This window comes from Eurytemora carolleeae, unplaced genomic scaffold (assembly GCF_000591075.1).
Source record: "Eurytemora carolleeae unplaced genomic scaffold, Eaff_2.0 scaffold199, whole genome shotgun sequence".
In the NCBI taxonomy this organism is placed as follows: Eukaryota; Metazoa; Arthropoda; class Copepoda; order Calanoida; family Temoridae; genus Eurytemora; species Eurytemora carolleeae.
In genome coordinates this window covers 136,844-253,876 of record NW_019396149.1, presented here as the reverse complement: position 1 = coordinate 253,876, position 117,033 = coordinate 136,844, and the positions used below count along the sequence as shown (strand labels likewise).

The window sequence follows — 117,033 nt, the reverse complement described above, 5'->3', positions numbered from 1 at the left end:
AAGTTCTATCTGTAAAAAACCATGTAAACAGAAATAACATATGTCTATTTTATGGTTTCCAGTAACAGTTTTTTAGTAATAATGTTTCCGGCAATTATATCTGCAGCTAGAAACTCGATGTGGGACATTCGTGTAGACACAAAATGATAATCAAGGCATTTGTTTAAATTCTAAATATTGTTTCAGTGATACAATACAATATATTTACTACGCTTAAAGGAATTGAGTCTTTGCCACAAACTCTGCTTTTGTAAACCCTATATCTTTGGATTGCAATGTCGTAGACCTTAGATATATTTAAAACTATGAATTCTGTTAGATCAAATAATATAAGTTTGAAATATCAAAGATTTACGACATTGGGTTCTAAAGATATAGGGATTATAAATTCAGAGTTTGTGGCAAAGACTTAATTCCTTTATAATTCTTTATTGTTAAAAATGTTGAAAATCTAAAAAGTATTAAATTCTGATAGTTTCTTTCTTTATTTCTGCTGAGCAAGTCCGCAAGTCACTTTCAAAGAAAATCGATGACTGAAAATCAATTTTCTGGTAGTTTTTTGTACGATTTTTGCTCAGAAAAATGGGAAGAATCGGATACCCGCTAAAAATGTATGTCTACATACAGTCACTTTAATAATTTCTGTACATCAATTAATTATTTAAACAATAAATTGATTCATTGAATATTGAATATTATTGAATATTCAAATTTTTTTTAGTTTTTAACAGTTTTACTTCTGGTTTTTGGACTAGGAGTCTGCATACACACATCAATGGACAGTAAGTAATAGGAAAAATGTCAGAAACCCGTAAAAGTAAAAGTTTGTTAGCATCTTACGTGACAAAAAACATTTGGAAATGACAAACAAATTTGTTGGTCTTATAAACAGAAAATTAGAAATATCTCACATATTGCTACATCCTTCGAAGTTCCGAACAGCATAATACTTGAACAAAATGTTCGTTTGAACAAAATGTTCGTATTTAAGAAAAAAGTGTTCGGATATTTTAACAAAATGTTCGGATTTTTAAACAAAATGTTCTTATTTTGAATTAAATGTTCGTATTTTGAACAAAATATTCGGAATTTCTAACAAAATGTTCGAAATTTAAAACAAAATTTTCCTAGTTTGAACAAAATGTCCGGAATTTTAAAATGCTTTTAATAAGTTTTATTTTATTAACCAAATTTTAGAGGGTTTTTTTTCATTGCAGTGTGTGTAGGTTTATCAATTTTTTGTAAAAAGTTATAAAAATAGCGATCGCCAGCTTTTATGTAAAAATTGAGTTTAGGCAATTTGTTGTGTAAAAAACCCCAACTATTTCATTGAATGTTTGTTGAATAAGCTATTTTTTAGGGTTGATACTTGTAAATTCTCAAGCCTGGAATACTATTGGTAAAAGAGCTACAGCAAATGAGATCAAAGGAATTGGAATTATTTTTTTTAAATTCAAAACTTGTTTTTTTTTAAATATGAATATATCATTTTTATTTTAAAAAACCTAAACCGATTGGGAAATTTTGAACTAACATAGATGGGAGGAGGGGGGGGGGGGAGACCCTGACCACATTTTAAAAAAAAGTTAGATCGTTAACTTTAATGATTAGCTTAGAGTAATAAGGAGTTTATGAAAAAATAAAAAAATTTGTTGAAAAAAATGTTTCAATTTTTTTTTGACAAATATCAATTAAAATATTGATAATTTTAAAAATTGGTAAGTTTTTATCTGTAGCTCAAGAATTAAAACAAGTATTCACTACTTTATCTTTTTTATCTTAAACCAACCGTTTGACCATCCTCTAGCCTGCCGTATGCATAATTATTCAAGATATGGAGAAGAAAATTTTGTACATTTTAGATAAAAATTTCATTTGTACATTTTATAGATAAAATTTTCATTTGTATACATTTTACATAAAATTTTCATTTGTACATTTTATAAATAAAAACTTTCATTTGTACATTATATAGATAAAAATTTCATTTGTACATTTTATAGATAAAAATTTCATTTGTACATTTTATAGATAAAAATTTCATTTGTACATTGTAGAAATAAAATTTCATTTGTACATTTTAGATAAATATTTCATTTGTACATTTTATAGATAAAAATTTCATTTGTACATTATATAGATAAAAATTTCATTTGTGCATTATATAGATAAAAATATCATTTAAGTACATTAAAGAGAAAAAAATTCCATTTGTACATTTTATTGATAAAAATTCCATTTGTACATTTTAGATAAAAATTTCATTTGTACATTATATAGATAAAAATTTCATTTGTACATTATGTAGGTAAAAATTCCATTTGTACATTATAGAGAAAAAAATTTCAATACCAAATGTAGGAGAAGATTTGCCTAAAGTGAAACCATTTGCATGCGTGAGGTAAGAACAAATCAAGTTATTTATCCTTAATTTACAATTAAAAGGAATGTTGACCGGATCTTAGGTAAACCTCCGTTTAAAGAGTTTTATTCTCGATTGATACATGAATGTAATGCAAGGAAAGTTAATTGCAGTTGCGTATACTCTGCGTACATATTGAAACCAGTTCTCTCTGGGCGGAATTTGCAAACAAGAATAGATGCCTCAGTGTTCGTTTAGTATCCGAGGAGGTTAAAAGCATTGAATTTTGATAAGTTTGATAATTCACATAACAGTTTCCTGTGACCAGAATATTTCATTGATTATTAATGTGAAAGATGGATCCCATGTCAGGCTTCGACATCCGTCTTGTGTTTACATTACCGCTCAGTGACAGTACACTGCAGTACAAAAGATGCGTACACCTCTGAAATAACTTTCCCTGCATTACATCCTTGGATTGATAACAGTCCCTTCTTTGAGTAAAATATATAGATATTAGTGTTTCTATCTTGAAGGGAATGCAGTTTGCGTAATTTCAAGCACCTTCAAGGCAAAGCAATGCCCGATTTACAACGGTACCCTTGAAACCTTGATTTGATAAATAATGTAAAGATACCATCGTTTTACTGACTCTAAAAGTGTATTATTCGGATAATTTTCTCCATTACTTCTCAAAATCAATATAACGCGGATATTACTTTCGCAAAGAAGCCACATATATAATATCTAATTCATTCTTGACCATACGAAGCTTTAAAAGGGACTATAATGGAAAAATGAAAGGGGGTATAGGCTGAAACCTAAACATTTTTTGACTTGATCGTGACCCATTAAAGTTCTATCTGTAGTTTCTGTCTCGAGAAGGTATCGTACGTTGTAAATCGGGCATTGCCATCTTAGAAAATAGGATAACTTGAAATTATGCTTACAGTCCTTTTAAATAAGTTTGTTTATTCGTTTAGTTCCTTTTCTCTGTTCCAAAAGCAAGCTTTTCTTTCGAGAAACTTTATGAACTTTCAGAGAGATACACAAGGATATCTCAATTTTTCCGAAGAAGAAGGTTTAAAGGGCACTGTTGTGAATCGGGAATACGATCAGCCTTATTCGATTCACGGCAGTACCTTCTTAATATCAATCGAAGAAAAGATAGTAGTGTTGTCGTATCGCAGCAAGATTCTCAATAATGAACAGATAGACAACGGGATAACCCTCAAATCAAAAACCGATAATGAAGAGAAACTCTTTATTTTCTAAAAAAAATGATATAGATAATAACATATAAATTATTACAATGAATTTTTTTTATAATGGAAAGATTCTTCTGATCTAATAAGAGATCTGGAGGGTTAAATCGTCGGACAGTCCTATAAGACGTTTTTTGTTTAAACTTCTGAAAAGAATGACAATTAATTATTAACGAAAGTCACTAATTCTTTATATGAAAATATTTTTTGTTTAACTTTTGAAATGGATTTACAATAAACAAGAGTGTTTAGACTCCGTTCCCGGAGAACAAAGAAAAGGGGGCTAAAATTATTTGGTTTGGTGTCTCCGAAAGGGGATTTTAAGTTAAAGACGACATTACACGGAGGTCTTATAGTTAATGGTTGACAAGTAGAGATATCTTAGTTTATATACTATTTCTTAACCATTTATCTGGTTTTGGTAATAAAACATTCAATTGAGAAAAAGAATACTCTGAATTAGGAAGACGACTTTTAGAATACAGTTATGACTTCAAAAAGTGCAATGAATAAGAGACACGGCGCTTGCGCACTGGTGCAGTTTAAACAGAACCCATTTCAATTAAAAGAGATTTAATAAGTTACTAATAAAACAGCTTGATTTGTCATAAATATACTTAAATATCACTTTAATGTCGTCTTCTGATTCTCACTGTTGTTGATCACTTATACTCATTTAAACTTTATTTTAGAAATGGTCGATATTCAGTTCGTAGACTTGAATTCATCATGTGTATTAAAAATTTAAATGTGGACAAGGTAAATACAGGGGAAGAAAGTTCCAAACCGTGATTTGGCCCAGACCTGACACTCAGTGTCAAGTTTTGAACATGAGCATGGATTGGAACTTTTGTCCCCTGAAATACAGAAATAATTTTAAAACAATTCAATATTAATAAAACTAATAACACTTTTTTTAGTACATATCGAAGAAGATTTTTGACGAAGGTGAGTTAAAAAATTAAAAAATCCTAAATTCAAGAATTTAAAATTTTAATGATATTTCCTTCATAAGAGATATTTCCTGCACAAACTTATTTATTTTAAATTTAAATGATATTTCGTTCATAAGAGATATTTCCTGCACAAACTTATTTATTTTGCTTTGTCGAATCATTCACTTTATGTCAAGAGTTTAAAAATTCAAATCGTCATGTTTACATGTTTCTCTATTTAAAGGGACTGTAAGCGTAATTTCAAATGATCCTCCATGCAAAGATGTCTAATTTATACTTGATCAGAAACATCTCTAAGGTGTCTATAAGTAGATTGACAAATTCTGTAACTATCAATCTAAAAACTGAATAAGGTTCCTGGGAGAGATCTGATGTTGAGTTAATACTTAAACTGCTCAGCTTGTATCCTCAAGCCACACTATTAGGTAGAAATAATTAATGCAATTAATTCGGACAGTTTAAAACAATTTTAGATGTCCAAAGGCGCTATAAAATGCAACTTTTTTATGACCAATTTTATCTTTACTGTTTTTTTCAACTTTAATCTTCCCCAATTTCTACATCTTTGCAACCTGGTGGCGTATTTTACTATATGATCCAGCAGAATTCATAGTTTGGAAAAACAACATCAGGTTGCAAAAATACAAGGATTAGAATATAAAGCGTTGTGGCAAGAGTTCAAATCCTTTTCACCTTTTTGGGGGATTTCCAAAATTTTCGTTAAGTTAGGTCCCATAAAACAGAAATACAATTCTTTTATTTAGAGATTTAATTTTTAGATATTGGATCTAATATTGGCTCCTTTAGTCTTGCTGCAGCCGCTGCTAATTACAAGTAATATTTTAAAATTTTATTTATGGAAAAAATCGCACACAATCATAAATTGATAATATTTGGTATACAATTGGTTTGTAATTTATTAAATTTTTTTTCTCTAAAAAATACCGAAATCAAGCATTGAATTCTACCTTATGTAGATCTACGGATACCCTGCACATGGATGACTTATATTTTGATCCTCGAATTTAAAAGTGTCCACATTGGATATCGAGATCAAGGGTTCAAGACTAAGAATACTTTACAAAAAGTTTCAACTTCTGGTCAATTTCTTGTGTTTGACATGTAAAGATATTTAATAAAAAAAAATAATATTATTTCATATTATTTTGTCTAGAGTTGTTGCAGTTGATCCTTTTCCTATAAATCTTGGCTTCCAAAGGAGTGAAAACGAAATAAATGATAAACTCAAAGGGACTGTTTTAGTTCTAGCTAACCATCCCCCCATTTTAAGTGGGACATGTCCGATTCACAACAATAATCTTGAAACCTTATTTTGTTTGATAATGCACGTGCAGATTTAATAGTTCTGTCAATATTCCAGAATTCGATCACAATTTGACCCATTAAACATCTTTTTTTAGCCTTTTTTAAATACTTTTTTTGTCGGCACAAGCATTTTGAATGAAATAGTATTGATAAAACAAATCCGTAAGTTAAAAGATTATTGAATTATAGACCGAAACACACTTGATTTCAAATAGAAGAAACCGCCCTCTCTGGTTAGTGTCCGGGGTGAATGTGGAACCTTGTTATTCTTGTTTGGGAATTATAGATTTTGCCCTTAGGGTCACAGGCCTGCTGCTCAATGAAAAATGGTTAGGGTGTAAGGGAGGATTTTTTAAACGTTCAAAAAGTATGTCCATAATAATTTATATACTATTAAAATGCATTATAATTACTCCCGTATTTACTATTTCAATCTATGTGTTGGCAAAAATAGGAAAGTTTAGTTTATTTTCTTTTGGTGCTAATAAATAAATTAAAGGTCCACTATGCATTCTGTTGAAGTCAAAGCTGAGCCCCTTCAAAGGCAGAAATATGTAACAATTGATTAATGACACAAGTCATTAGCGTAAATCGACATGAGAGCTAGCCAAAAATACAAGTCACCACTGCTTATTAACAGTCGCCTGGACTATTACATCTCGCTAGTAGTCGATACAGTATGTAGAGTTATTTCTGATATTATTGATTAAATGATTTCCCTAAATTATTCTTATTTTCTAAAAAAAATATTTTATTTTCTCCTGGCATAGATTGAGTTCTGTATTACAGGGATCACAGGATAAATTAAGGTTCATTGCAAACAGTGTTAGGTAAACCAGTAAAAAATATATTTTAATTTTTCAAATTTGACTTATTATTAAAGGGACAATCAATGTAATTTCATGTTGCCCATCCATTTAAAAAGCCCGATTCACAACGGTACAATTTAAAACAATATCTGATCAATAATGTGGAAGATATTGTCGGTTTTCTAGCTTGAGAAGTGTTAACCTCTAACGAGTTCCTTCACATTATTTGACAATGATCAGTGTCGAAGAGAAAACTTGGATATCTAATTCATACATCTTGATCAGACAAATCTGATTTTTGTATCATTGTGAATCAGGCATGACACTCTGTAAATAGAGGGTAACCTTCAATTACGTCTACAGTCCCTTTAATATGATGCGTAATTTCAAGTAACCCCTCAAGCACAGATGGCGATGGTACCCTTAAAAACTTTTTCTAATCAAAAATTTGGAAGATATTGTCGTTTTTCTAGATTTGAAAGTGATACATCTATAAGTTCTATAGATGTTCCTGCAGTAGAAATGCGTATTGTGCAAATCACTTTTGTAGAAAATCCACAATTTAAGATAATCAAGTTTTAAAAAAAAAAAAAAATATCTAATACTTGATTTAATGATTTAGGCATTGTCGTCTTTGCATGAAGGGTCACTTAAAGTATTACAACTTCATGGGAATGTCAGTAATTGGTAATTTAGAATAAAAATCTTTTGTTTTATTAAGTGATGATAGGTGCACAATGTACCCCTGGAACCGGATGCCAGATAATGAAGGTAATATTTTTAAGGGACTGTAAAGAAAAAATTAAAGGAGGTATAGGTCTCGAGAAATTGACAGAGACATGGGACCAGTATATTGCACTGCCATTGGTGGGAGTTCTGGTCACATGATACAGTTACACACATAGTAATTATACTATCAATTATATATATTAAAATAATAATAGGAGCAAACCTAAGTTTCCAGATTTGTTGCGTATTTGCTGAATATGGTCTATTCAAACCTAATATTTTTATACAAAATTGTATATATATATATTTTTTCGTATAAATTTCACACAGTTTTATATCGATTTCTCGAGACATGGAACATCAGATAGAACTCTTATGGATCTCTTTCAACTCCTAAAATGCTAAGGCTTCAGCCAATACCCCCTTTAATTTATCCTTTAAAGTCCATTTAAACTATTTTTACGCGCTAACTTTTGAATTGTTAAAAATAGTTTGAAGTTGTTACAAATTCAATTTACAGGAACAGGGAACACCTATAAAACGTTTCCTTACTGAATGTTTCTTTACTGAACGTTTCCACACAACGTTTCCTGTTAAAAGACATTTCCTGCCATAAACGGTTTTTGCTATATATCGTTTTAAAAGAAAACAAAATGCTTTGTATAGGAAACGTTTTGTGAGGAAAAATTCAGTAAGGAAACGTTCTGTTATGAAACGTTCTGTAAGGAAACGTTCTACAAGGAAACGTGCTGTAACAAAAGTTTCTGTAAGAAACATTTTGAAAGTGCTTGTAAATATCGCATCAAATTTTAGTTTTCTAGTCCTTATATTTTTGCACCCTGATGTCGCGGACCTTTTATATTGCAAACTAATTGAATAGAGGCAAATTTTGACATTTTCGAGGTTGAAAATATTCAGAAGTTAGTGTTTGTGGCATGTATTCAGTTTGTTTATTTCAAGTGTTTACACTTTTATCCATTTGTTTGAAATAGAAATATTCAAATATCTGCAAAACATTTATAGTGGCTCAAAAAATATGAGCTTTTTTAATTCTTTAACAGATTTTTTTAGGTGCCATTTCTTTTATAAATGAAGTAGAAGCCGCATCAGTACCGGTAGGATATTTTAGAACAATTTTTTTATTTAACGAAACAATGTTAGAATTGCGTCATTATATTTGAATTGGTTGGACAGCTAAACCAATATGGCAAAATAGCGCCAAATTGTTTCATGGCAACTTGTATACCCCCAGGTCACAGGAAGGGTTTTTGGACGCTCAAAATTGAAAAGTTTAGCTTGGAATAAAATCTTGACTTTTACTAATTTTAAAATCCCTCAATTTAAACTGAAAAATTCCGCAAAAATGGTTGTTTACTGTATTACGATAAAGATAAAGAGAATTTGTAAAAAAAAAAAGGTTTAAATTCTCACTAATTAAGCTTCGTCATATATATTTTATCTGTCTGTTTTTATCTATAAACGGCCCAAAGCTGCAAAACCGATTGGGCCCAAATATTTTATGCCAACTTTGAATCTAAAATTTGACTGCCTGCCCGTGGCACCCCGAATACATGAGTTATGCTCTTGCAGTATTTTAATTCAGGGTTCGCTCAACTCTACTTTATATGTCCATGACCAGGGTTTGATAACAAATGTTCTAAAAAGACGTTCTTGATGAGGTTATGTTTTTTAGTCTAATGAGGTTGGAGATAAAGTAGAATCAGTTTTGTTACAAGATTTACTGGATGCTATTTACACAGAAACTGTTATTATCAAAATAGATGTGGAGGGACATGAATGTAAGGTATAAAGGTTTCCAGAGACAGTATGTAGAGTTATTTCTGATATTATTGATTAAATGATTTCCCTAAATTATTCTTATTTTCTAAAAAAAATGATATAGATAATAACATATAAATTATTACAATGAATTTTTTTTATAATGGAAAGATTACTATCTTACCTTTCCACCCCCTTTATTCCTCTTTTCCTATTGTTCAATCCCCCTCTACCCTCTCACTCCCCCCTTCCCTTCACCCCTCTGTCTTTTGTGTGAATTTAAAGTAAACACACACATCACCCCATATCTCACACAATGAATGGTCACACGTAATGAACTCACTCGGTTTGGAGAAATTAACTTGGATAAATCAAAATTAAAAGTTCAAAGAAAGTTTTTCCCGGAAATAGAAGCGAAATAGAAAAGTTTGAAGATTTCTTGCAAAGGACCATAGGTTGTGCCGCAAACTAAAATTTGTTATCCCTATATCTTTGCAACCTTGTGCAAACCTTTGATATTTCAACTATTCGATTTAGCAGAATTCACAGTTTAAAATATTAAAGGTCTACGACATCGGGTTGAAAAGATAAAGGAATAAACTCAATTTTTTTAACCTGACGGATTAAATTCAAATTCTGTGACACATGTTTTTATATTCATTTTCAAGGGGTTTTCGAAAATGCTACTGTTAGATGTGTATAGTTTTTAAACAACAAAAACAATAAACTAACTCAAACCTGCCTTTCCTCCGGTGTCATGCATGGAGCGGACTCTTGCATGGGGCGGACTCCCCATAAGATTTTATCCATTTCAACACAATGTTAGACATAAGAAGCAATGTTATGACATTTTCTGTTATATATTAATGTATTTTCATTTGAAAAACACATTTAAAATTATCTATGTCTCGAGTAAATATTAATTCTTTGATGATTTGAAAGGAAGACGACATTTAAGCACTAAATGCGTATTTAAGTTTTAACCATTTCAACACAATGTTAGACACAAAAAGCAATGTTCTGACATTTTCCGATATCTATTAATGTACTTTGTTTTGAAAAACACATTAAAATAATCTATGTCTCGAGTAAATATTAATTTTTTAATGATTTGAAAGGAAGACGACATTTACAAACTAAATGCGTATTCAATATAAGTCAACTAATGATTTTTAAGTTTTTAGCATTTCTTGTTATGTCTAACATTGTGTTGAAATAGCTAAAACTTTAGGGGTCGAGTCTGCCCTATGAAAAAGTCCACTCCATACAGGACACCGGCAAAAAATGAAGTTAAGGTCCCTATAACCAGCTAATTATACACAGTGATATCTTAAATCTATTCGAATAAGTCTATGACTATAATGACAAATCGACTTTTCATAAATATAAACTTTATTCAAGAAATATTGAGATCTTTTTAAAACCGGTAGAAATAACGAAATTAATAAGCCATGAGGGGTAGGATGACAGACACAAACTTATTCACCTGTGTAATACACGTAAACGTTCAGTTTCTTTTCAATTGCCAGTGAAAACTACTAGACATAGTATATACATATAATATAATATAATATATACATAGATATACATAAATATAGAATATATATGTGTGTAAACTGAGCTGCCAGAGCGCTTCGCGCGCGTCTTCGATTTAAATTTCAATTGTGGCTCTTTTTTCATTTCTTCAAAGTTCACAAACCCACATAGCAGTTTTATTAATAGAATCAATTAAGAGGTTTAAAGTGACTGCAGACATAATTTAAATTCTGATTCACAACAATACCCTTAAAAGCTTTGTCTGATCAAGTATTGCATTCAATATCCTTGTTTCCCATTTTGCAAACTTATTATTTTCATTAGTGGTTTCTCCACAAAATTACGCATGTATTCAATTTAAGTATAATAATTTTATCGTATAAATGACGCCATAGATAGAAGTAAGATTAGTAGCGATCAAAAGCGCTTATTTTTCGCCGGACGCCTATACCCCCTTTCATTTTTCGCATTTACTCCCTTTAATTTTGACGTTCTGAGGTTTAAACTTCATGTTTGGCCGTAGATATTGGCTTTTATCCCCTTGTATGATAAAGCACTTTGTTTAATTAGCTGATTTTTTAATTGGAACCATGGTACCCCTGGGGGGACATCTAGACTTTAAAATTATGCCGGGTACTCCAGCTAGCTCTAGTATAACAAAAAATTAAGTTCTATATTTTCAGATCTAGCTGTTCAAAAATGGGATCCCATCTTATTTGCAGAAGATTAGAAGAAAGAAACGTTTCAAAGGTGGAAAGTGTACTTTTTGTTTGATTTTTTTTTGTTTCCCGGACTTATGAGTCTGCAGATATATTTGCTGGAAACATGATGAATAGAAAAGACTGTGGCTAGAAACTTTAATACAAGAAAGTGCACTAAAACATGTAAATGTATATTAGTGAGAAAAAAGTATTTAATTCTCAAAAACGTTTTCTATTTCATTTTGATTTATGTTAACTGCTTTATATTTTCAATTAAAGGATTTGAGTTTTTGCAACAAACTCTGATTTTCTAATTTCAATATCTTTGCAACCCAATGTCGCAGATCTTTAATATTTTAATCTATGAACGCTATTTGGTCAAATAATGTAAGTTTGAAATATCAAAGGTTTACATCATAAGGTTGCCAAGATATAGGTTTTACAAAAACTGAATTTGTGGCAAAGACTCAATTCCTTAGTTTTTTGTTTAACGGACTGTTGACTTATTTGGGTATATTTTATGGTAAACTAAATACCTTATTTGCTATTCATTGGTATTATTCTTAGTTTTCAAAGATATCTGTAGCTGGAGAAAAGTCCAATTTAATGGTTCAGAATTACGGAACGAGGAAGGGAAGGCAACCTTCTTTCACAGCTTCCGAACCTCATTTTACCTATTTGTGGCAGTGCGCGCTCCATAGGGCTTCCGAACCTGTCCCAAACTGTCTTCCGGGAATAATCTTGGCCGTTTATAATCGTCAATTTCTACTTAAAACAGGACTTATTCGTTTATTTAAGCACGCTAGTCCAAAATTGTTGTTAAAAAGTAAGACTAATACCAGTGAATAGCTAATAGGGTATTTAGCTTACCCTTAAAACAGCGGAATAAGTGAACTGTCCCTTTAATAATTTTGTTTCAGGCCCTACTTCCCTTTCTGCAAACCAAAATTAAGGAAATTAAAGTGATAAATTTAAACATTATTGAATTAAAAATGTTACCTGACAATTAAAGCTTTTTTTAAAACCACGATTTTTATTATAACTCAAAACAATTGTTTCCTTTGCAATATGATTTAAGAATATGGAAAACTTTACGATTTTTACATTTAGACAGCTTGCAGGAGTAAAATGTTTTTATTTAATATTTATTTTCTGATTAACATACATATAAATTTTAATTCAATTGTTAATTTGTCAGAGTAAATATGTTCCGTATATTCTGATGGAATGGAATGGAATATCAGAAAACTGGTATAATCATTGTCCAGATATAACTCCATTACTTCAGGTATAGTTATATCAGAGAAAGAGTCCTNCGAAAGATTTCTTTAAAGCCCCCCCCTGAACAGTCTCCTGTATACAAAGCCTTACGGTGGAGATTGAGGATCGCGCTTGCCGCAAAACACATTTGGGTGGCGGTGATTATTCGATGAGGAGTTTTGGTCACCCCCCTTCGTTTAGTAAGGCTCTTCGCTTTCCTCTGACTTCTTGGTACCTAGATCCTTAATGTATTTGTTTCCTTTCGGAAATACAGAAATGAAAAGACTGCTATGATATATGCTTTGGAATCAGAGATAACCCTGAACTTCACGGATCATAAATTAAATACAAAGAAATTGTATTATCATGTTACCTTTATCATCTTTAATCGACCAATTTCAGTAATCTAATCTTAAATAAAATGGGGAAATATATAATAATCAATTAAAAAGTACCCTTGCATGAGCACACAAAACACAGCAAATTTATGAGATTCATAAATTGTCTATAGTGATTCCTAGCGGTGTGTTTTCTAACTAAGTTGCTTGAGAGCACCGGTCAGCTGTTTTCGTGAATTTTCATGTATTTCGCGCATTTCAAACTTCTCTGAAATAATGTAGAAAGTGCAACCAAAAGCTATACTTATCTAATATGAGTTTAAAACTAAATTCATTTAACTCTAATGCATTAGATTTTGAGCCAGCTTATTTTAAAGTGCATAAACCTTTAAGGTTCTAACTTTTGATTTATTTTTAAGAAGAAATATTCATCACAGCTTTTTTAAATGAAAACAGACATCATCGTTTTTATTTTGTGTAAGTATATTTTGGAGCAAATGTTGATGAAGAACGATGATTTATCCAAAAAGATCAAAACTAATGATAATCGAAATTTGGCATGAAGTGTTCAAAACTTATGTCCTGACATATATGTATGTATGTATATATACTTATTTGTCAGCTAAAGCTGGCCAAACGGCTGGACCGTATGGACTGACATTTTTTTAGGGAACCCTTGAGTACGGGGTTACATCGGCTAAGAATCGATTTTTTTCTTCAAAATTCAAAATTTTTATTGATTTTTTTATTTATAAATCATGTATTCAGTCCTTTTTTCTTTCAAAATTCAATTTTTTCAAATGTTTCTAAAATTCCACGGGGAACCTGGCACCAGCTGGTAAATTCCACGGGGAACCGGGCACCAGCTAGTAAATTCCACGGGGAACGCCGGGCACCAGCTGGTATATTACGTCTTTAATAAATTAAAAATAATATATTTCAGGAATTTCATGACTCTAAATACTACCCTGCAGATTTTAACACCATGAGGGAAATTTCGTAAGTTTTATTGTAGGAAATTTTATTAAAAATGAATGATGTATAGACACAATCATTAGAATAAACGTCAATCTCAGATAATTGAATATCAGCTCCTTTTTGACAGAAAGCTTCTTTTACGGCTGCTACAATAAAAAATAATCAACTTTCATTAACTTTTTATGTCAGGTACTCCCATATCAGTGTCAAAAGTCGTCATCGGTTTTAAAAAAAGATTGCCAAGAAATTTGACTTCTTTAATATCATACGGGTTTATTCTAATTTACCACAAAGAAATATTTTAGTTTTAAAAATGTTTAGGATTTATTGCCACTAAGTCCGACTTTTTAACCCGTTTATATTTGCAACCCGATGTTGCAGACCTTTTGATTTCTATGAAAGCAAATAGTCTAATTTTGAAATATGAAAGGTTTACACCACCAGGTTACGATAACAGAGTTTGAGTTTGTGCCGGCAGTTCTTTAGTTTTGTTTCTTTTGTTTTAAAATATAAATTTCTTTATTTTAGAATTAAAAATGAGAGTTCCTGGTTAAATGTTTTATGGATACACAGAGATGCAAAACTGCAAACTTCACTAAATTCAGAAGATTAGTGAACAGACGACATCAGATAGAACTTATAGAAACTTATATAGAAAGGACTTACTATAACTAGTTAGGAACCCAGCTTTACCTGGACACTAACATTTCTCTAATAAGGCAACCCGATTGATTTGGAAATATTAAAGAAAAGAATATTCAAGCTACATGGGCTCCTGAGAATTATGATCATAAAAATGACAGGCATCCAAACAGAGATTACTACTTTTTATATCAATATAGAAGTAGTAATCTCTGTTAAATCTGTTTTATGTCCGATCATAACCCCTAGAACTATTTGCCTCAACTTTTAATTGGGAATACCGTTGGAACTTCAAACATCTTCTCAACTTTGATTGAAAATTCTAAGTTACCATACAAAGCTTGGTTCCCAAACTAAAGTAATAATTTACAGGTTGATCAAGTTCAAATAAATAAGTTCTGTGATTTTAAGTTTGGTTTGTACAACATTTAGTATAAATTCAATTTCAAATATTTTTTTAAAAATGCTCTACAGTCATGTTGTTAAATCTATATCTAGTTTAATTTACTAAAATGAAATAACAAAAAAAACTTAAAGGGACTGTAAGCTTATTTTTAAGTGACCCTCCATCTGTACCCTTATTAATAATTTGGAATATCTTTGCATCAATTGGATTTACGCTTACAATCCCTTTAAGATATAATTATATCAAATCATTTTTTACAATTCTTCTGAAATCTAACAAAAAAAACAATTTTTTTTTTCGAAGTCTGGTTTGATTGAGATATTGTTTAAATTTAATTTAATGAAAACCTCATTATTATAGACTTAGTATTTTTATCATTTCAGACTTAAAATGGGTCTAAATCAGCCTTACAAAAAATTTGAAAAGGTTTTTTGCTTTTTATATTAATAAATCATTGGTTTTCTAAATTTCCTTTTAATTTTTTCATTTCTAGAAGTCAATAACTTCATTTTACTGTCACTGGATCCAGATCCAACTAACAACTGTTTCCAGGGGCGTACTCAGGAATTTGTGCCGAGGATTGAAGGCTTAATTTTTTGGTCACACTCATTGTGGAATTAAGTGGACCAAAAAAAACCTGATATCCATATAAGAACTGAGTTCTTGCACCAAACTTTGATCTTCACCTTTACTTTTTCAAACTATGAATTCTGTATGATAAAATAGTCTAAATTTGAAATATCAAAGCTTTACACCCTCAGGATGTAAAGATATCGGGATTTGAATACAGATCCAGTAGTACGCCTCTTACAATATTATCAAGTTTTAGAAAATTTTCAAGTGTTTATAAACCCTAAATAAATACGTAAATCAGTTCTCCTTTGATAATTTTTTTGTTAGTGTAACATATTTTCAATATAAACAATAAACAAATAATAACTTTAAATCAACTTGACATAATAATTTTTCAATTTCAGTTAACAGTTGTCTTACTTTTGATTTTTGGTTTTGGAGTTTGTCTTCATACATCAATGAAAAGTAAGTAAAAAAATACTCTAAAATAAGAAGAATTAAATGTACTATTTTCAATACTTTTATTTTTTTGTTGAAAACAAAAAAAAATTTAAAATGATTATGTAATCGTTAATGACCCTTTAAAGTGTGTTAATAAGTTTTAAAAAATTATCTAAAATTTCGATCAAATTCTATCTTCAACTTGGTATAACTAACAATTTGGTAACCAACAATTTAGTAATACACAATTTAGTAAACAATTATTTGGGGTGTAGTAAGGAATTTTTCCAGGGGGGGGACTTACAGTTTTATCTTTCCAGGGGGGGGGGGGGGCTCTGGCTCAGCTGTTGTTGGGACCTAAAACCCCCTGGGAACCCACAAATTTCACTGGTCTTTGTTTATATCTATCCATGTTAATCTTTAAATACGTACATTTAACTTATACTACGCTGTAAACATGTGTGGAGATAGCTAAACTACGTTATATCTATCCTTGCTAATCTTATAATATATACATTAAGCTTAAACTATTCTGTATATATGTAATAGACATAAAACTTGTAATTACGTCGATTCATGTTAACTTGTAACATAAGATATCTCAAATAAATTAGTTGATCTATAGAGACTCTGCTTTGATTTGTTGAGAGTAATTTTGTTTTAGTTGAAACATAAGAGTTCAGTGCCCATTAGTTTGGCATCGATAGATTACTAGCTTGTGTCTGTACTGATAGATTACTAGCTTGTGTCTGTATTGATAGATTACTAGCTTGTGTCTGTATTGATAGATTACTAGCTTGTGTCTGTATTGATAGATTACTAGCTTGTGTCTGTATTGATAGATTACTAGCTTGTGTCTGTATTGATAGATTACTAGCTTGTGTCTGTATTGACATTCAGGGCCAGTATTATTTATGACAATAATCAGATAATCAAAACATATTAAAATAAAAAAATTTAATTTTAGGATTAATAGTTTTGGATTCATTTTCAAGAGATGCAGTAAATGAGATTAAAGGAATTGGCATTGTTTGATTTCTTTTTTATCAGAAATAGCATAGAATAGAATAGAATAGAATAGAATAGAATAGAATAGAATAGAATATAATAGAATAGAATAGAATAGAATAGAATAGAATAGAATAGAATAGAATAGAATAGAATAGAATAGAATAGAATAGAATAGAATAGAATAGAATAGAATAGCAAAAAAATAGAATAAAAAGAAAAATGAAAAAAGTTAAGTTCTATAAATTGAGGTAATGAACAAAAAGAATACAATTCCCAAAATGGAATGGAATATGGAATATTAAAGTAAATTTTTACCATAATCTGAATATTTAAAACGATCCAAATAATTGTTATTTCTATCGGATGTTTCTGTAACAAACAATACCAAATCTAGATGAAGATCTGCCTCAAGTTAAACCATTTGCATGTGTTCGGTAACAATTTTTCCAAAGAATTGAGTTTTTGCCAAGGAACCAAAATTTTGTTTTCCCTAAATCTGCTTTTATAAAACAAACTGCAGATGCTAATCGATCCAACAGAATTCATAGTTTGAAATATCAAAAAATTCGGTTGCAAAGATTAGAGATTAAAAAATCCGAATTTGTGGCAAAAAACTTAGATCCTTTAAACAAACTGTAGAAACTGATTATTTTGATCTCTAAAATTTACATTTTTATATTCAAATATATATATATATATATATTTATCATTTTATATCAACAAATTGAGATTGATTTAGTTTGAATTAAATATAATGATAAACATTTTGCAAGTAAATTTATTTTCAAAAAGTATTCATATAATTTACTTTTCAAAATAAAAGCTTATAATTTTCTAAATTTATAAACCATCCTTTATTTTAGAAATGGAAGATACTCCCTTCTAAACATTGAATTCATAATGTGCATTAAAGATTTAAAAGTTGATAAGGTAAACATTTTTATTATTAAATAAAAAAAATTTAATTTTGATAAAAAAGAAATTTCTAAAATTTTCATTTTTAGTTTATCTCCAAGAAGATTTTCGATGAAGGTTTGTAAATTCTAAATAGTAATATTTTAATATTTCATCACATACAGGGTGTCTCACAAAACAGGACAGTTTGTAAATAGTTTTTGATGTCGTATTCCATACACTATATAAGTTATTATTAAAGGCTTTTTGCAGTGTATTTCGTTTAGAAAATCTTTTGCTCAAATATATTTTACTTTGAAAAGAATTTTACTATAAAATGACTCCTATAAAATATTCCTATTTTTGTCTTTGGTATTCTAACAACTTAACAATATATGGAAGAAGGCATTCTGAACTATAATTTACCAACTGTCATGTTCCGTACGGGACACCATGTAGTTGCTGGCAAAGTAATTAACTCTATCCCGGTTGGGCTATTTTTTTTTTTGAGTAGGATCGAGGTTGTTTAAAAGAATTATGTTCATCTGTTTTAAAAAATATACATAATTGTTGACTTTAAAAGTTAATATGATAAAATAAAAAGAGATCTAAATGGATATTTCTAACATTTATTCAATAAAAAACGAAAGTTTTGAAATAGTTTCCCAAGTGACGTTAAAATTGGTTGGTTTAGAAATTAACAAAAGGAATAAATGACGACTATTTGGGGGGACTTCATGGGAGTGATGTAGAGCTTCATGTTGGTGGAGCAGATCAACAGGTACATCGCGCTGAGTATCTGCGTCATCATCATAAAGGAGTCATGGGGGTGATGTAGAGCTTCATGTTGGTGGAGCAGATCAACAGGTACGTTGCGCTGAGTATCTGCGTCATCATCATAAAGGAGTCATGGGGGTGATGTAGAGCTTCATGTTGGTGGAGCAGATCAACAGGAACTGGCAAGAGAGGATTGATAACACCTGGCTTATCCAACCTAGTAGGCAGAGATCGCGGTTTTATCATGATGCGATTGAGCGATTATGTTGTCTCTGGATTACATGATAAACTGGGAACCCTTCGGATAGCACGACTGCTGCTAGCTGAGTATCTGCGCCATCATCATAAAGGAGTCAGGGTTGAGACAGAGTTGTGAATGTCTTGAGTGTTTATAGCCGACTGAATACCGGGAGCTGGGATGAACGGGGATTTGACATGTGTGGTGTGCTTGCTTCATTGCGGAAATGGATCCTGTGTACACACACATCTAGAGAATTAACGTCGGCATTTGAGTCGGTACAATCGTCTTCCTTATATTTCGAATTTGTTTTAACAATAATATCCTTTTATTTTAAATATAGAATTACAACTATAAAGCATCTCTTACCCCCTCTAAGTACTCTAAGTGAGGTGCTGATATGAGCCAGCATATTCAATTCAATATTCAATATTCATAATTAAGAAACTTGTTGTGTTGTTAATTTTGTGTATTTTTTGCTACAAAATACATTCAATTCAATTTATGAAATTGAACAATTAAACCAGAGGAAAATATTTCAGCTGAAGTTTTCCTGATCCAAAAATTGGGATATTTTGAAAAAATCCTTTCCAGAATTTTACTATTATTATAGGATCTTGGGAGAAATCCGAAGTTGAACTGGTTCTTAGACTTCCTAGCTATTATCCTCAAGCCACTCTATTGGGTAAAGTAATTAACTAGTTCTTAGACTTCTTAGCTATTATCCTCAAGCTATTATATTGGGTGAAGTAATTAACTAGTTCGTAATCTTCTTAGCGATTATCCAAAAGCACAAAAAAACATTAGTAGATGAATGTTTATAATTGTTGGGTATTGTCCTACATATTGTCCTACATATTGTCCTACATATTTTCCTACATATTTTCCTACATATTGTCCTACATATTGTCCAACATATTGTCCTACATATTGTCCTACAAATTGTCCAACATATTGTCCACCATATTGTTCCACATAGTGTCCGACATATTGTCCTACATATTGTCCTACATATTTTCCTACATATTGTCTTACATATTGTCCGACATATTATCCTTCATATTGTTCTACATATTGTCATACATATTGTCCTACATATTGTCCTACATATTTTCCTACAAATTTTCATACATATTGTCCTACATATTGTCCTACATATTGTCCTACATATTGTCCTACAAATTTTCCTACATATTGTCCTACATATTGTCCTACATATTGTCCGACATATTGTCCTACATATTGTCCTACATATTGTCCCACATATTGTCCTACATATTTTCCTACAAATTTTCCTACATATTGTCCAACATATTGTCCTACATATTATCCTACATATTGTCCTACATATTATCCTACATATTGTCCCACATATTGTCCTACATATTGTCCAACATATGGTCCTACATATTGTCCTACATATTGTCCAACATACTGTCCTACATATTGTCCTACATATTGTCCTACATATTGTCCTAAATATTGTCCTACATATTGTCCTACATATTGTCCTACATATTGTCATACATATTGTCCTACATATTGTCCTACATATTGTCCTACATATTGTCCAACATATTGTCCTACATATTGTCCTAAATATTGTCCAACATATTGTCCAACATATTGTCCTACATATTGTCCTACATATTATTCTACATATTGTCCTACATATTGTCCTACATATTGTCCTACTTATTGAAAATATGATGTCGTTCATTCCCATTAGGAAATGTATACAGGGTGACTCACAAAGTATGAAACTTCTCAGACAACTCTACGAAATTTATGTTTGTTCAGATATAGGATCTAATATTGGTTCCTTCGGTCTTGCGGCAGCTACTGCTAATTACAAGTAATATAAATATTTAAATTATGGATTAAATATTGCAACTTTAGGCCCCCTACTAAACTCAGATATAGCCGTAGCCCTAAAATTAAAGGGACTGTAAGCGTAATTTTAAGTGAACCTTCATTCAAAGATAACAATACCCGGTAAAAGATAAGATCGTTTTTCTGACGCGAAAATTGTCTGACTCCATTGTTTCTTGTAAGCAAGAAATACGCCAGTAACTTTTGCAGAGAACCCGCAAATGAAAATAAAAAATTTAAATAAACAAAATATGCAAATATATCAAATTCAGGCTTGATCAGTTATACATCGGCCGTTGCCGTCTTTGCAAGGATCGAGGTTCATTTGAAATTACGCTTACAGTCCTTTTGATTGTAAATCATGTAAAGTTTAAACTTGTTACTATGGATTCTGTATTTGGAATGAATAGTTTACATTTAAAGAATACTTTCATATGTGGAGTAGAAATTGTAGGGTTTGAAGGTATTAATGTGATAATTATGAGGCTCAGAGGTCATTTAATAGCGGCTCATCACAATCAAACACCCCTACCTCATCAGTTATTTTTCCATATATTTACAATCAATTTATTTCAATGACAATTATCTTCAATATTCTAGAGTTGTGTCTGTTGACCCCTCAACCTTAAATCTTGGATATCAAAGGAAAAATACAAATTTAGCTAATTTTAGACTAAAGTAGATACGTATCCATCTTTCAAGCATGGACAGTGCCCTTGGAGGAAAGAACAGAATTAGAAATAATCAACTTAATCTTTCTTATCTTTATAATAAAACAAGACATTATATATGTTCCCTCTTTTCGGCCAAACGGGTGGACCGAATGAGCTGACACACATGGGATTTAGTTAATTTCTAGACATTGTAATATTATTCCCAGGAAATCAATATCTCTCGGATCCAATTTTATATTATTATAAAGATTTATTCACACACAAAGATATAAATACATATATAAATGGTGTAGTTTAAATTTGTTTAAATAAATTTTTGAAAATACAGGTTTCCAAAGGAAAAGAGCAAAATATGCAAAATTATGCACAAATAGACAACATTGATCATTAATGATACATCACTCATTATATAACATATTTATCATTTCAGTTATTACGTAATCATCGAATCATTCAACATATAAATTATTCATTCTTGTAAAACCGGAACTTTCCATGCAAGTTCCAATAGGACATCAAAATATTTCATTTGTTTCTTAACTAACATTTTACTAAGATCCGAAGGATTTACAGAACAATCATTTGCAATAAAAAAATAAATTTCTGCCAAGAACTGTGATGAGGTCATTTTTACATAAATTAGAAAGAAATCTAATGCAAAGCTTAGAACTTGCTTCAATAGTCTCATAGAAAAACACACATCTACACACATCTGCTAGGTAACATAGTTTTTACATGTAAACATTGTGAAATACTTTAATCAAGTACGTATGCGTATCTCTAGGTACATTAAAAAGAATTCTAATGACAGTGTTCCATGCTGTATACAATTTTGAAACACATTGGGAACTCAAGTCCCAAATACTAGATCCATAAAAACTAGAACAATAAATATTATACAGTTTCAAAATAACATCAGGACTGTTAAAATAAAATTCTTGGTTAAGGGAATGAATTTTTGAAATGAAAATAGCTCGTTTTTTATTGCAATCTATGGTCATTGAATTATCACTTTGCAGAACATTTCCTAAATGTTTTAAGCATAGAGAATAGAATATATATTAGAGGGGAATTTAAACAATCTCTCGGTACGAATTTTTTCAGTCCCTTTCAGCCTGAAAGGGAGTTCAAAGTGTACAAATCATGTAAATGTTCACAAATTAAATGCAGTAGAGTACATTAATACAGTATGTTCCCTATAACTATCCATTTCAATTTCGAATTTTTTAAAGCTGTTAAATAAACTTAAGAGTTTTATGAGTTCAACTGTATAAAATGGATTAAAAATATTAAGTTTATGACCATCCTCAATTTTGGTGTAAAAAAAGTTGGACTATATGTTGATATCTTGAATATTTCTAAAATATTGGGTTTCCCTCTTTGATTACCTGCAGGCTACAATTATAAGAATATGCTTTTAATCAAAAATTCATTCAATAAAATTGGGGTTATTTCATTATAATTAATCCATTCTTTAGAAAAAATAAGGCATTTAGTTTTACATTTTTCGATTCGAATATTTGTACTTAATTTCAGTTTAGTAGCTTTGGCAGATGCCCATATAGACACCCTGGATTTGGCATCCAATCGTTGAACAGCGTAATATCTTGATAACTTTGTCAATGTAAATACAGAATAGCACAGGGGAAGAAATTGCTCCTTGTCTGACTCCATTTTGTACATTGAAGGTATTTGAGAACGCATTACCCCATCTAACATTACTTTTTTGATTTGAGTAAATGAACATTAAACACCTTAATGCTAGAGGTGAAACACCTCTCTCCAATAACTCTGAGAAGAGCACATCCCATGACACAAGATCAAATGCCTTACTCAGATCCATTGCAGAAACATAAACTGCTCTACCAGCTCTGTTGTAATAATCCACTACAGAGTTGTTCCCCAGCTGCACATTGTAGTACTGGCTAGCTTCTGAAAACCAAACTGAAGTTCATCTGTGGTCAGCTTATCAGTCTATAATTCATACCAACCGGTCAAACCATTTTAGAATCAAGCTGGCAATGGCAATTGCCCTGTAATTGTCACTGATAGCAATGACATCTAAGCTGTATAGAAAGCAATGTCATCTAACTTATATACAAATGAATTTTTAATATGGTGTCTTTATCATTTAACAATTAAATAAATTAAGAAATTTAATAACAAATGAACTTATGAAATATAAAATTATTCCCCAAAATGTCCAAAATGCAAAAATTTGGGCCTGATCGGTTCAGCCGTTTTGACGTTTATTGGATACAAACAAACAGACAAACAGACAAACACCAAGACAAGCCAAAGGAATTGAGTTTTTGCCACAACCTCAAATTTTCTAATTTCTATATCTCTGCAACCAGTGGGTGTAAACCTTTGATATTTCAAACTTAGATTATTTGACCTAACAGAATTAATAGTTTGAAATATCTAAGGTCTACGACATTGGGTTGCCAAGATATAGGGACAAGAAAATTTGAGTTTGTGGCAAAAACTCAGTTCCTTTATATATAGATATGGAGTTTGAAACTAAATATGTTCTAAAAGTCACTGTGCAGATTTGCCAATTGAGACGTATCAGTTATTCGCTCAATCAAGAGTAAATAATTTAAACTTCTTTATGTAAAATTGCCATCCCTAAATTGACAAGATAAAAATAATACTTACTTAGATTTAAACTTTTTTTTGAGACTTATTTATTGTATTTTCATTTTTGGATAGATTAAGTTCAGAATTACAGGGTACTCAAGAAAACATTAGGTTTATTGCAAACAGTGTCAGGTAAACTGCTTAAAGAGAATTTGACACTTCTTTCATGAGGTAGCATGTTAAATTGACAGCGGTACCTCTAAAAGCTTTGTCTGATCAAATATTAAAAATGAGGAGGTTCTCGAATTGAAATAAAAAAAAGAAAATTCCATAGATAAAGATAGATTGCGCACAAGACAACATTTGTCATCTTAAAAGATATAAATGTACAGAGATGTATTAAAGATATTCCTATTATATAGATTAACTAGGTCGGTTGTGAACATTGGCTGTTCTTATGTCATTGAGTACTTGTGGTGTACATGAGTTCTGTGAAAAGAAATTTAAGTTAGTTTAGTCCTTCTCATGTCCTTCTTCAATTCTCGTCAATATGATATATTGCTCAGTGAAATAATTTGATATTCTCAAATTAAAATTCACTCCTGAGTGGTTTAATAATTATGAAATCCATTAAAACACCAAACCACCCCGCTTATCATGGAAGTACACTTTGACCCCTAGAAGTATGAGTTCGCGGACTGTGCAATTCTTGGTGATTTTGCGTACATAAGCTATGTTTATTTATTTATCTATGGAAAGTTCTGAGAATTAAAAACACTTCTTCACCTAGAAATTACTGATCACATTTTTGATCAGATAAAGGTTTTAAAGGTACCGTTGTGAATCGGACCATGTGTGCACTCGAGATTACATGATTTCATTTATTTTTATTATTTTAGTGATGAGAAATGTTCCATGTACGCTTGGAACTGGAAACCTGATAATGAGGGTGAATACAGTTTTTACTTTATTTTTTACCCCAAAAATACTGAATCTTTCAACAGTAAAGTTTAGAGGGGGGGGATCAAATTAGATTTCACAGAATATAGTGATAAAAAGATTGCAAATAAACTGCATAAGTAAAATAAATTTTGACAAAAATGGCATTTATACAATTACTTAAATCATAGGTAGATGTTAGTTTTTTTTGTTAATTTGTCAATTTTTCTTGTAGGTGCTATGATATTTATCACTGAAGAACGTGCCAAGACAGTATCAGTAAGATTGTTTCTTCTTATTTTTTGTAATTTTTTAATACATACATTAACGATGAAGATGGGCACGTTCAATTTCTTTTATTTCGTTCATTCATTGTTTATGAAAGACACATTTCGGTCGTTTTCAATCTATTTCGTTCGTTTTCTTACTGAACAATCGTTTAGTAAAATTTCTTTCGTTCTTAAAATGTTGTTCGTTCAAAAAACGATGTCCATCTTTAACTAACGATATTTGTCGACTTTATTTTCGGTGACTTTACATCTAAAACCTTTTTATCTTCTGTGATTTCTCTGTAGAAGTGCTTGCGTGGATTTATAGAGAGACAAAGCAAATGAATTTGACAGAATTGAATTTTTCTGAAATGGACTGTAAGCGTAATTTCAAGTGACCATCCATGTTAAGAAGACAATGCCTGATTTTCAGCTGTACCCTTGAAACCTTTATCTGATCAATAATGTGCAGGGGAGGATATGGTCGTTTGTCAGGATTTGAAAGTGTTTATTTCTTATAATTATTATATATATTTTCTTGGAGTAGAAATGCTCAAGTCACTTTTGTACAGAAACAACAATTGAAAATAAACAGTTTTCAAAATTATAAAATTGATATCTAATTCATACTTGATCAGTCAAAGTTTACAAGGGTACCGTTGTATAGATCGGTGATTGCCATCTTTGCATGGAGTGTCATTTAAAATTACGCTTCCAATACCAATAAAAAAAATTAAGCTTCCTTATTGTTACTCGATCAGATTAAGGTTCAGAATGTAATTGTGAATAAACACGGGAATGGAGAGACGCCTTGAATATCATCTTTGATTTCCGATAATTAATAAATAAATCACATAATTAATAATTAATAAATGACATAAAATTCATCAAAAAAAGATTGAACGTCTAAATAGCTTTCAATAGTTTAGAATGTCTTCTTTCATAATTTGTTAAAATTTTTGAAACCAAAGACAATAATAAAAATATTATATAGGAGTCATAATATCGTAAAATTGATTTCAAATTAAAATATATTAAAGCAAAAGATTTGTTTAACAAAATAAACTGCAAAAAGCCTTTAATATCTAATACCATGCTTCGTGGGACACCCTGTATTAAACATTCGAACAGTTTTGTTGATTTTAAATAAACTGGAATCTGGACAAAGAAATGGAGTCTTTAGCTAGCTTAAATGAATTTTTATCACATTTTTAGAAATTTTTTAATATTTATTCCAATTTTTATAAAATGTCTTTGAAATAATGTTTGATTTCTCAGGCTGGCGAGCTAGGAGATAAAGTAAGATCAGTTCTGTTACAAGATCTACTGGATTCTGTTCAGACAGAAACTGTAATTATCAAAATAGACATTGAAGGGTTCGAGTGTAAGGTACATTTATGAAAAAATAGGACCCAAATTTTAGATTTTAAATTTTAAAAAATCGAAATTTTCTTAACCCTGGAGTTTTTTTTGTTAAATTATAAATATCTTAAATCAAATAACATTCAAATTTCAGGTCCTGCTACCATACCTTGAGAACAAAACTAAGGAATTCATAATTATAATTTTTTATCTAAACATAAATATTCAGAATTATAATAAATATCTGTTAAATTATACCTAAACATAAATATTCAGATTTATAATAAATAATCGGTCTCTCTACATGATGAGAAACGCTAAAAACGTTCTCTCTCTCTCAGGTTTAAAATCTTTATACTATGCTCTTTTTCACCCTCACCTACTTTATTGTCTTCCTGTCTATAGTTGTACTAGTAGCAAGAATCTTAACTTGATCCGTACTAAACAAAAGCAAGCTGTGAGAATTATCTGCAATGCTAAATATAACGCCCATACTCAACCATTGTTCTTTAAGCTGAATATTCTGCCCCTTGATGATCTAATTTTACAGCAAAATATGATTTTTATGTTTTCTTATGATAGAAATATCTTACCTAATTCCTTCCAGGATTATTTTTTACAAAACTCTGAACGAGGGTTGAATCCAGGACTTAGAAATGCTAATGATTATTTTGTACCCGGAGTCAGATCTGAATTTCTTAGAAGATTCCCCTTTGTATCTGTTCCTTCCGCATGGAATAATTTTCCTGTTGAAATTAAGCAGTCCNGTAGTGTGTAGTGTGTAGTGTGTAGTGTGTAGTGTGTAGTGTGTAGTGTGTAGTGTGTAGTGTGTAGTGTGTAGTGTGTAGTGTGTAGTGTGTAGTGTGTAGTGTGTAGGTGTGTAGAGAGGATCCCAACTCCAAAATCAGTTCTAGGCAATGAAAATAATGCAAAAAAGTCATTCCCCCTTCCGGCTTCCCTCTCAATGACATATACTAGACTCCCCACAAAGGATGCAACTTCAGAGACGATCGTACGGAATTTGATTAGTCCGTTTTCTTGCATTCAGGGTTCCTTCCAGGCAAAAGCTGGAATAATTTTGTGCTTAATCAATTATTAAATCTTTAAAATACTCAATTATATGCAAAATCCAAAAATCAAGCTTAAAATAATCATATATTCTTTGCTGTCAAATCCCAGACACTGTCAAATCCTGAATTCCAAACATTGTCGAATACAAAACATTGTCAAATACAGAAACACTGTCAAATCCAAAACATCGTTAAATCTCAACCAAAAATTTCAAATCCAAATCCCATGAAACTATTGAAAAAGAAGAAGGTTTTTTTGTATATTACTTTTAAGCATTGAACATTAGCCCACTATTCATTATGATTAAAAAAGATTTCCAATTAAAATCTGAAGTCTCATTATCTTTACAAAATCGTTAAAAAAACATTTAGAGAGATTTTAGGTACTTTCCCTAGTGCAATTTCCCAAAGTGGCAACTTTCCAAGTCTGTTCTAGTCACAGCGCTCGACCCCCCCCCCCCCCCCCCCCCCCCCCCCCTCCCCCATTGTAGTCCTAACCTAACGTTTGGGGAGTTTCAGCTTAAGAAATTGCACATTTGGGAAGTTGCCCTTGGGAAAATGACTTTTGGAAAATACCAAACACCATTTGAGACTATTTTCATGACAGTGATCCAAATTATACCTTCTATATGTCATATTTAAAACTATTTTGTGAAAAATGATTGATATTGAAATTACGAATTGTAAGGATAAATATGTTCCCTATATTCTAATGGAGTGGATTTTGATCTCCCTTAATTGGTTTAAAGCTTGTCCTGACATTCAACCTTTGATTCAGGTAATTCTTAGAGGGACAATTATTATATTTTTTTATTATTTGTAATTATAATTATTATTTTATAATTATTATAGTTACATTATAGTTACCTGATTAATAATGTGGAGATATCGAATTGTCTTTCTAGCTTGAAAACTGTTAAATTATGACAATTTCCTAGAAGTCTTAAGAGCAGAAATGCTTGTTACATTATAGAGAACCCGCAATTGAAAATAATAAGTAGAAGATAATTGATTTCTCCAGGGGGGGTTCTGTTGAGAATCTGACGTGCCACTCTATAAATGAAGAAATAAATATTTTCATTTAATTTTTTGCATTTTAATTTTTAATTTGCTTTAATTAAAACTGATAAGGGAAAAAGCTGTAGTTTTTAAAAATTATCAACATTTTAGACTAAAATAAACAATTTAGACAAAACTACACATTTTAGACTAAAATAAACATTTTAGACTAAAATAAACACTTTAGACTTTAATAAACATATTAGGCTAAAATAAACATTTATACTAAAATAAACATTTTAAACTAAAATAAACATTTTAGACTAAAATAAACATTTAATACTAAAATAAACATTTTAGACTAATAAACATTCTAGCCTAAAATAAACATTTTAGACTAAAATAAACATTTTAGACTAAAATAAACATTTTAGACTAAAATAAACATTTAAGACTAAAATAAACATTTTATACTAAAATAAACATTTTATACTAAAATAAACATTCTAGCCTAAAATAAACATTTTAGACTAAAATAAACATTTTAGACTAAAATAAACATTTTAGACTAAAATAACATTTTATACTAAAATAAACATTTTAGAATAAAATAAACATTTTAGACTAAAATAACCATTTTATACTAAAATAAACATTTTAGACTAAAATAAACATTTTAGACTTAAATAAACATTCTAAACTAAAATAAACATTTTAGACTAAAATAAACATTTTAGACTAAAATAAACATTTTAGACTTAAATACACATTCTAGCCTAAAATAAACATTTTAGACTAATAAACATTTTAGATTAAAATAAACATTTTAGACTAAAATTAACATTTCAGACTAAAAAAGACAAAAAAATCAAATCACGTAAAAATTTTCTTTGATAATGTTAATGTGCAGTGGCAGGAAATTATATCAGAACAATGAAGACGACTTTTTTATTAAAGTTTTGATCGTTAACAACCTTTATTTGTATGACAATTTTACAAGGAGTCAAACAGAAGCTTTTTTATTTGACAGCTTCTCTTGACTTCTAAGTTCTTGTGTCCACTATCCATGCTGTTTAACAATTGGATATAAATAAAAATTTTAATCGAAAGTCGTCTTCAAAGTAGTGATATTATCGCCTACCACTGTATTATAGCAGAATTTTGATAATACTTGTTTAAATAAAAACTCTTACAAAGTTATATTTTTTGTTTCAAGGGAAACACTTCAAAGTAAAAGTTTATCATTGTAATTAAATTTGAAAAAAGATTGGAAACATTTTTAAATTTAAAAATCTAATCTTGATTTTATTTTATTTATTGTAATCTAAATCCTTGATTTTGAAATCTTTTACAGGAATTTGTGAATTCTGGATACTATCCTGCTGATTTGAATACCATGGATGAACTTTTGTAAGTTAAAAAATTACATCAACCCCTGCCCCCCCCCCCCCTAATACCAAAGAAGGGAAAAGTAGTTAAACAGTGATAACCAGAAAACTCTGGAAAAGTAAGCCAAGTTTAAGAATCATGCGCTATAAACTTTAAAAAGTCCAATGAGCATATGAGACACGGCAATAATTTAGTTCAAACAGACCCAATACACTAAATCAATGAAATTATAAGTGTCTAGTAATACTATTTACAATATCAAATACACTAATGTATTGCTTTAATGTGGTCCTCTCATTCCACTGTTTTCTGGTTATTACTGTATACATAAGAACAATTTGTTCCATGGAGCAGAAAAACAAATTTGTCCAATAATTTGTGCATTTGATGTTGTACAAAGGAAAAAGTTTTACCAGTGGCAGATCTTTTAAAATCATTTCCCCGGTCCCCAGTGGGGGGGGGGGGGGGGGGTAATTTTTAATCTATACACCCCAGAGCCCAAAACTTAAGACAGGGTATCATTGTGAAAACCAGTTTTGAAACCCGGGTTTCACGAATGGGGTAAGGCAGTTTTGTGAATATCAATATTTCTGTTTTGAAATATTATTTTATTTAGTTTATTCATATTCTCGATGTTTTCGAATCTCTTAAATAAAATTCTACACAAATATTAAGACCCCAAAAAAGGAAACTCGGGAGTTTCGTTCAACGATACTCTTTTAAATTTCGGGCTCTGGGGTCTTACTGTACAAATTGAAAAAATGTTATTTTTATATTCAGCGTTGAAGATGAAAGAGAATGGACGAATGTTTTGTGGATTCACGCAAAGGAACAAATTAGATTTCCTCATTTACAATCACAAAAATAATAGAAATAATAATAATACAAAAATTAAGAAATACTTATTTCTTTGCCACCACGCCGAATTCCAACAAACTTAAAGACCAACAATTGTATTATTCGGAAAAAGATGTAAAAATTTTATTATCTGGAAAAAGATGTAAATATGTATTATCTGGAAAAAGATATAAAAATGTATTATTGTACTATCTGGCTTGAAAAAGTTATAAACTTTGTATTTTCTGGAAAAATATGAAATGTATGCTATCTTCAAAAAGATATAAAGTTTTATTATTGTATTATCAGAAAAAAGTTTTAAAAATTATATTACTTGGAGAAAATATAAATTTTTTCTATCTGGAAAAAGATATAAAAATTGTATTATCTGAAAAAGATAAAAACATTGTGCTTTCTGAAAAAGATATAAAATTTGTTAATTAAATTTTTTTTTGTATTGGAATTATCAGAAGTAAACACTTTACAAACCTTGAAAAACGACAATATCTTCCACATTTTGATCAGATTAAGGTACCGTTTTAGATCAGACATTATACCCTCTTTGCTTAAAGATTTAATTGAAAATTCGCTTACAATCTCTTTAACTACCCATTCTTATCCTGTATGTGCTGTTAATATGTGCATTTAAATCCCAGGGTGGTTGTTGAGTGGTCACATCGATCACAATTATTACTTATTTTTAGTGCTCACTTCTAATATGATCGACTAGTCTAGGCCTAGGGTTTTTATATTAATCTTTACTTCGATCACAGGGCCGGATATCCCAACTTGTTTACACCCTTATCGGCCATCATGATGAACGATCTGATCAAGATTCTTCAACTGTTAAGTTACTTGTTTAGAATATTCACATTAATAACAAGGATAAAATAATTCCTAGTGCCGATCTTTGAGTGGGATGAAAGGGAGATAAAGGATGAATGAGATATCCTTTTTTGTAAAGGTTAATATGGATTTTTGTCCGTTATGGTTTCTTTCATTAGATTTTTGGCAGTTAATCCAAAATAATCACATACATATATATATATATTAATCTTCGATGTGTACTTTAAACTTTGTATAATTACTTCTAATTCGGTCTGAACATGGTTCTTTAGATCACTTGATTGTGTAGCAACATGTTCACACTTAAACATGGGTATTACTATTCTGTTATTAATGCAACATATCATACTATTGTAGTACTTTATACTTATGAGCTCTTCTTGGTAAATTTAATGTAAAACTAGCTGTATATAGAACTGTGCTATAAATATTCAACGGTTCCCGAATTTTTTCTCAGATCATGAATTTTAAAATCTTCCGATCGAGGTGCAACAAACCCACATTCACAACAAGGATAACAACTTTTTTTCCTTCTACAGTCATAAACAGAAACTCTGTAATAGGAAGATGATTTTAAGACTCAAGTTATGACTTGAAATAGTCCAATTGAACTTGCACAGTTCACTTAATTAGTGATTTAAATAAGTGTGTAGTAATACTTTTTGTTTTGTAAAAACCTAAAAAACATAAGTATTGCTATAAAGTCGTCTTCATATTTCACAGTTTTCTGGGAATCATCAGATGTTCTTTATGCATGTTAATTGCAATGCGCAGTTCAAGAATCAAAGTTACAATGATACAAAATAAATGGAATGAAACATATAAATAATAGAAAAACGTTATTTAACAAAAAAATCTGAGAAATATCGGATTGTATCCTACAGATAAGAAACGAAACGTTAAAATTGTATTCGAAAAATTCACTGGTCCTTGAAAACCTATTTAAAATCTGTCTGTTAATAAAACAGTAAAAGTTATCAATGAAAATAAATAAATATTTTTTCTGAATTTAATAATTGACAGACTCCGGGAGTGCAACGTGTCGCCCCCCCCCCTGAGATTTTGAAGAAAATAATATTCCCAATTGGCTACTATCTTTTTCTTAATTATACTATATTATACAATTTAAACATTTTTGTGATTCACGCACATTTTCTAGTATCAGTCACAGTTTTAAAATATTGCTTTTCAATGTTACAAATTCCCTCGATTTCCCCTCTTTTTCTACAACATTAACTGCGCATAGGTAGGGATGGATCGTTTCCACATTTTTGAAAAACGATAGAAAAAACTAAACGATCATTTTTCTAAACGGTTGTTTAAAAATTATCTTTTTTTAAAAACCGCCGTTTTCAAAAAACAATTGTTTTTCGTTAAAAAAAAAAAAAGTTTTTGTTCAAAAAAAATTATTTTGAAAACAACCCGTCTTTAACGGCTGTTAATGACAAACCTTCGTTAACAGCCTTTTAAAAAGAGAAAATTTATGTTTTGGTTGGAAAATCTGAAAATCTGAGGTTAGAAAACGGCGACGAACCCTTCGTTTGTCAAAAATGATTTTTTGAAAGTTCATAAACCATTGGTTTGTTTTAAAAACGCTATTTTTTTTAAAAAACACGACGATCGTTTTTTAGAAAAAATATAAAACGAAACGAAAAACGATCGTTTTTGAAAACGATTAACAACCCTACCGGCACAGTGCATAGATCATCAAAAACCTAACTTTTAATTTTTAGAATAAATCCATCATTTTTGCTTAGACAAAAGTTGTGTCGGGCACCGTTGTGAATCGAACTAGATACTCGACAAAACAAATGACTACTTGCAAAAAACGTGTAAAGTCCCATTATTAAACAAACAACACATGTCTGATTAATTCAAGTCATTATAATTGATTAATAAATATAATTAAAAAACTACTTTTATTTTAGTTTGAATTGTTAACAAGCTTTTTAAAAATTACAAATTTACAAGTAAATAAAGAGAGGTTTTTCTAGGCGACAGCTTCAATTTGTTTCTATGTGTTCTTTGTATCCATTGTTAACTAAAACTTTAAATCGGAAGTAGTCTTCATTATATTGATAAATCGCCGTATTAAAACAAATTATTTAAACATTGCCATATTTCCCCGGCAAAATGATACCAATGTTGGAAATAAAAATTAAAAAATTTTTTTTCAGAAGATATCAGGTTTTCTTACAATAATCATAAAGACTCGTGGATAGAAAAGGTTTTATTTTAAGCCTTGTGTACTGTGTGTGTGAAACATCAACAAAAACTTTTTCGCATTTTTAATCAAAATTTTTTAATATACTTATTCAAGAAACATGGAAATATTAATAAATTTCAAACTGAAATTAAACCCTTACCTTAAAAATCTTTTAAAGATTTTTTCGAATAAAAAAAAATTGGAAAATTTAAACTTAAATTAAAAGTTCTTGAAAACCTGTAAAAAACCGAAATTTACTCATCATGTTCTTTTAGTTGTTTTTAAAAATCTAAAATATTCATTATTTTAGTCCATTTACTTTGGAAAAAAGGTAATAAGTAAATATTTGTTTCTATACTTTTTCGGGCATATTTTACGTAATCTATAATTTGTATTCAATAGAGAAATTATTGGTTGAACAAAACATAACTTATTTATTTATTTCTAGAAAATCAAGCTTTAAACTAACTAAATAAATGACCTAACATTCAAATATGACAATATACGCCGGCGAGCGACATAAATTAAAATATAGAACAAGAAGTATATTTTGATAGAAGTTAGAACTTTTGTGTTGTACATCTAAGGATCAAGCATTGAACTCCATCTGTTGCTGATTAATTTAACCCTGTTCGATATTCCGTAGGGAGCTGGAATCTTGTCAACCCTCTTCTCAGTATGAACGAAGCGTGGATGGATGAAAGTGCTGCCAGATTACAACCCCTGGTAGATCAATATAAGCCCATACAACACCAAACTTTCGCAATAGAAAAATTACGAGATTTGATTGTAACAACCCGATCATGTCCTGGGGACAAAAAAATCTCTTTTTTGATATTCCGTAATGATCATACCCGGCATGCACTGCTTAGAAATAGGATCTATTTAATTTTATGCGAATCCAGGACATGAAATTTCTTAACGATTAACTGTTGTTTAATAAAAAAGAAGAATTTTCTATTTAATTTTTTTTTTCTAAAACTAGATGAACTATTCAGAAATCGAGACATTTTTAATAATCTACCTTTACAGTTACAATATTTAATAGGGTTTAGAGAGCAAAACGTTTTTATACTGTTTTTGGTTGATATTTTGCTCCCCTAGGTACGGATTCGCATATTTTTTTCAGTTCCAGTCCCAGTAAGCCTAAATGTTGCGGATTCAACGTATCCGTATCATAAGCACTGCCTGCAAAGAAACTTTAGTCGAGGGAAAAAGCATTGATCCTCAATTTTAAAAGTGACCACGTTGTATATCGCGATTAAACGTGATCAAGACTAACACAAAAGTTCCGATATCAAATCAGACTAGGACGGATATTGAAGTCAGTTAAAAAGCAGAAATATCACAAATCTATTTGATAAAGTATGGAAAAAGGCACTTTTCGCTTGATCTCTTTAGGACCAGCTTAAAAAAGGTTAATTCTTACAAAAATAAATCTGAGGTTTTCTTTAAAATTTATGATCCAAACATCACTATCAAGACTTTGGGTAGATAAGCTCTCGATGTTTGCATTTCTTGTGTAGCTTTAGATCATTGGCTGTTGTTGAAGAATGTCCACATCGATCACAAGGATACCTCAATTTAATATGTTTGATTTCAATGTGTCTTCTTACACTCCATGGCGAGGTCGTGGTGAATTCACATTGACCACAGGGATATCTCACTCCGGCATGTTTTATCTGATTGTGCTTCTTTAGATTATTCAATGTTGTTGCCGCGAATTCACAATTACTACATGGATATCTTATTCCTTCGTGTTTGCTCTGAATATGCCGTTTTAAAGTTCTCACTGTGGTTGCTGAGTATTCACATTTAGAACATGAAAAACAAGCTCCTTCATGTTTAAGTTTTTTCGGTGGATTCTGTTGGTGAAGTGGAAAATGCGGAAAATCCTCTGCAAAAGTAATCTCTTGATCTAAAAATGACATACCATCAAAAGTTTTGTCAAGAAATTAATGAGATAGCAATGATTGTTTTTATAAATTGGTGATTTTCAATTGTGGTTTCTTGTGCATTTCCATTGCGGGAAAACGACGATATATCTTACGAATTGATCAAATTAAGAATTTTAAGGGTATCGTTGTAAACCGGGCATAGCCTTCTTTAAATTGAGGGTGGCTTGAAAATATCCATGTCCCTTTAGTGATAACAAATTAAAAGTATAAAAAAGATTTTTTTAAATGAGATAAATTTGTGCTTCAACGTTCCCTTGACCATGAATTTCAAGAATGAGCTTTCACCTTTAATCTCCAAGAGTTCAACCTTTAATTCTCCTTCCTGTACATAAACTAGAGATTGTTCTTCTACAGCTGATTCTGGACAGATTTCTTCCTTTATGCACCCTTCCTCTTTTATTTTTATATCGCTAGCATTCTCACCCATTTTCTCTGAAAGTATGATTTGAACATTGAAATGATTCTTTAGTAACATCTTAGGTACTATGTAGTTCCCTAAATAATGATAATGATATAAGCTACAATAATTACAAAAAAAGGAGTCCGTCCTAGTATACGATCCAAAAATCGTATACTAGGAAATTACCAATTAAAACTTCAAATTCAATGATGTGAAAAATATTTCAAATTGTACATAAAAATAGTTCAAATGAATAAAAGAATCGAATCCTTGAAAAATTACCAATCAACTTTATTAATATAAATGATGAAAACTTTGAGAACTATTCCCAGGCAACGCAATGTTTACATGAACATCGATCATATGTGTTTACAACTGAACTACGGCACGGGTTGAATGAAGTGTAAATTAGATATCAGGTGTGCGAGGTGGGGAAAGATTTTCTTCATGTTTACCTATTTTAGCCCAAAAATGATAAAAAAAACATTTGGAACTGTATTACTGCAGATTAGATCCGATTCATCTAAATCTACAAAATTGATCCCCCCATTACTCATATAAATAAACGCAGCGTTTAGTAAAATCAGCTGTTATAAACTTGAAGAAAATCTTTCCCTTCCTCGCACGTCTGATGTTTTCCCTTCAACCCCAAACTACCTGTCTACTACAAAAAGACGACTTGGAAGACGACATTTCAATAGTTCAGAAAAAGTTATTCTAATCAATTGTATTGTACAGGCAAGGGTGTCCAATAAACATGAAAAATGAGAGACGACTTAAATATTGTCCTTGATTTTTGATATCTTTTTTAATGACAAAAAAAGATTGAAAGTCTATTGAGCTCTCCAAAATGTGGTGGTCCATGTATCTTTAAAATTGACCGATCATTTTAAACATTTAATAGTTGTTGATTTTTAATAAAATGGAATCTAGACAAATTTTCTAATATCTCCGTCAACTTTGAAGGTGTAATAATGACACATTTGGAAAATCCCGAGACAAGCAATTTTCGGTGTTAAGTGTTATATAATACAAAATTTATAGTATCTTCAAAATAATCTCGAATGCCGCGCATGGAACAAAGACGATTTAAAAGTCGTTTTTTTCATTATTGTTTATTATTTTAATTAAAGTCATAACTCGAGTCTAACAGTCGTCTTAAAGAAAATAGACTTTTCAATACAACATTGTTTATGTATCACTAACAACCATCTTATCATGTTGAGATTTTTAAAACATTTTTAAATTGAGACCAAATGTGTCATCTTTGCATGGAGGATCACTTGATATTGAGCCTACAGTCCCTTTGATATTACTGCATTACATAAAGTTGTAATCTCTGTTTTTCTGTTTGTATGTCCGATCATTACTCATGAACCCCTAGACCGATTTGCCTCAAATTTTGATTTTGGAACTCGGGAGAACCACGGAAATGTTCTTGCTTTTGTTTTTGATTTTAAATTGAGTGGGCCCACCTATACAGAGAAAAATAGTTGAAATCTTAATTTACGACCAAGAGCGGGTAAACGGCGGGAGTAACTATGAGTACCCTGGGCAACGCAGGGTTCTCAATTTAGTTTTATTATATAACTATGCACTAAACTACTAATATTCTATTATATTTTTATTTTGTGATGTATCTTTAAAAAGCCTTCCTATTTTTAGGTCAGAATTAAATATTTTGTCGAAATTCATCAATTTTTAGATGAAAGGTCAAAAGGGCATTTGCATCACGTGAATTTAGTTCTACATTTATTTTTAGCTACACCGATAGCTACAGAGCTGAAAACTTTAGAATGGTGGATATCGAGATTAATGCGTGATCCTCTCTTTTTCATAATATTAAGACTAACCTAATCTTGTTCTTGTATCCTGAAAAGTGTGCCAAATTCAACCAATCAGAGTCGCGTAAATGAAGCCGATAAATTTGAAATTTTGCGAATTGCGCGCCATTTAAGATTATATACAGAAGTGCCAACTCTCTAATTAAAAAAAAACGGTTTTTGATTTTTCTAGCTACTATATCCAAGAAAGAACGGGTTATGAAGAAAATGAAAAGTGTGTCCATTGAATACTCAGATTAAGTAATCGGGATTAAGGATATCTCATTCTAAAGTTTTCAGCTCAGATTCAATTCTCAGGTTTGAAGCCCATTTTTAAAAATCTTTTTTACACATATAACAAATTAACACAGCTTGACTATCTATTTAATCTAAACGTTATGGCTTTTTTGCTCAAAAACCTATTTTTAAAATATTTAATCACAGAAAACATTAAATCACAGTTTAAAGTTTAAACTAAAACTATACAAAAGGAAAGGGAATGCAATTTTATTAATTTCCTCTACAATCTCCTTAATATGGATTGCATCAGATAAAAAACAAAACAATTCTTACAAATTCAAAATCGGAAATTCAAAAACAGTTCCAAAATCAAAATTCAGATTTAGCGAACTGTCCTTCTTCTAATTTCCAACATTTTCCCACAAAACATGACAGTTGGTAAATACACTATATTATAGTTATTAAAGGCTTTATGCAGTTTTTTTCATTCAGAAAATCTTTTTCTCAAATATATTTTACTATAAAATATAATATTCTTATATTTGTCTTTGGTATTATAACAACTTAACAAGTTATGGAAACATTAATTACCAACTGTCTTGTTCCGTACGGGACACCCTGTAGTTGGTTGTTATTATTTATCAGGACGCAAATTACTAAGGGTGGCAATATAATCTGTATAATCTGGCATTTTTATTATATTTATATCTAAATAATTGTTTTAAAATCGGAATTGGAAGGAGTAAAGAAGGGTTTATTTTTATACTTGTATATATATCATCACATTGTGTACGTTCACGGTTTAAATGTGTTCCAACATGATATTATGCTCTGCAAAATGTTTTCTTCGGATGAAAGAATGAGCCAATGAAAAAAATATCTTCCCAAAAGTAAAGGTGTGAATTGTGTGTGAAGGTGTTAAAAAGCCAAACTGCACATTAAGAATCTTCATTATAAAGACGACTTATGATAATTTTAACAAAAAGACGACCATTAGAATCTTCTTTTACAAATAAAGATTATTTATCAAATTCATTTACTTAAATTTCCCCTTAATATATCTACGAGTTGTAAAGTTTGTTTGTATGCTTGATATCTTTATCGATATGTAATTTTAGTCTTTTTAATGGTGATAAAGGGACTTTTTCGAATTTAAGTTCTTCTTTCTCTTCTGTTACTTCTTTCTCTTCTGTTTCTTCTTTTTCTCCTATTTCTTCTTTTTCTTCTGTTTCTTCATTTTCTTCTGTTTTTTCTTTTTCTTCTTTTTCTCCAGTTTCTTCTGTTTCTTCTTTTTCTTCTGTATTTTCTTTTTCTTCTTGTTCCTTATCTTCAAGATAATTCCAAACATTATCTTTCATGAACACTATTTCAAAGTAAGCATAATAACCACCTATTAAGAAAAAAGCGGTAATAATTATGATAAAAATGCATCATTTACAAGATAAATTTGAACTTATAGAAGTTAAACCCCAGAGGGATTCATTGATAATAGAAACGAATTTTTGCCACAAACTCATATTTTTTAATCACTATAACCTTTGATATTTTAAACATAGACTATTTGATCAACAAAATCCATAGATTGAAATATCAAAGGTCCAAGACATTGTGCTGCAAAGATATAGGAATTAGAGAATTTAAGTTTGTGTCAAAAAACTTTCTCTCTAAGGCTTCTTTTGTAAAGATCTGGTTTCAGCGTGAAACTGCATAAATAAGTTTACAGATTCTAGCTGGATTTTTTAAAATAAAAAAAATCTTATTATATTTAATGTAAAAAATGAGGCCACTAAGTTGGAAAATATAGAATGAAACTTTAGAGACGACTTTACATATTTTACTCAGTCTTAATTTTTAACACTACATGGGTTGTTTCTTCAACTTTAATCTTAGTTATAAATCTTATAAATATAAAATATATATTTTAGATTGATGCAAGTTTAGAAGTTATAGCTCGCCATAGAAAGATAACCAGAAAACTCTGGAAAAGTACAACGACTCTTAAAATCAAGCTTAATAGTTAAATGACGACGAAACACATCAATTGTGCAGTGTAAAAAGACCCATTCCACAAAATAAGTGATTTTATAAGTGTCTGTTGAAACCATTTGCTTTGTAACACCATCAAATACACTTCAGTATTGCTATAATGTCGTCTTTCTATTCCATTGTTATCTGGTTATCACTGTAAAAAATCTCATACCCTGTATTATGTTAGTATATTTGATAGAATCTAATTGTAAAGCTTGTTTTTTTGTAGTTAATTTAAAGCAATTACCTACTGATTTACCTACAGTCATATTGGGCTCAAAAGATATAATTCTATAAATTTAAAATATGATTTTTGTTTTTCTGAATGATAATGAAATATTTAGCCAAAAATCAGATATTCAGTAAAATATGTAATTGTGGGTGAGGGGGGGGGCTGTGTTTTAATCAGGCGTTTTAAAAAAAGAATGTTTTATGTTAAAAAAAAGTATTATTTGATAAAAAATCAATAGTTTTCCTGAATTTGAGTTTATACAAGTCTTTTAAGATCTGCAGTAACCATTTAAACCTAAACAATTGGAATTATTAAAACCAAATTAAGTTAAAAAATTTATCTTAGATCATAAGATGGTTTAGTTTGTTTAAAAGGGAGAGATGGGATGGGCAGACATTGTTATGGTTGACGCGATCGGAAAGTGTAGTATTGTAGAGAAAACTTTAGGATTATATTTTACTGTGTACAATTTTTAAAAAAGAGCGTAAAGTTGTTATAAGGTAGTATTCCACCTGTTGTTTCAGTCAGCAGAAGAAATTTTTTTTGCAATTCTTAGATAAATAAAACGGTGTTATGAAGCCCTTTAAGATGGAATTCCATTCCTAATTGATCAACATTCTTCAAAACTCCACTCTGCAATCAAGAGGAAATTATTTATTAAACAATCAAAAACTTGAATACCAACGCAAGTGCATTTTCACGTGCACATGTTCAAGAAATCATTTTAATTTCGCGAAAATTACGTTTAATAAAAAACTTCAATTTCCCGTAAATTTGACCCAATTTTGCGTAAATTAAACTATTTAAAGCTTAATTTTGCATAATTACACAAAGATACACGTTATTTGAGATATTTCAATTTCCTGTAACTTTAGATTATATATGGGATTAGATGGGAAGTCAGAGGTGATAAAAATATGGAGGGTTAAATAATTAGGTAATATATTGAAATACGGGTTTTTGGAACTAAAAATTACGTATTTTAAGTAAAAAAATTGTATTTCAAAAGTAAAATCGTCAAAAATAACATATAATTTGAAAAATATTAATTTTAAAACAGAAGTAACTGATAAATGTCAAAACGGTTGAACCGATTGGGCCCAAATTTTGTGTGGGACCTCACATAACTCAAGGGAAGGTTAATGTACCGTCAAAACTAGAGAACTAAATCCTGGAAAATAGTTTTTGACTTTTTTTAAATGCACCACTTCTAAAAGAAAACTCCGCCAAAATTAGAAAGTTATTTAAAATGGCCGACTTTCAGAGCAACAGTTAAAAGCAAAAATTATTTACTGGGAAAGCGGCGCAAGTTTAATTCCTCCAAATTTTAGTTCAAACGCACAAAAAAGTTTAATTAGAAAAATAAGGAATTTCCGTCTTTAAGGATCAGACAAAAGGGCATCCTTGTGCATATACATGCCTCTCTAAAATAAAGAGTCACTTGAAACTACTCTACAGTACAGTCCCTTTTATGATTAATGTCAATTTAATTGACTCAATGAAAACTTATCAATTAATAATTTACAATTTTCTAGGATAAATCAGCCAGAGTGAAAGGAGGTATAGATTAAAAAAAAATTTCCCAGCTATGGCAGTTAGTATTAAAGCCCTGTTTTAGGCCTAAAGGGAGGGCTTTGGGTATGTAAGAAAAGTCAGAAAATTTCAACAGCCTCAGACCAATACTTTTTGAGTTATGTAAAAAAAACTACAGGGGGGGGTCAAATTGACCCCCCCCAGCGGGAATAGGGTTAAAAATAACTTTAGATCGCTAAATTGTTTCTGTTAAAGTAAACTTCTATATTTTTTGTAATTATAAGGCTAAAGTATAAATGTTAATCAAGGAAACTATCTAAAGTAATACACACAGTGCATATCTATCCAAAATAATACACACAGTGCTATCTATCACGCTTAATTTGTATCATAAAGCCAAATATGAATATTTAATTTCTGATAAAAAAGTTGATTAATTTTTTAGTATATTTTATTGAAGATTAAAAAGATAAAAGTGAAGTACGTGTAAATATGTTAAAATTATAAATTCAACATTATCGACCCAACGGCGGGATGTTACGTAAATTAACCATCCCTTGGGGAACAAATATGTAAAAAAACATTTTCATCTCATAAGATGATACTTGGTATGTAAAATTCCTTTAATTCTAATAAAGTATTAAATAACAACAAATTCTTATATTTATTATTTGCTTTAATTCAGTATCTACTTTCAGAAAAAAACAATTATCAATTATTTACTGAAGTTATAGTTTATTTTTAGAAAAACAAAACATTTTGATTTCGTTTTTTTTAAAAAGGAGTACCTTAAAAAATGTTGACAACGATTTAAATTTTTCACTCTTAATAATGATTGAAGATTTTCTTATAACACCCCTTTCAAGTTTTAACTAATAAAAATTAAGTTTTTTAAAGCCATTAAAAATTCGGCCGTATTCCCAATTGTGAATAGAAGAAAGACATTTTTGGACAACACAATTGTAATAATATTTGTGTTTATCGAAAAAATCAACTTATTAACTTAAAAAAACAGTTTAAACTGATTTAATTACCTCAAGCCACTGAATGCAAACAAATCAGAAAAACTTTATATTTTTCTTGGATGACAAAAAGAATAAAAAAAGAACTAATCACTCGTATCAATTCTTTGCAACCTTGTGCATTATTTTATATTTTATTAAAGGTCTATTATGTCCATTAAATATTAGAATAAAAGACAAATTATGGTTTGAGGCGAGAAATCAATTATTTCTTATTTTTTTTAGTATAACTTATTTTGACGTATTTTGAAAATGAATGTTTTTTTCTGATTCCTGGGGCAAGGAATTCAATTCTTCTCCTTCTATATCAACCTGATTATAATGATTATATCATATAACTATACCTTCAGGTAATCAATTGTTGAATTTTCATGTTTGTTAAAACGAATATGGTTTTCTATAAAAATTCAAACTTTTGTTTCGTTCAGAAAAAAAAATTAAAATGTTTAGAAATAGACTATTTTTTAAAGTTTGAAATATATTACCTAGAGTGTCGAGTGCTCCAGCTTTGCTGGAACCCATTCCCTTCTTAAACCAAGAAATACCTTTCCCTCTGAAAAAAACCAGCAGATTAAAAAAAAATATTTTTTTTATGAACGCTTTCGTCTAATAACATTTGGTCTAGTAAGATTTGGTCTAAGTAACATTTGGTCTAAGTAGCATTTGGTCTAAGTAACATTTAGTATAAGTAACATTTGGTCTAAGTAACATTTGGTATAAGTAACATTTGGTCTAAGTAACATTTTGTCTAAGTAACTTTGGTCTAAGTAACATTTGGTCTAAGTAACATTGGTCTAAGTAACTTTTAGTAAGTAAATTGGTCTAAAACTACAGAATTGGTTTAAGTAACTTTAATAAAGGAGTAAGTAACATTGCCTAAATAAGATGGTTCCGTGAAGTTATAGTGCGTCTACAGAAAGATGTAACAATCTTTTGTAGAATGTGAACCTAGTCCCATAAAAAATGGTTGTCAAAAGTACTTAATCACTCCCATATTCATTCATACGCTATCTATGGTAAACATCAGCAACAACAAAGAATCAGGTAAATTTTTTTATTAACTACCTATGAAAAACTAAAAAACATTTTATTCATTTATTTTGTTCATAGATTTGAATAATTGTTTACATAATTTTTATTTGTCAGCTCTCTGCAGCTCATGGGCAATCTGTTGTAGATATTCAAGATTAGGCAGAGTGTTGAATTGTTCCACAATTAGCTTTACTCGCTGTCTGCTAGACGCCGACCTCTCCTTCCTTCCAGAATTACTGGTCAGATCTTGTCCCACAGAATTCGATAGTAAAATTTTGCGTGACTCTTCTGACTTCTGTTTTTGAAATAACTCACACACTTTCCAGGTGTTGGGATTGCTCCCAACCAAGATGTTCCATGTGCGATTAAAACTCTCAACACTGTTTGTGGTTGAAACTCCACCACTAAGGATAGAGTCATACTGATTCCAAGATTCAATGCTGTATAATGGTTGGCGTCTTGTACCTTTTCCAGATCCAGCTCTTGTCTTTCACGGGTTTTCTCCTTTTTACTTACTAAAAGTTACGTAGACCAAAGAACTAGACGAAAATGAACTAAACAAAAGTGAACATAGACGAAAGTGTACTAGACGAAATGTTACTGAGCCCGCGCATCAAGCTCTCTCTCTGTCTTGTAATTCAACGCGGCAAGCGCGTACCTCCTCCTCAGGGTTATTGGGCACAAAAAACCCTGAATCTTGAAAAGACGACATCTAGTGTTCAAATTTAATGTTAATTTTGTTACATAAATTCTTTACCATTGATATAACCATTAACACAACAATTTTTCTTCACTTTTTATTTTTCTAAAAAAAAATGCTTTTTATATCTTTTTTTTATGTAATACCTGTTTGGAGATGTATTAATCGTGTGGTCATAAGCATAGATTTTACAGTTCATAGTATCCATAATATCCTAAATATGTATAGTAACCATAATATCCTAAATATATTATATCCATAATATCCTAAATATATTGTATCCATAATATCCTAAATATGTATAGTATCCATAACCTCCTAAATATATTGTATCCATAATATCCTAAATATATAAAGTATCCATAATATCCTAAATATGTATAGTATCCATAACCTCCTAAATATATTGTATCCATAATATCCTAAATATATATTGTATCCATAATATCCTAAATATACTGTATCCATAATATCCTAAATATATTATATCCATAATATCCTAAATATATTGAATCCATAATATCCTAAATACATAGTATCCATAATATCCTAAAATATATTGTATCCATAATATCCTATATATAGATAGTATCCATTATATCCTAAATATATTGTATCCATTATCAAAAGTGTTGATACGTTACTCTGTCATTAGAGGCTCAGCATGAGACCAGTGTAATGTTCCTTTGTCACTTGTAAATTTACAACTTAAACTTATGCAAATCGTTACAAAGAATTAAAAAAAAATATATTATTTTAAATGTTCTTACTTCAAAGCTCCATTCGTTATTGATTCCAAAAGAGTAAATAATACAGGTTTCAGCCGTTCTACATCAAACAATTCAATTTGAATAATATGATTTGATTGATTTGATTGATTTGATTGATTTGATTGATTTTAATGATCTAATTGATCCAATTGATCTAATTTATTTGATTAATTTATTGACTCGATTGATTTGATTGATTTGATTGAATTGATATATTTGATTGATTTGATTAGTTTGATTGATCTAATTGATCTAATAGATTTAATTCATTTGATTGATTTGATCGTTTTGGTTGATTTGATTTTTTGATTTATTTGATTGTTCTTATTGATTTGATTGATCTTATTGATTTGATTGATTTGATTGATTTGATTGATCTAATTGATCTAATTGATCTAATTGATCTAATTGATTCCATTGATTTGATTGTTTTGATTGAATTGATTTATTTGATTGATTCATTGACTTCATTGATTTGATTGTTTTGATTAAATTGATTTCTTTGATTGTTTTGGTTGATTTGATTTATTTGGTTGATCTTATCGATCTGATTGGTCTTATTGATCTTATTGATTTGATTGATCTAATTGATTTGATTTATTTAATTGATTTTATTGATCGATTGAATTTCCTGATTTTATCCATACAGACAAATTTATCTCCGTCTAAAGCTTGCAAACTATTGATAGAGAGTAGAGGGTCATTTTTCAATCAATTAATCAACTGTTTATGTATTATTTACATATTTTACTTATTTACAATTCTTTACTAGAAAGTTTAATAAGTTAAAGTATTTTGAAATAAAGTACTCTCTAAACATTTTAAAAATCACCCCTGTTATCTTTTGTTTGAAATAAAAAATAACAATTTCAAAATTTTATAAAGAAATCATAATTAAAATTATAATTTTTAGATCTTCTACTTTCCTGCCGATCCAAACTCCTCCAATTCGTTTCATTGATCTGAAAGAAACATTTTAAGATACAGAAAAAAATATGATTCAGGCCTTTTGGAAAATCCTTACTTCCATTTTGTGACTAAATACTCCCCTCAAACCTTTGATATCTCAATTCTGGAACATTTGATTTCGGAATATCTGGGATATCAAAAAAATGTTAAATTAATCTTTAGATAAAGATATTATAAGCAAGCATTAATCTTTCTAACCACAATATAATTGAATTCAAGCTCCTCTGGGAGAATTTGAAATATCCATGGTGTCACAGAAAAATTAGAAAGTTAGAGTATGTCGGAAGTAATTAGTTATTTATAATGGTTGAGATAGCTACAACAAATACAAGAAAAAACGATTGGAAGTGTGTTTCATTAAATAATTACAATCAGGATTAAATTTTTGATGTTCTTTTAATTATCTATAAACACACAGCTCAGAATATTTTGTCAACTTAATGATAGAAAAAGGGATTTTTTAATAATTGAAAAGAAAAACCTGATCAAATCAGTCATATTTTAATGTTTAATGAGATGAATAATTACCTGCATACTCCCTGGATTGGTTTAGCTACTATTTCATAGAACAAGGGAAGACAAGAGGCCTCTGAACAAATTTTGTAACATTTAAAATGATAATTTGTTTGACAGCGTTATCCTGAGACCGTGAATTAGAAAATCTGTAAAATTAAACACATGTCTAAGTTACATTCCGACTTCACGGTGGATTAATCCAGTAGAGTCGGTCAAATAGGGCCTAGGATTAGGCTGGGTACTGTAAAAAGTCTGAACGCGCCATGGGAGTTGTCATGGTTAGCCCTCTGATGGGACTATGTCAAGAAAATTTACCCCTGTCGTCTGTTAGTCTTGTTAGGGCGACTTACTGTACAGAATATGGTCATAGGATCAGGTCAGTACACGCTGTTATCTGGCAGGCTGGCACAAACTGGGTAGGTCCTGTTCAAATTCAAATTTACTACGCCTCAGAGTGACTTATTTTAAGACTAATTTTCCACAGAGTTGAGTTTATTTATCCTGAGAGCTGAACACTTTAGAATGAGATATCCTTAATCCCGATCGATTAATCAATCTGGAGATTAATAACGAGAGAAGAACAAGCATTATTTAATCTGGAGATTAAGAAAAAAAGTGGATTAAGCATTAATCCCGATATCCACCATTCTAAAGTTCCCAGCTCTGTTAATTATTGTATTTGGCTAATTTTCATGGTTGGAATTGGCAGATTTGAGAAATCATATTAGAATAAGACTCAACATTGATACTAATTCTCCACTGATACTAACCAAAGTCAGTTATGAATTTTTAATCTTAAGCCAAGCCTAAGAGCTGTCAGCAGTCGATCACGATACACAAGCTGTCATCAGCTGATTTAAGTTGGGTCTATATATCAGATAAAGCCTTAAACCTGGGTCTAAATGTAATAAAAATCGAGTAACACAATATTCTGTAAATCTGAACAATGTTGTATATTATTAACCATCGACGTTTGTAAACCTCTATGTAAAACCCATTATTCATTTGTTCTGCACTTCAAATGGATACGTAGCATGATTAGCTTAATCATTTTATATATGTAATGACGTACATCTTAATTACGACTTTTATAACTATGCTGTAAATATGTAACATAATTGTATTAATCATGTGATATATATAGATAACGACGTAGGAATTGTAATTATGTCTATTAACTTTAACTTGTGACATATAAACCTCAAATACAGTAGTTGATATTGAGACTCCGCCTTGATTACTGCAAAGACTAATCATGTCCTTGTTCAAATCAAATGAGTTGAAGATTGTGTCCAAGTTGAGGCATTGATAGTTTACAAGATTGTGTCCTAGTTGAGACATTGATAGTTAACAAGATCGTGTCCTAGATGACACATTGATAGTTTACAAGATTGTATTCTAGTTGAGACATTGATATTTCAAGATCGTGTTCTAGTTGAGACATTTATAGCTCAAGATTGTTTCCTGGTTGACATTGATAGTTTAAGAGATTGTGTCCTAGTTGAGACATTGATAGTTTACAAGATTGTGTCCTATAAGTTGAAAGATTGATAGTTTACAAGATTGTGTCCTAGTTGAAAGATTAATAGTTTACAAGATTGTGTCCTAGTTGATGCATTGATAGCTAAAGATTGTGTTCTAGTAGATACATTGATAGTTTACAAGATTGTGTCGATCCTAGTTAATGCATTGATAGCTAAAGATCGTGTTCTAGTTGAGACATTGATACAAGATTGGGTCCGGGTTTTGACATTGATAGCTAAGTGAAACTGAATTGAACCTGGATAGATACGGGTTCAAGGGCAGTTTATGGAGTAGGGTATTTACTAGGGAATTATGACTCGAGCGGAAGCTTTTAAATCGCTGGCTGATGCAAAAGAATTTAATAATTCATTATTTTTTTTTTACAATCAAACACTGGGTTAACCACAAGAATTTAGACTTTATAGTGACCATCTAGAACAATTGTGACGATTGGATATTTATGAATTGATCATAATCTAATAAATAAGACTGCTTAATCATGTAATATAGATAACAACGTAGGAATTGGAATTACGTCTTTTAACTTTAACTTGTAAGCTATTCGGTATTATTTTACGTAATTTCTACAACGTAATTTTGCAAAATTTTGTTATAACAATGCGTAATTAGCGAAACTTTGATTTCGCAAAATTACGGCTAATTTTGCATGATTTCCACAAAAGTGATTTTGTGAAATTATGCAAATTGGCATATAAAACTGTAAACATTTATTATACGAAAAGTAAAATATTTAGAGAAACCAAATTGAATTGAATTTCATTTCATCTTTTATAATCTTTGATACCTTTTTTTGTAGTTCAAATTAAATCTAGAAAATTTGTATCATTTATATAAATCTTAAATTTTTTCAAAAAAAGGTATTGTTTAAATCAAAGATTACAACAAAACAAACCAAGTTTACTCCAGAAATATTTCTCCAAATATCATCCTTTCTGCGTAAGAAATGTTTAAAGTTTTAATATAAATCTTATAAACCACTTTATGCGTCCATATATGTTTCTAATCATGACAATCACAATCAATAAATAACTCTAAAATTCTTATGCTACTATGTCAAAAAAAAGCTAAAATTTTTCGTCACAAATGATAAACAAAGATTTTAAAAAAGCTGTGCTGTATGGTGGAGGGCGGAGGCTTGTTTCCTGCATAGCGGAGGCACGGTCTGGATAGCGGAGGCTTGGTTTACATAGTGGAGGCTCGGTCTGCATAGCAACTCTGGGAGGCTCGTGTCTGCATAGCGGAGGCTCATGGCGTTTGACGGTTTTCCCAACTTCGTGTTGGAAGTAGAAAGCCTATTCCAACCTTCCGATCAGCATACTTTAAATGATTTAGTTCGTCACTAAAGCTTCATCCTTTGTGGGTAACCCTATACTAAAGATGTAAATAAAAGTTTTACCCTGATATTTTTCTATTGGTAGATTTTCCACAAAATCGACAGAAAGTATATCTGAAAAAAGGAATCTAATATAATTTCTTTATTGACAGATATAAATAATCTTACCTTTTGCTCTAAGTTTAGCCATGATATCTTCTGTATTCTGAAGGTCGTCTTCATCACAGGGCGGAGATATTTCCGTTGCAGGTTCATCAGAGTCAGGTTGAAGATATCTAAGCAAATCGAAGTATTAAAGTAGTTAAATATAAAAGTATCAAGATATAAAGTACCAAATCAAAGTATAAAAGAATACAAGTATCAAAGTATCTAAATATCAAAGTATTAGAATATTAAAGTATTAGAATATTAAAGTATCAAAGTATCAAAGTATCAAAGTATCAAAATATTAAAGTATCAAAGTATCAAAATATGAAAGTATCAAAGTATCAAAGTATCATTGTATCAAATTATCTTAAATTATTGAGGTATTCAAAGTATCAAATTATCAAAGTTTCAAAGTATCAAAGTATCAAAGTATCAAAATATTAAAGTATCTAAAATATTGAATTATCAAAGTATTGAAGTATCAAATTATCTTAAATTATCAAAGGATCAAAGTATCAAAGTGTCAAAGTATCAAAGTATCAAATGTTTAAGTATCAAAGTAACAAAATATCAAAATATCAAAGTGTCAAAGTATCAAAGTATCAAGGAGTTTATGTTTAAGTTTCAAAGTATATAACAGTATCAAAGTATCAAAGTATCAAAGTAAAAAAGTTTAGAAAAAACAAAAGTATCAAGGTATTAAGAATCAAAGTAGCAAAGTATTAAAGTATTAAAGTATCAAAGTATCAAAGTATCAAAGTATTAAAGTATTAAAGTATTAAAGTATCAAAGTATCAAAGTATTAAAGTATTAAAGTATTAAAGTATTAAAGTATCAAAGTGTCAAAGTATCAAAGTATCAAAGTATCAATGGGTCAAAGTATCAAACATGAAAGTATCAAATTATCAAAGTATCAATGTATCAAGTATCAAATTACAGTTAAACCCTAAATGAGCCATACATCGGAAGAATTTATCAAATGTCATCTTGACAATTTTTCAATGGGTTTAATACTGTTTTACGTAAATCTCAGTATTTGCGAAAATAGATAAATAGCCATAAATATGCGGAAACAGTTTTAAAGAGCTCCATATAATCAATTAATTAAAAAACTAAATATCTGCGCAACATTCCATTATCAAAAAGTGAAGAATACAACATTTGGTGATTCTATTGATGTATGGCTTATTTAGGGTTTAACTGTATCAACGTATCAAAGAATCAATATATCAAAGTATTGAAAATATCAAAGTACCTCAATCTGGAAAGTATCTCCCGATCAAAGTATTCTATATCCTGGGTTCTAATTATAACTACGATACAGGACATCCCCACCATTGTTAAAACAGCTAAATCGTAAAAATACAATTAAAATTAAAAAATAGTTTCCTGTTTTGATTAATAAAGAGTCAATATTTGCTCATTAAGCCTAAATTTACTAATTTACTTTTGTAACGTTGAGTGGGAAAATATAGAATATAAAAATATTTTCGTTCCAGTTCGTTCTGTAGATTTGAAGAGGCAGAATTTTGTAATTTTTAATTGTCAACAATGTAAATTACAGTGAGTTAACCGTAATTTCAATCGATCTTTCATTTAAAGTGGGTTGTTATTTTCAATCGTTTTCAAAAAAGATCGTTTAGTTTTCGGAAAAAAATGATCCTTTTTAAATACGATCCACTCGTTTTGAGCTTTTAGAAAACGAATAACGATTATTTTTGGAAACGATCGTTTTTTGCTTTGTTTTTCAATCGTTTTCAAAAACGATCGTTAAGTTTTCGAAAAAAACGATCCTTTTTAAATATGATCCACTCGTTTTGAACTTTTAGAAAACGATCGTTTTTATAAAAACGCCCTTGGAGGTTAGTATATCCACGCACAAGGCGTTGGAAACAATAAAGATAAAACACTATATGTCCTATTTTCAAGATTTAGGGGTTTTTCGTTCATAATAACCCTGAGACAGAAGCCAAAAGGAGTTAGAACAGGCTCTGCTTCTGCCTCATGGTTATTGTGAACGAAAAACCCCTAAATCTTCAAAGTACGGGTGTCCTATCTGTATTGTTATAAATCTATGTGTATAATTATTTATAGATATTTAATACGAGGTCAAATTTTTAAGCAACATTGGTTTGATTAATTATTAATAATAATACCTGCTGTGTACAGTCTTCTTTGGATAATCATTTTCCATCTTAATTATATTTTTATATGTTTAAGGCGTCATTATATGGTGGTAAAAACATTGATTTATGTGCTATTTTTCCAGTTTATTGACGTCAGACCCAGAACGGTCAAAAGAGAGAAAAAGTGAGTTGCGGAACAAAGACAAAGAAGTAAGTCGCATGGAATAATTCCTGTATGCCGAGTCCATTATGATCCAATCATGCAGGGTTCAGTCATGTGTTTGTTGTCTATTCTAAACCAATAGAAATAGTATGGCGGTAACATCTATCTTTCTATCTTTCTCATTATCCAATTAGAGTTATGGATCTTTCAATCTATAGTGATAAATAACTATCACAACTTCTTAAAGATAAAACTACAATTTTTTTTCTGAAATTGAGATTTTCAGGTCGAGTAATGAATCCGTTTGTGTTGAAAAGATTGTAAAAACATCTTTAATTAAACACAAAGAAATGGGATTTCTAATTTTTTTCGGATCAATTTTGACCAATTTTGATTTTATTACAGCAGTTTTATGAAATTACTTCTACATTTTTTTGAGGATTTATTCTTAATTCTGATATTCATGTTCCCACGTCGAGTTTAATTTTATTGAAAGGACTGTAGGGACACAACATCTAATTTTTAAATATCTAATGTTAATTGAAAGGACTGCAGGGACACAACATCTAATTCTTAAATATCTAATTTTTATTGAAAGGAATGCAGGGACACAACATCTAATTTTTAAATATCTAATGTTAATTGAAAGGACTGTAGGGACACAACATCTAATTTTCAAATATCAAATGTTAATTGAAAGGACTGTAAGGACACAACATCTAATTTTTAAATATCTAATGTTAATTAAAAAGGACTGTAGGGACACAACATCTAATTTTTAAATATCTAATGTTAATTAAAAGGACTGAAGGGACACAACATCTAATTTTTAAATATCTAATTTCATCCAGATTTTGAAACCTAAAATTTAAAATTTATAGAAAATTTGCGAGTTCTTCTCTGTAGTGCACAAAAAAATAACTGGGTATTGCCAATATATTTGCATTAAAATAAAAGTGAAATATCTTTTAAATTCGGTATTAACTTTAAATTAACAAAGAATTCAATTTCCCTTTTTCAGTCTCTAAGTTTATCTTCAGTGTCAACTCATTGATTTTTGCTGAGACAATTAAAAGTATTTTTTTCTAGTTTAGAATATCTGCAAGACGAATTTCAACAAACATAAGGATTATATTCAAAGGCCAAAAGAAAACATGGATCATTTGTGTTTTAGTAAAAGTCTTTATTTTAATTTCATATAATAGATATAAAGCACTAGGCTTTTAGGGCGCTTCGCGCCCATCTTCTATTTCAATTGTGAATATGTTCTCTTTGTATACATTGTAAAACAAAAACAAACAGTAAATTTCGTTGATTTTATATAAAAAATTTCGTAGATTTTTAAAATTTTCAAAAATCTTGTTTCAGGCAATTTTTTTTTAAATTTTATCATCCGTAAACCTTTCCTGGGGTCACGCGAGTTTCCACAAAAAAAATTGGGCCCGATTAGTTCGGTCGTTTTACTTTTATTAAATACAAACTGACAGACAGACAAGCAAAGAATATTATACAGTGAAACCCTTAATAACGAATACATCGGAAGAATTTATCAAATGTCGTCTTGACAATTTTTCAATGGGTTTTATACTGTTTTACGTACATCTCAGTATTTGCGAAAATAAATAAATAGCCATGAATATGGGGAAATAGTTTTAAAGAGTTCCATGTAATCATTTAATTAAACAAATGGTTTTACTGTAGAAGTTTTAATTGAGCATTTAATCATTCATACTTCGATAGTATTTAAACTTTAAAGAATAAAGTGATCTTCGTATGGTTTTGTACAGGTACAGACAGCTTAATACGGGGGGGGGGTGCAAAGGGAAACTTCCCCATGGAAATTGTTGAGTTACGTCTCCTCCCCGGAAAATTGGGGGACGTCCCCCCAAACATTGAAAATGCCAAAAAATTTCTGTTATTCTTTGAAGAATCATAAAAAACGGTTGACAAATAAATCCTGAAAATTATTTTGAAAATCTTCAATTTCTGAACTGTCTTGTTTCATGGGACAACTTTTACTTAATCTTTTATAAAGGTTAAGGTATAAAGTTTCTCTTCATAATAATTTGATAATTTTGATATTACTGATTGAACGGATTTCTATATTTTATGTATTTACTGCTCCTACACCTTAATGAAACTAAACTATCATTTGAAATATGATCCTGGTACCGATATACAGCTGATCCTGATACCCCCTTCTCATCATCCTTCTCTTCTCCTTCCCTTCTTTCATTCTTCCTTTCTCCTCATCCTTCCCTTCGCCTCATCCTTCCTTTCTCTTCATCCTTCTTTTCTCCTGAAACCCAATTCTCCTCATCCTTCTCTTCTCCTCATCCCTCCTTTCTCTTTATCCTTCTTTTCTCCTGAAACCCCCTTCTCATCATTATCTCTTAACCTTCTCTTCTCCTCTTCCTTCCCTTCTCCTCATCCTTCTCATCGCCTCATCCTTCCTTTCTCTTCATCCTTCTTTTCTCCCATTAAACCCAATTCTCCTAATCCTTCTCTTCTCCTTCTCTTCTCCTCATCCTTCCTTTCTCTTCATCCTTCTTTTCTCCTGAAACCCAATTCTCCTCATCCTTCTCTTCTCCTTCTCTTCTCCTTCTCTTCTCCTCATCCTTCCCTTCTCCTCATCCTTCTTTTCTTCTGAAACCCAATTCTCCTCATTCTTCTCTTCTCCTTTCCTTCTCCTAATCATTCTCCTCATACTTCCCTTCTCCTTCCCTTCTCCTAATCATTCTCTTCATCCTTCTATTATATGATTATATTTCTAAAATGTAAAACTTTTATAAAATATATTATATATATCTATTTAATATTTATTATAATTCCGACTCTGTGTATACCAAACGCCGAGTTTTGCACTAATGTCAGACATGTTTCAAACTCAACTCTCTCTTTAACTTTCTATCTTTCTGTCAAATAGTTAGGCTTTCTTGAACACAAATCCTCGAAAACATTAAAGGTGGGAGAAGAACTAACAAATATAGAATATTTATATTTCATTTTGAAATTTTTTAAATTATGAACAATAAATGTAACTAAAGGGGGAAACAATTTAAACAGTTTGAATGAATATGATTAAAGGAATTGCTCCCTGTTTGAAAATACACATTATGCCCGACATTTTCAAATCAGAAACTTTGTCAAACCACACGGGGCCGTTCAAAAAAGATCCTAAGGACCGAATTGGTCGAGCCTTTTATTCTTCATTTCTCTAGAAAAATGAAGAAATCTAAAGCAAAAAAAACCTAGATTACAAGTGCTTATGTGCTTATGTGCTTATGTATATTTTCAAAAAGGAGTTCAAGACCTTTAAAGGGACTGTAAGCGTAATTTCAAGTGACCCCTAATGAAAACGTAACACACTTGAATTTGCGGCTGAAGCGGATTTCGATAAGTTTACAAACACATATCTCTGTACTCGACGAACACACAAAGGTTTGAAGGGGACCGTTGTAAATCGGGCATTTGTAAAGAGGATCATTTGTCATTACGTTAACAGTCCCTTTAAAGTGACTGTTCAGATATAAAATCTTGTCGCAGGTCTGACAAATTCTTAATTTCTTTTCTTTTTGAAATGTTTCAAAGGAACCGTGCTTTCTTGCAGGAATGTATACAGGGTGTCCCAAATTAACACTCTTTTAGATACTATACTGCACTCACCATGGTTCGATTTATATATTTTTGGACATTTTCAAAATCTTCGCAACATTTCCAATCATCGAACCATAATAAGGTTTTTTTGAGACACCCTGTATGTTTATTTAAGTCTGAACAATATTTTTGGAATCCTTACATGTATATTTTCACTAATCTTTGTTTGAAATTATCTTTTTTTCAGAATATTACTTGTAAAATCTTTCATCATTCGCCCAGCCTGAAATAAGACCAAAATTTCATATTTTTCATTATCAATAGTTTTTTAAAGATTATTATTTTCAAGTTATTTTAAATTACTTTTCAAATATCTAAAAAAATCTTTTTTTAATGATTCAGAAAAAAAAAAGAAAAAAGACCTTTTGGCTTCTCGACTCGGATCTTGATCTTCGACTAGTTTCTTCTTCTTCTTTAATATCTTCGTTTTTCTCCTTCTCTTCTTTTTTATCTTCTCCTTCCTCCTTCTCCCTAATATATTAAAACCGTACTATTGGATCAAAAACAAATGAACACACACGGCATCAATATATATAAAGTTGTAATCTCTGTTGCTCTGTTCGTTTGTTTGTCCGATCATAGCTCAGAAGCCCCTGAACCGATTTGCCTCAAATTTTGGTTGGGAAACTCGGGAGAACCGCGGGAAGGTTCTTGGTTTTGAGATTCTAAGCTGAGTAGGAAAAATAGTTAAAATCGCAACTTTCGACGCACGAGTAATCAGTGTGACTAACTATGACCCTCTGTGCAACGCAAGGTTACCAAGCTAATCTTGTTAACAAATTCAAGAAAACACGAAGGCGATTACCACTGTGTAGCGAAGTTGACCGCGGAAGATTCACAATACTATAATACTATATCCGCTCCAAATGTGTCTCCTCATGTTCCCCCCCCCCCTTACCGCCTCTACTTGTGGGGAACAGCGTCAGTTAGCTTTAGAATGTCGAGATGTGAACTTCATTTCATGCTATTATTCAATAAAGTTACCGAATATCCCTGTTGTTCTTTTATTTGTGTCAACAAATCTATATATAAATATGGCTTGTCTGTCTGGGTGTCTGTATCCAATAAACGTCAAAACGGCTGAACCGATCGGGCCCAAATTTTTTGTTGGACATTACGTGACCACAGGTAAGGTTTATGAACGATAAAAATTTTTAAAAAATGTGTTTTAAAGGTTTTTATTTTGTAAAAAAATTTAAATTCTTGAAAATCCGCGAATTTTTCTAAAATTCGCAAAATCTTTTCTTCTTTGTTTTAAAATGTAAACAAAAAGAACAGTATAATTTAAAATCTAAGAAGCTACATGAACCCTGGCGATTTCTAAGCCTGAAACGTTCACAAAAAATAAAAAACCGCTTTTGAAAAGTTTTCTCAAGTAACTGAATAGAAACATTAAATCAGTAAAAAAGTAGAAATTAAAATTTATCAGTTGTTTTAGTAATTATATACCTGACACCTACATGGAGTAGTAATTATATACCTGACACCTACACAGGGGTAGTAATTATATACCTGACACCTACACAGGGGTAGTAATTATATACCTGACACCTACACAGGGAAGTAATTATACACCTGACACCTACACAGGGGTAGTAATTATATCTGACACCTACAGGGGTAGTAATTATATACCTGACACCTACAGGGGCCCTCTGCAATGACCTGCCACGAGTTATCTGTAAAAATATGTTCATCAAAAGAATTGATTTTTTTGCCACAAACTCAAATTTTCTACTCCCAATATTTTTACAACCCTATACCGTGGACCTTTGATATTTCAAACTATGAATTCTGTTACATCAAATAATTTACGTTTGAAATATCAAAGGTTTGCACCATCAGATAGCAAAGATATATAGGGATTAGAAAAATTAAGTTTATGATACAAACTCAGTTCCTTTGTAAAAAAAAGTTCATGATATTGTTTTAACGTGATTTTTAGGAAAAACTTGCCTTGTTCACTTCGAAAACAGTTTTTTCTTTGAATTCTCTAAATTTTGAAATAATCCTACTATCTCTCTTCCCTTCCTCCTTCCCTTCTTCAACACTGGTTCTTCTCTCTTCCTTCACTTCTACTTCTACTTCAACTTTGTTCTCTTGAATTACGGTTTCTTCTTCTTCTCCTCTCTCGTTAAATCTTACATTTTTATTGCTCATTCCCTGAAATGAAATTTTGTTAAACCTAAAATTTAATTGGTAATAATTCTTAAAAAATAAAGCTTTTAGAGAAAAAGCACAGCAATTAAAGGGACTGTAGACTGTTTTTCATGTGATGCTCTACTCCAATTCAGAATACAGTTGTTGGCGTTTATATCAATATAATGAAGAAGACTATTTATTAATATTTTTTATCCCTGACAAGCGTTTATCGAATTACAATTTACAAATAAACAAAGAGAAGATGTTAATTGACAACTTCTCTTTGTTTACATGTTCATTGTTCATGTGTCTCTTGCTAGAAATCAAAATTGAAATAGAAAGTCGTCTTCATTCTAATGATAAACACGACGATGACTGTAGTACTCTTAAAAGCTTTGTCTGATCAAGATTGCATTAAATACCAATAATTTTCTCGTTGAAAATTGATTATTTTTAATTGTGGTTTCTCTAAAAAGTGACTTGCGGATATCTACTTCAAAAACAGTGGGGGAAAATATCAGAATTAGACACTTCTTAGATATTGATCAGATACAGGATTAAAGGGTTCTGGAGTGAATCGGATATGCTTCTTTTTGAATAGAGGATCACTGGAAATTACAGCGACAAAATTAAACTTACTTTTTTTGAACTTTCGGACTCTGGAGTGTCTGAAAGAATGTTTTTCAGTTCTTCTTGACTGATCACATTTTCCTTTGTGGGTACACCTGAATCTTCTTTAGCAGCATCTTCATTAGCTTTGTTTAGTTTTGCTTGACTGATCACATTTTCCTTTGTGGGTACACCTGAATCTTCTTTAGCAGCATCTTCATTAGCTTTGTTTAGTTTTGCTTGCTTGGAGGCCTTTATATCGGCCTTGGAGTTGGTATTTGGTAAAACAGGGGGTTCTGAAAATTCTTGGATGGGGGATGATATTTGTTCATATACATTTGGATGAGGGGATTGGAGCGGTTGGGTCATCTTATTTGGAAAATCTGAGTTATGATTTGTAAATCCTTTAAATGGTTTCGGTGTGCAGTTGATCACTCTTGTTGGAAGGAGTTTAATACCATCATCCTTAGCTTTGAGGTCACACTTATCTATTTGGTAACCACTTAGGTCATCAAAGTTGATTTTGTTGTCGAGTTGTTTCTTAGAAGTATCTTTCTTTGAACCAGGTTCTGATGATTCTAATTTTGATTGGGAAATCAAGGTTTGCTTGATTTCTTTCTTATCCTAAAATTGAAAACAAATCAGAAACACAATCTCGAAAACGAACAGACAATTACATTATTAAGAATTCAAATAGTCTTACCTCCTTTGTTACCTTTGATTTTTCTGATGACGTTTTTGTTGATTTGATGACTTTGGCATAAACAGCTTTACTTTCTGATTTATCCCCGCTACCCGATTTACTCAAAGCTTTAGGTTCAGATGTTGACTGAACTGTTTGAATGCTGTTTAATTTATTAGATTCGGAGCTGTTGGATTTTATGATTTTACTGGTCTTCGCCTCACCACTGTTTGATTTGACAACTTTAGTGTTAACTTGCTTTACTTCTTTTTGTGTGATTGTTTGAGGTTTGACCTCCTGGCTCTTTGATTTAGCCTGCTTGCCCACCAATACTTTCTTTTCTCGACTGCGTGACCGGTCATTCTCAAACTTTTTAGCAGCATCTTTTTCTTTGGTGCTCTCATTAGATTTTGATTTCTTGACTCCTCCAACTGATTTAACTGGCTCTTTCTTGATTTCAGCTGACTTGCTATGGGTTAGAACAGTTTGATTCCGTTCCGCTGATTTTGATTGCCCACGCTGAATCACAGATGAAGGGCTTAAAGCATTGGTGTTCCTGGCAGGTGCTGCTGTTTGCTGCTTCACAGTAGGGGTGGGACTAACAATCACCTGTTTTGGTATAGCAGAGGCTTGATTCGGTTTATCAGAGGCTATATTAGGTTTCGCAAGGTCTTGTTTAGGCTTAAAAGGTTCTTCCTTCGGCTTAGGCATTGGCACCTTGGAAGGGGTAGATTCAACAGCAAATTCTTTACCCGTCGCTCTAAGATATTAACTTTTAAGTTTTAGTCCAGTTAGGAAAAAGAATTTGTTGTTAAAATTACCTAATTTTCATAAGTTGCTCAAGTTCAGATTTTCTGGCATCCCTTGGATCCTCTTTAGCTTCTTCAAGATCATCCTGCTGCTGATTCTTCCTGGAATAGAACATACGAATACAACAAGAATCAATCTGATGGCTAATTGATATGTTATTCTAAAAAAACATCATTTCTCTAGTAGCTTGAAAATTATCATATTATGTGAAATTGGTCTGTGCATGCTGCGCAGTTGGTGTTTAAGTATGCCATGTTAATTGGACTATTTAAAATCCTAACTAGGATGATGGGTCAACCTTAAAAATAATTGAAAATAATTAAAAAGACGCATCTGAAAACATCCAATAAAGAAAATGAAATAGTTTCAAAAGTACTAATAATCAGAAAAAATCAGAAAAATAAAAAAATATCTGACAGATACAGGTTGTCCCCCAAAACATAACAGCTGGTAAATAGTTTTGAATGTCGTCTTCCACACACTTTATTATATATTAAAGACTGTTTGCAGTTTGTTTAGTTTAAAAAATCTTTTGCTCAATTTTTTTTACTTTGAAGTAAATTTTACTATAGTATGACTTCTATATGATATTTTTTTTATTGTCTTTGGTATCAAACAACTTAACAAATTATGGAAGAAGACATTCTAAACTATTTACCAACTGTCATGCTTTGTGGGACACCCTGTACCTAAAATCTAAAACAGCCCATACATTTATTATTTGACCTACAGATCTAATATTTACATTTTGAAAAAGCACTTGGATATACACTAAAGAAAAATTAAGTATTACAACGTAGAAATCTTAAAATTGGTTTGAATTCGTGTCTATATGTAATTATTACCTTAAACTTTTAACAGTTTCTAACTCAAGAATTGCTTCCTTTCTCCTTTCAACCATTCTAAACATTATCAATTTCATTAATTTGGACCATATACATACATTGTACAGAACCATACATGTCTGTACGTGTGACAGTATTCTATAGCATGAGATTTTTATCTCTGATAAGGTTTTACGATCAGATCGAATTGGAGAAAAGTCTTAATCATACAAGTTTAATTTACAAAATCATAAAAGACTTTTCAGTGTTTGTTTTCTGACCCCCCNCCCACGACTCAAATTCAAATTTTAAAACTAAGTTTTGCTTTGTAAAATGTTTAATAAGTTTCTCCCACCCTGTTAAAGGAAATATTGAATTATCAAAGGAATTTAGAGTTTTTTTAGTTCGAGATATTTTTTATTTCTTCCTGAAAAATTATATAATTAAAGTTTGAACACTTATTAGTTCTTTCCAGCTAAAAAATTGGTAACTTTCTGTTTTGAAATTTTACCAAAATGTTTAACGAAATGCATATTCGATAAAAAATAAATTAAATTTTGTTCACCGACTCTGTCCCTTTTACCTAGTTTTAGTGAAATCGTATATTTTTTCTTCTCCAGATTCTAGTCTGGCTTTTCTTACCAAATCAAGCTCCTAGGATCAATCAATCAATCAATTAATAAATTGGTAAAGCAATCAATTAATCAATTAATAATTAATCAATAAATCAATCAATCAATTAATCATATAATTAATTAAGCAATCAATCAATTAATCAATTAATAAATTGACCAATCAATCAATCAATCAATTAATAAATCAATCAATTTATCAATCAATCAATTAATCAACTAATCAATTAATCAACTAATCAATTAATCAATTTAACAATTAATCAATCAATCAATCAATTAGTCAATCAATCGATTAGTCAGTTAAATAATAAATCGGTCAATTTATCAATTAGCTAAAAATAAGCTAACAATAGATCAAATAATGGTAAAACAATTTATGTTAACATAAATATTTTTTCATGAAAATGCCTTCTGTTAAGTATCAAGTTTCTGGGATTGTAACTTGGTATTAAAAGATTGTTTAGATCTTTTCTTGTCAAAATTTCAAAACAAAAAAAATTGAAAAATTCACAAAAATTAAAAATCATTTGAAAGTGTTAAAAAACTTTGTTTTTAAAACTATAAAGGAAAAATGTAGTATTAACAAGAAAAAAGTAGTTTGTAGTTTTGAATAAAATCGTTTTCCACAATTGACAATAACATGTTTTCCACAAGACAATACGGAGATATCTGCATATATCTAATTATTAACAACATTTACCATTGCTGCTTTTCTTTTTTCTTCCTCCAACTTCAAAGATTTTTCTAGAAATTTATTTTTATTTTTTTAATGTTAATTTTTTTTCAGATTTTTTTAAAAATTACCTTGGACCCATGAATCATCTGGAAGTCTGTTAAGAAAATTATAGATTATATTTTATTTATATATTTTATTAGAAATGGGCCAAATCTGCAAAGTTATCTTTTTCAAGCGTATACATCTTTAACTCCGAGCCGAGTTGAACAAAACTACACCATATAGTTGTTAAAAAGGGCTAAAACTAATTATTGAAACAAGAAATGTCAACTTTAAACTAATAATAAGGTGTAAGAATTAGTTTTTGATGATATTGACCAACGTCAATTTTCAAGCAAATCAAGCTTTTTTGATAATGTAAAATATAAACGAAACAGAATACAAAAAATACTGTTCTTTTATAATTTAAAAATCATTAAAGCATCGAGAAATAAAAAAAAATTATATCATTTTGTTCTTACAATATAGAAATCCGAAAAATTGTTTTTATAGAATGCGGGAACTTGAATCATTTTATTCTCTTAATTAACAAATAAAATAGGGAATTTAAGATTTTGGAAATAATTTAGCAATTAATTTAGTCTTCATCAGATAGTTTTTACTTCCAGTGATTTATTTTGTAAGTTATGAAAGTTATTTGTTTTGAATTGTGGATTATACTCAAAAACGGGAAAGTGGGTTCTGTCTCGAAAACGCGACAATGATTCATATTCAGGATATATTCCAAAATGGAAAACCTGACATTGTCTTGAAAACGGTCAAGGGTTTTAATATAAAAAGAACTCCTTTCATAATTTTAATTCCAGAAAATAGTTTTAAATTGGGAATTGTTGTCCTCGTCATGCTTAAAAAAATGTTGGTTATAGTTTTAATTATCGACTTTTACTCTGGATATGGGCCGGGATCCCAAAAACCCAGTCTTCCAATTTGTGCCCATTTCTAATTCTCAGTGTTAGAAATGAGACAAGTGTTAGTTTTGGAACTAATGTTTCCTGTAATATAAATCTAACTCCTTTCATAATTTTAATTCTTACAAAGATGGCATTGCCAGATTCTAAATAATACCCTTGAAACTTTTAATGTGAAAGAAAATATTGGGTTTTCTAGGTTTAAGAGTCTAATTCCTTCATGTTTTCCAGCAGTATAAATGCGCAAGTCAATTTTCTTAAAAAATCACGATAAACATAATTTTATTTTTCTGTTCTTACATTTTTTATAATTTTAAAAGACTGTTTGATTAAATTCAAATTAACCCTCCATTTGATTGTCACGTATGCCTGATTCACAACAATACCCTTTATATATTTTGCTGGGCAAAAAGGAGGAATATCTCAAGTGTTGAATTCTTAAAATTATCTTTATATTTCTCTGCTGTATTAAGGAATTAATTATTCGTAACAAATTTTGATTTTTTAATCCCTATCTTTGAAACCCAGAGACCTTAAATATTTTCAACTATGAATTCTGTTAGATTAAAAACTCTTAGTTTACACCTAACACCATAAGGTTGCAAAGCTATAGAGATTAGACAATTTGAGTTTGTGGTAAAATTCCTTTACCCGTCAATTTAATAGTGTTACAACAATTAAGAAATTTCAATTTTCAGCATATTTCGCCTCACTCTCGCCCCCCCCCCCCTCACTGGACTCAAGCATGATTATGATTGTGAACCATCTTTTATCAAATTGTGTCCATTAAGAAAAGATAAATGGAAACTAAGATATCTAAAAAAAGTGTAGAGTTAAGGGCGCTGGGCGATTCCGTAAAACAAATTTCAACATTTAACTTTCTTCTTATCAAGAAAACATTATTTTAGATCAGACAAAAGGTTTCAATGAATATTTTCTCCTGAAACACTTAATTTTGTATGTTTTTGTTATATTTCATAAATAAATAATTTTTTACTTTACTTTAATACCGCTGTGGATTAGGAATACTCTGATTAAATAGAGTCAAATGAAACTAAGTTTTCTTTAAAACTTTATTTATGAATTTTCCATTCCTTGCTCTCTGAAGAACGTGGGCTGATTTGGAGCGAACAGGCTGGTCATCCTAAATAGGGGAAACATGTTTTAAAGGGAACCATCGCGAAAGATAAAATGGGAAAAATATACCAAATTGAAACTTTTAATGGATTTTTTTTTATTTTCTATTTTGTGAAAGGAATTGTTACTCTAATTCCTATACCTTTGCAACAGGATGGTTAAACCTTTGATATTTCAAACTTACGACTATTTAGTTAACCAGAATTCATAGTTTTAAATATTTAAGGTCTATGACCTTGGGTTGCAAAGATATAAAGATTTTAAGATGAGTTTGTGACAAAAACTCAATTTCTTTATTCAACAGGTTCTCTTCTTAGTTTCAGTTCAGTAATCTCTGGAATGTTTATTGATATTAATTTTATAAAATTTATAGAAATTGTATGTAGAAAATGTATTTCTGGATTCTGTTTCATATTTTAAAAAAATTGCTAATATATTTATTTTTTTAAATGAATCATTTCATTTTTTTTTTATTTTTCAGATGACTTTTTTGAATTGCATTTTGTTTTATTTCTATTATTCATTTTTTCACATACTTTAATTTTAAATTTTGACCTGAGAATTATGTTTCCATCTTTTAGTCACAGGTGTTGGTCTTGCCGCCCTGGATAGTGTATTTTGTAATATTATTATGAATTTATGCCTTTAGGGCGATAAGACATTTTAAGAACATTTAGATACTTAACTATACTCATATTTATGCATATATATCCTTTATATTTCCTTTATCTTTATTAAAACACAAATTGAGGCTGGCTACAGGCGATAAGCCATTTTGCAATTTTTATAGCAATTTTTCTGTCATTGTCCATAGTTGCGATAGTTTTGTGTTTGTGTTTTCTCTTGTGGTTTGTCTGTAAAATATATATATTATAAGAGTCCGAATTTAATGAATTTGAGCCGAGTCTCAAATCCGCCCAAAACCGGTTTCAATTGAGCGACGGCTTAAATCTTGAAGCATTGAATACACATTTAAGTGAAACCAACCATATGTGAGCTACGTCTTAAATTTAAGCCGCGGCTCAAATTCTTTAAATTCGATCTCAGGAACCATTTTGCATTTTGTAAAAATATTTTTTTAATAAAGTATCAGAGAAAAAGAAAAAGAAAAAATGTTATTAAATAAAAAAAATTGTAGATTTAACATTAATTAATTGGAATTTATGCGAATTTCAAATTTTATATATTTTTACCTAATTTGATTCAATTCTTCGTCAACATCTTTTTTACCCTCTTTAATTTCATCCTTAAGAAGTTAAGATAAATATAAAGAAACAGAAAACCTGTTACAAACTGAATTTTTCAACAAAAAAACACATGTGTTTGGTGTCAAAACGAAACTAGCAAAAGAATCTTTAAAAGTTTAAGAAAATAAAGTAATGTTTGAAATAAAGTGATGTTTGAAAAAATGTAATGCTTGAAATAAAGTAATATTTGAAATAAAGAAATATTTAAGATAAAGTAATGTTTGAAATAGCTGTTGAAAAAATATTGGGCGCGTATGAAGAGTGTACATGGTTGCAGTACAGTACAGTTGCAGTACACTACTTTTAGACATTATTCAATTCAATTTTGATAGTTTTAAAGGAATTGAACTAAAGCAAAATTTAGATTTTCTAATTTTTTTAATCATTTAAATAAATTTGATAAATACCCCTGTATTCTGGTTCCAACGTTGTGTTACCGGGGTTGGTCTGGATTCTCTGGAATACAAAAAATTAAGGATTTTGGTCCTTGCCACAAACTAAAATAGAAATCCCTATATCTATACAACCTAATGGTTTAAACCTTTGCTGTTTTAAAATGAGTTTGAGAATTAAAAGTTTAAAATATGAAAGATCTTGTATGAAATGTAACAATTCTAGTTTTGCTAGAGTGTGTCCCTTTTTTGCTTTAACAGGCTGGAATAGCACAGGGTGTCCCAAAAAACATGGGAATTCAGTGACGAATTGTATATCGTCTTTGCTATGAATTAGTATTGTAATACCTAATTTCAACAGACATAATATTATTATGTCTGCTAGAGTTTATTTTATGAAAATGGTAAATGGCTGTAAAGGTGTGTCTATATAATGTCTCTGCAAGATGAACAGTGAAGACGGACAAGTTTACTCTGTTTGTATACTGCAATTTTCTTGTTTTACTAAGTACAAACGTATGCAGTCAAAACATAAACAAACAAAATGTAAATATAGCAGACGAAACTCTTACAAATTACAGCTTTCTCGGTTGGTATCACTATACTAAATCAAAGAATTATTTAAAAAGACGATATTGAATTCTTCACTGAATTCCCATGTTTTTTGGGACACCCTGTATCTATACAACTCTTATATGTCTCAATCAACTCATGAGATTCTCAGGTTCCAGCCTATACCCCCTTTCAATTTTCCTTTACTGTCCCTTTAACAAAATTGGGATCAACCATTGATCTCGATATCCACAATATTCCCAGCTCAGATATAAAATGATTGACCTGAGTTGCTCTAGTTCATCTTGTATTTCATGTTTTGTTTCCTCTGCATGTTTTAAACCATCCTTAATATTCATAATTCTTGATAAATTTCATTTCTTAAAGATGAAATTTAATGTTAAGAGTTAGTGCTTTTTTAGGTTGTTGTAAATCAAACAAATACGCTGGTAGGCGATTATACCAAAACAATGAAGACGACTTTCGGTTTCAATTTTGATTTATATGAAGCGCTTAAACATCATGACTACACAAATAAATGGAAACAGAGAGAAGCTGTTAATTAAAAGAGCTTCTCTTTTATTACTTGTAGACCTCACCTAGCGATAAGAATTTTATGTAGTGTCGACACTTTCAAAATAAAATCTCTCTCTCTCTCAGCTTTAATTTATTAATTTATTAATCTACTGTATTCTATTTTAATTCCATAGTTGAGAAATCGAATTGCCATTTTTATCAAAACCAAACATTTTCATTCAGTGAACTGGGCCACCATAGCTTCTAACCAGAGCCCGCGATTTAAAAGCTTCGGCTCGAGTCTTAATTCCTTAAATGAAATTGACCTTAAAGAAACTAAATCTGCAAAAATATTTAAACAAAGAGTAATCAATAATTATCTTGAGAATTATGAGAGGTTTAAATGCGAAAACCCTAGCTGTATATCGTGTAAATAAATTTTATATAAAAAAAATGAAATAACTGAAACTCCCGAGTCGTATTTTCTTGAATTTTTTAAATCGCCGGCTCAGGGCAAGAAATTAATAAAAAATTTAACAATCATTTCTGATTTTTTTAAACACCGACCCGCCGTTTTACCGTCCTCCACACTACCCTTTGCATCAAAAAGTGCTCAAAATTTACTTTGCATATAACTATCCTAATAATTTCTTTTTGTTCTTAACTTGCATTATGTTCCTATAATTGACATTTTTGTCGCATTTGTGTGTTCGCCCCTGTGAACCTGTAATTCAAAAATTAAGCTTCTTAACAATAAAAAATTAAATAAAAAAGTTGTCTTCTTGTTTTTCTTTATCTTAAAAAATGTGTTGAAAATTTTAAAAATATTTTATCATGATTCCTGATCCTTGCATCCTCTTTTAATTAATCTTCGTCGTGTTTTTAATTTACCATAATATGCCGGCTTGTACTTGGATTTGTTGTTGTGCTGTTGCCAAAATACATATATATTATTATTATTTATATTGATATTATCGCCTACCACTGCAAGAAAAATATTGATATAAATTTTATGATAATAACCTGGAAAACTGAACTGATGTCTATTTTCTGAGGAACCTAGAAAAAATATATTTATGCTAAGTTGTGAAATCATCGACTTTATTTTTTTAGTTAGTTAGTACTATATACAAATAGTTTACAGAAGAAATCAACCAGCTTTACAATACAGAAAAATCTAGTTAAATAAAAAAATCTATCTATCTATCTATAAATCTTTCTATCTATCTATCTATTTATCTGTCTATCTTTCTATCTATCTATCTATCTATCTATAGAGCTATCTATCTATCTATATATATATATATATGTTTCTATCTATCTATCAATCTATCTATCCTTCTATTTATCTATCTATCTATCTATCTATCTATATATCTATCTATTTATCTGTCTATCTATCTATCTATCTATCTATCTATCTATCTATCTATCTATCTATCTATTTTATACGATGTTAGGTACTTTTCCAAAGGATTTTTCCAGAGCGGTAACTTCCCAAGGGTATTTTCCCAAATGTGTAATTAACCAAGCAGCAGCTTCCCAAGTCCGTCCTAGACGCAGCGCTAGCTTGTTCTAGCCGCGGCGCTCGGCCCCCAGTTCATCCTAGCCGCAGCGCTTGGCCCCCCATTGCAGCCTGCGGTGTCTCATAGGCCCTAACCTAACCTTTGGGAAGTTACCGCTTGGGAAATTGCACATTTGGGATGTTTCCATTTGGGAAATTGACACTTGGGAAGTCACCGTTGAAAAATGCCTTTGGGAAAGTACCCTAACACTATTTATACCAACTGCCCCCCTTCCTAGACTAATTTTCAACATCTAATATTTCGGATGTTATTTTTCTAATCTCCATTTTTTTCATATTTTAATGAACTCCTTTTTAATATAATTGAAAATCTTAACCTCACAGTTGCACACCCCCCCCTTCCCCCTACCCACTACCTCCTTAAATATTTCTTTATGTATGAAAATATGAAAATCATGAACCCCGGCCCCTAATACCTTAAATTTTCCATATTTCATATTTTGTTTTATTTTGATTTATTTTATTTTATCTCAGTTTTTAGTGCTCCTCTGAGTTTTTCTATTTTTCAAAAATTAATTTGAACATTTTTAAGACAGATTTTCGAACCCAAAATAACAAAGAATCTGAAAATATATCAATTTGTTATGTTAAGTTCTTTGATCCAAATTTTAAATTCAACAACATTTTAAGGACAATTCGTGATGCTTTTTTACCTCAATTTTTTCTTTAATAACAGGTCTTGGTGAATCCTGAGGGGGTATCCATCTTTTCCTGAAGAACAATTAAACATCAAAATAAATTCGCTGTTACTGATCAGGAAATTATTTGATTTGATTTAATGTAATAAAAAATCATATCTTTTGCTTGTCCATGTTTGTTTGGGTGTTTGTTGGTTTGTTTCCATTATTACTCCAACAAACGTAAAAACAGCTGAGCCCATCGGGCCCAAATTTTGTGTGGGACCTCACATGACCCCAGGGAAGGTTTAGGATACTAATTTTTGTTGTAGTTTCAATTTCTCTAACTAATCATAACGATTTTAATAGAGTCTTTATAATTTTTTAAGTTTATAAGGAAACACACTGTGTATACATTGTAAAAAAGGATCAAAAACATATGTACCGTGGAAGACGACATTTAAATGGAGTGGGTACTAGACACATAAAAACAAAACACCCAAAGTGCTGAAACATCTAATTTTTCAAAAAACCTTTACGTAAAAAAACCTAAATTTTATTAAAGGGTAAACACATCTAAATTCCATGGAAAGGTTAATGTAAAAAACACCTAAAATTTCATGGAAAGGTAAATGTAAAAAACACCTAAAATTTTTCTCAATTACATCTAAAGATAAGACAACTAAGAAAAAGTGTGATGCTTTTTTATATACCCCTGTAACAACCTCAGATAGACTCCAGATAAACTTTAAGTACACAAAATTCCCAACTGACTCCATCTCTCTTCCTATCCGCAATAAGACAAGGTTTGCATCGAACTAATCTTTATTTTAAAGAATAATAATATTGCTCGTACCGGCGTAGCGGTCAGCTCATTCAAATACGAAAATATGTATTTACAAGGTTAATTCAAAGTTAAAAATTTAGATGCTTTTTTAATTCAAAGTCAAAAATCTAGATGCTTTTAATTCAAAAATAAAAATTTAGCTGTTTTTTTTAATTCAAAGTCAAAAATTCAGATTATTTTAATTCAAAGTTAAAAATTTAGATGCTTTTTTAATAAAAGTCAAAAATTTGGATGCTTTTTAATTCAAAGTTAAACATTTAGATGCTTTTTCAATTCAAAGTTAAAAATTTAGATGCTTTTTAAATTCAAAGTCAAAAATTTAGATGCTTTTTAATTCAAAGTTAAAAATTCAGATGCTTTTTTAATTCAAAGGAAAAAATTTAGATGCTTTTTAATTCAAAGTTAAAAATTTAGATGCTTTTTATTCAAAGTAAAAAATTTAGATGCTTTTTAATTAAAAATTAAAAATTTAGATGATTTTTTAATTCAAAGTAAAAAATTTAGATGCTTTTTAATTAAAAATTAAAAATTTAGATGCTTTTTTAATTCAAAGTTAAAAATTTAGATGCTTTTTTAATTCAAAAAGGTGTTCTGTATCTTTCCATGTTTTGAAAATAAATTGTTCTGCACACGTTGGATGTAATTGGACATTTAGATGTTTTGAAATTTAAGTGTTATAATTTTTTGTATTAGTTTTGTACAAACAACATTTAGATTATATTTCTCTCTTTACCTGGCTTCCTTTAGTTCCCGAATTTCCTCCTCCCGTCGTATTCTTTCTAAATCTACATCAGTCTCGTTCAAATCCTTAAAAACAAATATAGTTTCTTTCTCCGAATATTCTTTAAACCAAATCAAATTAAGAATTATACCTTTTTCAAAATTTGATCAAGTGTGATTAACTTTTTCCGGGGAGGCCTGCAGAGTTCTAAAAACATGTTTCAAAAATAAATAAATTTAGAGAAGTTTTATATTTTCTACCTTGATCACAGCTGTTTCCGTTTTCGAATAAGTTTGTGAATGTTTTATTTAATCTTCCTGGCTCAAACTGAGACAACCCTATAGACAGATTATTTTTATCATTACTCATAGTAGCATCCTGGTTTCCCTGGTAGAAATTTGATCTTCTCTTGACAAGGTTCAGATCTCCAACACTCAGCCCAGTTCCCTGAATCAACGAAGATTTTGAAATTTTTCAACGATTAAAAACGAAATAAACTTAAAGGGACTGTCTTTCTAATTTCAAGTAACTCTTTATTTAAAAAAGGGGCATGTCCAACTTACAACTGTACCTTTTAAACCTTGATCTGATCTAAAATGTTGTTGGTGTTTTTCTAGCATTTCCGTATCGTTTTCCAACGGCAGAAATTCACCAGTCACTTTTGAAGCAATATCAAAAGTAATCCCTTTTTAAAATTAAAAACATGGAAATCTGAAGTATTAAAATCTCAAAATCGGGAAGATAATATCCAAAATGTAATAAAACTGCTAACATTTTTGTTTAGGTTTTTAAACTTCTTTGGGGGTCTTTAGCGTTATTTTTATGCACTACATAAGAAAAATGATTCAAGTATGCTGAGAAACCGGTTTATGATAAAGTTTCGTAGATTTTGTTAAAATAATTTGTTCATTTGTAAAGAAATCGAATTATATTTGTTTTGAAATATTCTAGATCAAATAAATCATAAGTACTAAATACAAAGGACTCAAAGAATTAAAAATGAACAAAATTTCCAAAAACTTTTTAACAATTTTGAAGTTTTCTTACATGATACTGAAATGATACTTTCCTGCCTGTTTGCATGTTTGAATACACAATAATGATTTTTAATTGATTATGTAAAATATGTAAATATATAATAATTATTTAACAAATAAAGCATATAGATACTTTAATGATAACCTTCCCTCTTCCTTCAAAAATATGTTTAAGTCTTTAGCTGAACCGAATAGAACAAAATCATATAAATTAGAACGGGTTTTAAACAAAAATTTTGAAAGCTTTCGGTCCGCAATGTTTCCTAAATTGTGGAATGAAATTGAAATTGACCTTAAAGAAACTAAATCTGCAAAAATATTTAAACAAAGAGTAATCAATAATTATTTTGAGAATTATGAGAGGTTTAAATGCGAAAACCCTAGCTGTATATCGTGTAAATAAATTTTATATAAAAAAAATGAAATAACTGAAACTTTATTAGCTTATTTCTGTTTCTGTAACTACCATCATTAACACCCTGTATTTTAATTTATCTCTACATAAAAATCCTTCTGATCCCATCCTGCCACAGATCACCTGACAATCTCCTTCCTTCCAATCAACTCCTTACCTATCCAAAAACATATCTTGATATGTGTAACCAACTATATTCAGTATCGTTAATTAACTTCGGGCCAACCACTTAAAACAACCAACCCTGGTTAGGCGGGTCCAAACTACATAGTAAATTGTGATTGCTTATTTGTAATATCTCATGCTTTGTAGTTGAATAAATATATGAATATGAATATATAATAAAGGTTTTAAATCAATTATGTAAAATATGTAAATATAGAATTGATTATCTCCACCGAAAGTCGCTTCTATAATAAGTGTGTATTAATATATGACCTATCTACTGACTTCTAAATTCTACTCCTCTACCCAGAACCCGGAGGTCGGGGCCTAATAATGACCTCTCTACTGACTTCTAAATTCTACTCCTCTACCCAGAACCTGGAGGTCGGGGCCTAATAATGACCTCTCTACTGACCTCTAAATTCTAATCCTCTACCCAGAACCTAGAGGTCGGGGCCTAATAATGACCTCTCTACTGACCTCTAAATTCTAATCCTCTACCCAGAACCTAGAGGTCGGGGCCTAATAATGACCTCTCTACTGACCTCTAAATTCTCATCCTCTACCCTGAACCTAGAGGTTGGGGCCTAATAATGACCTCTCTACTGACCTCTAAATTCTCATCCTCTACCCTGAACCTGGAGGTTGGGGCAGCAGACTCCGACCTCTTCTTGTCAGCCTCGTTAAAATACCGTCTAAAGAAAAGTTTTTTTTAATAAATTTCTCAACCAAAATAAAAGGGACTGTAAGCGTAATTTCAATTAACCCTCCAAACAAAGAGGGCAATGCCCGATTTACAAAGGTACACTTTTAATCTTTGACTGTTAATCAAGTAAAGAGATCTCTTTGTTTAAATATCTTGAAAACCACTTGATCTCTCTAAAACGCCGTGTACGCTATGTACAGTTTGACCTCAACACAGCTGATGCGCTACTTAATTGTTTAACTTGACATTACCGAATATTTAACATTAAAAATGTTTCCAAAAATTCGAATATATATATTTATTTTCTGCCGATTCTAGAAAGTAAATATTAATATTTTAAAACTTAAAACAGTTTGCAAACAAAGTGTTCCAATTCAGTGCTTTTTTGTAGATTAATGAGAATAAGTCCCACGGCCACAACGTTGATCAGCTGAAGGCTTTTTAGGGTACTTAAAAATACACTCACCCATTAAGCGCGATTGATAAAAAAAGGTTCAACAAAACAACTTTACAACTTAAATTTTTGTAGTTTAAACAATGAAAAAATTGTTAAAGAATCAATTGAAAACGTGGAAAATGTCAATATCGATAAAAAGGCGACATTTTAAAATTGTGTTTACCTTGCAGATTTTACTTTTTCCATTTCTTTCTTTTTCTCCTCTCTCTCTTTCTCTCCTGCTTCATCGAGCTTGATCATTTCCCTAGAAATAGGCTATGGAAAAAAAGCTATTGAAACATCAAGTTATTCCAAAATCAGGATATTTTAAAAAGCAGACTATATCAAAAAATCCGACTATTGTAAAAATCAAACTATTCAGAATCAGGCTTTTTAAAAAATCGGGCTTTTAAAAAACTCAAATTCAAATATCATTTTTCTTTGAATACAAGTTATAATGTTTATTAAAGGGACTAAGCGTTACTTTTAATGATCAATTCATTTTTAAAAAAGAAGCATGCCTGATTTACAACAGGACCCTTCAAACCTTTACCTGATCAATAAAATGGAAGATATCGTTTCATTTCTAGCTTAACAAGTGTTTATTACTGATAATTTCCTCAGTGTTTCTGTAGAAGAAATTTTCAATTTACTTTTGCAGGGAAAACCAGTTTTTAGGGAAAAAAAACATGGCTATTCAATTCATACTTGATTAGACAACACTTTAAGGTACCCTTGTTAATAGGACATTCCACTTCCAATTATAGAATGTCAATTGAAATTATATGCTCTAGGAATAAGAATTTTATATCAATATACACTTTACAGGCCACAGGGAACTGTGATTTAAAGGTCTCACGCTCTCAAGCAAAAATCGATGAGAGTTTGGCCAATTATTTCTTAAAAACTAAAGCTAACAACAAGTGTTTTTCAATGCTAAAATGTATATGTAAAGGGCTACAGAAAAGCATAACTGAGTTAGAGCGGTAAAATCTAAGTACAAGGCGTTGCGACACTTCAAAGTTGAATCTGTATTAAATATTGATGAGACTGTTTAAGCATCCTAAATCTATGTGCTAGGGTGTTCCAAGAAACAGGGGAATTCATGTGACGACTTTTATATCGTCTTCGATCCATGCGGCGTTTATACATGAACACAATTATTGCAGTTTCCCAGCTTAAACATCTATTATCGAAAACACCTGGTCTTGAGATTTTTAAAATGTGGTCTACCATTTTCTTCTTTAAAAATTGAGGTAAATATTGCAAAATTTGTACAAATTTCAATTTATTTCAGAAATCAAAATTGTCTTAATATTTAATCTTTGTCAATTTTTAAGTTACTTAAGAAAAGTAGACAACTTTATAGAAAAGCTCGTCAGACATACAGCCTCGGTGTTTTACTTTTTTTCGTGCATTAAATGTTAGAAATCAAATAAAACTTTCAAGTCGTCTCTCAATTCCATGTTTATTGGGACACTCTGTATGAATATGTCAAAACTAATAAATAAAACAATTTTAATGAAAAGCTGTAAAAAGCTGTAAAAGTTTTTTACGATATCTTTCAGAAAAGCTCAATGCTCAGTGCCAATATATGTAACGATTGTTAAGTTTAAGTGTTTCCTAACTTTAAAATCTTAACTTTTACATAATAAATACATTACTGAACATTTAAAAAAATTGTACGAATATATATTCTATTGAGTTATTTTGAAAAAAAAACATATCTTTTCCCAAGAAATATTTCTTATTTTCGAATAATTCTTGTTGCAATTGTCCCATTAACATGCTTTAAAGGGAGTGTTCACGAAAAATGAAAGGGGGTATAGGCTTAAACTGCGAAAAATAATCGCTTTTTATTGCTACTAATATTACTTCTATCTGTTGCGTCTATAAGGAGAAAATTGTTAAAAACGTCTCATAAATTTGGAAAGTTGCAACATTCAACTCTGATTGTAAAATCATCAATTTAATTCCAAACAAATCATTCATTTATTACAAACAATAGTCATCGATTATTTTTCGACGCATTCTTATATAGTTAATATTACATAATATTTTTGATGTTTGTTTAAAAATAATAATTAACTGGCGTTTTTTAACATTCCTGGAAAATATGAATATGTTGTCTTCATTATCAAAAATCTTCGAAACAGGAATAAAAGTTTTTAAAAGTAATTTTCAGATCATAAAAACTAAAGAAATGTCGTCTTTTATTCACGAATCAAAGCCATAGATTAATTAACAATAACAGATGGAAGAACTCTAAACAGAAGCCCAAAGGAGTTAGGCGTATGCCGCGTTGAATGACAAGACAGAGAGAGCGTAAACGAAAAATCCCTAAATCTTGAAAAGACGACATCTAGTGTTGTTGTTAATTAATCTATGATCAAACAAGCAAAAAGTTTTACCTAAACTCTTTCCCCATAGTTCTCAACAATTCTATCTCTGCTTGCTTAATTCTCTTAGATTCCTCAACATTCCTTATTATTTTTTTAAAAGTGTTTTTACTTCAATTGTTTTATTTTAATATTTTTAGTATCAAATGTACTTTTTACCTTGCATTTGGATCTATGTTTAAATTGAATGATCTTATAGGGGGAGCTACATCCTAAAAAGTAAAAAAACGTATTTTTTTAAAATTTTTTTTTTAATTTACCTTTTTCTGTCTCTTCGTTGTTTTGTCTTTTGTGTCGTCATCTTTTGAAATAGTCTCTTTCGTCTCAATTCCGCGGGCTTTTTCATCGTTTGCGGAGTCGTCTCCTTTCTTTTTGTTCCAAAACCATCCTTTCTTTTCTTCTTTATTTTCTTCTTTCTTTTCCTCTTTTTTCTCTTCTAATTCAACTTTCTTTGATTCAACTTCTTTTACGACCGATTGTTTTGGTTCCCACTTCTTAAACTTAGTCTTTTTCGGTTCTACTTTTTTAGTGTCTGGTGGTTTTGGAGTCCATGTTTTAGTCTCCAGCTGTTTAGGTTCCCAGTTTTTAGACTCCTGTTTTAGGCCTGTAATCTTGACGGGGTCCTGCAAATCATCAAGGAATAGCAAAAAAATGACTAAATTAAAAACAAAATTTAAAAATATCTTTTACTTTTGTTTGAATCACTGGCTTTTTCCATCTGGGTGCAGGTTTAGGGGTAGCAGAAGCAGATTCCTTGAATATAATATTTTGATTCGGTAAAAAAAGTCATTGGATGATAAAATATATCTATGCACTATTGAAGTTGTATTATCTTAGCCAGAGAAATATTTTTTGCTCAAATTGACTAGGAAGTGTGCTAAAGGAGTTGAGTCTAAGTACCACATTTTCTAATCCCAATATCTTTGCAATCCAATGGCGTAGACCTTATGATATAAATTCAAACTATGAGTTCTGCTAAATGAAATAATCATAAGTTTGAAATATCAAAGGTTTACACTATCAGATTGCAAAGATATAGGGATTTGAAATGTTTTGGCAAAGACTAACAAATTGCGATAAAATTAAAGAAATGTTACTGTGTCATGTATATAATATACATATATGTATATTATATACATGACACAGTTTGATGGAGACAAATATTTGAAATTTTGATCATTCATAAACCTTCCCTGGGGTCCCTAGATGTCCCACAAAAATTTGGGCCCGATCGTTTCAGCCGTTTTGACGTTTATTGGATACAAACAAACAGACAGACAAGCCAAATTTATATTTAGATAGATATATATACAGTGGTAGGCGATTTTATCAATTTAATGAAGACGACATTGGATTTTTTAACTAGTGCATAGATACACAAAAACATGGAAACAAAGAAAAGCTCCCAGCAAGAAAAAATACAAAAAACGGAGGGGAAAAGGTGCAACGTTAATCATGTTGCGGAGATTGAAAAACGGAACTCTGATTCTCCAAAAATGGAGGTTCGGCGTTATTCTATACTGATGCGATTGAGGTGCACCGTTCGGTAACCGAACGGAGTGATTTGAGGTGCACCATTTTTACTCCTCTTTTGGAGCTCCACTAATACACCTCTTTTGGAGCTCCGTTACTACTCCTCTTTTGTAGCTCTGTTACTACTCCTCTTTAAAAAGGGTTAGTTTAGAGCACCTTTGCTACACCTTTTCTAGAGCACTGTTTGCTAATTGAATTAATTATTAGATATTCTTTTAAAAATTTGAGGTAATTAACATTAACAAACATTAAAGAAAAAAAATCAAAGCAAATTATTGCTACAATGAATATTATAATCTTCAATTAACTCTTCTAACATAATTATTGAGTTTTTTGGAAAATGGGACAGCTGAAGGGGGGCCGGGGGGGGGGGTACGTGATTCTTTGTAGTTGGTATTCTGGAATAATTGAGAGGGCCGGGTTGTCTGATGTCTCGTAAATTTGTTTTATTATCAAAATCATGAAAAATAGATTGGAAAAGGAACATATTACTCTGAGCCTCTTCATATATAATATGTGATTGGGGGGGGGGGGGGGGGCAGCAGACCAACTCACCCTTTTAGATAATCAATTTCTTTAAAACACATAAAAACATCACTGTTTTATTTTATTGGTTCTTATGAGCATTAATTAATTTTATACAGAGTTACCCACAAAGGTTGCAACTTTAATGCAACGATCTTAATGAAATCTTAAATGGAAAAAAAACATTTCTATAAAATACTGCACTATCAACTCAACTAGCATGTCTAGCCGGTCACTCCCTTTAAGTCTCATCTTTTGCGAGGAATCACTAACCCTCGTACCTGAATTTTCTGTACGTGTTGACCCCTTGTCCCTGCTGGTTCCTTGATTTCCTTCTGTTTCTCAATATTCTCCTGGGTTTGCTGACGTTGAAGTCTCCGGTAAATGTAGCGCAGAAGTAGTCCAGCCATACACAGGACAACGATAAATACAGAACACACAAATACTAAACAAAAATAAATTTGTTCATAGAATCTTAACAAAAAACATTTCAATAAAGAAACTTGACACATCCCTTAAATTCTAATTTTCCAATCCCTATCCTATAAGTTTCAAGTATCATATGGGTTTAAAACAAATATGGTTTTGAAAATTAGAAAAACAGATTTTTCATGGAGTCTAAAACTTTAGGATTGTTTATCAGTTTAATCATTTCTTTCCAAAGTATAAAAGTAAATCATTTAATTTTAAATTCTTATTTTATACAGTTTATAGTTTATAATAAAACGATTATTGCATATTAAGCTTGATACTAACTATGCATGTACAATTATGTGTCCAGCTTTTTCGAACTAATTTTTTAACATTAAAAAAAGAATAAGTTTGTTATCTTAACTATCGTTTCTTTATATATTTCAGGTAAATATTTAGTTGATAAAAAACAAATTTTATCAACGAGAATTTGCCTATGCAAAAGTTTTCAGCTATTATTGAGTCAACAAATAAAAATTTATACTATTGTACAAATTGTACATTGCACTATACCTGGGAACTGGGGATGATCTATATGTGATCTCTGCTCAATATAAACCAAAACCTTCTTCATGCTTTCAAGTATACTCTCGCGATTCAAGGGTCCAACATCTATAAGTCGCAAAATTTTTTTCAATCAAAAAAATTGATTTAAAAAAACCATTTTATATATCTTTTAAAAATGTTTAAAGGTTTCTTATCATTACTTTATTGAATAAAATTCAATTCAAAAAAGAAATGTATTTACAGGTTAATGAAATACTCAAATTTTAAGATTACAAAGAAAAAAAAGATTCAGCTATTGAAAAATTCTTTGAAAACTTTTTAATAAAAAAGTGTGGTATTGGAAAACCTGTATACATAGGTTGACCATTAATACGTCTTGAAACCTTTCTCCAATAGATGTCGTCTTGAAATCAAATCCCCTATCAAAATCCTTTTACAGGAACTGTAAGCGTAATTTCAAGTGTAACTCCATGCAAAGATGGCAATGTCCGATTTAAAACAGAACCCTTAAAAGCTTTGTCTGATCAAGTATGAATTAGATATCAACGGTTTCGCTTCTTTAAACTGTTCATTTTACTTGTGGATTCTCTGCGAAAGTAAGTTGCGCATTTTGTTCTTATAAGAAGCAATGGCGAAATTACAAGAATAAAAAACACGTTTCCAGTCCAAAAAACGACGGTGTCTTCCACATTTTGATCAAGGTTTCAAGGGTACCGTTGTAAATCGAGCATTGCCGTCTTTGCATGGAGGGTCCCGCTATCTATCCCTTCAAAGAAAAAGCTATGAAAAATTTAACTGAAAATCTGCGAATTCCTGGAAGAAAATCCTTGATATCGATATTTTTCAGAAAATCCTTCAAATCTACACTTTTGAGGTAGGCCAGAACTTCAAGATGCGACATTTTGATGCTTGATTGAATTGATTTCTAAATATGTTTCTTATTCTTTGTCGTGGTTTGATTTTTGTTAAGATGTTGATTTAATAATGATGGGTTTTTTATCTTTTCTTGAAACTTTTATCTTTATTTCTAGGTTGATCGTCTTGATAAGTCACATGATCTCAAGTTTGGCTGCAGTTTCGTTCTCCTGCAAAACAAAACATAATCTTGCAAAAATTCTTCAGTTGTCCGTGGTAAATTCTAAAATTGTAAATTTGCAAAATGTGAATTAGAAATTTTTAAATCTTGAAATTAACAAATACAAACTTTTGTTAAAAGATGATGTTGAGTATAAAAGACAATGTTCAAGGACTTTCCCAAAGGCATTTTCCACAGCAGCAACTCCCAAGTGACAACTTCCCAATTGTGCAATTTCCCTAGAGGCACCTTCCTAAGTCTGATATCCACAGCGTCATTCCCCTTCCGCCCCTTAGCCCATCCAAGCCGCAGCGTTCGGCCCCTTTAACAGCAGAAGACCTAACCTAATCTTTGGGAAGTTGCAGCTTGGGATATTACACATTTGGAAAGTTGCCATTTTGAAAATTACACATTTGGGAAGTTGCCACTTGGAAAAGTACACATATTTTGGAAGTTGCCACTTGGGAAATTTCCCATTTTGGAAGTTGCCACTTGGGTAATTACCCATTTTGGAAGTTGCCACTTGGGAAATTTCACATTTGGGAAGTTGCCACTTGGGAAATTGTTACTTGGGAAGTTAAAGAAATTATAAATATTTGAAATGCTAATGAGTTGAAATGATAATGAGTTAAAATGATATTGAGTTGAAATTATAAGAGTTGAAATGATCATGAGTTGAAATGATAATAAGTTGAAATGATATTGAGTTGAAATGATCATGAGTTGAAATGATCATGAGTTGAAATGATAATGAGTTGAAAGTATCATGTGTTGAAATGATATTGAGTTGAAATGCTAATTAAATGATAAAGAGTTGAAATGATCATGAGTTGAAATGATATTGAGTTGAAATGATCATGAGTTGAAATGATCATGAGTTGAAATGATAATGAGTTGAAAGTATCATGTGTTGAAATGATATTGAGTTGAAATGCTAATTAGTTGAAATGATCATAAGTTGAAATGATCATGAGTTCAAATGATAATGAGTTAAATGGTAATGAGTTGAAATGATCATGAGTTAAAATGATATTGAGTTGAAATGCTAATAAGTTGAAATGATCATGAGTTGAAATGATCATGAGTTGAAATGATAATGAGTTGAAATGATAATGAGTTGAAATGATCATGAGTTGAAATGATCATGAGTTGAAATGATCATGAGTTGAAATGATAATGAGTTGAAATGATCATGAGTTGAAATGATAATGAGTTTATATCGTTATTTTAACATTTACCAATTGTTTTCAACAAAAATTTAGATTTTTCCCATGTTACAATTGTTAATTTTTTTAAATTCCGAGTAGCTTAAAATTTCAAAAAAAATCGATTAAAATTAACTAATTTTTTTACCTTGTTTTATAAAAAAAAGCTTTTTTCTCTTACGTTTCTGGGGTTTTATTGTTCGAGTCTCATTTTAGATAGTTTTCACTTCTGAAAATAGATTATAATCAGTAAAAATATATTTTTTTAAGCTTTGCTCTTATACGTATATATTTGTATGTTAGCTATAACTGGCCTAAATTGACGGACATTTTTGGAATGAACCCATAGGTGTGGGGTATTGTGCTAAACGATTTGAAATTTTTCTCTTTAAAAATCATTTTATTTGAAATGAAGAAATATGTTTTTTTTATGTTATTCTCACAAATATCTTTCAAAAAACCGGTTTTTTTGCTTATAATTTTTTTCAAAACTTTATTTTTTTTCACGGGCAACCCAGGGCACTTTAACTAGTCTTAAATTAGATCGGTGTATAATGATTTTCAGCCTTAACAGGACTATCGTTGGAATTTCAAATAATCCTCCATGTACGATTCCCTCTGGTACCCCTTTTCTTATTTATTTATCATGTGCTTTATTTGAACAATTTCTTCCAATGTCTAGCTAAAGCAGAAATGCACAAGTTATATTTCAAAAAACCTGCAAAAGAAAATAATCTAATTACGATGAGAAAATATTGGATATACGTTGAATAGGTATTTTAATCGTGTTGATACCGTTGTGAAAAGAACATGCCCCTCTATAAAATGGAGAGTCAGTTGAAATTATGTTTTCAGAGTTGAAAACTTTAGAATGGGATATCCTTAATTCCGATCGTTTAATTAATCTGGAGATCAATAACAAGAGGAGAACAAGCATTTTTTAATCTGAGCTGAAAACTTTAGAATGGGATATCCTTAACCCCGATCGGTTAATTAATCTGGAGATTAATAACAAGAGGAGAACAAGCAATAAATAATCTGGAGATTAAGAAGAACAGGAGATCAAGAATTAATCTCGATATCCACCATTCAAAAGTGTTTAGCTCTGTTCAGTCTAAAAATGTCACAATATTAACTTTCAAAAAAAGATGATTTGAAATAAAGATGTTTGTTTTCAAGGTTTTAATTTCAAATCTACAAAAAAGTTTGTTGTGATGTTTATTTGTACGTTATCTGGTCAATTGACGTTTGACAGATGTATAAAAAGAAAAGACTTTTAAAAATAAAACTGGCCCCTTTTTCCGGGTTTTTTGTTTTGCTAATGAATGAAAATATCTATTCCAGCAAAGAAACCTTCAAATTGTTATTTAAAATTCTGTATGATGAGTTAAGTTGTGATTTTAAAAGATAAAAAAAAACCAAACGTATGCACAACAATTATTTGAATTTGAAACGAGATTCATTTAAGAACAATAAATCTTATTAAAAATCTACTGAATGCTATTTGAAATTTTTTCAGATATTTTTATGTTTTAATGATGGGTTTTATCTGAAATTCATTAGGCTTTAATGCAAAAAAGAACGATTAACATTTAATCAAAATTATTTCACTTTAGCCATCGCTTTTATTTCACATAAAATTCACAAATATTTAAAATTTTTTCGTTTAAAATGTAATGATTATCATATTGCCACATAATTATTTACATATTAACACGTTTGTTGAAAAATGAAAATTGAAAATCTTTCAAAATGTTAAATAAGCTTTCTCCAGTGCAGAGTTGAACAAAATCCAGGAAAAATGGCGGACAGTTTCGTGGATTTTCAGGACATCTAGTTACTAGGCCAGATGCGGTCAAACTGCATTGAAATTTCATAGAATATTAAAAAGGGGGAAGGTGGCAGTATTATAAGTTTAAAAGCTTCTAAAAGAACCGTTTCAGCTAAAAGCAAAAAATTTGGGACGAAATTAAATAATTTGCTAAATCCATAATAGATGAGAAATGAAACACCTGAAATAGCGAAGAGAAAGGTATATATCTTTTCATCTTTCTCATAATTTCCCAACCTTCTCATCCTTCTCATCCGTATAATCCTACTCATCATTTCCCATCCTTCCCATCCTTCTCATCATTGGGGGTCAACTTTAGGCAGAGAAGGGGGGGGAGGGGGTTAACTTAAAACTTCACAAAAAAAATCTTTAATCTTTTCGAATTAAAAAAGAGAGGGTTGAACTAAATGTTTAAAGAAAGATAGAGAATGAATCAAAATTAACTTTGTAAGGAAGAAGATAATTCTTTCATGGGGGTTGCAACCCCCCCCCCCCTGCTTTAATTAATTAGCATACTATACAGGATGTCAAGACGATGTAAAAGTTGTTAAAAAGAGATTAATATCCTAATCCAAATTGAACACCTTTATAATTTGAAAAACCTTTTTGCCCCCCCCCCTTCTTTCTTTTATAATCAAGCTATACGTACGTGACAATAAAATTTAAAAACAATTTCGTTTATTTCTAAATCTGAATGTTCTAAAAACTTTATGATGGAGACAATATAACGTGAAACTAATGGTTTTGGTTGTTTTATAAACACAGCAGATGCGGTTGTTCTAGCATGGTTTATCAGCAACAGTTTGCTCCTGTTGATTTAAAGGTTATTTTAACATCTGACACACAGACAATTCAATACAATAGTTTAAACTTTTAAATTTAAACAGAAAATTAAAGTGTAGAGTGTAGAGTGTAGAGTGTAGAGTGTAGAGTGTAGAGTGTAGAGTGTAGAGTGAAAAGTGTAGAGTGTAGAGTGTAGAGTGTAGAGTGTAGAGTGTTGAGTGTAGAGTGTAGACTGCAGAGTGTAAATTGATCAATGGTATTCATAATTCTTTTGTAATTCATATTATACTTTCTTCATATTTTTGAATGAATGGTGTACGGTTTGAATGATAAATAATAAGTTGCAATATACATTTATAAGCAAGATTTTACAATTCACCTATTCGCTTCTAACATTACATCTAAAGTATTTGTTAAGTCTCAGAAGAAACTTACACTAGAAAAGCTTTGATTTTTATCGTAAAGCTAAGAGAAGTATTTAACCTGTTCTCTCACGTTTTCATTTTAGAAATTATTACTATGTTCAGCCAATCAACCAAAAAGTTTGCTTCTTTAGCAGTCTTTTACTGGCTTCGAGAAGGATTCCAAGGGATATTGCAGGGCTCATGACCGCGTGCCCCCNCCCTCATGAAATGTTTTTACAAAGGTGCTACCTCTTTTTATTATAGAGCTGAAATAGTTTTGATTAATAGTAGAAGTTACAAAAGATATTTAAAGATATTTCAATAATTTATTTAAAGTTTAACTCAAATCTCTACATCTTATACCAGATTTTATTTTGTTTTGATCCAAATAGTTTCTGAATTATTCCAAAGCAATTAGGGGAAGGAAAACAGGCAAAATATCTATCTTAATAAAAAACTATAATGTGTGATAAGTTAAAAATCTCGTTTTTAGTCATCTTTCATTAATTTTAACACTTATTGAGTTTTTCAGGTCAATTTTTTTTAGCTAGGTATGTGGCTAGTTTTTGACTCACCCTGTACAGTATGTATGTAGGTAGGTAGGTGGGTAGTTTTTGACTCACCCTGCAAAGTAATAAGGTAGGTAGGTGGCTAGTTTTTTACTTACCCTGTTAAGTATGTAGGTAGGTAGGTGGCTAGTTTTTGACTCACACTGTATAGTATGTAGGTAGGTAGGTGGCTAGTTTTTGACTTACCCTGTAAAGTATGTAGGTAGGTAGGTGGCTAGTTTTTTACTTACCCTGTATAGTATGTAGGTAGGTAGGTGGCTAGTTTTTGACTTACCCTGTATAGTATGTAGGTAGGTAGTGGCTAGTTTTTGACTCACCCTGTATAGTATGTAGGTACTCGGTAGGTACGTAGGTAGGAGGGTAGTTTTTGACTTACCCTGTATAGTATGTAGGTAGGTAGATGGGTAGTTTTTGACTCACCCTGTAAATAGTATGTAGGTAGGTAGGTGTCTAGTATTTTACTCACCCTGTATAGTATGTAGGTAGGTAGGTGCTGGCTAGAGATTTGAATAGAACTAATTGGATTAGGGAGTCCTCAATGTATAATATATAAATTATCCTTCCTTAGTGGTGTACTCAGGGCCCCCCTAGATCAATGAAAACTTTTTTTTGGGCCCCAATGAGTGCTGTACCATCCCCCCCTCCCCCGAAAGACAGAAAAATTGCCCCCCCTGGACAAATTCATGAGTACGCCCATGTCCTTCCTCAATAGTTCAAATTTTTTTCATGTTAAAAATTGTAAATAGTAAAAGTTACAGGTTTACCCACAAAGAATGTGACTGTAAAGACGACCTGAAAGTCTTTTGATATGACGATTCCTTAAGACGAATTTAGGTCTATTTAGTTTTATTTATTGTGCAAAGAAACAAGTTTTACAAGTTTTATAGGAAACTTAAATTACCTTGTAGGTATCTGTCCTCGTAAACTTTACTTTTTTATCATTTATTTTACTATTTAAACTTAAAGTTTTTGCGCATTTTCTTTTTACTTTAGGCTTTTCAAAATTATTAATTTAAAAATTTTGTATGGTACACATTTCTTTCATTTTTACCATTTCTGTTTCTTAAAAAATGCATTAAAAATATCATCCTACATATTGCACAAGAATATTAATGGGGGGGGGGGGTTAAAGAGAAAGTGGTCCAAAATATAGTCCTTTCTTGCCTTTATAACCCTTTCCCCCTATTTTCTGCCCCTTGCTTCTATTTCTAAATAGAAATTATATTTCTTTGACTAGATAAATTAGGTCGGGCTGAAATTTGTAACAAATATCCCAAATTTCTGTCCTGAAATTATATTTGCGTTGAAATTTTACTACTTTCATTCAATGTGACTTTTTCTTTTCTCTTTCTATTGTTTCCTTATTTATACATATATTTAATCTCTGGTTTTTTAATAATGGATTTGCTCTTTTGCAATTCTTATTATTCCTTTTTTCTTCCATGTTTTCAAATCTACATCGATACATACAGTTCCTTCCTTTCTAAATATACCCAATTCCACATGATTCATTTGTTAGTGAGTAAAGAATTAAATGTTCACATTAAGCACATTCCGTGCGCGCTCCCCTCCCCCCACACACACATACAATATGACTATGTCTCTGTGCGTTACATTCTAGCAGTCGGCACTCAACCTTCTCTCCGTGTACAGTTTACACCTAGCGCTCCGTCCGGCGTCTACTCTAACCTAGACCCAGAGCTTTGAGCTCCCAATTATGTGATTAGTTGGTTGGTCCAGCCACAGCGACTAAAATGGTTCTTGGACTTTAAGAGATAAAATAACAGATGTTCTAAGATGGGTAAGACATTTAGTTAAGTAACATCATGATTTAGGACGCACAAGATCTTATATTTGTTTTGAAATATTTCTCAAAGCTTGAAAAAGAAATAGTACAGTTTTAAACATTGAGTTTATTAAAACACATTCGTAATGCATGAAATATTTGTTCACTTTTTAATAAATTTGTAGTTTTTCTATACAAAAAAAATGATAATTAATGCATGCTTTACAACTGTTACTTTGGTTCTAATTTTAAGTTTTAACTATTAATATTAACACAAATAATATTTAAACGAAAAAAAAATTGCGTGGATTTCACTGTTTCATTGGTTGATTAACAGTAATTTTTAATCGCTGCATTCATTAGTTCCGACCTTTCTGGGGACATATTGCGAACAAGTTGGTCCGATTGGCTCAGCAGTTTTGACGTTTATTACGCTTGATTTAAAAGCTCCCTAGCTCACTACTCACTAGTCTAAGCCCTTTTTTAAGGGGACCCCCCCCCCCAAAAAAAAAAAACACACACATGACAACCAAGCCAAATATTAATAACATTAGAACATCTTCTATTTATATGCTTTGCATTTTGTTTGTTTGTTTGTATCCGATAAACGTCAAAACGGCTGTTATTATTTTTGGGGCCTCACGGAAAGATTTATGAATTTTGAAAATCCACGAAAAAAATTGTAAATTCTCAAAAATTTGTATTATTGTTTTATCGAAGAGAAAATGCTAAAGATTAAAAGTTGAAGTTGAAAATGATATAAAAAATAATAGTCTAGTAGATCTTCTCGTTTATTTTAATATTGCTTTTTCAGCCATTTGGTTTAAACAATTTGTCCATTTCATTTCAATCGTCCCCATCATATTTGTGCTAACAATTGTTTGTGCACACTTCTTCGATATTTTTTCTCATAATCAAAAACTTTTTAAACACTATATCATTAATGCGAGAAAACGGAATAAAAATAAGATTCATTTTTTTCTCTAAAATTAACACAAAATTGCAGTACGCAAAAAAAATATATTAATTCTACTAAAATAAAATTTTAAAATTTGTGAATACTAATTTAATATTAGTTCAAAAGCGTCGATTAGTTAAAGAACAAACAAATATATTTCTTATTTTTCAAATCAACCATTTTTACCATTAAAATTAGATTTTTAATTTATCGTAATTTATCCCAATGAATACATTCCCACATCCAACCCTTCCCATTCCCTCCCCCCATCGTATCCCCCCTCTGTATCTCCATCTCATAATTTCCCAACCTTCTCATCCTTCTCATCCGTATAATCCTACTCATCATTTCCCATCCTTCCCATCCTTCTCATCATTTCCCATCCTTTCAATCATTTCCCAACCTTCTAATTCTTCTCATCATTTTCATCTTTCTCATAATTTCCCAACCTTCTCATCCTTCTCATCCGTATAATTCTACTCATCATTTCCCATCCTTCCCATCCTTCTCATCATTTCCCATCCTTCCCATCCTTCTCATCCTTCCTATCCTTCCCATCCATCCCATCCATCCCATCCTTCTCGTCATTCACATCCTTTTATAACATTATCTAAAACTTATATCTCCCCCCTCTATGTTTACCAAACTCTTCCTGTAAATTAACGTTTAACAAAATAAAGAATCTTCAAATCATTCTGTTCTGAACCTTATGCTGGTTAAATTGTCAACCACAGTTAAATATTTAAATTATCTTTATTATTGTCAAACTTTAAATTTTTTTGATAATTGCCTAGTATTCAGCATCTAGGTATAGACACATCTAATATTTAGTATCTCTGCAGTGAGAAATAGAAACTGTGGAATTGAAAGATGAAATCTAAGCAATTCTAAACTGAACTTGCAGATGTTATAAAGAAATTAGTGGAACTATTTAGTAAGTTAATAAGTCACTTTCTAATGATATGGATCTATTTACACTGCACGGTTGTTATATTTTATTTTTATTGAACTACAATTAATATCATATCTAACAGTAGTCGTCTTTTTCCACAGTTTTATGTTTCCCACTGTAGCATCTAACCAAATCTCAAGATAAAAAATTACATAAATTACATTAACCCTATTCCTGCTGGGGGGGGGGTCAATTTGACCCCCCCCCTGTAGTTTTTTTTACATAACTCAAAAAGTATTGGTCTGAGGCTGTTGAAATTTTCTGACTTTTCCTACATACCCAAAGCCTTCCCTTTAGGCCTAAAACCGGGCTTTAATACTAACTGCCTGAGTCCTCAGGCACACTGCCTGAATGACTGCTTTTTCCTGTAGCAAACTTAATCTTTGTTTTGACCCACTTCCACTTGTCAGATTTTGAAAAATTTAGCTTTTTGGATAGCCTTTGACATAAGGAAACGAATTGCACAAGTTTTGCGAAAAAAAAATTGCAAACATTTTGCAAACAACCTGTCAAAAGAAATTTGCACATTTTTAGTTTTTCTTGATTAAAAATCAGGTTATTTAAAATTTTGCAAAATTTTTTGCATATTTGAAATGGCATAGTCAAGGGCTTTTCAAAAATGTATAATTTTTCATTTTTTGGACAAATTTTTTTTTGCAAACATTTTTACTTTATAACTGGATTTTGCGATAAAAAATTCAATTTTTGCAAATTTGCAATTTTTTTTGCAGATTCTAAAAGTAGAGCACAAGAGCTTTCCAATGATGTTTCATTTGTCATATTTGGACATCAAACATGGGATTTAGAGGGGGGGGGGGCAAATTGACCCCCCCCCCCAGCATATCCTGGTTTTCAAGTACCCCAGCAGAGATAGGGTTAACAAACTATCTTAATTACATTTTTTTGTATTTCAGCTGACTACAGAATGACTACTTGTCTTTCTCTTCCTTCGCCAGCCTTTTCCTTTATTTTTTTATTAATAATTCAGGTACATGATTTTAAAAAAATATTTATCATTTATTTTTACATAATTTTCGTAAATCTAATTCTACTCAGTTCTTGTTAGAAAAAATAATTTTTGACAACTATGTTATTTTTATTATTATTTATTATTGTTATTTTTTATCATGTTAACAATGTAATTTTTGTAAATTATATGGAAATCTTAACCCATTAGTGACGAGACAAAAAATTTTTTCTGATCTTGCTGAAAAATACAGGGTTAACTCATTATAGTGTCCATAGAGTAGATCTAAAGTTTCAATTTTTTTCAATAAAGGGTTGTGGAGATACAGAGCCCGGCCAATTTTGTCCGGCTCGGACCAGGTCAAAATTGACCGCTCGGTCAATTTTGACCGTCTGCAACAGGAAACGGTCAATTTTGTCCGTCTCGGCTCGGACAAAATTGACCGGGCGGTCAAAATTGACCGACCTGTCACCTATTTGCAAAACTTGGCATATATGTAGGAAGGATCTGGAATAAAACGAGACAACATTTGGTTTAAAAATGAAGGCGCTAAAAATTAAAAACCTTACCCGGTCAAAATTGACCGTCCCGTCACGAATGGGTTAATAATTATTTTATCTTTTTAGTTAATTTCACCCAGTTGGGGGGACGATGGCGAGGTGGTTAGAACGCGGCGTCAACAGCCTGTGAATATGCCCCAGATTACAGGTTAGGATATATTCTACTACTTTTGCTTTTTTAGCTTTAAAGGGACTGTACGCATAATTTCAAGAGACCCTCCATGCAAGGATGATATTGACTTGTTTACACGTTTTTCGGATTAATAATTATGTTTATTATGCTTACAGCCCCTTTAAATTAAATTTTACCCGGAACCTTGTGTTTGTTTATCAAAAAGATTATAATATTTTCATTGATGGATTATAAATAATTTTTTTTCAAGATTATTTTGAGGCAAAATTTGTAACAAACTCTGATTTTCTTAAACCTATATTTTTTCACCTGATGGTGTAAACCTTTGATATTTCAAACTTAGGTTCTTTCATCTTACGGAATTCATAGTTTGAAATATCTAAGGTCTGCGGAATTGGGTTGAAAAGATATAGAAAGATTAGAAAATCATTGTTTGTGACAAAGATTCAATTCTTTTGATGTTCCTGGGTTTAATTATTTGGTAAATTTTTCCAATCCAAATATGTATTTTCATTAAAGAAAAAATAAATTTTCAGACTTGGATGTGACATGTGAAAAGTCTGGGATGACAGTAGACATTGAGTTCTCTGCTCCCTTCAATGGAGTTATTTTCTCCAAGGGTCATTTTACGAACCCTGCCTGCAGGTTAGGAAACAAACACGTTTTAAATAAATATACACAAGACTAAAAGACTAAAAAAGCAAATCTTTTTTTCGTAAAATTTTTTTTAGTTAAAACATTAAAACAGTTCTGACAATAGATATTTACACAAGACAAAAATGGACAATTTTAAACAAGACTAAAATTTAAAATTTTCTCCCTAAATGCAGTTTATCCCTATCATATTCCCTCTTACCTTTTTCTTCTGTTGTGCAGTATGCATTTTAACCCTACACCCCTTACCCTAAGCCCCCCCCCCCCCCCCTTGGTTTGGAATTTACTTCTTGGAATTTAAAAGCGTGTTGGAACGTGAAGAATGCGTCACATCTACTTACATTTAAATCTTTCACTTCCCATTCAGCCGTCTCTTTATATTTCGTTAAACTCTCTTCAGCCGTCGCTTTATCTTTAGTTAAACTCTCGTCAGTCGTCTCTTCATCCAACGTAAAACTCTTTTCAGCCGTATATTTATATTTCGTTAAATTACTTTTAGTCCTCTATTTATCAGTAAGCCTTTAGCAGTGTCTTTATATTTCATTAAACTCTCTTTAGCCGTCTCTTCATCTTTCAATTAACTCTCCTCAGCCGTCGTTTTTTTATTTGTTAAACTCTGTTCAGCCGTCTTTTTATCTTTCGTTAAACTCTCATTTGTTGAACTCTTTTCAGTTTTAGTTTATTTCAGTCTCTTTCGTTTAAATATAGGGGTTTAACACTCGTGCTCCTCTGGCATTTATCTATCTATCTATCTCGTTATCTTGTTCGTTAATGAGGCAGGAACATGGTTCTGGGTTGTGCCTAACATATTAAACATTGTGAGTTTATATTCATTTATTCATTTGTTCATTTCTTATCTTTTCTCTAATAAACCACATATCTTTCGTTTAAAGGCCCCATCTTTTTCCTTTTACCTCACTCCCTACTCCCCCCCCTCCTCCTCCCCCACTGTAATCCATTTAATTGTAGATCTTGAAGGTTGACTATTTAGTGAAGATTTCGGACCAAGAAAACCAGCGACAGATGGTATAAATACATTGGATTCGTAAACTTCGTAATTTTGATCAACCACCAAACAAAACATATTTCTCATTTTTTTAAAGATTATTTGTTACAAACTGTAATTTTAAATCCCCCCATCTTTATAACCTGATGATGTAACCTGAATCATTGACCAAATTATCTAAAAGAATTCATAGTAAAAAGAAATTATTTTCTGCGCTATTATTAATAATTGTTAAAAATTACGAACTATCGAATTTATGAAATTTACGAAAATTTAACTTTAGAAGGAGGTCACTGTAAAGTGTTATTATTGTAGTTCAGAACAATAATAAAATCTGGATAAACCTTGCTTAAATACAACAATATATACAGCGGAACCCACAAAACTCTGGAATACGAAGACAACTATATAAAGTTTAACGAACATGAAACAATTTTAAATTGCAATTTTACGTAATAAGTTATTTTTAAGGATGTCGTCTTATTATTCCATAGTTTTATGTAAGTCTTTATACTCTTGCAGAGAATTTTTAAAGTTTTTAAGAGCCTATATAAAGACCGTGTAAAATAATACTGGACAGTGATCTTTTTCAGTTTTCTTCTTTTTTCTCTGTTTACTTTTGTTTTACAATCTTTCTTTTTTCTCTTTTCCATTCTTCTTTTCCTCTGTCACAAATTGCATGTATGTAAATTATTAAAAATCAAAATTTAAAAGTTTGATTTTTAACTTTTAATTTTTGATTTTTGCATGAACTAAACCTTAAAGTTATAAATAGAAAACAATCGAAATTCGTAAAATTTTCTCTCAAACATTTTTTTAACAGCCAGATCTTGAAAACTTTCAGAAGTAGCATAATGTTAAAATTAAAATTTTTGTAAAACCCGAAAGACCGTTATACCCCTGAATTTTTTCACTCCTGGCTGTAAAAGTGCGTGAATGTAAATTTGTGTAAAAAATGCAAAAACTCTATTCCTATTTTTAAACAAGACTCTCTTCAAGATATTTTAAACAAATTAAACTGCTCGTTAGTAAAACGCATACTTTAAACACACATTGGGAAGGACACATGGGGTAGTAAATGGATGGGGGGGGGGGGTTAAAGACGTAGAAACATTGAAAAGTTGAAGATAAATGATTTTTATGCATTCAAGTTCATTGCATCTTTTGATGCATAATTCGTGTCTTGGTATTTTTAGAGGATTATCGCCAGATTTTTGCGGATTACAAGGCGTTAATTGACTTTGCGTATTGTGAAGATTATCCTTGCTCTGTAGTTACTACGTAGGTTCAACCGAGTTAATTCTAAAAAGATTGGATTAAAAATATTTCTATAAATTTCATATAAAAACATATAAACATTATACTCTACACAATGGTAAATGACTTGTAGAAAATAATTTAATAAATAAATTTCTTAGTTCATCTAAAACCGGTCTCACGATCTACATTGTATTGATATCCTTGCTCTTAGGGGTCACCATGTGACTGAAATTTAAGATGATTGTTTAAATCCGCCCCATGAAGTGTAAACTGTACACCGCCATTTTGTTTTGTTGTTACAGCTGTTTCAGAGGAGATTACCCGCCATATTTATTCTATTAATTAAATCTAAAGATGCACATTGCACAAATCACATTTTACAGCGTCGTTCATAGTTATTTTTATTTCCATCTCATTGAATTATATTTGGAAGTTAAAGAAAGATGAATTTAATTTTCAATTCTTTTGTCTTTTTGTGCACACATTCTTGCACCTTGCATCTTGCAACTTTTGCATTCTTGTGAACGTCGGTAAAGTGCATATTTGTCAAAACTGTTTGGGCGGAATTCCCTACAAATATTTTAGTGCACACAGTAAAAGGTTGTTGACTAGATTTTTTTCCTAATTTGGTCATTTTGATTATAAGCCTAAATATTTATGTCTAACTGAGAAGTACTTTGTCTTCTATATACATATACTTTGCTTGTCTGTCCGTTTGTTTGTTTGTTTCACGTGACCTCAAGGCCCATGGGGCCAGGGGAGGTTTATGGATGTTAAAAATTTCAAAAATTAGCCTCCAACAAATTTTGGTTTTTATTAAATTTTATAAAATTTCATTAAATCCACGAAATTTATTATAAAATCCGGGAAATTTTGAAATAGAAAATGAAAGCCTAGGAGCCTATATTTCCATTAAATATGCTTTACTCTGAGTATTTGTATTCCGTGTATGAATATGTCTAATTGAGTGTATGTCTGTAATCTTCATATTTTAAGTAGTTTTCTAAACATCAAATAATCGTTTAAACAACCTGGTCTGATCAGAAAGTTTAAGAATTTGAAACATTTTGTCAAATTTTTTTTTGTGAATCTACCAATTCAAATAAAAAATGGCAGCCTGAAAAACAACATTTAACTACAAGACTATTCTATGCGTTTATGAGAATATGGATCACATGCCTGAATCTTTTGAAATGATTTATTTTAGAGTTGTTTCTGGACATATCATAAATAGAATCACAGTTTGCGCATTGTATTCTGGGTTCAGGGGCGAAAACAGCATTTTGTCCAGGGGGGGAGCTTTAAAAAATGTCTTGTGAGGAAAACTCCCTAAATAGATTTCAGTGGTTGAGAGAGGGGGGGAGTCCCAATAGCCCCCCACCCACCCTTCTGTATACGTCTCTTTCTTTGTTGTTATCAGTACACGTTGTTTAATGTCTGACCAAAAGTGTGCTTAGAATACAAAGAGTTTTGTTCTAAATCAAAAGACCTTTTGATAAATTTTGCCTGTAACATTTTTATGATTTTTTAATTGATAATAATTTTGAAATAAATTTGTCAAATTTTGAGCTTACATTTTTTAGTTTTTCAACTTTATTGCATTCTTTTGACTTTGTTGTATGGTTAATCTAGGTTTGAAATGTTTCTGCCAAGGTTTGAGAAATAAAACCTTGATCTAAATTTGTCTGAGTCTGATTTGAGTTTGCATAATGTTTTTGTTGTTTAGCTGTCCAATTGGTTGTCTGTTATCTGATTGTCTGATAGTCTACTTGTCTGGTTGTCTAGTTGTCCAATTAATTATCTGGTTGTCTGATTGTCTAGTTGTCAAATTGTCTAATTGTCTAGTTTTCTAATTGTTTAGTTGTATAATTGTCTAGTTGTCTAATTGTATATTTGTCTAACTGTCTAATTTTCTAATTGTCTAGTTGTCAAATTTTCTAGCTGCCTATTTGTCTAGTTGTCTAATTGTCTAGTTGTCTATTTGTCTAGTTGTCTATTTTTCTAGTTGTCTATTTGTCTAGTTGTCTAGTTGTCTAATTGTCTAATTTTCTAATTGTCTAGTTGTCTAATTGCCTAGTTGTCTAATTGTCTAGCTGTCTAATTGTCTAGTTGTCTAGTTGTCTAGCTGTCTAATTGTCTAGTTGTATAGTTGTCTAATTGTCTAATTTTCTAATTGTCTAGTTGTCTAATTGTCTAGCTGTCTAAATGTCTAGTTGTCCAATTGTCTGGTTGTCTAATTGTCTAGTTATCTAATTGTCTGATTGTCTAGTTGTCCAAATTGCTGTCTGGTTGTCAGTATAGAGTGTTTGGCCGGCTAGGAATAGAAATGAAGGATTTCGTTTGTATTATTAGACTGCCAACTAAACCAGGTGTTGTGGGCGAAGCCTGAGATTGATGGGTGGTTGTGGGGGTATGAGGGGGGGGGGTCGGTGCTTTATACGCTTACAAAAAGACGATTATAAAAATAACAATTAAAATATTCTTATAATTCTTTAAAATATAAAAGTAATCAAAATGTTAATTATTGCAGGATGTATATTGTTCAGGTTGTCTCTATTGCATTGATCAATGTTCATGTTGTCTCTTTGTTCATTGTAATGTTTATGTTGGTCTTTATGTTTATTGTTCAATGTAGTAATGGTGGTCTTTATGTCCATTGTTCAATGTTCATGTTGGTCTTTATGTCCATTGTTATATGTTCATGTTGGTCTTTATAGTTCGTTGTTCAGTGTTCATGTTGGTTTTTAGTCTATTGTTCAATGTTCATGTTGGTCTTTATGTTTATCGTTCAATGTTCATGTTGGTCTTTATGTTTATTTTTAAATGCTCTGTTGGTCTTTACACATATGTTCATTGTTCAATGTTTCAAGGCTCGTCTTTATTTGTATTGTTCAATGTTCATGTTGGTCTTTATGTCCATTGTTCAATGTAGTAATGGATGTCTTTTTGTCCATTGTTCGATGTTTATGTTGGTTTTTATGTTTGTTGTTCAAGGTTTATGTTGGTCTTTATGTTAATTGTTCAAAGTTTATGTTGGTCTTTATGTCCATTGTTCAATGTTCATGTTGGTCTGTATGTCCATTGTTTAATGTTATGTTGGTTTTTATAGCTCGTTGTTCAATGTTCATGTTGGTTCTCATGTCTTTTTTTTCAAGGTTCATGTTGGTCTTTATGTCCATTTTTCAATGTTCATGTTGGTCTTTATGTCCATTTTTCAATGTTCATGTTGGTCTTTATGTCCATTGTTCAATGTTCATGTTGGCCTTTATGTCCATTGTTCAATGTTCATGCTGGATTTTATGTGCTCATCGTTCATTTTTGTCTTTTATTGTTCAAAGTTCATGTCCTCTATGACAAAAATAATCAATTTTTAAAACAAAATTCTTGATTATCTTATTTATCTCAATGATTTAAGTCCTATTACAGGGTGAACCAAAAAAAACAGGGATTAGGATTTTTCAGCCCTTTTAATCCTTTAAACTACTTAAAAATGTGCGATAGTAAATGGTTTTCAATTCTAGAAAGGTTCGTTTAAGTAAGTCGTTTTTATCCAATCCTTGATCTGTTTGGTGAAAAACTATGGCGAATATTCGAAAAGCTCTCCGTTAAAATCAGTAAACCAATATTGTTTAAGAAACAAAAAATATATTTACATATATCTGATATTTATATATCAGGAGATATTCTTCTGGGCTTTCTCAAATCCAAGGTGTAAAAATATTCCTGAAACCCAGAACTCAAACCCTTTTTAAATGGAGAAGGCTTTTGGAATGTAAGATATTTTCCGACATTTATGATTAAGGAATATTCCTCTTGGTCCCTGAACATATTAAAGGGACTGTAAGCGGAATATTAAGTGACCCTCCCTGAAAAAATGTCTGATTTACAAGTGTGCCATTGAATCTTTAATCTGATCAAAATGTGGAAGATAACTGATAACTTCTACATTGCTTCTCATAAGCAAGAAATGCTCAAGTTACGTTCGCAGAGAAATTATAATAATCAATTTTAAGAAACAAAAACATGGATCATCTTAATATTATTAAATAATTGATTAAAAATGTTCTTAAAATAAAACAATAAAGCAACACAAGGTGGAAACCTTGAAGGTCAGGGTTTTCTCACCATATGCTTGTAATATGCTAGATGCTGGAGGGGGGGGATATGCTTATAACACTAACACCAGTATTCTCCAAGATTGGGCAAAAACATACTCTGAAAGATCCGCTCAGATGATCTGAATTTATGCAAAAACTTAAATGCCCTTTTTCAGAGACTTAAAGAATTCTATTCAAAGTTCTGAGCTTAAAATCTTTAGATATATGAACGCTGGCCAGAGTATAACTAAGTCAAGGTTTGAAATTCCAATGGCGGACTGCGGCACTTCTATATTTGAGGAGGAGGCAAGCAATGCCGTAGACAAGTCCGAGACTAAGACCGGGTTCTCCAACATTATCATCATCCAGATGGATGAGGAGGTTCAAGAGATTTGGGACTCTGCCCGCAAGATCAACTGTGAGTGGGTTAGCCTAATCAAAAAGCATGTTGAGTTCCAACCCTTTGAGGTGCAAATGCTTGACTTTAAGGAGGTTAAATTCCAGGGAGATTCAGTAGAATGCTTTATGGATCTCCAGGCGGGAAAATATCCAGAGTCGGCGGATATCACTGAAGCGGTGAAAATCGGTGAACCATTATCCCTCCTGGTGTATGCTCAAGACGACGAAGGAATGTATGATATTCATGTCAAGGAGTGCTTTGCATATTCTAGCGATAAATATGATTCCAATGAGACAGTAAAACTGCAGCTGACTGACGAGCGCGGGTGTGTCATGAAGAATAAACTCCTTGATGGGTTCTTTACTGCAAGAGAGCCCACAGAGAATGGCGGGAGCAAGATTGTTGCATACGGATATTTGTCCGCTTTCAAGTTTCCTGATGTGTTTGATGTATTTACTACTTGTGAGGTCGAGATTTGTAAAGGCGGATGTAATAATAAATGTGAGGTTCAGTCCAAAAATAATCTAATCCTTCCATCTGTTCCAATAGCATCATCAACAACAACACCAACAACAGCTCCTTTTAGAGAAGGCGTTGAACTATTTGGGGGTCCAATATCTTGTGATGAGCCAGATACTGCCAGAATTGACCCAAGATGCCGGCAACCAAAGAGTCTTGAAGAGGATTTGGACTGTGGGAATGATCCCTTCAATGATAAGTGTCCTCCAGACTGTCTCAGATTTACGGAAGATACTCGTTGTCTCCCAGACTGCGACTTGGATCCGTTCAATCCTAAATGTCCAGCGGATTGTCTAAAATACTCTGGACAGGACCCAAGGTGTCCTGTGGATTGTAACAAGGATCCTATGAATCCTAAATGTCCCCCAGACTGTAAAATATTTAGAGGAAAAGATGAACGCTGTCCTTGCAGTGCTAATCCCATCCATCCTAACTGCACCCCCGACTGTGCAAATTTTGGAGACAAAGACCCCCGCTGTCCTCCTGACTGCAGTAGAACTCCATTCCATCCCCGGTGTCCCGCCAACTGTTCATTTTTTGCTGGTCAGGATCCACGCTGCCCCTGCTCGGAGAATCCCCTCAGTAAAAACTGTCCCCCTGACTGCACTAGATTTGAAACCACAGATCCTCGTTGCAAACCAGACTGTGATCTTGAACCCTTCCACCCCTGGTGCCCTGAAGACTGTGACAGGTACACAGGTTCAGATCCCCGTTGCCCCTGTAAGAAGAACCCCCTGCACGCTGACTGTCCCCCTGTCTGCACCCAAAACACTGAGGACCCCAGGTGTCCTCCTGATTGTGACAGAGACCCCTTCAACGTGAGGTGTCCTGCTGATTGTACAAGAAATGTGGGGAAGGACCCAAGATGTCCCTGCTCTCAATTTCCTCTCCACCCCTCCTGCCCCCCAGACTGTCAGAAGTTTAGAGACAAGGATCCCCGCTGCCCCCCTGACTGCAATGCAAATCCGTATCATGATAAATGCGAACCTAACTGCGAGCTTTACACTGGGAAAGATCCAAGATGCCCGTGTGCAAAAATCCCTCTACATGCTAATTGTCCTGAAAATTGCAAACTGTTTACGGGACAGGACCCTAGGTGTCCCTGCTCCAAAGACCCAACACATGTCAACTGTCCTCCTGATTGCAGACAATTTAAGGACAAAGACCCAAGATGTAAAAACTTTTGTGTCGAAAATCCAACTGATCCCAGTTGTGAGGGAGTAGAACTTTTTGGCCAACCGCTTTCTGTCACTTCAACAACAATAACAACAACTGTTGTAACAACTTTATCAACAGCCAAACCAACAACAACTACAAAAGTGCCTAGAACCACTGCACAAACTCCCAGAGCTGGTCGTCAAAATGTACAGGAGCATCATGGACATCATGAAGATCATCATCATCATCATGGGGATATCCGCAATCACCCATTCCATAGCTTCCACTACGACCCTGGAGATGGTCGAAGGGGTCGTGGAAAGCGTCTTGGCAGAAGTATTAGTTTTGAGGCTGAACCAATCTCAGGTCGTGCCAGGTTGGCCCGGCATATCAAGGTGGTTTCACCTGATTCTGGCGTTCCTCAAGGTTCAAAGTTTGGACCCAGCTCTCTGGACTTTGACAGCAAAGACTCCGGACTCGTATGTTTGACCCAAGGGTCCTTCCTATCTGGAATCATAGTTCTCCTAGTTCTCCTAGTCATTGTTTTATCTGTTCTTATTTTCTACTGTATCCGAGAGCGGAGAAGAGAAGCATTGGATAAAAATTCAGTCATGTCAAATATGTATGAACTGCGAACCTAGACTGAAAGTAGCAAATTTTGCATAATGATAAGCTTTGTTAAGTTTTCCCCCTCTAAGCTGTTCCCCCTTTGTTCTTGTTTGTTTTTAAACCCCCCGGTGTTGTATTAGAATTAACTGTGATAGAGTTTTCCGAATTGAAATGCCATAAAAAGTGCCATAAACGTACCATTTGCAAATGCGCCATTCTAAGAATGCAATTTTATTTATTTTTAGCTGCCATAAATGGCTATTGTGTGTTGATATTTACAGCGTTTGTATTGAATTTAATACATATTTATTATTACCTATTTATGAAAAATATATTAAACAATTTTTACTTTATTTCTGCTCAAAACAAACAACTTTTATACTTTATGTTATACTGCTGATATTCTGCCAAAACAATAGAAAAAATTTTACTGAAAAAATGTTTTCTGCAAGTGCAGTGGACACAACTTTAGAAAAAAACTTTGAAGTTTGATGATTTTAAATTTTGTACTAGCTTGGGATTTCAGAGTTGCCAAGTTTGTTCATAGTTTCTCCCGCCATTTACCCGCGCTTGGTCTTAAATTACGATTTTACTTATTTAATTTACTCAAAATCTATAGACAAAGTTAAGAACATTCCCATGGTTTTCCCGAGTTCCCCAATCATAATTTGAGGCGATTCAATTAAGGGTTTCATGAGTTATGATCGGACGTATAAACAAACAATGAAACAGAGAAAACTACTTTATATTTCTTGTTTCTAGGTATAAATTTTAATTGTTTTACTAATTGTCAACTACCGATCTTAATTTTTAAATGAATATTATTATTATTTTTTTTATTTTTCTTATTTGTCTTTTCTTTCAACAAATTCCTCTAGATGATCATATTTTGCTTATTCAGTTTTAATCAACCTTTTTACGAGTTAGATATCCATTCATCTATCAGTCATACGTATATCCATATCAATCAGTAAACTATCTTTTATTTTATCACTATTAGTCATAATTTCATGAATATATCCATTAACAAGTTCTCTTATATCTGATATATATATAAATATCAGTCATATATATATATTTATATATATATCAGTCATATATATATATATCAGTCATATATATATCCAAATATTCTTATCAACAATATATCCCTCTATCAATTATATATACCACTATCAGTTATCTATCCCTCTATCAGTCATCTTTCCCTCTATCAGCCACCTATCAATATATTTATCTGTCATCTGTGTACGGTCTGCTAGGTTGATCAGCTCTATATTTACCAACATCTGTCTATATAATCAAGATTAGATTGACATTGATCATGACATTGAAATCTTATGTCATGAACCAACATCATTCTTATGTTATCTTCAACCCACCCCCCACCCCACTCCCAGGTTCCAATAATTATATAAAGTTGATATAAAATTGATAAGAATGTTATTCAAGAAAAAAATCTGTTTCAAGCGAACCCCTATTTAATTATTGGTAAACTCCATTCTCAATATTATCAAATAAACATTTAACATAGCAATAATAATGAAACCGTCCTCTTTTTTCTGACCATTTCTAGCTGGGTTTCTCTAGAAAGGCGAAAGATATAACGTAATATACAGAATTCAAAGCTATTTAGGACGGGAAACTTTACAAAAAGATACATGAATTCAACGCTATTTAGGACGGGAAACTTTACAAAAAGATACATGAATTCAACGCTATTTAGGACGGGAAACTTTACAAAAAGATACATGAATTCAACGCTATTTAGGACGGGAAACTTTACAAAAAGATACATGAATTGCATCAATTACATGCAACATGGCGTGAGACAATCTCCCTGTATCAGATCTCATAATTATATCTAACAATTTAAAAATTATGATTAGGTTTTATCTTCTTGTTTATGTCACAAGCTTATCCTTGGTTTCAGGTTTCTTCATGTCAATTTGTTCCACCTTAACACCTTAACTAATATCGTAAATCCAAGTGGCAATCTAATTGAAATGTTCCAGGCATGATGCACAACGGTACCCTTTAACCCTTAATCTGAGGAAATAGAGGAAGATATCCTCGTTTTTCTTCCTTACATCGTATTAAATTGTGAAACTTGGAGGGTTACCTACAACGGATGAGACTTCAGAGACGACTGTACAGAATTTATATTGTCTGATTCCTTATATTCTTGATTCCCTGCAACTATTAACTTGTTTATTTCCTTGCTAAATCATTTGATAAGCTAAAATTTTTTTATACCGATTTTGATGGTGATTATATCGTTAGAACTGACGAGGGTCAACCCAGACCGAATTATATTTTCAATAAATGTGAAACTAACCTCTACTTTTTTACACTGCAAAGGTTTGGTCCATCACCATCACCGAATTTTTAATGATAAGCTATTAAAAACCAAAATTCAAGGCAAAGACTTGAATTAACCCTTGGATCTTCATAATTTAAGAGTTGTATGTCGTCTTTTTTTCAATTTTTAGAAAGAAAAACAAGAAACATCTTTGTAACTTTTTAAGGGTACCATTGTTAATCACGTTAACTCTTTAAAGTGAGGATCACTTGAAATCTCGTGAACAGACCCTTTAGATCAGCTAATAAAACTACATAAGTTTATCAAATCCATGATATTTGTCTATTAAACAAATATTTTTGTTAAAGAAAATATATTTCTCCTTGGTTTATAACTAAGTTCACACGTCATATTCTGCACTCTGCAGTTGGTTATTATATAAATCTTGGGAAGGTTAAATCATGACTTCTTTGATGAATCTAATAAAAAAATCATTGAAGAATCTCTCACGTTTTAAATATTTATGTTGTGTAGATAAATTACATCTTCTCCTGACTTTTTTTTCAATTTTGTGTGTTCAATGTTCAGTGTTCGTTTTGACTAAAACGTTGGTGGATTTTGTGGAAAAGAAGTTTGCGGATATAATCTGATTTAGAAAAATATTGCGGTTGACAAAATTAACCGAAAATAGATAACGAACTCTAGTTGTGTGGGAAATTGCAGATCTGGACATTAGATGTAATTAATGATTGTATCAAGCTGTATGAAAAAGTTTTCTATTGTATAAATGTTTCGTTCATTGTGAATGGAATGTTGGAAGTTTGGAAGTTTGGAAGGTTGGAATGTTGGAAGATTGGAAGGTTGGAAAATTGGAAGGTTGGAAGATTGGAAGGTTGGAATGTTGAAAGGTTGGAAGGTTGGAAGGTTGGAAGGGTGGAAGGTTGGAAGGTTAAGAGATTGGAAGGGTGGAAGGGTGGAAGGGTGGAAGGGTGGAAGGTTGGAAGTTGAAATCTTAAAATGTTGGAAGGTTGGAAGGTTGGAAGGTTGAAGGTTGGAGGGTTAGAAGGGTGGAAGGGTGGAAGGTTGGAAGGTTGGAATCTTAAAATGTTGGAAGGTAGGAAGGGAGGAAGGGTGGAAGGTTGGAAGGTTGGAATCTTAAAATGTTGGAAGGTTGGAAGGGAGGAAGGGTGGAAGGGTGGAAGGTTGGAAGGTTGGAAGATTGGAATGTTGGAAGATTAGAAGGTTGGTAGTTTGGAAGGTTGGAAGGTTGGAAGGTTGGAAGGTTGGAAGGTTGGAAGGTTGGAAGGTTGGAAGGTTGGAAGGTTGAAATCTTGGAAAGGTTGGTAGTTTGGAAGGCTGCAATTCTAAAGGTAAGGAAAAAACTTCAAGTTAATTTGAATAAGATGATGATGATTTAAAGAACGACATTAGTTAACACACTGCAGTAATGTGTATAGACAGGAACCAGCTACAACCAATGGGTTACACGCTTTCAGGCCAATTGAAGCTTGGAATGCAAGGCTACGCATTCCTATGCAAAACTGTTTGTCTAGCATAATGTGCGTTTGTTCAAAATAATTATTTTTATTTTTATTTTTAATATTAAAAACAAGATTTAAAGACTTTTTAAATGTCAAGGTGTATAATTGATTCAATGATCGATCATGAACAATGCTTTTAAACAGATATATATATATATCTAGAATTATATACACTATCTATATATATGACTAACTATGTTGTCTGCCCTCTATGCCTCCTAGGTGGCAAGGTATGCATGTAGACCATATTAAGGTATGCAAATAAGATCTATTTATCTATCTATCTATATATCTAGTCTATCCATTAATCTATCAATTCATCCCCATTTCTTTCGATCTTTCTACTTGTCTTTCTGTTCATCTCTATGTATATGTATATGTATAATCTATATGAACACGGTATGAATCTATCGATGTATGTATCTATCTGTATATAGACATAAGCACTATTTAGCATCTATGTATAATGTGTATCTACATTCTATCTAGCTGAATACTATTTTCTGATTTATCTATCTGTTTATGTAATAATATGCTATAGCGAAAACAATTTCAGTTGAGTTTCTAATCCTCATATCTTTGAATCCTGATGGGGTAAACCTTTTATGTTTGAAATTTAGAATATTTAATCTAACAGAATTCAAAGTTTAATATATATCAAAGGTCTATCTCATTGAAACGATATTGAGATTAGACCATCAATGTTTTCAGTAAGCCTTTAGGTTACAAAAGTATGACAACCCAAAAGCATATATTTTATTTTTTCATTCTTTCATGAAAAAGATAAACCTGCCCCTATATGTAGACCTGTGGCACGTGCATTATTAGTAGTAAAATGTAAAGTTTTGGCCTACTTAGACCTTGGGGCCTGAGTTTACGGCCTGTATAAAGTTAAAAAGAAGTATATGCGCACAACGCTTTATATATATCTTAATTATAAACTAAGGAATGTGCATTGTGCATTGTAGAGAGTATAGAAGGGGGGGGGGTGCAGCTATAGATAAAATCTATCGCATTTTCTATTTAATTTAATAAAAATGCATGTTAAAGATTGTAACTGAACATGGGTTCCTTTTGCACATTATTATACATATTTCTAATTTTATTTAAAATTTGTTTGAATACTTTTTAATTAAACTTTGTTCTTACCCTTAGAAATTACAGCTTTTTTTAAATAATAATTAGAATTCTATTTTCTTATCTTTAAGCATGCTACAGTGGAATAGGAAGACGACTTTATAGCAATACTTTAGTGTATTTGATTTTGTTACAAAGTAAATAGTTTTACTAGACACTTTTTAAATCACTAATTTAGTGATATGGGTCTGTTTACACTGCACAATTGCTGTTTTCCATGCTCATAAGTTGAGTCTAAAAATCGTCTTCATATTTTAAAGTTTTCTGGTCATAGTTGTAACAAAGTACATTTTAGGTTTTTTTGTTTCAAATGTTTTCTTTAATATTCTTGAATATTGATTAATGCTGGTTGGTTTGTCCAGGTATATAAAGCAGCAGAGTGGTTTGAGGGAACTAAAGATAAGTGTACCCCTGTCCAGCTGTGGAACCCAGACTGTGGAGTCCAGCAGTGATCGTCTTATGATTGAGAACACACTCATCATACAGGTACTGATCAATTCGAATTTAAATTGATTTCTTGCTTATCAGAAAAAAGGAGAAGTTACCAGAATGAAACACTTTTGGAGTAAGAAAAACAACATTATCTTCAATATTTTTTTTCAGATGAAGGTTTCAAGGGTACAATGTATATCCATCATTGAAATCTTTGCATCAATGCTCACTTAAAATTACGCTTACAGTCACAGTACCCTTCATTCATTTGTTTTTACTTTTACTTCAGGTTGACCCAATGGTTCAAGACACCTGGGACTCTGCTCGAAAGATTACCTGTGATTGGCAATCTAAGCTTGAGAAAATGGTGACCTTCGCACCCTTTGGGGTAGCGGATATACTCCAGGTGGCAGAGGTGAAGTTTGCCGGGTCCGGTGATAATGTAAGGACCCGCATGGAGATTCAATTTGGACGTGGACCCTTTGCCCCTCCCCTTGAGGGGTTGACCAAGATTGGAGATGAGTTGACTGTTGTGGTTTACGCTGAAGACGGTGGTGCCGGGTATGACATGATGGTGAAGAATTGTTATGCTTATGACAGCATTAATTTTAAAAGAGCTAATAAGATTAGACTTCTGAATGATCATGGTTGCTTGTACAGACCACATCAGATGGAATACTTTCAAAGGACATTTGACACTCGGAATTCTGGAGCGGATATTGTAGCTTTTGCCAGGATGAATGCTTTTAAGTTTCCGGACAAAATGGATGTTTTCCTCTCATGTGAGTTGGAGCTATGCAAAGGTGGGTGTGATACTCACTGTGAGATGGATGACTATCCAATTGATATAATTGAAAGACTAGATAATACGCCCAGTTCAAGACAACTCCCAGAAACTGAGGCGGTTCCTGCCACAACATTCAGGAGCCAGCCAGAACTCAAGAAAATTCTGAAGGGAGTCAAGAGGCGAAGAAAGCCGAAGGATTTCAGTGTGCAGAAAATGGTTGATGATGCTCGTGACCTCCTTGATGCTCCCGGTACACTCAGTCCGGAACTTCTCCAGCTATTGGAGGATATCGGTGCATCAGAGGCGGATGGTGATCCCACCGCTCTTCCACAAAGAACTGAGCGCCCCATTGAAGCAACATCCCCCTTATCTCCAAGTGTAAGTCTAGACAGTAACAAGATGAGCTTTAGCACAATATTTGCTGGCACTCACACTGTGTCAGACACCATGCCAGCAACAATTATAAACAATGATGAGCGTTTTAAACCATCTCAGCTTCTTAGTGCATCAATTGATCAAACCTCTCCGCTTTCAGACAGCATATCTTCGTTTAGTAAGGGAGCATCAGGATCAAATGTTTTTCCGCCCAGAGTAAATTTGGAAAACTTATCATCAAAGCTTACAAGCTCCTTAAAAGAACAGGAACAAACTCTTAGTGGGCCATTCTTTTCAATTCCAACTTCAAACAGTGGTTCTTCCCAAATAATCCATTTCCCTGCAGATAACAATATTAATAATGGGAACAATAATTTTAACAACCAAATCAACAGTATTAGTGACAACATTGATGCTATTGATTTCAATATCAACACTCTTCAGCAACAACTGCAGTCAGAAGGACGTTCTGATAGTGCACAGCAGTCCAATGTTATTGAGGGAGGATTCAAGCCACTACAATCAACTTCACCAAATCTACAATCTACTTCTCTTATCTTCACTTCTCCCCGTTCGGTTGAGCTCCTACAACAGAAATTATCTGAAAACCCGAATGTTCCCAAGAAAGTGCTTCTCAAGATAGTAGATGAATCCTCAGACCCCAGGCTTTCCAGAAACATTATTTCCCGACCCAGATTTGGCTCCAGAATTTCAAGAAGCCAAGGCTTTCAATTATTCCAAGGAGCAAGAAAGCGAAGAAACGCATTGGAGATTGAAAATGTCTTCTCGAAGGAGACTGTCAATGTGGTCAAAGGGTTCCAAGTTGTCAGTGCGTCTGATCTTGCCTTCAATGCTGACCAGCAGCAAGGTCAATCAAAGCAATCGGAATCCTTGGATTTTGAATCTGAAATTTGCTTTACAGAAACTTCATTCTATTCCGGGCTCTTGGTTCTCTGTTCCTTAATCCTGCTCTCTGGAATTGTCTCTGTTTGCTCCATTAAAAAAGTGCGAAAATATCAAAATGACCGAAGCAAAAAGTTTTTTTTTGGTTCAACAGTCTTAGATTCATATCAGTAGTAAATATTTTAGATGATATAGTGTAGAGGATAAAAATCTCCGAAAGAAGATTATACAATTTCGAGGATTTTAGTCCTCTTCAATAGCATATATATTAAGCTTTTAGTTGAGAATATTTTTACTATCTAATGTATATTAAAACTTTGTAAATAAATTAATTAATATAGTAAAATTTTAAGATTGTCAAAAAAAATGTATTCAGAAGAAGAAGCTCAAAAGGGGAAAAGCTTTGTTGTAAAAGGATTCTAAGCGTAATTTCAATTGTAAATGTATGCAAAGCATCGCTATGCTCTATTTTTTGGTATAAGAATTGTGAATTTGCATTGTATACAACAAAACGTTCATATTCTGATTACTCAAATTTTTTTACAGATTGGAAAAATTCCTAACAATAACAAAGTTACATAAGGTTTTACACTTTAATGCTAATGTAATTTTTACAATGGTCTACGAGTCTCCAGTGTCTACCAAACCAACATGATTTATCGTTTGTATTTAAAAACATTCAAGTTTTTCATATAAACATACATCAGAACTCAATGTTTGAAAATACATATGGTCCTCCCCCCGTCTGGGCATATATCAAGGGGGTTTAGCTAGAACATATTCATAATTCAATATGTAAAACCTCCCCCTCCACCCCCCACACCCACCCGTCCGTACTTAAATTTTTAAATCAACTTATTTTGTTATTAATGTTTAATCACTAAAATTTAGCTTAAGTTTAAAATTTGAACAGATTTCACCTTTCAATTAAAAAGAGTCTCATAATTAAAATGATTTTAGAACTTTTCGTTAAAATATATCTACAATGGACACTTAAAACTCCGTTGTAAGTAAGCGTTCAATGCAATTAAAGAGGGGCCAGTGCAAGTAACATTTATATTTTTTTCTGATTATTTCTGCAGTATAAATACGCAAGCTTCTTTTCTAGGGAAACCACAATTAAAAATGACAAAGTTCTAGAAAGAAAAACATGGATATTGAATATCTAATTCATTCTTGACCAAATAAGGCCGTGCCTTGTATATACCATTGTGAATTGAACAGACCAGATTATTTAAAATTACAAAGGCATGTAATAAAATGCCTTTCTCCCATAATCCTACAACTCTCTCTATATCCTTAGCTATGCATCAAACCGGATACAGCTCTCTCTATATCTTTAAGTATGTATCAAATCAAGAAATAACTCTCTCTATATCCGTAGCTATGCATCAAACCGGATACAACTCTCTATATATCTTTAAGTATGTATCAAATCAAGAAACAACTCTCTCTATATCCGTAGCAATGCATCAAACCGGATACAACTCTCTATATATCTTTAAGTATGTATCAAATCCGGATACAAATCGATCTCTCTATATCTTTAAGTATGTATCAAATCAAGAAACAACTCTCTCTATATCCGTAGCAATGCATCAAACCGGATACAACTCTCTATATATCTTTAAGTATGTATCAAATCCGGATACAAATCGATCTCTCTATATCCGTAGCTATGCATCAAACCGGATACAACTCTCTCTATATCTTTAAGTATGTATCAAATCAAGAAACAACTCTCTCTATATCCGTAGCTATGCATCAAACCGAATACAACTCTGTCTATATCTTTAAGTATGTATCAAATCCAGATACAACTCTTTCTATATCTTTAAAATCCAGATACAACTCCCTCAAACGCTGTATTCTCTACCTACTACCTAGAGTAATACAGCTGACCGCAATGAAACAGATTTCATATTCAACTGATTTAATTAGGTATAACTGAACAGCGGGTCAGACAGGTAAAAGTACGAATATCTAAATATTTTAGTACTTTTATGTTTATTACAAGATTTAATACCGACAGTTTTCTAAACATTTTTTATTTTTTTCTAAATATATTTAAAAGATTCATAGAATTGCAAAGAACAAGAGGGGAGGGCTTGGGGGGGAGGGGAGAAAGGGGGCGGAAGGGGGAGTGGGGAGGGGAGAGGGTTGGGAGAGGATAAAAGGGTCAGAAGGTCATGTTAAAAATGGTGAATATGTTGAAATCAATGTAGTGCATACCATCAAAGCCTAGTCAGATACGTGTGCAAAACTATTTTGCACAATTCTCTGCCCTATAGTGTGCAAATCTCTTATTTGCCTAATATAAGTAGACAGATTCAAATTCGCAAGTCTTGGGAAATATAACCTTTATTTTCTAGCAAGTAAAGAAGGATATTAACATTTATAACTGTGCAAATATGATGTCTAAGGCTTGATCCCTATAAAGGAGTGATAAAAAATCAAATTATTACAACAGTCAGAAATGGATTTCAGTACCATGGTAAAACAAGCTAAAAATTGTTTAAAAAAATTTTAAACATTTTTTTATTTTGATTTCATCAACTCCTTGCATTAATTTTTAATTCGAACAATAATCTATATCTTATGCAATATTTCTAAACAAATGTGATTCAATTTCTTTACAAATGAACGAATTATTTTAATAAAATCCACGAAATTTAATTGAAAACCGGTTTTCTCCGCATACTTGAACATTTTTCTTCTGTAGATGCATAAGAATAACGCTAGAGACCCCCACAGAAGTTTAAAAACCTGTACGAAAATTCTAGATAGTTTTCGTCGGTCTTTTTAGGACTACAGTTTTATTACATTTTGGATATTGTCTTTCTGATTTTGAGATTTGAATGTGTCTGTCTATTAATTGAAATTTACATCAAGATTATATGATCCCTTTTTATATTTAAGAAGACTGAATCACTTGTAGTTTAAATGCACCTTTTCCAATCATTATGGAAATCTCTACATTTTTTCAGGCTGACTATTAGGCCGACAGGAGTAAGACAATAATAACAATCACATATATTGTCTATATTATAAGCACTATCTCTTGATGGTATTTTTCAAAATAAAAAATGTGTTTTCATGATTGGAAGCCGATAAATCATAAATGTTTCAGATGTTGCAGGTTTAGCTCTGTGTTCAATCTACGAACCGATAAAATTATGGACACAATGGTGTTAAGGTTTATCCACAAAGGATCAGACTGTATAAGACGACCCAAGACTCTAATAATAATTACGAATAATTATATAATATCATTTCACAAATAGTAGCCTTATTACTTCTTAGGATAAAGCCACCTGAGCCCGCGATTTAAAAAACTCGGGAAAATACGGCTCGGGTCCAAGATGTTGTTAGGCCTTATTTACGGCTTGAGCTTTCGGATTCAAGCTGAATCCAAAAACCAGTTTAATATTATATTTGGTGGATTTTCAGGGTTGCAATTGGCGCATTCCGGATTTTGATGAGAACAAGACTCAATATTGAGCCTTATTCTCCACTAAAACCAACCAAAGTCGGTTTTATTTTCATTAAACCGAACTCCTTAAGTCGAGCCGAAGATCTTGCAGCTGTCAATCACGTGACACAAGCTGTCGTCAGAGATGGGTCGAAGATCGGGTCTTAAAGTCGGGTTTAAGGAATTACGGCTCGAGCCGAAATTTTTAAATCGCGGGCTCTGTAGATTGCGAGAGCTACTGTAGTTGTGAATTCATGTGATCCCCTATTTATAATGCTGGATCTTCAACTCACAATGGTACCCTTGAAAGCTGTATCTCATTAAGTATTCATGATTTTGTTTCTTGAAAACTGAGCTTTTTATTTGAAGTTTTTCTACAACAGTGACTTCCGCATTTATGAATCAGAATTAAACACTTTCAATCTAAAAGAACGATGGTATCTTCCATATTATTAATTAGATGAAGGTTGTGAATCCTTGATGTTGAAACATGTTATAAAGCAAAGAGTATTTAGCTTAAAAACCAACTATACAAGAAGAATGGAGGTTCTGCACTTTTTTTTAGGATCTTAATTGGAGTTTAACAGTCTTCCTTCTATTCCATAGTTTTATGGGTCCAACTCCACTGTATCCTCCGAAAGACGTTTGTTTTCGTAATGTTATTGAAAATAAAAATCTTGTCATCTCCTATTCAACTTAGATTACAAAACTAACACCTTTATGAATGGATGAGACTTCAGAGACAACTGTACGGAAAACAAAAAACGCACTATAATGTCGTCATCATTTTCCAAATTTATGCCTAAACGATTTTTCAAATCGTTCGTTCTTTGTTCTTTCTATGATTTTTATAAACTTAAAAACCAAATTTTTCTGGTGCCATTTGAAATATGTTTTAATGTAAACAAAAAGTTCAAGCTAAATTGTTCCCTCTCAGAAAGAAGTTTTCACGTTTTATTTATTTAAAAATCAATAAAAAACATTGGCGCGAAGCTACCTGATTTCCAAGTAGCAGATTATTCAGCCCAGGCTGTCAGACTTTGAGTGTATTATATTACATGTTTCTTACAAAGTACGCATTCCTTCATGCCTACAAATATTTTGGGGTTCAATAAAGATTATTAATATATTATACAGTACTTATCTAACCCTTGCACAACATAAATATTCAGACGGATTCTAACTTCAGTTTAGAAGAAACATATTTATTATGATCTAATTACAAAACGGAATATTCTTAAATGCAGAAATATAAAGCTTAAACTTAATAAGTGCAGAAAGTTGTAAACAACGAGGGTTATGTGCATAGTTTTGTAATTTATAAGAAAATATTTTTTTAAGAATATTCAACCTTACGATACTGTTCCATTTCACGCTCAAGTTTCTAGGATCTAGAATCTAGGATCTAGAATCTAGGATCTAGAATCTAGAATCTAGGATCTAGAATCTAGGATCTAGAATCTAGGATCTAGAATCTAGGATCTAGAATCTAGGATCTAGAATCTAGGATTTAGAATCTAGAATCTGGATTATAGAGTTCATATTCTGGACTCCCAATTTACAAAATTAATCTCTTAGATTCTAATTTCAAGTATATACATACAGTTTTGTCATCTATCTTTTTTTTTAATGTATCCACCATGTTTAATTAAATATAAAAATGTTCATGTTTTCTGATTCTCCCTGTCTCCCTTTGCTAATTTAACTGTCATGAATCAGCAGATTATAACTAGTTGCAAAAACTTTGCTTAATATCATGCTCATGGATAAAAAGGTTGCTAATTTACAAATCACTAATCTAATCAGCGCTTTCAGACAATATATTAAATAGGAAAGTATTAAAAAGTAAATTTAATAATTTAATAAAAAACGACAATATCTTTCGTGCACATTGTCTCGCAGAGTAGAGTACCGGTGTGAATTAAACACGACCAACGTCTAAAACCATAAAATGTCACTTTATAAAAAAAATCCTGACATATTTTTTTATCAAGTGACATTTTGACATTTAAATACGAAAAAATGACATACCACCCTGCAGTTGTGATTTTGGCGCAGTTTACACCAATACTAAACAAGTGTAAAATGATACCGTTTAGCACTGTAACCAAATACAGCAATTTGTAACCAACCTAAGTGAAATATATGACCCAATCCAGCAATTTGTAACCAACCTAAGTGAAATATATGACCCAATCCAGCAATTTAATATGCTTCAAAGCAACCTGTGTATCTGAAGAATTTCTAAATCATTTCATATTTTTCCTTCGGTTTCTTACTCAAACATCTTCAAGCTTTAGAATATATGTTTTTTCAAACAATTTGTGTTTAACTAAAGTGAGTATTGGTATTTTTCTTGAAAATTAAAAAAAATTAAGCTGAAAGCTATATCCAAATAATGCACTTTACTCTAGTTCAAGAATTGATTTATAATTGTTTCAATTAAAGGATTTAAATTTTGAATGAACTGTTGAGGGAAATTGTGGTTAAATTAATTATATCGAATGATTGCGGATGTGGATTGTAGATATCCGGTTTTTTGCAAACTTAAAGGGACTAGGCGTCATTTTAAATGATTCTTCAAATCAAAACGGTTCAACTTTAAAAGCCAAACGAAGTCACCAAAGGAATCAAGTCTTAGGCACAAACTAAAATTTTCTAATCCCTATATCTCTGCAACATGTTTTGTGTAAATCTTTGAGATATTGATATTTATTATTTAATTTAACAGTCTGAAATATGTCTACGAAATTGGGTTCAAAAGATAAAGGAATTAGAAAACCAAAGTTTGTGACAATGACTCAAATTTCTTTTTTCCCTTTTTTTTTTGTCTGTGTTGCACCAACTCACAAGTTTCTTTTTAGGAAAACCCCGAGAAAAAATTTGTCGCCAATTAAATTGAAGTTCAAGTTAAGATTAAGACCTGTGCAATATTTTTATAGCCGTTTTAGATAAAACTGTGGGAAAGATATTAATGATACCAACCAAATGGTCTTTATTGACATTGTTATAGTTTATAACCAGGAACTATTGAATAGAGAGAGTAGAGTAGAGTAGAGTAGAGTAGAGTAGAGTAGAGTAGAGTAGAGTAGAGTAGAGTAGAGTAGAGTAGAGTAGAGTAGAGTAGAGTAGAGTAGAGTAGAGTAGAGTAGAGTAGAGTAGAGTAGGGTAGAGTAGAGTAGAGTAGAGTAGATTAGAATGGTTTAAGGTATTAATATCAGTCTGATAGCATCTTGTAACATGATACTGTATCATAGAGTACACCTTCTCACATCCAGGCTAGTTTAATACTTCACTACGCATTCCAGCAGTTAACCCTTTATACCTGGACCATTATTATAGCCTTCTGCCCACCCTAGACTAGTTTAATACTTCACTTCATATTCCAGTAGTTAACCCTTTATACCTGGGCCATTATTTAAGCCTTCTGACCACCCTAGACTAGTTTAATACTTCACTACACATTCCAGCAGTTAACCCTTTATACCTGGATCATTGATTGAGCCTTCTGCCCACCATAGACTAGTTTAATACTTCACTACACATTCCAGTAGTTAACCCTTTATACCTGGACCATTATTATAGCCTTCTGCCCACCCTAGACTATTTTAATACTTCACTACACATTCCAGCAGTTAACCCTTTATGCCTGGACCATTATTATAGCTTTTTGTATACACTAGACTAGTTTAATACTTCACTACACATTCCAGCAGTTAACCCTTTATACCTGGACCATTATTATAGCTTTCTGCACACCCTAGACTAGGTTAATACTTCATTACACATTCCAGTAGTTAACCCTTTATACCTGGACCATTATTATAACCTTCTGCCCACCCTAGACTAGTTTAATGCTTCACTACACATTCCAGCAGTTACCCCTTTATACCTAGACCATCATTATAGCCTTCTGCATACCCTAAACTAGTTTAATTCTTCACTACACATTCCAGCTGTTAACCCTTTATACCTGGACCATTGATTGAGCCTTCTGCACACCCTAGACTAGTTTAATACTTTACTACACATTCCAGCAGTTAACCCTTTATGCCTGGACCATTATTAAAGCCTTCTGCCCACCCTAGACTAGTTTAATCCTTCACTTCACATTCCAGCAGTTAACCCCTTTATACCCGGATTTATCTGTCTGGGTGTCTGAACAACTGTGTATCTATCTGTATGGGTGTCTGAATGTCTGTGTAATTATATGTGTGTGTGTCTGAATATCTGTGTATTTAAATGGGGGTTGGAGTGTCTGTGTATCTGTGTGTGTGTGTGGGTGTGTGTGTGTGAGTGTGTGTGTGAGGGTGTTCATGTGTGTGTCTGAATTTCTGTGTATTTATATGTGAGTGTGTGTGTCTGTCATGTATCTATCTGTGTGTCTATTTGTGTGTATCTGTCTGTGTCTGGGTGTCTGTGTATCTGTCTGTGTCTGTCTGCATGTCTGACTAACTAAACCTTCATCAATCCTACCTACTAAAGGTGTGTGATGTATGCAATTATTGTTTTTGCGTACTTTAACCTTAGCTGAAATTTTTACCTCTGAGCCCAAAACTTAAGACAGGGTATCGTTCAGAAAACCAGTTTTAAAACCCGGGTTTCACGAATGGGACTAGGCAGTTTTGTGAATATCAATATTTTTGTTATGAAATATTATTTTATTCAGTTTGTTTATATTCTCAATTTTTTGAATCTCTTAAATCAAAGTCTACACAAATGTTAAGACCCCGAAAAGGAAACTCGGGAGTTTAGTCCAACGATACTCTTTTAAATTTCGGGCTCTGCATATTTAGCTGCAGTGCAGGATGCAGTTTTCTTCACATCCCTGGATGCATTCTCAAACTGCACTTTTCTGCATTTTGAATTGGCAAACGCATATGACAAACTTCTTTAGGTGTTTTAATATAAGTTTGACAAGTTTTCTCTCTTTACGATACGTTCTTACTTCCGGGGTTCACTTTTAATGTTTCCAACCACTTGCACGATTAAATTCACTATTAGATCTTATAATTTACGCCCCTCATTCTCTTTTCTTCTAAACATAATACTTTTTATGTTTCTCACCTCCCCCCCTCCCCCTCTTTTATTTTTATTTTTTTTTTGTTGCTTTATATTGATTACTGAAGGACAAATTTCCACTTGGTGAAGAGAATTTATTTTATTGTTGAACATGCCAAAACTTAATGAAAAGGAAGTGATGGGTGATCATTTTCAACCTAACAAGGGGGGAAGAAAGGGGACCAGCAAGGGTAGGGGGAGGGGGCAGGGGAGAGGGCAGGGGGGGGTAGGCATAATAGGATGAGCCTTTAAATTTTATTCAGTCTTTATTCTAAAATTAATAGTTCTCAGCAAACCGTCAAAATTTCAGTAGTTTCAGCCTTAGATCGTCAATAATGTCCAGTCGGTTTAGGGTACAGAAAAACAGATCTTCCTCTGATCTAAACCCTTACTGAAAATCTTCTAGAAAGTTGGAAACCCTCATCTAAATCCTCTTTGAAACCCTTCTTGAAACCCTCCTTGAACCCTCCTTGAAACCCTTCTTGAAACCCTTCATGAACCCCTCCTTGAAACCCTCCTTGAAACACTCCATGAAGCCCTCCTTAAAACCCTCCTTGAAACAGTCCTTGAAACCTCCTTAAAAACCCTCCTTGAAACACTCCTTGAAACCCTTCTTGAAACCCTTCTTGAAACCCTTCTTGAAACCCTTCTTGAAACCCTTCTTGAAACCCTTCTTGAAACC

At 31.5% G+C, this 117,033-nt stretch overlaps 4 protein-coding genes and 5 long non-coding RNA genes across 11 annotated transcripts; 5 read left to right on the top strand and 4 right to left on the bottom strand.

Moving 5' to 3' along the window:
- The first annotated feature begins 12,665 nt into the window (after window positions 1-12,665).
- LOC111696501 (uncharacterized) lies at window positions 12,666-15,347 on the top strand. Its single transcript, XR_002764101.1, has 3 exons — window positions 12,666-12,751; window positions 14,005-14,060; window positions 14,568-15,347. It is a non-coding gene; the product is annotated as an uncharacterized LOC111696501 (long non-coding RNA).
- Window positions 15,348-17,504: 2,157 nt separating this feature from the next.
- LOC111696500 (uncharacterized) lies at window positions 17,505-21,538 on the top strand. The gene is made up of 6 exons (XR_002764100.1): window positions 17,505-17,546; window positions 17,976-18,042; window positions 18,117-18,144; window positions 19,635-19,706; window positions 20,822-20,876; window positions 21,494-21,538. It is a non-coding gene; the product is annotated as an uncharacterized LOC111696500 (long non-coding RNA).
- A 2,742-nt stretch (window positions 21,539-24,280) lies between these two features.
- Window positions 24,281-26,909, top strand: LOC111696499 (uncharacterized). The gene is made up of 5 exons (XR_002764099.1): window positions 24,281-24,342; window positions 25,050-25,099; window positions 25,325-25,368; window positions 26,637-26,747; window positions 26,875-26,909. It is a non-coding gene; the product is annotated as an uncharacterized LOC111696499 (long non-coding RNA).
- A 1,571-nt stretch (window positions 26,910-28,480) lies between these two features.
- LOC111696513 (uncharacterized) lies at window positions 28,481-31,322 on the top strand. Its single transcript, XR_002764102.1, has 3 exons — window positions 28,481-28,568; window positions 30,144-30,199; window positions 30,959-31,322. It is a non-coding gene; the product is annotated as an uncharacterized LOC111696513 (long non-coding RNA).
- A 3,696-nt stretch (window positions 31,323-35,018) lies between these two features.
- On the bottom strand, window positions 35,019-36,475 carry LOC111696515 (GDNF-inducible zinc finger protein 1). Its single transcript, XM_023466125.1, has 2 exons — window positions 36,311-36,475; window positions 35,019-35,985 (listed from the first exon to the last, which is right to left on the bottom strand). Exons 1-2 carry the CDS (start codon window positions 36,450-36,452, stop codon window positions 35,546-35,548), a joined length of 582 nt encoding a protein of 193 aa, XP_023321893.1. The 5' UTR covers window positions 36,453-36,475; the 3' UTR covers window positions 35,019-35,545.
- Window positions 36,476-39,801: 3,326 nt separating this feature from the next.
- LOC111696495 (uncharacterized) lies at window positions 39,802-40,810 on the bottom strand. Its single transcript, XR_002764098.1, has 2 exons — window positions 40,764-40,810; window positions 39,802-39,878 (listed from the first exon to the last, which is right to left on the bottom strand). It is a non-coding gene; the product is annotated as an uncharacterized LOC111696495 (long non-coding RNA).
- Window positions 40,811-41,300: 490 nt separating this feature from the next.
- On the bottom strand, window positions 41,301-52,578 carry LOC111696505 (uncharacterized). The gene is made up of 14 exons (XM_023466116.1): window positions 52,472-52,578; window positions 51,571-51,664; window positions 50,337-50,443; window positions 50,232-50,282; window positions 47,303-47,363; window positions 46,732-46,767; window positions 46,437-46,484; window positions 45,806-45,863; window positions 45,182-45,249; window positions 43,789-43,856; window positions 43,648-43,700; window positions 43,577-43,615; window positions 43,316-43,324; window positions 41,301-41,381 (listed from the first exon to the last, which is right to left on the bottom strand). The coding sequence occupies exons 1-14, from the start codon at window positions 52,500-52,502 to the stop codon at window positions 41,301-41,303; spliced, it is 804 nt and encodes a 267-aa protein (XP_023321884.1). The 5' UTR covers window positions 52,503-52,578.
- Window positions 52,579-55,586: 3,008 nt separating this feature from the next.
- LOC111696504 (trichohyalin) lies at window positions 55,587-81,926 on the bottom strand. Its single transcript, XM_023466115.1, has 31 exons — window positions 81,844-81,926; window positions 80,229-80,500; window positions 79,422-79,520; window positions 78,719-78,882; window positions 77,070-77,132; window positions 76,640-77,002; window positions 76,539-76,591; window positions 76,392-76,463; window positions 74,165-74,245; window positions 73,449-73,533; window positions 71,482-71,668; window positions 71,373-71,428; window positions 71,234-71,307; window positions 69,690-69,747; window positions 68,475-68,510; window positions 67,221-67,282; window positions 66,399-66,447; window positions 65,938-65,990; window positions 65,300-65,348; window positions 64,702-64,751; window positions 62,768-62,793; window positions 62,664-62,707; window positions 61,912-61,982; window positions 61,350-61,406; window positions 60,516-60,605; window positions 59,716-60,454; window positions 59,043-59,636; window positions 58,218-58,424; window positions 57,897-57,940; window positions 56,624-56,732; window positions 55,587-56,484 (listed from the first exon to the last, which is right to left on the bottom strand). Exons 2-31 carry the CDS (start codon window positions 80,314-80,316, stop codon window positions 56,434-56,436), a joined length of 3,774 nt encoding a protein of 1,257 aa, XP_023321883.1. The 5' UTR covers window positions 80,317-80,500; window positions 81,844-81,926; the 3' UTR covers window positions 55,587-56,433.
- A 4,915-nt stretch (window positions 81,927-86,841) lies between these two features.
- Window positions 86,842-108,124, top strand: LOC111696489 (uncharacterized). 3 transcript variants are annotated; one of them, XM_023466098.1, is made up of 6 exons: window positions 86,842-87,083; window positions 89,893-89,966; window positions 90,572-90,653; window positions 91,175-91,283; window positions 105,684-105,807; window positions 106,043-108,124. In XM_023466098.1, the coding sequence occupies exons 1-6, from the start codon at window positions 87,080-87,082 to the stop codon at window positions 107,990-107,992; spliced, it is 2,343 nt and encodes a 780-aa protein (XP_023321866.1). In that variant the 5' UTR covers window positions 86,842-87,079; the 3' UTR covers window positions 107,993-108,124. The 3 variants fall into 3 exon arrangements, with proteins under 3 accessions (XP_023321866.1, XP_023321864.1, XP_023321865.1); XM_023466096.1 differs by lacking the exons at window positions 105,684-105,807; window positions 106,043-108,124 and adding an exon at window positions 97,877-100,694 and having other exon boundaries at window positions 86,870-87,083; XM_023466097.1 differs by lacking the exons at window positions 86,842-87,083; window positions 89,893-89,966; window positions 90,572-90,653; window positions 105,684-105,807; window positions 106,043-108,124 and adding exons at window positions 92,262-92,318; window positions 97,877-100,694 and having other exon boundaries at window positions 91,264-91,283.
- The last annotated feature ends 8,909 nt before the right edge of the window (window positions 108,125-117,033 follow it).

Excerpts from the sequence above, each read along its gene's own strand:
- LOC111696515 (XM_023466125.1), bottom strand. The coding sequence starts at position 36,452 with ATGGGTGAGAATGCTAGCGATATAAAAATAAAAGAGGAAGGGTGCATA. Across the intron at positions 35,986-36,310 it reads TGAACTCTTGGAGATTAAAG|ATCAAGAGATTACTTTTGCA; the intron begins GTGAAAGCTCAT and ends TGTCATTTTTAG.
- LOC111696505 (XM_023466116.1), bottom strand. The coding sequence starts at position 52,502 with ATGATTATCCAAAGAAGACTGTACACAGCAG. Across the intron at positions 47,364-50,231 it reads ACCAATAGAAAAATATCAGG|AGGCCTCTTGTCTTCCCTTG; the intron begins GTAAAACTTTTA and ends AAATTTGTTCAG. Across the intron at positions 45,864-46,436 it reads GTCTGTATGGATAAAATCAG|AACGGCTGAAACCTGTATTA; the intron begins GAAATTCAATCG and ends TGTTTGATGTAG.
- LOC111696504 (XM_023466115.1), bottom strand. The coding sequence starts at position 80,316 with ATGTCGCATCTTGAAGTTCTGGCCTACCTCAAAAGTGTAGATTTGAAG. Across the intron at positions 76,464-76,538 it reads AACATAGATCCAAATGCAAG|GAATGTTGAGGAATCTAAGA; the intron begins GTAAAAAGTACA and ends AAAAATAATAAG. Across the intron at positions 71,669-73,448 it reads TAGAGGATGAGAATTTAGAG|GGAACTGGGCTGAGTGTTGG; the intron begins GTCAGTAGAGAG and ends TCGTTGATTCAG.
- LOC111696489 (XM_023466096.1), top strand. Across the intron at positions 90,654-91,174 it reads GAATATGCCCCAGATTACAG|ACTTGGATGTGACATGTGAA; the intron begins GTTAGGATATAT and ends ATAAATTTTCAG. Across the intron at positions 91,284-97,876 it reads TTTACGAACCCTGCCTGCAG|ATATATGAACGCTGGCCAGA; the intron begins GTTAGGAAACAA and ends TAAAATCTTTAG.